At 41.3% G+C, this 110,591-nt stretch overlaps 4 protein-coding genes across 11 annotated transcripts; 2 read left to right on the forward strand and 2 right to left on the reverse strand.

The window, feature by feature from the left end:
• Positions 1–1,053: 1,053 nt before the first annotated feature.
• Positions 1,054–12,083, reverse strand: AAMDC (adipogenesis associated Mth938 domain containing). 7 transcript variants are annotated; one of them, XM_083855862.1, is made up of 5 exons: positions 12,031–12,083; positions 10,052–10,154; positions 7,878–8,028; positions 3,518–3,685; positions 1,054–2,776 (listed from the first exon to the last, which is right to left on the reverse strand). In XM_083855862.1, exons 3-5 carry the CDS (start codon positions 8,007–8,009, stop codon positions 2,636–2,638), a joined length of 441 nt encoding a protein of 146 aa, XP_083711988.1. In that variant the 5' UTR covers positions 8,010–8,028; positions 10,052–10,154; positions 12,031–12,083; the 3' UTR covers positions 1,054–2,635. The 7 variants fall into 7 exon arrangements, with proteins under 7 accessions (XP_083711988.1, XP_083711992.1, XP_083711993.1 ...); XM_083855866.1 differs by lacking the exons at positions 10,052–10,154; positions 12,031–12,083 and adding an exon at positions 11,496–11,585 and having other exon boundaries at positions 1,054–1,210; positions 3,518–3,613; XM_083855867.1 differs by lacking the exons at positions 10,052–10,154; positions 12,031–12,083 and adding an exon at positions 11,496–11,585 and having other exon boundaries at positions 1,054–2,769; positions 3,518–3,613.
• On the forward strand, positions 11,714–71,669 carry RSF1 (remodeling and spacing factor 1). The gene is made up of 16 exons (XM_083855860.1): positions 11,714–12,060; positions 36,134–36,225; positions 40,535–40,627; positions 41,268–41,473; positions 43,364–43,521; positions 47,286–49,018; positions 51,372–51,569; positions 52,765–52,869; positions 54,176–54,255; positions 58,926–58,980; positions 60,252–60,358; positions 63,277–63,344; positions 64,442–64,649; positions 66,352–66,575; positions 68,490–68,681; positions 70,377–71,669. Exons 1-16 carry the CDS (start codon positions 11,856–11,858, stop codon positions 70,949–70,951), a joined length of 4,299 nt encoding a protein of 1,432 aa, XP_083711986.1. The 5' UTR covers positions 11,714–11,855; the 3' UTR covers positions 70,952–71,669.
• A 9,381-nt stretch (positions 71,670–81,050) lies between these two features.
• On the forward strand, positions 81,051–93,089 carry CLNS1A (chloride nucleotide-sensitive channel 1A). The gene is made up of 7 exons (XM_083854878.1): positions 81,051–81,206; positions 83,802–83,938; positions 86,155–86,262; positions 86,966–87,076; positions 87,517–87,690; positions 89,665–89,749; positions 92,291–93,089. Exons 1-6 carry the CDS (start codon positions 81,058–81,060, stop codon positions 89,730–89,732), a joined length of 747 nt encoding a protein of 248 aa, XP_083711004.1. The 5' UTR covers positions 81,051–81,057; the 3' UTR covers positions 89,733–89,749; positions 92,291–93,089.
• A 2,181-nt stretch (positions 93,090–95,270) lies between these two features.
• AQP11 (aquaporin 11) lies at positions 95,271–108,209 on the reverse strand. 2 transcript variants are annotated; one of them, XM_083854876.1, is made up of 4 exons: positions 108,071–108,209; positions 106,445–107,076; positions 102,265–102,381; positions 95,271–96,632 (listed from the first exon to the last, which is right to left on the reverse strand). In XM_083854876.1, exons 2-4 carry the CDS (start codon positions 107,037–107,039, stop codon positions 96,580–96,582), a joined length of 765 nt encoding a protein of 254 aa, XP_083711002.1. In that variant the 5' UTR covers positions 107,040–107,076; positions 108,071–108,209; the 3' UTR covers positions 95,271–96,579. The 2 variants fall into 2 exon arrangements, with proteins under 2 accessions (XP_083711002.1, XP_083711003.1); XM_083854877.1 differs by lacking the exon at positions 108,071–108,209 and adding an exon at positions 107,173–107,443.
• Positions 108,210–110,591: the final 2,382 nt, after the last annotated feature.

Consider the following 110,591-nt stretch of genomic DNA (forward strand, 5'->3'; position numbering starts at 1 on the left):
CAGAGCAGCTGGGCTGGAATCTTCCTGGCTCCCAGCCCAGCCACAGCTCGGCTTTAATTTCAGCGTCGGGGTGGGAGTTCACTGCCTACTGGGAGATCGTTTTCCTGGTGGGAGGCAGAGCAGTGGTGTATGTGAGAAATCCTGCCCTATAAAAGTGCATTCCCATGATTTGGGCTATGAGCCCGTAATTTTAACAAATTATTTATGGCTCTAGCTGAAAGCAGCAATTTAACAAAGATACCAGTTTGAGCTCTGCTGGAATTTTTGGATGAATCAATCCCAGCTGCTTCCACCATCTAGCAAAGCAATTTCAGGCACCAAGAAGGAAATCGGGCTTTCAGTGACTGGAGCAGCCCAAGTGAAACAGATGCTGTTGTGGGAACTGACAGTGCTGACTCAGGAAGCTGTGACAAGAGCAGCAAGAGAAGACGTGGATGGGAAAGACTTGCAGCAGATAATCTCCTTGTTGACACCAAAATTTTGTACTGGTGGTGGTGAAACTTAGCAGTTTACCTTTAAAAAAAGAAATCCATTTCTTTGCACACTGCAGCTCCCTGCTTTGGAAGTGGAATCTTCTGCATCCTACTAGTTGCCAAACGAAGGGAAGAATTAAGAGGCTGCAGCACAAAGCTGGGTAGGGTACACCTCACTCACCTGGCAATGCAAAACGGACTCTATTCTCCACCATGCCTTTTGGGAGGACAGATCAAGTGGCAGCAGCAGTGTGAGGAGCCCACAGCATTTGTCTCAAATGCAGGACCTGAGCTAGGCAGTTTTGGTGAATGTGGCATCACCATTAATGTGCCCTATTAACATGAAAATGTGTTATTAAAAAAAAAAAAAAAAAAAAAAAAAAAAAAAAAAAAAAAAAAAACGGACCTGGAGGAGAAAGATAAGGTGTTTGCTCAACTTCTCCGAACAGTGTATTGTGCGTGGTTCTATTTTTTTAAATACTGCAGTGTCCTCTCAGCCAAAGCATTACAAAGCCCTTTCCCATTTGAGGCTGCCCTAAGGCCCAGAAACTCCTAAAATAACACAAATACATGACCACAATTAAGAGAGTCAAAGGACCTTAATTATCAGATAACATTTAGTGCAAAAATTCTCCACACTCTGCGGGCTGGTAGGAACTCGTTCTGCTGGCATTCCCTTGGGATGACCACAGTCTTCTGGGTCAGTAGTTCACCTTCTCCTTCTCACCAGGCAAGTTCTGCAGAAAAATGTCACAGCAGCTATAATGAGCATTATACCAGCTTCTGTGTCAGACAACACAGATGCAGCTGGGAAGGCGGTTCCTGCTGGGTTATGTAAGATTCTGCCTCAAATGTAGCTACACTAACAGAAAACATTGCTGTAATTAGGAGACTGCAAGATAAAAGTTTCAAGTACTCACTTTCCCTTTGCTTTTACACCACTTTGTATTTTATCTGATAAAAAGTTCTAAATGATTACTAGAGCAAATAGCAGAAAAAGAACATAGTATTTTGTGCGTCTTGGGAAAGTTATTGTGCTCTCCTACCAACCTAAGCCTCTCTACTACTGCTTGGATAGCTCCAAGTGCCTCAGGGCTTTTACAGCTTCATCTTGATACTTTCATTAATACCCATAGAATTAATACGCGCAGAACAAGAAATGGTGAGCCTGGTGGGAAAAAATCTACAGCAGGTAACGTGTAACTGGCAATATTGATTGGAAGCCCACCAAGAACAGCAACCAAGAGAACTGTTTAAATCTTCAGTGTAATAATGTTTGTTGGCACACCATTTAAGTCATTAGATAATGATGACCACTAACAATTCTCACATGCACCCCCAGCTTGCCAGCAGTGCCTTGATAGCAACAATTCAGACTGACTACCTAAAGATCAATGTTTTATGCTGCAAACTATAGTTTTGTAACACACCTTTCTGATGATTATAAGCATGTAGGAACTTCTGAATAGATATGTATTAGACAACTCAATCCTCACAACTGGCAATTAATAAGAAAGTTTCTTAAGGCCCAAGTTTTATACTTATACCCTGTTGACATTTTTTCCCCCTTCTTCAGGCCCAATGGAAAATTTAAATGTTCCATTATGTGATGTTCATAAATTGGCAAATACCCTGACTGAGGTCACCTGCAGGAGGTAAAGTCGTATGTTCTGGGTTTTCTTTTTAATTTATTTTATTTTTAACTTATTTATCCAATGGTGGTAAAGTGCTTCTTTACCACCACTTCGTATTTACCATTTGATTGTGCTCATCAGCTATTTTATGGCTGCAGTCCAGTAGCCAGTAATGTAATTGTGGGCCATTTTCTAATAAAAGTATTTAAAACATAATCTCCTGATTTAGTCAACAGGTGAAAAGTTAAGTAACAAGACTATGGACAGCATTCAGAGGAAAATTAGGTCAATCTCAACAATACATGGAAACGATTCTGTAATTGAACAATTTAATTACATTAACAGCCCTGCCTTTCGTGAGCCCTCGATTTTGTTTAAATCCTGAACTAATAAACTGTCTTTGCGTTTTCGATTATCGGAGCACAAATGCCTTGGCACGTAAGTTCACTCTCTGCTGAGGGCGATCTGACTCAGCAGAGGTGTGTCGGTGATTTGGCCGCGGGCCGGGAAGGCGGAATGAGCCGCCCCTCAGCAGGTGGAATGGAAGACACCGCCCACTTTGACACCCCGGGCAGCCAGGGCGTTGTACTCCGCCACAGCCTTCTCCGTCTGCAGCACCAGCACCTCAATCCCGTTACTCTTCAGATACTCCACGGTGGATGCTGGAACCTCGGAAGAGAAAAGGGAATCACAAAAGCGAGTATCAGATTCTTTTCACCTTAAACTGTAAGACTTACACAAAACCAAGTACTGATGCCATTTGTTAAACATGACTTAAGTAGCTGCCAGTAGCCAAAATGATAATGCTCAGATAGTTCTAAGATTGATTTTCTTTTCTCTTCAATAAAGGTACTTTTATACACACACTTCCCCTATCTCCTTTAAAATGCAGTCATCTCTTACAAATACAAATAGAATTGGAACTAAAATAATTAAATCTAAATAAGGTGTTCACCCCACCAGAAAGCAACTAAAGAATTGCTTCTCTCCAAGTAAAGCTCAGCACTTCTGATCTGAGCTTTCTGTAGCTAGTTTATCTGCTGAAATGACACCCTGGCAACACTTGTGACAAGAATGCCTAATTACCAAAGTATTTACAGCAGGCTAGAGAGCCAGTTATAACCTATTGCAAGAGGAGGGGCCTAATGATATTCTGAAAAATTCTCCTTCTTTCAGTTGCTCCTGTAGCAGAACATAAACCTGTTTACTGCTTGACATTGACACTAATACAGGGGAGCTCAAATGACGTTTCTTTCAGTACCTGAGGGACCCCTGACAGGAGTCATTCACACTCATCCTCAATTTTTTCCCTCTCAGTGAAGCATCATCGATTTAATTTTTTTCCTCCTAATCAGAGGGAGAGGGAAAACAAACAGTTCTCTTCATGCTTGTCACAGAACAAAAACCTACCTGCAAAGCCTCGCTCATGCCACGACCAATCACCATAGTTTTAACACCCTTCTTGACAACTTCTTCAAGGTCAGCTGGCTGCACTCCTGGAGAATGCTGAGTGTCAGGGAAGGAAAATAATAGTCTGTGTACTGACAGCATCAGCCAGGAAAGCTGTGTCTGTGTGTCCTGCTGTTACAGAGCAGCAGGGTAAATTAGCAGAACCAAAATGTAACACAACCCTCTTCTGTACATATACACAGTAGATAACATTAGAAATTGAAAAAGGTATTTAATATGCAGATGAAGGGTGATAATTAATTGATTGATGGCAGGATTATAATTCCTTATTAAACAGTCAAAACCAAAAAGATGCATTACACATTTCTAAAACATTTATGTCTAGCTTTTGGCATTTTATAAAGATTAACAGTTAAAGTGAAACCAATAAATTGCAACAATACTGCTGTTTGATTTCAAAATAATAAAATCTACTTGTAAGAAAGATCATTGCAAGCCAAAGTTTACTCACTTTAAATACAAAGAGCTCCTCAGATAATTAAAACTATTAAATAATTTTCTTGTTTACTTTGCAAATCTCACCAAAGAGGACTGAAACGTATTGGGTAGCTTCACTTCAGTTAACAGCTTCCATTTCTGCACTATTCTTTCTTTCAAGAAAAGAATATTTGAAACCAAACTCCTCAAAGGAATAAGGAACGTTCACAGCACATTAACAGAGGTTTTAAAAAGTATACTCATTTACTGCTATTATGCTTTAAACATATCACACCTATAATGTTAATATAAAACATTATTACGTTACACTAATTCTCATCCTGGATTAATTTTTCTGTGTATCTCCATATGGTCAAGAATAAGATACTGGACATCCTGTGGCTATAATTTGGCCCCTCTTTGGTGAGCATTTTTATTTTTAAAACATAAATATTATTTGGTGTCCCCCCCCCCTTTTTTTTTTTAATTTTAAATAGAATTCTGAAGTTTTCTAGGGGTCTGAGTTTCTCACTTGAAGTAGGTCATGGAGAATGGAGCAAGTAAGACTTTTCAAGCTGAAACAAACACGTGAGCTGCTTTAAAGTTGCAGGTGAAAAAAAGCCTTCCATGGTAGAGTGCCACTTCCAATGAATGAGATAAGCTTATTCCACAAGAAAGTCTGTAGCATGGCTGATGTCTGAAATTTCAGTGACAGAGATGATTCACCTTTATGGTTCTCCAGGTTCATGGAATCATAGAACACCTCAAGCTGGAAGGGATCCATGAGAATCATTCATAGGACTATCTTAAGCTAAACCATGACTTAAGAGCATTGTCCAGATGCTCCTGGAACTCTGACAAGCTTGCTCTGTGACACCCTGGAGAGCTTGTTGCAGAGCCCAAGCACCCTCTGGGTGAAAAACCTTTTCCCAACACCCCATGTGGATGTCCCCCTTGCAGCTTGATTGCATTTCCATGGGTCCTACTGCGGGTCACCAGAGAGGAGCTCAGTGCCTGGCACTGCCCAGCCTCTGGAAAGTGTAGATGGTGATGAGGTCACCCCTCAGCCTCCTCTTCTCCAAGGTGAACAAGCCAAACGACCTCAGCTGCTCCTCAAGCCTTGCCCTCAAGGCTTTTCAGCACCTTCATCACCCTCCTTGGAACAGTCTAACAGCCTGATGTCTCATTATTCTGAGGTGCCCAAAACTGCACCCAGAGCTTGAGGTGGGGCTGCTCCAGTGCAGAGCAGAGTGGGACAAGCACCTCCCTCACCTGTGCTGTGCTTGACACACTCCAGGACATGTCTGGCCCTTTGGGCTCCCCTTAGTCCATTTACATTCCATATCCACACCTGGAATGCAAAAGTCACTTGAATAGGCAGAGCTTTCTCAGGCCAAATCACTCCTAGTACTTGTTTATGACAGAATAGGCAATGCTTTTCCTTTGGGGTTTTTTTTAAGTAGGATCAAAACTTAGACAACAAGAGTTGGTATGTTTTACTGCAATTACAATGATTAGAATTCTGGGGAAGGTTTGCTGTCACGTGAGAAGCACTCCTGAGACATTAAAGCCATGGAACAAAAGGATTTTCTTTGGTTACACAAGACACTCTGATGCTAGTAAGAAACTAGTGTTACTAAAGGAAACATGTAACATGATGAAATTAACTGTATCTTTGTTGATTTGACAGCAGATTTTTTGGCCTGTTCTGTTCTCTGGCCTTCATTTCAGAAATATCTACTTCTTTTCTTCTGCCATTAGCAGATGGCACTGAAATGCAGCCAGCCAGGGAGAGAGGGTGCCATTCATCCCCAAGGGTTAAGGCCACAATAACTGTTAGTGCTCAGTTACAGAACCTTGCAGGGCCAGTTATACAATTTTCCTGAAAGAATGAAAGAATGCTCCATTAGACAGCAGTGTGACAGCAGAGGAGGAAAGGAAGCAATTTATTTCCAACTAGAGTGTAGGACATGACCAGCACTGCTTGTTTTCCACACTTCAGTTCCAGCTACCTCCAGGAAAAACATGCTCAAGGAAAGGAGGCAAACTGCAGTCCATAATTTAAAAAATGGGCAGAAAATGCAGCTGTTGAATCCTACTGTTTCCAGTGTGGACAACATTAAATTTTTGACAGTTCTTCTCAACATTAGAGATGCAGTCTAGAAAAAGCTTAGTTCTATTCTTAATATTTGTTGTTTGCTATTTATTTTAAAAGAAAATCACCTCACTCCTCAGCTGCAAGGATAGAACTGACCTAAAGCAGGAGGTTTACAAGTGACTTACATAAGGCCTTACTTGAGATACGTATTTTTTACTTCCTGATTAAATAAAAAAGAATGCCAGAAAATCTACCTCTCTAAAGAACCCAACTATTCTTTTTCTCCAATTTTAATTTAACATTGAATTGTTTTTCAAACCCTCTAAAGACTTATGAATTTAAATGTTTTACTTGTGACAAGAAGATATTCTTTTTTAGGAGCTTTTGAAAAAAAGCACAGCCTCCTAAATGTTAGTAAGTGCCTATAATTTGAAACCAAATTTTTCCAGTGGTTGGAATAAATATAAAAAATGTGATTGAACTGGGAACTAGTTGAGAACTTTTCAACTATCTAATGATAGTTCTGCTTCTCCAGCCACATGCATATAAAGCACAAAACCAATATTATCAAAGAAGCAGACAGCAACTCTCACCACTAAACCCAGCCCTTTGAACAGCCAGGGAAAACTTATTTTTTTATAACCAGGCCATAAATGAAATACATTTTAAAAGGTTTTGTACACAGCTACCTTTTTCTCTGCAAGGTGCAGATATCTTTGTATCACCTTTCTCTTGGTGTTATATATTCTGCATAAACGGAACTCTGACAGGTTAAAAACGTTCTGCTCTCCCAAAGATTACAGATGAAGTGGCAACCCAAATGCTCTGCATTTCAGTTGTGTCAAAATGAATCCAAGAGAGCTGCATCCTCTGTGTGTATACAGCTGCAGGTGCTGGGCCTGGTCAGTACATTGTTATTTTGTGCTTTTACTTTTGCTTTGAAAGTGAAACTTTCTTTTTTTTCCCTAGCCAATTATCTATGCCAGTGCAAGTCCTAATATGGGGAGAATTATCAACATCAAATTCCTAACGCAGTATATACTGCATATATAGTATATATACATATAGTATATAGTATAGTATATACTATACTGCTTCTAAATCTGAAAAATCAGTACTGCTCCATGTACTTTCATCCAATTCTGATTGCATTTACAGATAAACTTTTTAAATTTACAGGGGCAAGCACTTAGTATATGGCTACCAAGAGAAGTCACTGTGTGATTAGCCAGACAGTAAGCTTTTTACTGAGACACTGTATCTGCATATTTTTCCTCTGAAATATGTACAAGGGACCCCAAGGAAAAGGATATAAACTAAACCACATGCCATGTTGTCTTCCAAACATACAAGGTCAATTACTGTCTATTTTTTTTTTTTTTTACTTTTCATAATTTCTTTTCCTATGTCACTCAAGATAACTTTTGTTTAGACAGTCTGAAGACAGGTTGTTACTGGCATCTTATGACAATTGCACTCTTAAGGAGAAGAGGAATATTGTTTGAGAGCTCTAAGGTGTGTGAGAGTTGTCTGGTCAGGCTGGCTGTCAGAATTCATGGCAACAGTTGCTATATCCTTTTGCATGTAGGACATTGTGGGACTGCAGCTCTCCGATCCCTCCACAAAGTCACCTTCAAACATATGCTCAGTTCTTCCCAGGAAAATCTAATGGCTAGGTGAAGGAAAAAGGCAGCTCACTGAATTTCTGGCTGGAACTTGAACACTGTTCTCTGGACCATCCTGAGAGCCCTGTTTTAAATGCAGGGTAGTAAACGGCAAACTTACATTAGTCCCAGTTTCTCGCCAATCCCACGTCCGGCTTCCTCCCGGCCATACTTTGCAGTCCTTATATGTTGTAGAGCAGCCTTTCACCTTCATCTGACCCCAAGAAAGGGAAGCAATTTCAGGGGAAGACATCACAAAGTTGAAGGGAAGTCTGGAAAAAGGATATTTAATACTTCACATCAGGCCAACATATGCAGCACGTTAATAAAAATGGAAAACTCTGTCCTCACCCCAAGGAGCTAAGGAAGGAAATGCTATAACAGACTTTATCCACGTGGTTTTGTGACAACAGACTTGAACTGAGGATCAGCAGATTTGTTGAATTACCAGTCCTCTCGGGGATTTTGTGCAGGATTTTGGGCAAATCATTTTACTTGCTAAATCTGTTCAAGTATTGAATGTTCAACTTTTAAAACTATCAACAGGGATCAGGTCCCAGAATATCCTCTCCCATCTGGGTTTTAATCTTCTCCCTAAAATGAACAATGAGGATGATAATAATTTCCTAAAATATCAGAAATATGCACTATTTCTTTGGCCACTTTCTTCTTTTACCGTTAAAGTGGTAAATGAGGTTAAAAGAAAATGCCAAACAAACTCAGCAGTTAAGCCAGGAATCAAACAGTGTCAGAGTCAAATTGCTGTAGAAAACAAGACTTTCAGGGATGTAAAGGGGTTGAGCCTTTCCCCAGGCAATGCTGACAGAGACCAAGTCTCCCAAGATAATTATAGATCCAAATAAGAACTTGTCTAATTGTTTGACCTCCATCTTCATTATTTCAACTTAAATCCATTAGTTCTAATCCTTTCTGTTGGAGACAAGTAGAACAGCTCAATCTTTGTCTTTTTCACCTTTTTTTTTGAGGATTTCACCTTGTTTTCTTGAGGATTTCACTCAGTATTTTTCTTTCATTTCATTCAGATTAAATAAACGTCTCTTCAGTCATGTTTTCTAAGTCTCTGCTTATTTTCTCCCTTTTTTTCCTTTGGCACCCAACCATTGGTACATCTTTCTTTGATGTCTGTTGCCTAGAACTTGACAGAGCCTTATCAGTGCTGCTGTAGCTCAACTGCCTTTTGGTGTCTGCCCCAGTGATGTTGGGTATCTGCTCCCACAGTCACTGCTGGGCACCAGCAGGGCAGGGACTCTGACTCACAAGGCACCGTGTCAGCTCCCAGGGGGAGCTTTCCCCTCCTCACAGTCCCTCGGGTGCTGCAGTGGTTCTGTGAATGGAAAGAGAGGGTGATGCTACCCAGGAAATGCTTTGGACTAGCATGGCAGTCTGGCAGTCCACTGACACGTCTCCAGGGCAGAGTCACCTTTCTGCCCTTCCAATTCACGTGGTCTGAAATCCACATTTTGAAGAAAACTTGATGTTTCTCCTGTAAAAAGAGGTCCACCTCTGCCTAATCCAGAAAATCTCTGTGGCAGATCCTTCCAGATACACAGATTCTCATCCTTTATTTTTTAATGGTTTACAATCACCAAGAATTGAATAGTTTAAATACATTATATGAACCCTGGCAGCACAGATTAAAAGCAGTGCCCTTGCAAAGGATAAATCTTTGGATGACCATGCTTCCAATCCTCCTGGAAGCCTCCCTTCCTGTCTTGCACGTGCTACAAAAGACGCAGCACTGCCAGACAGGATGTGCTCTCCTTGGATTGCCAGAAGCAGATCTCAGTATCCCACCTAAAACACGGCATGAAAGAAAAAAACACATTACTTGGGGTTCAGCACAGCACTGAGTTTGCTAGAGGTGCTTCTCTCACAGGACAGTGGGGCAATTCTTTTCCTTCTCACTCCTGTGTGAAGTTAGTGGCACATGTGTCCTGTCAAACAGGAAGCGAGGCAAGCAGCTAGAGGAGACTAAAACTTGGATTTATATATTCTGGATTCTCTCATCACACATCCATGATGCAATGGATTCAAACAAAGATTTGTAAGATTATTTTTCCAAAGGTCTGCCTGAAGGGAGATTCTAGCTGAAGAAATAACCAGCAGTAGTCCCAAGAGAATGAAATCAAAGAGTAAAGGCTGAATAAAGCACCCGGACCTGGCTCTGAAGAATGAAAATAATTTCTGCCTGTGCTGCTTTTCAGATGAAATGGTAGAACTGGACCTGGAGGTTAGAAAAAGGTGAATGAACAATAAAATGATCAGGAATATCACCTTCCCCAGTCCAAACAGTATCACAAGGCTGGAGTTGTGCAATCAAACAGGCACAAACTGCAAATGTGAGAGCAAGGATTCCATACTATCTTTTCCAAACAGCCTAAAAATAAGTAAATAGCAGAAATGAAGCAACAAAACTTACAAGGCACAAATAAAAAATTTCATCTAAAACTATTTCCCATAATACTGCCAGAGATTATCAGTAAGGTAGGCCACTTGAATAAATATCTTAGGGTAAGAATGAACTCATGGACAGAAACTTTGGGCATCCTTTGATATAGAGCATGGTTCAATCACTGAGGAGCAGGAAAACAGTTGTCAAACAAATTCTTTTTTTAATTATTCACTGTGAGAAATGTAAAGTATCAATATATACAGTAACACTTAAGATCAAAAGAGACCTTGGATTAAATGACTTGCAAGTACAACCTAAAATAGCAATTTCTGCAAACTGCACTAGTCCAAACACAAAGAGATGAGGAGCAGAAATGGCTCAGGACTCTACAAGCAAAGTCATGAGAGTTTAAAAACATCAGAAAAAAAGGAAGCAGAATTTAAAAGGAGGCAAAATGCACGTTTTCGCCAGGAGACTGTACTGAAAGATAAATGAAGCTACGAAATGAAAGAAAAATGAAGATAAGGATGGCAGGAGACAAAGGCAGGTGAGAAGGAAGCGGAAGAAAGCTGAGATTGAATTGCAGTTGGGAAAGCTGGTGGACTTTAAGATTGCCAGCACAACTTTCCTCTGTGGAGGAAACCAGCATCGGATGGAATAAAAGAGGTTAACAAGAGCGGAGCACCACACAGTATTTTATTGAGACGCTGCAGAAATAAAAAACAATCCAAGGGCCACCTGAGACTGCAGAGGATACAAGGGGAAGAGTAGACGGGTGTAGGTGAAGTTTTGGGCAGAGTAGACTCCTGTAAGGTGTCAGAAGACAAGGCGGTTCTCCAGCGCTGCCCGGGAGCGGGTCAGGGGGCGGGTCACTTCCCATTCCAGGGATACAGCAGCCAGAGGAAGGTCAGGATTGAAAACTGACAGCAGCAAGGCAAATAGAAAGGACAAGAGAAGTTTAGTGTAGGGAGGAGGAAGGTGTCAGGGAGGAAAACAGGCTTTGGGAGTTTGTCAATTCCATTTCTCTGAGGAGCCCTGTGACGGCGGGTTTTAGGGGAGGTCACGGGGGCCTGGCAGTAAGAGAGGAGGGGGAACAGCACCTGGTGAACAGAGCGGGGAGAAGCAAGGAGACAAGGACAGAGAACGCAGAGAAGAGCCGCGGGGGGCGGAGGGAGGGAGCTGTGGAGGGAAGGAGCAGTTCAGGACCCCAGGAGCCCGGCGTGGCGGGGCACAGGGGCACAGGACACAGGGACACACAGGGCACAGGGCCGGCACCGCCCCCCGCCCGCTCCCCTCAGCCGGGCTCCGGCACGCGCCCGCACTCACCGCCCCGCGCGCGCGACCCCGCTGCCCCGCCAGGCTCCGCCTCCTCCCGGCCCGGCGGGGAGGGGGCGGGGCCTCCGCCCTGCCACACTCTCATTGGGCGGCTCTCCCTGCCCGCCCCGCCCTCCGCTCTTTTCGATTGGTCGGTCCGCGGGTCTATCCCCGCCCTTGCCCCGCCTTGTTTTCATTCCCCCTCGCCGCGCGCGGCGGAGGGGAGCCGGCTCGAGGCGCTCTGGCCGCCGCCCCCTGCCCTCCCCTGCCTTCATCGTCCCCCCGGTGCATTGTGGGATAGTGGCGGCCCGGCCCGGCAGCGCCCCCTCCTCCCTCCCCCTCCCCAGCTCCTTCTCCATCCCTAGGTCCAAGATGGCGGCGGCGGCGGCGGCGGCTCCTCCGGCCCCATCCCCGCCGCCCCCTGCCCCGGCGGGCCCGCGCTGCCCGGGCTCCTGGCCCAACTTCGCCGTTGTCTGCTCCTTCCTCGAGCGCTACGGGGCCCTGCTGGACCTGCCCGAGCTGCCCTTCCCCGAGCTGGAGCGCGTACTGCAGCCGCCGCAGGAGCCCGGAGACCAGGGTGAGGACTCGGATCCCTCTCTCGCCCGCCCGCTCTGGGCGGCCCGGCCGAGGGGGCCCGGGGGGCGGAGGGGGGACCGGGGCTGTCCCCCCCCCGCCTCCTCCCGGCCCCGGGGGTGGAGCGCGCCGAGGGAGAGGAGGGGCCTGGGATTCCCGGGGGGAGGGGAGCCCTCTCTCCCTGCTTTTTTCGGGGGGGAGCAGCTATTTGTGTGTGTGTGTTGGGGGAGAGCTGCCTGCCCCCGGGCGGGCCCGGGAAGGAGGACTTTCCCCCTCCCCTCTCCTCTCCTCCCTCCCGGTGCCGCCGGTGACCCCCCTCCGTCCCTCCCTCCCCCCCGTTTCCCTGGGCTCGTTCCCGAGCTGTGTGCGGGTGGGACTCCTTGCAGAAAACAGGGATAAGACGAAATAACTATTTTCGTTCAGCTCGGCGCTGGTAGCCGGTGTCTCTTTCACCTCCTCCCTCTCCCACAGCTTGGGGGCCGCTCCACAGCCTCTTCCCCCCCCCGGCCCCCCCATATCTCTGTCCATTTTTACCCCTTCCCCGAAACAAGAAGGGGACACACACGCACACACATAGACAAACGCGAGAATCTCCCGATCCCCAGTGGGATCCCTGCACCCCTTCACCTCCCTGTATCTGGGATGAGGAATGGGGGTCACGGAGAAGCCCCGAGCCCCCCCCAGGGCTGCTGTCGTGGGCCGTCTCCTCCCCACAAACACAGACAGCCATTGTGTGCCACCTCCATCCCTCTTTTCTTCCCCCTCCTCCTCCCCCATCCCCTCTTCCAGTTGCGGGGGGGACAAGCTGTGGCTGCTCGCTGCTGCTCCCCCGCCGCCACCTGAGACGTGCGAGGTGCAGGGATGGGGTTTGCTCCGCTCCTCGCTTTCCAGCCGCTCTCCTCCCCTCTCCTCCCGCTCCGGTACCGGCTTTGGTGCCAGACTCCCTAATCCCACTGCCCGCCATGGATGCGGGAGGGCCCGGGCCAAGAGAGCGGCCTGGGGAAGGAGAGCAGTGTGGAGGCGGCCGCAGGAATACGGAGGGGAGGGAGGGAGCTTGTTGCTCTTGATCTCTTGTCTCTGTTATTCGCTCGGTTGTTGCCTCTGCACTCTTGCCACATAGGGAGCCGTGCGGCTCACGGCGCATGCGCGGCAAGGCCCCTCGGAAACTTCCTGCTGCTGGAGGAGCCCGGCTCGGGCTCCCGCAGCTCCTGCTTTCCCCCTGCTTTTCCCCAAAACGCGCTCGCTCCCGCCTCCTTCCCCACCAAGCCCACCCTGTCTGGGCCGGGGAAGGGGGGTGTGTGTGATTAAATCGGCGTGTAGGTGTTTCCTTATAGAAAGGAAGTTGTGTTTTGCTAAGCGCAGGTGTCCTGTCTGTGGATTCACGACAGCCGCTGCTGAAACAGAATGAAACGTGGTTAATGTGTGTTCTCCTCACATTGTCTGTGAACTTGAAAGAGACAGCTGAAATCCACAAAATTCTTAAAACAGGGTTAGCTTTGTGGAAAACGTATATTTAGATTCAATTCCCCACCATTCCTGTACTTCTTACACTCTATAAAGGACTGTCTTGGTTTTGAGAAACCATTTAGAAAAAATGTTGTTTTGTTAAATTGTTGCAAAACTTATTAATAAAAGCCACCAACACATTTAAAAGTTTGAATTTTTAGTGAAAACAGTAATTTTAAAGTGGTGTCTGCAGAAAAAACCTGATGGTCTTACTGTGTGGCACAGAGTGAGTGGATATGTAAGAGTAATTTAGTTGTGTGAACTGCAGAATAAATTAAACTGAAAGGGTGAGGGCCTGTGTTTTTAAAATACATATTTTATTTAAAAAACCCCAAACACCATAATTTCTGATGATTTTTAATTGCATGAGGGGAGTTGTCAACAAGGCAGTGTTTGCTGCATGACTCTTTTCTAAAAAGATTTCAGATGACTTGTGTTACGGAGTTTGCTTTATGGGTAGATTTGATACTTGTCAGATTTTTAAACTTTTCTTTGTATTGCCCTTCCTGTTTGGCAAGGGACAGGTTATTCTCCCTGCTTTAGAACAGCCCCCCCCCAATGGGAGCAGGTGCAGCCTCTGAAAATGTAATGTTTGGAGTACTGGGGTTCTTTGCTTGTGCCTGGTGTAGCTGATATAACTGTAGAGATAATTCTCATCTCTAAGAAAGAAAGTGTGGAGGTGTGAAAAACAAACTTAGATAATTCTTGATGTTTTGTCTGATAATTGGTGGGTGTCTTGGATATCTTTTCCTTCAATCAAACCGACTTGTTGGGCTTGGTCTGTGGTACACACTATTACCTGGTGTGTTTTACATTTTTGGGAAAATGGCTGCAGTGTCTACATTTCTCTATATTATTTTCACTTCAAGTAACCCTCCAGGTGGTGTTTTTAAGGGTACATGTCGTTAAATTGATAAACACTGATGGAAAATGGAAGGGCTTCTTTTATTTCTGAACATCTGCTATTTACAACTGTATGTAGTTTTCCTTGAAATGCAAAAGGATTTTTGCATTGTTTCAGTTTGTAATGTACAGTTAGTTTCACTTTTGACAGTGTATTTGCAGTGACATATTAAAATCTAAGGAAACAGCTACAGAACCTCAAAGTGCTGAAACACTCAAAGGTTTTTCTCCCGAAATTTTAGAAACTGGAGCAAGTTTTAAATCTCAAGTGTGACATAGCACCTATTTGTAACTCTTCTTCATATTAATCGAGGAAAGGAATCAGTAGTTTGAGGGTTTCCTTAATTATCTTTAAAACTGTTTTGATGCTCAGCAGTTTAAAAATGTAGGATTTTTTGTGGGTTTTTTAAAGCATGGCCTCTATTGTCTTGTCTGAAGAGTTACTCTTGGGAGATGCCAGCAGAAGTTACTCCCTTTATATTGGGAGCCCAAGGAGAACAAGGAGCTTACGTTTGGATGTTGTTCAGTAGTTGTATAAGAGTCATATTTTGTTTCCTGTGAACAATTAGAACAAAGTAGGTGCTCATTATTAAGGAAGCAAGGTATAACATTTCCGTACAGGAAGGGATGCTGAGGAGATGCTGACAGCTAGGAAGTGATCAGTTATTTCTCAGAGGGTTTTTAGATTTTTGTTATCACATAGACAGCACTTGAACTTCACTGTACTACCTCTCCTTAACTGGGAATTTCAAGACAAATAGGGACAGCAGTGCTCAGGTATGAATAGTGTTCAATAGTAGTCTGACTAATTGAGATATCAAATTAACCTGTATTAGAAGAACGTTAGAAGCTTTAACCAGCTGTACACAGGTTGGGATTTAGTGAGTAATATAAAACATACTTGATTGGGAAAATAAGAATGTGTGGTGTTGATTTCACCCATCGCTACTGAATAGTGGGATAAACTGATAGATCTGGAAATAGCCTGCTACTTACAAAAGCTCCGTGATAAAATAGCTTAATTTTTCTGGCTGGTGGCTCATTTAAAAGTTGCAGCCATTCAAAAAAAGTAATATGACCTTTAGTTATCTGGTGAAGATTTTATTTAATGAAGAATAATTATCTTCTTGCTTTTATGGGTGCTTATTCTTGCTCTAAGTACAATGTTGTAACTTGGGTTGCAGTTTTGACAATCTTGAATGTCTTAGCAAGGAGTAAAGTTGAGTGTCTGTCAAGATGGTGACAGTGTTAACTCACAGAATTTGCTAGTTGATCTGCCTCTGAAAGTGAACTGTTCCTTATAGGGTTTATTTTAAAGCAGCTGCTGTGGTTTAACCCCAGTTGGCAGCTCAGCCCCACTCACTGACTGTCCCCTGGTGGGATGGGGGAGAGCATCGGAAGGGGAAAAGTGAACAACCCAGGGGGCTGGGACAGGCAGTTTATCAGGGAAAGCAAAATGAGGGATTTGTTCACCACTTGTCATGGGCAGGTGTTGAGCCATCTCCAGGACAGCAGGGCTCCATCCCATGTGAGGGTGGCTTGGGAAGACAAACACCATGGTTACCAGTGTTCTGGTCTTCTTGCCTCTTGCCCCAGCTTTACGTGCTGATCTCGACACCATGTGGTCTGGACATCCCTTGGGTCATTTGGGGTCAGCTGTCCTGCCTGTGTCCCCTCCCAACTCCTTCTACACCTCCAGTCCCAGCGCTGGTGGGGTCAGTGAGGGAGCAGCAAAGGCCTTGGCTTTTTGTGAGCGCTGCTCAGCAATAACAAAAGCAACAGGTATTCACAGGAAGAGGTTGCCTAGAGAAACTGTGGCTGCTCCATTCCCTGGAAGTGTTCAAGGCCAGGTTGGATGGAGCTCTGAGCAGGCTGGTCTGGTGGGAAGTGTCCCTGCTGATGACAGCAGGTTGAAATTACATGATCCTTGAGGTCCTTTCCAACCCAAATCATTCTAGGGTTTTGAGTACAAATCCAAAACAAAGCCCAATACCAGTTACCTATGAAGAATATTAACTCTAAGCCCACCACAGGAACCCAATATATGGTTTTAGCTGAAACTTCTGGTGGCTGAGAGCTGTCATTACCACCATAGTGCTGTACTTTTAGATGCAAAACTAAGGTAATGATACGGATCATCCTGCATTATGCTGTGGTACTGCTTCTCCTTTGCCTCTGCTTGCTTCCAAAGGCAAAACTGCAAACTGGAACAAATTATCACAGGAAAGCAATGCTTGTTCTCCTTGTTCTTAAAATTATATGTAATGGCCTTTTTGTTTGCTTGGGATTTTTTTTTTTTTTTAGAGAGATTTATTATTTTCAGTAGTAGAGAAGTTGCAAATTTAAATAGTAAAAAATGTGGTAGAGGGGGGCAAAACCTGTATTTGTATTTAGTGCTGTGTTTAGGGAGCCATGCTCTCAAGTCACTACCTCCTTTGTGTCGGTAAATAGCTTGAGAATCGGTATAAATGTTAATTAAGCACTTGGTCTCTTGTGAATGAAAATATTAGTAGAATGTTAGCTTGCACAACAGAAATCTAATTTTACACATGATTACGCAAAACACTCCCTGGCCTGCCAGGTTCCCTGGTGTGTGAATGGGAGAAGCTCTCCCGGAGGTGAACAGCATCTCCCAAAGTGTGCTCAGCTGCGTTGGCTCATCGATTCCTGCAGCCTTTCCTTAGCACTATGGCCTTTGATTCGTTCGGCATTGAAATGGTCACAGGTACACACGCTTTGTGGGCTCTTTCTGTAAAATTGCATCAAAATATTGTTAGTGAAGATCATGCTAAAGGTGGTCTTGAAAATAGCAAGTGAGTTTTGTGTGGATTTCCAATCTGAAGCACTCTTCCATACTCTCACTGCAGCTCAGACTTCTTTATCACCTTTGACTCTTGACAGTCGCCCTGACAGACTGACCTAGCCTGGAAGATTGTTGCTTAATTTCAGCATGAATGTGTTATGTTTGTTTGGAGTGTTGTAATAAAACCACTCTGCACGCGTTAGTCAGGGTTAAAATAATTTAAAGAAAGATGTGGTGAGGTGCAAATGCCTTGTAGAAGGTTCATTTTTCTGGACATTTTCTCCCCTTTTCTGTCTTTCTAACAAGTGCTTAGGTTAATGGCAGGCAGCTTATGGAAAATCTGTGCAAACCATTTGTAGAGAATACCTGTTACTACACTGTAGACCTGAAAAAAAGTCTTGGGGCCTACCATGTTTCAAGGCAGTAAGTTATATTTTATAAGATACTATATTTCCCCCGAATCTTCTAGACACCTAGAACATTTTTTCAAATTAATTTGGATCTTGAAATAATTTGTTTTCAGTAGGTTATGTTTGGGTGGGGTTTTTTATTTTTTTTTCTTTGGTTTTATATTTTTTTTTTTGGTCATTCCAATACCTCTGGAAAGGAATAAAGCAATACAGTGATAACCTCAAGGGTTCTCATTCTCAGAAGAAGTTAACAATTGAGGTTGACTTAAACTGTTGTTGAATATACACACACACACACACACATATATATATATATGGGAGAAACTTTGTAGCTGTTTAGTATAACGAGCAAAGCCAACTCTATCTAATGACATGGGGCTTGACAGACATTCAAGGTCAGGATCAGCTGTGTTCCCAATGAAAAGGGTAGTAAAATGGTGTTCTGTTAGTGTGATTGATTGTTCTTGTATTTAATGTTTGATATCAAAGATGTTTGTTGATTGATCAGAAGTTTGATGTGACTCTTAGGTAAAGTTGAGATACATTGCATTAACTCATAATATCCCCAGTAGATTGGTTAGTATTAAAAGTAGATGATAAATTTGATATGGAAGTACTGTCAAACATTGCTTCACTTTAATAATTGATATTGTATGTAAGATTTATTACCTGGTTTCAATGAAGAAGGGTTAATTCATGTGGTGTCCTTTTGCAAAAATGCCCAAGTTCTGACTTGGAATGTTGGAAGTGTCTGTAATGCTGAGTGGGTGGAGTTTATTCTCACATTATTTATTGCTGCACCTTCATTAACATATTGTGTGGCTGTATCGATATTAGAAGCTTTCTTCTGCCCTAAAGTTGTTTCAGGAGGTGATACAGGAGGTTTCATCTGCTCTGCAGGCCTGAGTGTTTGTGTCTTTTTGCACCCTTTCCTTTGTGAATCAGAAATTTTAACTGCTCTTCTGAATCAGTCAAGTAGTTATCACCTTAATGCAGGCTGACCTGACTGTATTTGTGGAATGTAAATATATAATAGTGCCTTCCTTCTGCATCTAGGGACTGAACCAAAACATTTGTGTCAACGCCATTAATCCACTGCCTGTTAGTAAAATGCTGCATTTTTAGCTTAATAACTAACTACTGGAGAATAAATATGTAGTTAGTGAACTTTAGAACTTGGTGTATTTCATCTGTGCTTGTTTCAATTTTTTTTTTCTATGATGGAGGCTCTACTCATGTTTCTAAACACCAAATTAAATCATTTGTTGAAGGTAGACTCCAGTGGATTGGAGCTGATATCCTCAATCAGCATAACAGGGTTAAATGTGGAGAAAGTAAATAGCAGGGGATCATTCCTGTGCTGACTTCATGGCAATAAGTCTCTAATGCAGAATAAAGTTGTCTGGTCTACGCTTCAGTCAGTGTAGATCAATCTGATGTTAAGGTCAATGTGCCACATCTACACATGCTTTTCAGGTGTTCGTTTAAGAAGTGACGCTTAGCTTGGAAATAATTATCTCATAACTATTCCTATTTTGTTCATTTTTCCATGGGGAGACTTCACACCTTTGTGTGTTGAGCTGGCTTTATGTGTGCTTTCATATTTCTGCTGTTAATGCAGTTTTAGGTAGAGTCCCTATCTCATGATCCAGTGCAGAAGCCAGGAAAGCAGTGTACTTCTAGTGAGAGAAGCAGTTCAGTCTCTTTCCAGTAACACTGCCTATCTGAAAGAGATGGCAGAATGCCATGTGGAATGGAAAAAAGGGACTTGGGACACTGCTCTCCAGGCACAGTTGAGCTACTGAGCATCTGAGGCCCCCTTGCAAAGCTCAGCCTTCCTAGGGATTGTGCAGATTCTGTTGGAGCTTGTGTCTCCATCAAGGAAGAGCTGTATGCCTTCAGTAGGTGACTTTATTGAATTCCAGCGCAGTTTGGATGGTACAGAATTGGAAGAAAAGCTTTTGATGCTACTTCCAAGTCAGATTCTTAAGGCATATTTCAGGACAAGTGTATAAGAACCAGGAATGTAGGTGGAAATTCTTGTGGCCTGTGGGAGATGGTGTTCAGTGAAAGAAGCTCCATGGCAGTGCTGTACCGTGGTACATTTGTGTTGGAGAACTTTATAAACATCAAAGTGAGTTGTGTGTGACCCCATTATCATGTGTAAGGTGGAAGTTACGTTTTATCCAGCAATCCGTCAGTACTTTGCCTTGGCCAACTTCAGAGGTCTGCAGAAGCTCTGAGAGTTTCTCTGAATATTCTCCCTGCACCCATCTTTGTAGTTAAGGGTCTTCCTGAGTTTTCAACACTTACCATGAATTTCTTTTCTCTTGTTTGGGATTACCTCAAGCTATAATAGTTCTTACACTGTCTAGTGTAAGAACAGTTAGCTGATAGACATGTGCAATTATTAGTGCCCACTGCTTGATAGATACACTTCCGAGCTCATCCCAAAGCTGGCATTTAGATTATAGATTCACAGAACAGGTCAGATTGGAAGGGAAGACAGTGGGTCATCTGGTCCAACTTCTGTGCTCAGTCAGGGTCGTCCCAGAGCACCTTGCACAGGATTGCATCCAGACAGTTCTTGAATATCTCCAGTGGGAGAATCCACAACCTCTCTGGGCAGCCTGTTCTAGTGCTTGGTCATCCATACAGTAAAGAATTTCTTTCTCATAATGAGGTGGAACTTTTTGTGCCTCAGTTTCTGCCCATTGCCTTGTGTCCTAGTGCTTGGCAGCACTGAGGAGAACCTGAATCCATCTTCTTGGCACTGTCCCTTTAGGTACTTACAGGCATGGATTAGATCCCCTCTCAGCCCTCCTTTCTTGAGGCTGAACAGGCCTCAGCCTTTCCTTCTAAGAGATGTTCCAGTCTCTTAATCATCTTCATAACCCTCACTGGACCTGCTCCAGGAGCTCCATGTCTCTTGTGCCGAGGAGCCCAGAACTGCAGACAGCACTCCACATGTGGCCTTACCGGGGCTGAGGGAGGGGCAGGATCACCTCCCTTGACCTGCTGGCAATGCTTTCCCTAAGCCATCCCAGGACACCACTGGCCCTTTTAGCAGCAGGGGCACTGCTGGACAGCTCATGGACTCATGGACAGCTTGTTGTCCACCAGGTTCTTCTCTGGAAGGAGCAGAGCTGCTTTCCAGCAGATCAGCCCCCAGCCTGTGCTGCTCTGTGAGTTGGTTCTTTCCCAGGTGCAGCACCCTGGATTTGCCCTTGGAACTTCAGAAGTTCCTCTCTGCCCATCTCTCCAATGTGTCAAGGCCCTTCTGAAGGGCTGGACAGCACTCTGGGGTGTTGGCCGCTGCTCCCAGCTTTGTGTCATCACTGAACTTGCTGCAGGGGCATCTGCCCCTTCATCCAGGTCACTGATGGATAAGTTATACAATACTGGGCTCAGTACAGAACCTTGGGGGGGCTCTGGTAGTGACAGGCCTCCAACAAGACCCTGTGCTGCCGATTATGGTCCTTTGGGATCTGCTGTTCCAGCTCGCTGTCTGCTCATCCAGTCCACACTTCCTGAGTTTGTCTATGGGAATGTTGTGAGAGACAGTGGCAAAATCCTTGCTAAAGGATTCACAATATCCACTGTTCTTCCCTCATCCAGGTAGTTGTTTCATTGTAGAAGCCAATTGGGTTGGTCAGGCATGATTTAAAGAATCTATGCTGACTACTCCTGATCACAGTGACAGAAATAATTCCTTTTTGTGGGGTGAAGCAGAGGACAGGAACTACTGAACTGTCAAGAAGGGGCAGGGAATGGGAAGGTGACAGATAATGCTGATGAAGAATTCTGTGGCTGTGTGCTCACTGCTGCCTCAAAGCCTTGCAGTAAGAGCACAGTGTTCCACTTGTGGTATAGCAAGGTCTGTGGCTGTTCCTAACACTAAGCTGATCTTTCCACCCTCTTTCAATACTCTTTCTCCTCTTCCATTTTTTCTCCAAATCAATGAACTTTGCTTCAACTCATCTATAAATCTCGACAAACATTTTAGCATTAACAGGTATTAGTAGCCTCTAGCATTTGTCAGTCTCTCATATGTTCCCCAAGAGCTAAACAAAGCTCTTGAAGCTCAAGCAGCAGAGAATTTCTCAGAACTACTGTAGAAATTTTGACCATGTTGATGTCTAGTGGTCTGGGGAAGACAATTTCTCTAAGTGAGAGAAGGCCTATTTTTCGAGATTCCTGTGTTTCAGCAGCTCTGTTTTAGTATTCAGTTTCTTTCAATTATGGTCATTTAGGTCTTTTAGTACTTTGGAGAAAAATGCTGCTTATACCCTTGAACTCACAGGCTTGGTTGATATTTGAAGAATGGGTAGGAAGCAAATTGTACCTTACCTAACCTAATCTTGAAAATCCTCTTTTCCAGGAAAATGGTGCTTATCAGCACGAAACTCTGCCTGTTTTTTTAGTTGTCTAGTGCTATACCACTTTTCTATCCTAACAGTTGTTCTAAGCCAGTAGTGTGCTGGATAAAGCTGGTCGTTTAGGTTTGTGTGTAAGTAAACACTTTATTTCCTACTGTCCTCAGTGTCCCTCTGGTACTGCCCTGGCTATTTTCCAACTCATCTACAGCTATCTAGGAGCACCAGTGCCAGGGCACATTTATTGCCTTTTAGTATTAATGACTACCAGGATTATAAAGGTTTCCTCCTGAGAACAAACTGAGATGTTTCACAAAAGCTGTATTAATTAATGAATGATAAACTGTGGAAATTTTAGTTTGATCCCAGGGCCTGCAGTGTGGTGTTCTTGTACTTATCAACAATATATTGCAATAAAGCACCCAAGGTGGAGAGGTGTGTGATGGGATGCAACGACAACAGAAAGGATCACTTAATCCTCCCTCCCAGTATTGCCTGGAGGTGATAGTTGGGAGGGAACCAGTTTAAGGTGGCATAAAGGGGCCATGTGAATGCCCTGCTCTGCAAAAGACACTTCCATTGAGTGGAAAAATCATCCCTTGAAATGTATATTTAATCTTAGACAAAATCTGTAGCAGACAGCATTAGCTGACCTCCTAAATAACATGTTAGCACTTTGTATGAAGGTTAAGAAAGTTTAGTATCAGGTAAGAGAAACTGATACAGCAACAAGGGAGCTTTTGCAGGACCTAACCATAATAAAGGGAGACCAGAAGGAGTAGTCATAAGTCCAGGAATAAAAGCACTGTGTCCTGGATGATGGAGCATGTTCACAAAGCTAGTAGATGTCTCTGAATGCAGGTTGGATAAATGGGATTAGGATGGTGAGGATACGCCTTAAGGGCTAAGCGTTGGTTTATATGCTGAGTAGAAATTGATTGAAAGGTGGAAATCTAACCCTGCTGAAGTCCAGGAGGAGAATGCATTCATAGCTAGCAGTAGAAAGAAGGAAGCTAAAAAGTCCGAGGGGAATTTGCAGAACATGTGGACAGAAAAGTGTCTTATGTGAAAAAAATAGAAAAATCTAGGAGACATGGATGGCTAAAATTATCAGCCACAATACAATGATTAAAATAAGTGTGTTAATGAGAACTTAAATAACCTCTTTGCATAAGGTGCCATTATTAGGCTAATTTGTGATATCTTGATTCTATTGCCTTTTTGGCAGTTATGATAAAATATGGTAAAACTGACATATTAGGAAATGATGTGGAACGTGGTTAATAATGTGGGAAGCACACTGAGCTGCCTGGATTAGGTATTAGCTCGGCTTTCTGAAAAAGTGTAGAAGTACAGCTGGTAAAAAAAAATACAGGTGTGTATTTGAGTAAAGAAATAGAAACCAGAGTGACTAGAATGTTTTAAACACTTTAGCATAGGAAATCAAAAGCAATGGGCTTTTACATCTAGTTTTGATAAATCTTATGAAATTGTAATTTCATTGTTCTAATAGTTGTAGTAGTTATTCTCCAGAGAGGAATATTCTGCTGCTCTCTTTTGAAAGCATGGATAGTTCTTCTGAAGCAAAGATAGATGGCTCATGTTTGACATATGTTTACATATAGATGCCATCTTTTTAAGGAGGTCACTGATTAAGGTGGTTGTCTTGGCCCCAGAGCAACCTTTCATGGCATAACCCAGATGGTAACTCTCATGCCCAGCCCTTTCTTTGACATTATTCTTTGTGGCAGGAGGAATCAGGTGAGGCACGGAGAAAGTTTTTAGCCTTTGCAGCCTACAGCCCAGCATGTTCATGCAAACTCATGTTACCAGGTCTGTGTTCTGGCTGTTGATTTTAAGTTAGGGCTTGTTGAGGAGGGGCTTTGCTTTCTGTCCAGCCATGGCACCCCTGCCTGGCAGAACGTGAGGGGGTGCATCACTCGGGGTGAGTCAACCACTGAATGTGAGCCAGTGTCCAGAGTGCTCATCAGTTCAGACGGAAAGCACCATCATAAACCTTAAACTGATTAAATAACAGAAAGCTGGTTAGAAAAATAGATTATTTTTTATTGGTCACTGTAGTATAAATAAAGTAGAATTCCTAATTTCTTTAATTAATTTTTTTTTATAGCATGGGCCATTGATCTAATTTGCCTAGAAACCAGGACAGGAGTTGTTTTTAAAAAGCTCAAGGTGTAAGATGGCTTATTCAGCCTAAGGGGAAACACTGCTGTCGATAAAATATTGTCAATGGGCAAGCAAACTGCAAATGAAGGAGAGTTGTAAGTATGCATTATAAAGGAAAATGTTTATAACAGATACATCCCAGAATATTTTAAATTAGCTGTTAGCTCAAAAAATACTCTAGTTAGTATTGTGATAAGTCAGGAAAGCACGCCTACTAACACAGGTATGGAGTTTTAAAATTAACAAAATGACAGCATGAGGAGTGGGCTGAGAATCACACTAAAACTTGAGGGATGTATTATTTTGAGTATGTGTATCTACCTCTTGTTTTGTTGTTTGCTTGTTTGCCTCTATCTTGATTTTAGTGCTCAGTGGTGGCAGCTCCACCTTGAAAGATAATGGGGAATAGAGGAAGGAGCACTGAGTGTCAGCTTACACTGTTCACTTCAGAGGACATTTAAAAAAATGTATTCAAAGCAAGGCTCCTGGATTTTTGCATTCCTTTTATATTGTAAAACCAGAAAAATGTTGCATTGAATGAAACTCAAAAGTAACTGAGATTTAGATGCCTTTCACATGTTTTGTAATTGCAGCTGGTTACTGCAAATTATTGTTGAGGCCAGGGCCCAAAAATATTTAGAAACTGATGAACGTTGAGTTGTAGTGAAAATATTTTAAAATAAAACTAAGAAGACAAAGTTCCTTGCTTTTATGTTAAGCCAGGCTCTATGAAAAGGTGATTTAAAGCTCACCTGGGGGCAGGTCATTTTGTTACATGTGCTGTGGGTTTTCTTTGTGCACCTTCTGAAACAGCAGCTGGTGGTCACTGTCACATCGAGTGATGTGCACCATGGCTCATCGTTTTCTTTCCAGAGTGCCAGGCACTCTCAGCCATTTCTTCTACTCAGTGTGTTCACCCTCCTTTCTGTCTGTTTTGTCTTATATGGGAAGGGAAGGATTTGATGGCAGAAGTTTTTTGCTTTCAGACACTGTTGTGTGTTTGGGTTATTTTGTGACTCTTTCCATCTGTCTCAGCCCAAGTCACCAGGTTCTTCCCAGATCCTGATAGTGTCAACCTGTGGTTGTGTAGGTTGGAGGGTTTATATCTCAGACATGAGGACTGAGTGATGGCAGGCATTATGGAAATGGTAGCTACAAATTCACTGTCCCTTCAGGCTGTTACCCTTGTCTTACTTTCTAGCTCAGATTAAATGTTGTGTAAGAGGTGGCCAACAGCAGCTGAGCCCAAGTTACAGAGAGGCAACAGGAGAGGCAACAGTGCTGCCAGTCTGGAAAAGGGTCTGAGGCTTTGAGGCTGCCTGGACAGACAGGAGATGATGTCAGCCCCAAAGGTAACAGTCTTGGCTCCCCTGGGAAGCTGCAACAGCCCCACAGTTACAACCGTTTCTTCAATTAAAAGAATTATGTTAACAGGGGCAGATATTTTAATCGTGTTGACAGGTCAAAACATGAGTTTGCTCATAGAAATTCATACCTAAGAGTTGGGCGTTTCAAGGAACGAAACTTCTGTGAATCTTCACTTCGTGCATGATTCGGTTACCAGCTCTCAAGAGGACATAAGTGGTTTTCTTTAAGTCTAAAGCAGTCTTCATTTTAGATCTAGACTTAAGGAAGTTGGTGAAAACCCACATTGTTTTTATGTACTACTAGCACTTCGTCAGACAACTGTCTTGGACAGTTCTGCTTCTAAATTTCTATTCTCACGTGTTTCCTGCGTTTCTTAAGACATAATGGACAAAAAGTTGCTACTAGCTCTGAATCAATTTAAAAGAACCCTCAAGTTCTTTGCTAATTGGGTTAAAGTTGTAGAATTCTTTGTTTGGGATCATGAATTCATCTGTAAAATGACTTTCATCCAGCCTTGACCAATACCTTTGACAGAAGTCTTTGTCAGCTGCTGGAAATGTTGCTCTGTTATGATTGTTTTGCCTGAGTCTCTGAGATATAATGCACCTCATTCTGGATATCTGATATTTTTATAAAATATTTTAAAATTTCACTTGCATTGCTGGTAGATTAATGAACTGATATTACCTTAGAGCAGAGCAAGCACACAGTTACTTATTTCCAGCTGACAGGGAAGCGTGTTCTGCATTGCAGAATGACTTGCGTTGGCTTCACCTTCAAAGTTTGCTTATCCTGAGCCTTAAAAAAACCTCCTGCTCACATAATGCTGCTGCTTGTCAAATACCAAATGCTCACTGAGTAGTACTCAAATGTTTCTGCACCAGCTCGTCACTGCCGGATGTTTTGAAAAGCATCAAATGTGTGTCTTTGCACTGTAGTTTTATACTTGTACTTCTTTAGGGTCCAGCAAATAAAAAATATTATGCAAAAGATTATGGTTTGCAAGATTAGGTTTTCGAAACAAACGTGTCTGCAATATTTGACAGCTACAGAGAAACTGCAAAGAAATATTTACCTGTTGCAATGGTTTGGTAAAATCATTGGTAAATGAAAGATGAACTGGTGAATCCCAGAGTATAAGTGAGTTTTATTTGAAATGCAAGTTGGATCACCAGTGACTAGAGAAAAAACTTACTGGTTTTAAAATTAAATCTGATAAAGGACAGAAATATAGAAATGTCTTTATAGAAGATTTCATGTGATGCATGGAAGACGGTAAATACTTGGAGTTCTTTGGTGTTCTGGGATTTGGGGGTGGATTTTTTTGTTGTTGTTTTGGTTTTTTTGGTTGGTTGTTTTTTTTTTTTCCATCTGAAGAGGAGGTTGAGGAATTATAACCTTAGGAATAAAATTTGCTTTAGATAAATGGCTTTTATTCAACCTGGGTTTTTTAATACTGCCTTTTTATTCAAGTGAGAGATGTGGGAGAAAGTGATTTTGTAGTACAATCAACATCTTCCATCTGTTAATGCTGTTAATATTCACACTTGGACAGTACCTGAGAAATGTGGCAAAAATTGACAGCAGAGGGCTGTTTCTAGTAGCAAAACAAAGTGAGGGGTTAAAATGCATTTTCTTCTTTTCATACAACGGAGTGAAAAAGGACTTTCATTCACCTTATCCTCTAACAGAAAGTGTTAAAAGCAGCTTGTTATGTTCATTAAGTGAATAAAGCTACAATAAAGCTGACAGCTTCTTAACTGATGAGTTGTGGTGTATACAACTCTATGCTCATGTGTACTAAACACTTTTTTTACTGAGGATGCTTTAGTTTAACACAGCAGGATATACTTTCATCTGAAGTTAAATGCTGCCATGCTTAGGCATTTGGTTGTGTCTCCTGGAAATGTTTGTGCACAGATAAATTGTAGGAGCTAAAGTCAGATCTGCAATGGTAATTCTGTGTCAGATGGAGAGTGTAAGAGCTTAGAGGAGGGATTAAGAATGGGATGTACCCACTCCCAGTAACTGATAATACTTCTGTATCTTTAAGACTTTCCCCAGCTGAAAGAGGTGGTTTTCACTGGAAAAAGTTGCCAGACACTCTATAACAGAATTAATCTTTCCAAATGTATTAGCAGAGCTCGGATGTTTTACTTCAGGATGAGCTGACTCTCTCTGAAAGTGTTTCTCTATGTGGGTTGTAAATGGATTATATGGAATTAACTCAGGTGTCGATATCTACGTTTGCTTAGGTGAATCCTACTGCTGTGCTGCTGCCCTTTCCTATTTTTTAGTGGCAAAATATCTAAAAAATTCCAGGAGTTTGGTGTAGGAATGAAAGCTCAAGCTTCTTTTCACAGGAATTATATTCAGGTTTTTTTCTTCTTTGGTGTCTTGAATTTTGCATTTCTTTTCTCATTGCTTGTCTTCTGTCTGGGCCACCCTTGTAGAAGAAGGAGCTGTGATTTTGATCCAAGAGTGAACAAAGACACTGAGTTAAATTTTACCACTCAAATGGCTCTGCAACTTGCTAGTGTTAGATCAAAAGGTGAGCATGGTGAACATTGCCATCTCAGCCTCTTTTGCTCACATCCTTTCTGCAGATGTGAGCCTCCATGATTGTAGTGGCCAGCAAGTGCCTCAGTCCAGACTGACATCGGGATGTAAATCTTCCTTTTTGCTACCGACATTTCTGGAGGGGGCTTGTGCTTCTGCATCATATGGGCCTTATTACCTTCCTGCAGAGGTGGGTCACCCCCTCTGATCAACCTGCTTGCTCTTTTTGGTACAGCTCTGAACTCCACTTGCTGTTTCTGTAGGACACCTTTGTGCCTGACACAAGCAGAATAGGCAAGGGTGTTCTACAGCAAAGGCTGGCTCCCAGTGCACCTCATTCTCCTGCAGCTCATCTCTGCCTGCTTCTTCCAGTGGGGAAAAAACTAACTACTGAAATTTCTCTGAAGTGAACTCACCCCAGGGTATCCAGAAGCCATGGAGATGCACACTTGCACTGAGGAGCTGTGTAGCACTCCAGAATCCATGCCTAATGTGTAATCTTTACGATTACTTTTTCACCTTTGTCATACCTACACTTTATTTGAGAACTGTAATTACATAATTCAGGGCTAAAGAAAGAAAATGAGGAGGATTTTCTGTTCAGGGTTTAAAAATCTTGGTTGTGTTGGAGACAGAGATGCAACAGCAAGGAGAAGCATCCTGGGAGTAATTTTAGTGTCCTGTTTCTACCAGTGAGAATGGAAGATACCTGTGGTGCCATGGCTTTGCTCTCATGGGGCGTGGTCCCAGCACTTCCAGCCAGGGTTTGCATATGCCCAAATGAAGGATCAGCAAGTGAAGTGCACTTGATTTTAGGCAGTGGGAATGTATGGTGTTGTCACTGCATGTGAGTTATCTGCCAACAATGGCAATCAGTGACAGTTTCAAATGTTTTCAGTACCTGTTTTTAAGGGCAATCTGCTTTTTGCGTATTGCTGCCACAGCTTGATTTGTCTTATTTGCTCTTCACGTGTCCTAAGTTTGTGGACTGGAGCTCACTTTTTATTCAATACATTTTTTGAGTCAGTAAACTGGGATTTCATGTGCTGTCTTTCCTGGACTATTTTCAGTTTCTAAAATAGATTCTGTGCTATTTTTTCCTACACTGTTTTCAAAGTAATTTTATTTTTTCTTCTACCTCCTATTCTTTTTCATTGCACAGGATAGCATGCTTTTCTTGCTAAATTTTATGCTTTATTCTAACATCAGTGCTGCTTTTGTTAACCTTTCTTCTGTTCCTGATAATATATTGGCTTAAAAAGTCCCCAACATTCCTAGGCACTTAATAGCCAGAGAATGAAATTGGAGAGATTGTGAAAGATTAGGCCACCTTCTATCTGCTAAAGGGCTGCTGAAGAACAGCTCTCCAGGGATTTTGTTTACTTTGGTATGGCCTTTAACTCCAGCTTCAAGAGTTATGCTGATGGCAATGAAAGTGATTTTTTTTTTAATCTCATTTCCGTATTCAGTGGGAAAGTGACTGATGGTAGTGTGAGCATTAGGAAGCAAAGCATAATCAGATTGAGTTCTAGACAAGGGAAGATTGTAGAATAAAAGATATGGGAGGAAAGAGTGTTCAAGGTGGTGCTATGGGTTTAGGAAAGAGTGTTTGGGAATCTCCTTCTAAGAAAGGACCTGGGAGTGTTGGTTGACAGGCAGCATGAGCCAGCTCTGTGTGCCTAGGAAGGCCAGTGGCACCTGGGCAATGACTGTCCCCCTCTGCAGGGCTCTGATGAGGCCATACCTCAAATCCTGTGTTCAGTTTTGGGCCCCTCAGTACAAAGAAGACATTGAGGTGCTGGAGTGTGTCCAGAGAAGGGCTCTGAAGGGTCTGGAGAACAAGTCTGGTGAGGAGCAGCTGAGGGAGCTGGGATTTTTTATTCTGGAGAAAAAGAGAGTTGGGAGCCCTTATCACTCTACAACCACCTAGAAGGAGGTGGTAGCCAGGTGGAGGTTGGTCTCTTCTCCCAAGTGATAAACAACAGGACAAGAATAAATGGCCTCAAGTTGTGCTGAGGAGGTTCAGTTTGGATATTAGGAAAACTTCTTCATGGAAAGGGTGGTTAAGCCCTGGAACAGGCTGCCCTGGGAAGTGGTGGAGTTACCATTTGTGGATGTATTTAAAAGACACGTAGATGTGGCACTTGGGGACATGGTTTACTGCTGGGACCTGGCAGTGCTGGGTTGGACTGATTCAGTGGGGTCAGGATGCAGCTCTGCTAGTAAGGTCTGTTATGCTGGTGATGCAACTCACTAAAAGAACTGGGGGTAGAAAAGGCATTTTGGTCCCAATTCAGAACATTTTTCATGTTGGTCACGATTCATTTGCAAGTGGTAGTGAAAGAGGTGGAGTGCTGGGTCCCTAGCATGGGAATGTGTAGGAGGGGGTTTACCAGCAGGATACAAATCTTACCTTTGCTGGCTAATGTAAGAGTGACCTGTGCTCTGAATAGTCCAGGTAAGAGGAGAGTCTTCTAATATGTATTTGTACAGATAAGAGAGAGAAATGTACTGGGATATTTGTGTGAAAAGGATCTAGCTGGTGAGCATCCAGATTTCAAAGTGCTTTCCTAGGATAACAATGTCATTTAAATGTGAGCGTGGTTTGTTTGTTTGCAATGCCTGCCAACAGTCTTTCTAGGAACAGGATATAAAACTGCTACTTGGTGACTTGTTCGTTCTGTTTTGATCTGTGGTTTAATTACAGCATGTTTAATTGCTCTTTTCATTCACTCAGGAGGCAGAGCAGTTTCTTTTTTTTTTTCCCTTTCCTGCGTGTCTTTTGTTTTTGTAGGCACGCAGTTTGGTAGGATAAGACTCATCAGGTGACTCAGAAAATAAGATATTTAGATTGTCCTTTCAAACAGGAACAACTGCTCTTTTTCTCATAAGGTCACACGATTCCAATTTATTATTTTTATGCCAAGCTTACTGCGTGAAGATGGGGCTCCTTATTGCCACAATTTTTTATCAGAGGTTTACTGAAATTTCTTGCCTGGTTTCAAACTAGGGGGTTTTGTTTTTCCATTTATTTATCATGCCAAGTTCATACCAAGGCTGCCATTTTTCTCTGTGGTCTATAACCTTCTATGAATAACTAAAAGGATCTCACATTTTCCTTATACTGAGTTGAGATAAGAAACAAATTCGATAGTTCTTCAAGGAGAATATTTATGTTATCATAAACTATTGCTGGTGCCAAAGGGGAGATACTATTCCTTTTCTTTTATTCAGTGTTTGTTAGTTGTCCCAGATGAGGGACTTCTCTTTGGTTGAAACTAATGCAGAAGGCAAGATGTTTGCTGCCTCTCACTGCTAGTGGGACTTCAGACTTGACACAGAAATAAAGGAGAATATTAAAGATGCTGGACCTATGGTCACATGTCTACTGGGGACTCTTGTGCCTTTTGTAAGGCAGCAGCTTACTGGTTTTAAGCAAGTTTATGCCTAAGGACCTGTCTGTAAAGGGAATTAACTGCATGGTTAGTGTGTGATGAGCTAAGTGGTAAATTGTCATAGAATGGTTTGGGTTGGAAGCGACCCTAAAGATCATTCCAGGCACTCTGCTGTGGGCCACAACACCTTCCACTAGACCACACTCCTCCCAGCCCCATCCAGCCTGGCCTTGAACATTGCAGGGGTGGGGCATCCACAGCTTTGCTGTGCAGCCTGTTCCTCAGAGGCCACGTGCTGACTCTTCACTGATGTCTGAGGAGATGCTCTTGCCTTTGCCTCCAGGACAGCTCCCTCGGGCACTCACAGCAGAGTGATTTGAGCAGGGTGGAAACCATCTCCTATTTGCCATTAAACTTTGCCATGCAGGGTGCCAGTAGCTAATCCACATGAGCTGTGTGCAGGTTGCTGAGCTGCCTTCCCTTAGCAGAAAGGAGGTGGGAGGTCATTAATGATCCCATCAATCTCAGCTGTCCTTTTGCTCAGTGTGGTGTTATTTGACAGTGCAGAGGTAATTTTGGTCAAGGCAGAAGGATGAAAAAGAATATAGGGTTAATGGAAATATTTGCCATGTATGTCTTATGAGTCATTTTATTTCCTCCACTTGCCAAAACAAGTTAGCATGGAAAATGGTTTACTAGTGTAACTGGGAAGACCTGTTTGTGTTTGTGAAGCATGAAAACCGCCAGCAGCCTTTACATCCCAGAGATTTATTTTTTGTTCCCTTCACGCCAGGTCCCCCTGGCACTAAGAGTTCAGTGTTCTCTTACTCTGTCCCCAAAGGAGAGCAGTAGGCACAGGCTTTGCAATCTGCATCAGTACCAGGTGCTCTGTGTGCATCACGGTTCTGATCCTGCTCTCTGTGTCCAGCACTCCCAGATCTGCCCCCATACCAAGGTGGTTTTGTTTATAATAGTTTTCAAAATAACAGATTCCCCTGTCCTCCTTCTGAACTCAGGACTTCGTCATGTTTTCTGTTTTCATCTGCTGTTTCAGGTTTTTTTTAGGTGAGTTGTAAGCCTTTTCATTTTGGCAGGGAAAATACATAGTGCTGAAATGGGGTTATGGTTTTATGAGAAATTGTCTTTAATGTGTGGCTGTGTAGGTGTTTGAAAGTTACAGCTTTTCTAGCCAGATGATGGGGTTTTCACATGTTTGTATGTTTTCTCTTCCATTTCAATTATTCTGATGTTCCCGAATTGATTAGCCATGTGAGCGATGTATAGGATGCTCCCTGAAATGCTGGAGTAGACAGGATAATGTTCAAAGGATACTGTGTCAGCCCCACATGACAGCCTGCCCTCCAGGGAAGTATAGGGCTTAACAAATGGGCTCAACTCCACCAGAGTTACACCTTATAATTGTATATACACCTTATAATTGCATATAGTGACTCATTCTTCCTGGCTTATGACTTCTCCCTATGAAAAGTATGTATTTTTGAATATCTAGCAGAATGCACCATGATTTAATCATAGCCAATTCTTTGGAATAGCACAAAAGTGCTGTACAAATGCCATTAGCCCTGTGCACAGCCCCAGTGTTTTCTCCACTGCTTAAGCATATTCTGAGAAGGTTTTTTAGAGAACTCCTGTATTGCTTTCCAGAGCGATCAAAGTTTCATAGAAGTTTGAGAATATAACTCAGATTTAGAGGGCTTTTTATATATATATATTCCATCATGCTTTTTTGACCAGAACCTCACACAATGGCAGTTAGACAAGAAGGATGCTGTGTATTGTTCCTTCCCTCATGTGAAATTTTTACAAATGCAGAACATTCTTCTACAAGTTCCTGAAATGAGGGATGCATGTCCCACGTGAATGGGGATGAAATTTTGCAAAGGAGATGATAATCTACTGTTGTTATTTGCTGAAACCAGCCAGCAACACAACCCAAAATAATTATGTTCATTCTCTTTGGTGTAATGTTCTTTCTCTTACATGTAGGATAGAACAGTGTTGTAAAAATGATCCTTATTGATGTCTCAATTCAATGAACTCTTGTCAGGAATTCTCTCTATAGTCTGAACAAAAGTAAATTAATTTATAGTTATGCAGGTTCAATGCATTTCTGAGAGGACTGAAGTATTAGTTGTGTTTATTAGTGCGATTTTACTCCCTGCCAGCCAAGTGTTCTGGGAGAGATTTGCCACTACTCTTTAGCCTGGCTGGGCCATCTCCCTTAGCTGGTGTTTTTGGACAAGTCAGGTGTACATCCTGTATTATTTACAGTTACTTTGGATTTAATACAGAGTTTGTTGCTCAGTCCTGTAGGCTTCTGCTCCTGTGGTTGTTGGGGCGTGTGGCTGGTCAGACTGCATTTCACACACTCCCTAGAGAGCAAACTAGACATCAGTTTTCTTCTCCAAACCTCCTGCCTCCTTCATTACACCAGGAGAGTACTGTGGGACTCCTCTCAGTGAAGGGAAGAGGCAAAAAGCCAGCCTAGAAATCCAGGCATTAATATTGCATCTCGAAAGGGTAGTAAACAGAGAATGGATATGAAGTGTTTTGTGAAGCTTGTAGAAGTAATCACATCAATGCATCATGTAGACCCTAGAAATACAAGAGCTGAAATCCTGAAACTGAGAAAAGTGAGGTTTCTGTAGGTATTGACACAACTCACAGGAACTGCTGACCCAAGAGTATGCATATAACTCCAATTTTGAAATTTTTTCGTGTTCTCCATTTTTTTCTAACACTAAATCTCTAACAGAGATTTTTGTGGTGACTGGGGATTTGGTTATTTGAAACACATCACCTGTGCTTCTTTCAACTAGGATTCCTATCAGTATATACCCATAAAAAGAGGTCTAATTAAAAACAACAAACAAAAAAGGATGCTGAGCAGAAGCTTTGATTCAGCAAGGTTTTGAATACCCTGGCTCAGTTCCATGTCACACAAACACAAGCAGAGGTTTAATTGTATGACTTAACACCGATAGAATTGCTCATGTGTATAAAGTGCTTTGCACTTGGTTTTGTTAGTGCCAGCTGCTCGGCACTTACTGGGGTTAAGACCTTTGATCATGTTCCTTTTGTAATCAGTGTTTGTTCAAAATCATGAAAAGCAGCAGTTTTCAGGAAAAGCAAGGAGAGGTATTAGGTGTATTCAGCATGTAATGGAAATATTATATGCAAATGGAATGAAAGAGAACAAGTCAGCACTTGTTGCTTATGAATTATTTACACTGAAAAGAGGTCTCTTTGAGGGTACCAGGCTGGTCTTTTTTGTATTTATTTATTGAATGAGTTTGTGTATGAAATGTTTTTATTTCTGAAACAACACAAGCATTTTCATCAAACTGATTTTTTTTAGCAACTCAGTATGTTCATTTGAAAATTGAGGCATTTGATTGAAAGACAGAGGTTGGGTAAAGTCAAGTTAGATATGGAAGAGATTCACACAAGTAATATATAAATGAGTAAAAGAATGAACATCTCACTGGTATCTAGTTTAGAACAAACACATTTGATATCCCAGGTGCTTATCCTGTGTCAAATAATGCTGTAGACCAGCAGAAAAATCATAATCATAAGTTATGAGAATAAAAATTTTGCATTTAGAGCTTTCAACGTGTGTGTGCGTGGAGTGCTGAAAATGCTTTTAGAACATAAAACCGTATGCATAGAGAAATAAAAATACTTGAAAAGTTTTTCTCAACAAATTACAGATGAGAAAGCTGATGTCACTGGGCATGTAGAATCACATTAATAATTATCAATTATGTATTTTGTAGAAGTTATGCTACTCATTAGCTTATAAAATCAGTGTTCTGCAAATTTGCCACTTGGTGGTGCCAAATTGATTTATAAATCACAGATATGAGCTGAGGCAAGCTGGTTGAAGTTGCTTCTGAGGAGTGTACACTAAGAGAGACAAATTTCGTTGGAAAAATCTTGATTTTGTGGCAGCACTGGTGCAGCTGTTCTCTGCAGCACTTGTGGCAACCATTCCTCAAGCCTCGTATCTTGAGTACCTCTCTTATTGCCCCAGTACAAGAGAGAGTAAGTGTAGAGCAAAGCTACATCTGTGAGAACAGAGTTTCAGGAACATTTCTTCCATACCATGCACCTGGAAAAAAGTAGTTTGGATCCAGTGATATTCCAAGCATGGGGCAGAATATGGCTTTGGGGTTTCTGGAGGCAGCTGCAGGTGTGCTGCTTGCAGTATTATTTTTGTAGGTGTTTGACTGGAGTAGTTCTGGTACAGTTGTGGTTTTAACACTGCCAGAATTTCCACAGGTTTATCACTGAGCTCTATATCCTTGAATTGAAGGGTGATGATTATCCTAAATGTAAATCTATACAGAAAGACTCATGATTAAATTATCCTTCCTTCATCTCTCAGTTGCAAGGCGGCTCTTCAGCAGGCTTGAAGTTTCTGTTTTATTAAAATGTCTTAATTTGTCACAGTGTTTCAGTGTTACCAGTGTTTAGCATTGAAGAATATTTGCACGAGACTTAACTTCTTTTTGTATTTTTCTTTTTCTCTCTCTCAATACTGCAGTCCCAAAAGAATTGGTGGAGCTTCACTTGAAACTGATGAGAAAGATTGGGAAGTCTGTCACAGCAGACAGATGGGAAAAATACTTGATCAAGGTACAATATGCTTGTTGTGTTATTCTCCCGTGCTGGAATATGATTGTGCTGAGCAGTTGTGTGAGCAAGCCTGGTGTGAGCTCCAGGAGCCTTGGGCTGTGCCAGCATCGACACGTGGGCATCAGATCCCGGCTGAACTTCAGTCTGCCTCGGCTGGTGGGAAAAGTCTCTGAAAACAGGCACCATCTTCTGCATGTTGAAAGTGTCCACCCTCATAATTGGCAGGAAAATGCTTTCTTGAGTATTAAGACCCTAAATAAAGAAGATTTAGTAGCCTGAAAATGGGATAAATTGAGCAGAGATCTATACAGTAGAAGTTCATTTGTGTATCACTTGTCCGGATATGGTTTAATTACTGTGATTTGGCTGATATTCATACAGGAACCATACAGGGGTCTTGTAGCATGTATTAATAATAAAAGAAAGTATTGCAGTGATTTATATCTGCATGCTCAGAATGGCACAGCTAAGATGAGAATGTAATTATGCATCAGTAAAAATAGAGAATCCCATTGTTTTACGTAATTCTGTCTTGGTATTTTAATTGCAGCAGTGTCTTTGATGACACTTTACATACAAATAGTTTCCAGTTGAAATAATTTTCACTGCTTCAAAAAATGAAAATATATGGAAAGTCAGAATTAGTAGGTTACCATTTCCCCTCTGGATGTGTTTCCATGTGTCTTTTAATCCACAGAACTGTAATCTTGTTATTGTCTGTACAGCCGTGATCACATCTTGCTTAGACATACTGCATCATGGTAATAGCAACTGTACAAATAATGGCACTTGGCAAATCCAGCTAGAGGTCTCTCCCTTAAATGCTGTCTATAAACTCTACAGAGGTATGAATTTGTCTTGAGGTTTTTGTAGCCTTTAAGATGGTGATGTTTTTAGGGCTGGGAGTGTGTTAAGGAATAACCTGCTGAAAAGGCCTTTGTTAATTCTGACCTGTTAACCAGTTCTAAAGCATTGATAATAATTTTTTAAAATAATAATGTAATAATTCGTGTGATTTTGTGTACTTTGTGTATTGCCAAGTACTGTGGTTACTGAATTGTATTAAATTCCTTAATAAACCCAAAAACCATTGCAGAAAACTGAGAAAATCCAACTCTGACTTGTGAACTTATGTACCCCACTGGAGCCACTTACCGGTTGTGTGGTAAAGCAGAAAGCAGGGACATTAAACAAGTTTGAGGGAGTAGTTTGGAAAATTTTCTTCAAAGCAGTTTGGAAATTCTTCTTCAGGGAAGAAGTAAGGGAACCCTCCCTCACACCCCTGTTAAGACCAAGTAAGTGTTAATAAATTCTACTTCATTTAACAGTCTCCAGAGCTAACTCGAAGCTTATTCTGGCCACTGGTTCAAAGGAACCTTGAAGAACAAAGGAATTTGAATATAACTAATTAGAAAGGTATGCTAATATTGTCCCCATTTCAAAGGAGTATGATTAATTTAGAAAAGCAAGGAAGAGTACTGGGAAATGCCACAAAAGCCAGGAAAAACTGAAAAGGTGTGGAACCACTGAGAGCATTTTTCCTTGATGCCTGCAGTATTGTTCCACATATTATTAATGACACTCTAAGAGGCAAAGTTGACCTGTTTTTCCTTTGTTAGAAACTACTGATGTTGTTACTTTGATAAAACAAGGCTTGATATATTCTAGATGTTCTATTTAAGCAGAAACTTTAGTGGAAGATATTCAGACTTATATGCTCTTAATATTTATGCATGTATGTATTCTTATATTTTGTTTATATACCAACTAATGATAAAATGTGCTTCAGTTGACTGTTGTGCATATAAAGAGTATCATAAAAATTATCTCTAAGCTGTGGCTGATATTTTGATAGATGGATGTATTTTGGATAGGAAGCGAACATGGTAGTTAAGAGTTCTTTCCCTTCCCTATTCTGGTGTTGAACCACCCAGGTTGGATCCACCAGCATGTGCACTAGTCTTTCATGGAAGAAAATGGCTGTAGGTCTCTGTGAGTCTGACTTTCCTCCTCTGCACAAGGGATGTCTTGTGGTCGTGTGTTGCTGAGGTAGAGAAATGTCTGGTCCCAAGTATTCCAACAACTAAGAGGAAGTGTCCAGCTTAGCTGATTTTGAGACACATGTAGCGAGGTCACGTTGCAGTGTCTCCTGACAAAGTGTTTTACTTAACTATTGTCAAACATAACTTACATTTTTATACAGAGAAGATTTCTCTGCACTGGTCCATCTGAAACCTTCAACCCAAAATCAGCACGTTCTAAACACATTTCTGATGGTTAGAATTCAGGTGTCTGTAGTCCCACCCAAGGAGATTCCACTGTCAAGGAGACTCTTCTTTCATGTTCCTGTTTTCCTTGCTTAAAGTGAACATTTGGAACTCTGGAAATAGTGTTGGATGCCATCATAGCTGCTTTGGAATTCTTTGAGAGAGATGTTTCAGCATTTCTTGCAGGGTGGGAAGGTGCTGACCACACTTAGTATGCAGAAGTCAGCAGTTCCTGCAAGCAGCAGCTTTGTGATCAGTGTGAAGCATCCTCTCTGGGAAGTCAGAGACTACGATTTCAGCAGAGCCTGGATCAATGAGATCTGTAGTTCAGGGTTGTGACAGTACTTGTCAGGAGAAAGCACAATTATCTGGTTGTTAATTGTCAAAATGTAGTCATTTCAGTTTGAACAGATGCTTCAGCAGCTCTGATGTCTCAAAGCTTTTGCTCTGACAGTGACACACTTCTTAGCACATGAAGCTTCTCATTATTGCTCCCATACTTAATGGGTAAGTAATGAATAGCAACTGGCATATGCCATGAGCAAGGGTTTTAATATAGAGTTTCCCAGTGTTCTTCATATTACATGGTTAAAAAGGAGAGAGGAAGTGTAGTAGCCTCATTTTGTGAGTGAGCAGCGATTGTCTCCTGCTGTGAGCTTTGGCTTGGCATCAGAGAAGTCCCTATGTAATATTCCTTAACCTTAGAGCAGGAAAAACTGCTCTTCAGCAGGATCCCTTGTGACCAGAGTGCTCTTCACTGTTCTCTGTAGGTCACAGCTTAAACGTCAAGGTTTGATTTATGGTGTGGCTGAGCTGACCTCACTGCAGGCTTACCCTTGTGCCACCTGAGAAACAGTGTCAGTAGTAGGGTAGTGGAGGGTTGGTAGTGTGGCTGTGGGGACAGGGGGAGGGGGTAGCAGCCCCTTTGCTTAGTTGGAGCCCAGGTGGAGTGTTACATTATGAGTCAGTTGATCTGTACTTTTGGTGGGTGAATTTTAGGATTATTTTTGCTGCTGTTTCTAGAGAAAGCCGCATTCAGATGCGATTGGCAGGTTTCTAAGTAGCTTGGTAACTGTATCTTATGTTTAATAATAATTTGTTAATTGAGAGACTGCAATCTTCTGATTGAGTCCAGCCTTGCAGACTGAAGGGCAGCAGCACCTCATGCACTCATTTGACAGTTGTGATTCAGCAGTGGCACTTCAAAATAATTCCAACTGGAGGTGTAGTTGTGATCAGCTTTTGCCTCCTCATGGATATTTCCATTGGAATAGCCTCACTGACTGGAGATCCCACTATGTGTCCTCAGTTGATGAGCAGCTTGTCTATTCATGAGAGTTGTCTTAAGGACATCTGAGTTGTTTACAAGGAGAGGGAATTTCTTCTTCACCTTTATTATTGGAGCTCATGCTGTTTCAATCTATTTCTCCTCTGCTGCTGCTTTTTCTGGTGATAGGGTTTTTCCCCCCATATTGATGTGGTTGAATTTACTTGCTTTAAATAAATTGAATTTGCCTATACTTACAATATTTTAAAATATTTGTCAAGCAGCTTGAAGCTCAAGATATTTTGTAAGGAATAATAAATAATTCCATAGTGTGGAGTGAGTAACAGTTGTGTTTATCTGCTGTACAGTTGAAGGACTTAAAGGGCCCCAAGAGACTTGTCTGCTAAGTGCTGCAAGGAGATATAATAGGAAGTTGTGTCTGCTTGAGAGAATTTTGTTCTAAATAGACAGAAATAGAAAAATGTGAGATTTGTGTGCAGCAAAGACAATAATGCCTTCCCATTCCAGAGTCAAGCTCCCTAATTCAGGATGTTTAGAGAATGTGGTGGTGATCAGGATCTTCTCTTCCATGAAAATTCAACAGTGGTTGCTAATGTGCCTCAGTTTTACTTTTTGCTTTTCTGTAGGACTTTCTGACTGCAATCCCAAAGAGATCATGTGTAATTAATTACAGTAGTAAGGTACTACAAATAAAAAAGTTTAAAGTTGCTTTTTTCTCCTAACCTTAGAAATCTGCTTATTTTGTTTGCAACAGATATGTCAAGAATTCAACAGCACTTGGGCTTGGGAGATGGAAAAAAAAGGATACCTAGAAATGAGTGTTGAATGCAAACTGGGGATTCTGAAGGTACACATTCATCAACTAAGGTTCTAAATTACTACTTCCTCACTCACTTTAAGGTCTTGCAAATTTAGCTTGACTGAACCGTAAGAGCGTATATTAAATACAGAGCTGATCTTGGAACAGACATAATATTATTCATTGTAGTGGGATAGACCCAAACTGCATGTAACACTTTGTTTGCATGTTTTTCACACTTTGTATGAAAATAGTCTTGTGCTTACTGGTTTGTCAAGAACTCTTTGCCTGTGCAATACACACTTTAAAATCCATTTGTGACCTTGCTGAATTCCAAAGGCAAAATGGGACTTCATCTTTTATGGTCTTGACAAAATTGTCAGGGTTGTTTCCAAGTTATGTATGGGTTGTATTGTAGAATGAGATAATTTGTACTATGTAATAAAAATTAAGAATGAGCTTTCTAAGCTGACCAGTTAAAAAAAAAAAAAAAAACCAAACAAAACCAACCCAAACACTTGTATCTCATTTCAAAACAACATGGCCTGGAAAAAACTGGTAGCTACAGCTGAGACACAGATCCAATAGGGAGAGGCCTAAAAACAAGTTACAGATCACAATGAAATGAGCTGATTTTCTTCTTTCTGTTTATATTTTTGATATCTTACCAGTCTTTCTACTTTTTCAGTATCTCTGTGAGTGTCAGTTTGATGACAATCTGAAGTTTAAGAATATCATTAACGAGGAGGATGCTGATGCCATGCGCCTGCAGCCCATTGGTCGGGACAAAGACGGCCTCATGTACTGGTATCAGCTGGATCAGGAGCATAATGTCAGGATGTACATAGAAGAGCAGGATGACCAGGATGGATCTACATGGAAGTGCATTGTTAGGTATTCTGTGGGTTTTTTTGTGGGGTTTTTAGCTATTTGTGACTCGGGCTCAGAAATGTATTACAATAAATCTTCTTCTCACACAGTAGGATTCATGACAGTGGGATTTTCTGCATTGACATCTATGTTTTAGTGAAAATAACTCAGAGATTTGTTGGTAGCAGCCATCACATAATTTGTTTCCTGTTAGTTCAAGCTACAATGAATATATAGAAAGGATAGCAAGAGAAGCCTGTCTTGAGGATGATGGCTCCATATTGCTTACTGGCCAGCTAAATGCCTTAGAAAATAGAACACTCTTGCTTCTTTAACTTCAGCTTTGTTAGGAAAGCTACAAGTGGACAGATTTGTTCTTGAGGAAATTCCTTCCTGTTGGAAGGAATTCAGAGGAGGCCAAGGAGATGCTCAGAGGTCTGGAGCACCTCTCCTATGAAGGCAGACTGAGAGACTTGGGATTGTCCAGCCAGGAGAAGAAAAGAATCTGGGGAGAACTCAGAGCCCTTTCTAGTGCCAAAAGGGGAGAGAGATTTGTTACAGAGGCACGTAGTGGCAGGTCAAGGGAGAATGGCTTCAAACTGACAGAGGGCAGATTTAGATTTGATATGGAGAAATTCTGTGAGAGTGATGAGGCAGCAGCACAGGTTGCTCAGAGAAGCTGTGGCTGCCTCATTCCAGTAAGTGTTCAAGGCCAGATTTGATTGGCTTTTGGGCAACTTGGTGTTGGAGAAGATATCCCTGCCCATAGCAGGGAAGCTGGAACTGGATGGTGTTTAAAGATGCCTTACAACCTTGTCTGCAGGTTTTTTACACTGCCATGACCTCAATAACCGAGGGAGTCATACAGAAGTGTTTAAACCACCATCAACGAGCCATAAAATGATAATCATTACTACGAATTACATGTAGACAGCTGTTGTGGGGAAATAAAGTAAATGTATCCAAACAAACAGATCAAGAGCTGAGCCATGCATCATCCATCTCTTCCATGCATTGTAGACTCCAAAAATTCATTGCCAAAGGAAGAAGAAACTAGGCTTCTGCTAGGAAGGTTCTTACACTCCACACTCACAGCAGAAAACCACAGTAATGCATTAAGAAATCTGAAGTGGTTTTAAAACCTATGAGACTCCACATACTGGGATTGTTGCAGGCTTCCTTTCTTTCCGTAAACCTGGGGAAGACAAATTGCTGAACATTGACTTGGAAAAACAGATGTGAGAGCCTTATTATTATAGTCCATTAAGAAAGCAATGACTGTTCAGTCCTGGCTCAAATCCTTTATAAATTAAGAGGTTTTTTTAATAGTTGGATGTGCAGTTTAAATAAGGAGTTACAGTGCACTGAGATTCACACTCATACAGATATGCACCAATATTTTTTCCTGTCATGAGCTGATGGACAACCTGGTGTTGTTTGTTGCTTGTGCTTAGAATAAGTACTTGCAAAAAGTATCTAACCTAATTTGCTGTTTGCTTTTGCAAATTTCACTCAAATGATATGGTTGCTTTGGTGCGTGAGCAGAGAGCTGTTCTCTGCTGAGAGACAAAAAGAAATAGCAAAGAATAATCAGTGATGGCTAATGAGAGGATAATAAATAACAGAATAATAGTAGCAGCTTGGATCCAGACCCAGCAGGAATTAAGATAAATAAGTAGATAAGGTCCTTCCAAAGGCATAATTTTATTTTGGTATGGATAAATTGAAAGGTTTCTGACAGCAGAGGTGCAGTCACTGGTGGGACAAGCATATATCACTGTGCTTGTGTTTTCACTATATAACTCTATGAGGTTTTCAGGGTAATTAATTTAAGCAGATAATGTTTGTTTATTCTTTTTGAATCCCTTTGGGGTAAGTAAGTGGCTTATCAGACAGTGTGTTTTTCTCTTCTAGAAACCGCAACGAGCTTGCTGAGACCCTTGAGCTCTTGAAAGCACAAATTGATCCTGCTCTGTTGAAAAACAACAATTCTCAGCAGGAGAATTCATCACGTGAAAGTCCCAGCATAGAAGATGAAGACACCAAAAAGGGTGAAGAGGCAGCTACACAAGGTTTTATGCCTTCTTTTCTCAACCTTTAAGTGTTTTGCTGTGGCAATGTTAGAATTTCAGCTTCACAGAAGGTTTCTGTGTTAGATTAGGACTTTTTTAAAGTAAATCAAGTAAATATTAAGTACTTTGAAATTCTGAATATATTTGGAGGTTTTTCAGTACATATTTAATCTCAAACATTTATTTATAGGAAGAGAGCTTTGTAAAAAACGTTCTCAGTAACTTTTTTTTCTGTACATTTTGTATAATATTGTAAATGCTCATTATTGTATGTTTTTGTGGGGCATTGAACCACTGCCAAACTTCTTCTGTTTTAGCAACATTAAAATTTGAAAAAGAAAAAACTCTGCTTGTGCAATGCCATGATTGAAATCAAGACAGTGTTGGGTGTGGTGTTTATTCTTGCTTTTGAGTTAGAATATAGGTTAGAAAAGTATAGATTATTTTCTTAAATGTTTCACAGTTGGCACAATATTTCAAGAAGACATGAGCTTAAGTTAAAACAACTTAAAACGCTAAAGCATTGTAGAAGTGAGGTTGTCCTTATCTGCCTCCACTATATTGTTGTTATTAAAATCACAGAATTATTTAGGTTGGAAAAGATCTCCAAGATCAAAGCCAAGAACCTTTTTCTTTCCTTATTATCATGTCATTGCATGTGTTTAGTAACTTGCCTGACTTGTTGGTTTGTGCACTGTTTTTGCTAAGTATCAGAAGTATTTGACTTTTTAAGCATCTGGTCTTCTTTTAGGTCATGAAAAACTGGAAGCTTGTTTTCACAAGTAATTTTACCCCAGTTTTACTACGTGGTCTTATTATTTTGTTAAAATACAGGAAAATATTTTTACAATCAGAAATAACATTTAGGTATTCCAGTGTGTTAGTAGGTGTTTCTACAAATCTGTTGAAGTTAATAGGATATGTGGAATTAGCCAAGGTTTGTCTTGGTTTTGAGTGTCAGAGAGAAGGAATTACTATTCTATTCTCCTTCTTTGCAACAAGCACCGCAGAACAGAAGAAATAAATAAACATTTAGGTAAAATTGGAGTTGTTGCAGAAGTACTAAGAGATAACTGGAGAAATGGCAGTAAATTGTGACAAAGCCCAGCAGAACTGTCTTTCAGTCTAAGGCATTTCCAGTATCTACCTCTGCATGTAAGTGCCAAGACCTGCCTAGTTACCAACACTGCAGAATTAATTCCATGTACTCATTGTGCTTTTGTCTCAGTCAAGCCAACTTAAATCATTGGATTGAGACCTCTTCTTCAGCTATGATTTTGCTTTACTTTGAATTAAGGAGTGGCCATTTGAAGACATATCTACATCTATACTGTAGATAATTCCCCAAATCCTGTGGCACATTCACCTGGCTCAGTACTTGCGTTAGGTTATGTATTGGTGTAAAATCACCTCTAGGCACTAGTTGCAGAATTATAGAATAGTTTGGGTTGGAAGAGACCTTTAAAGGCCATCTAGTCCAACCTTCCTGCAATGAGCAGAGGCATCTTCTACTGGAACAGTTAGTGCAGAGCCCCATCCAGCCTGACCTTGAACACTTCCAGGGATGGAGCGCCCACAGCTTCGCTGGGCAACCTGTGCCTTACCATCCTCACGGTGAAGAATTTTTTTGTAATGTCTAATCTAAACCTCCCTTCTCTAAGTTTAAAGCCCTTACCCTTTGTCCTGTCACTCCATGCCCTTGTTAAAAGTCTTGTAAGACCTCTTTAAGTGCTGGGAGATGCAATAAGGTTTTTCCAGGTCCTTCTTCAGGCTGAACAATTTGTCTCTTGGCCTGTCTCCATAGCAGAAGTGCTCCAGCCCTCTGAGCATCTTCATGGCCTCACTCCTACAGGTCCATGTCCAGTGTGTGTAACGACGAATGAAATTATTTACATTTGTAGTGATTTGAGTGCTGTCAGTGGGTCACAGAACATTCCTTAGAGCCTTTAGTTGAGAAACTGTACTGTTTCCTCCTTGTAGTCCAGGGATGGCACTGGAAGCTTTGCTAAGATGTAGGGAAAACATGCTGGAAGACCTGACACTTGCTAGCTCTGGCCATTTTCCACATATCATTAAATTAGTACATGGAAATGCATGTAATAATACATGGAAACCTAACCCAGTGCTTACATGCTTACTGGCCTCACTGATTGACTCTAGCAGTGTTAGGAGAGCCTGTACATTGACTGAGTCATTTTGTGTATATGTGAAATGTTTATCAGTAGTTCAGGGAGTAAAATTATAGAACATCTGCTAATTTTTGGTATGGATAGGTTTTGGGATTCTGGTGCTCCTTGATGAAGTTTGGTAAAGCAGTAGGTGATGGGAAGAAATGTCTTAACTAAGATTATACAGACAGAAATAAAGGGAAAGTAGAAGAATATGGACACAGAGAAAATACCTAATTCTCACTGTTACAGTTACTCTCACTTTGCAGAGGCACTTATAGGGGCTCTTGAGTGGGGATCACTTCTGTGAAGGGGAAAAACCAGCCTCGAGCCTTCAAAATGTGCCCCTCCGAAGCACCTTAGCACTTCTGGAGCCTTAAGAGATGCATCTTTACTGTACTGATACTGAGATTTATATGGATACATGCCTTGTATTTGAAAATACAAGATCTGTGAATTCCTCCTCACTGTTCTTTTCTAAAATGCTTGATTTCTTTGATGTAATTATTAGCTGTCATGTCCTTTCCCCTGTATATTTTTAACCACTTTTGGAAACTCTCATCACACAAAAAAAACTACACTAGTTCAGTTGGAGAGACATAAGGTAGAAGTAAAAATAGGGGCTTTTTTCCCCCCCAAAACATCTTTTTGTTTGTAGTTGTGCCACACTTGCAAAAGCATCATCCAGGTGGCAGGAGCTGCTGTTCTGGTATATACAGTGCTATTGTATTTGCTTTTTCTAATTAGTTCTATTTCTGGCTGACACAAAATGGTTGGTAAAATAAGCAAACTTGAAGTATCAAGAGGCTGTGGTAAAAATAAATAAGAAACTGAAGTGCATAGAGACAAAGTCGCTGTATGGTTTATTCTAAATGCTGGAAATGTACTTCAAGCCCTAATGATCTGAGTTAGCAAAGTGGAATAAGCTCATTCTTAAAGCTCTGCAGGTTTGCTGGGATATGCTACTATTCATTGCTTGCTTTAAAAACAGCAGATGAAGTGAACGTACAATATTGTCTGCGTGTAGGAGATGTAGTCTTTGCCTGGAGAACCTGGATGAATTTCTCTGTAAGCCGTAATGCTGAATGTCTTTTCTCTGAACTGTTGAAATACAATAGTTAAGTATATATTGAAATAAAAACGTGTACAAACAGGGGACTCATTTCTCTGAGGAATTTCTCTTGAAGGCCATGGAATCTTACACCATGTTCTGTTTTCTGAAATAGTCCAGAAACTCAAGTGAGATTTCATGCCTCTGCCTAGATTTTATGTATTCTCTGGATGTATTGTGGTAATACTGAAGAAGGGACTGAGATGTGTGTTGAAAGAAGCATAAATCTAGAGTTCTGCTGCTGGCTTCTGAAATTTAGGTTTATCTTTGTATATAACTAGACTGAGCAGTGGTTCTATAGCTAAAAATTGTCAGCCCACTTAATGACAGTGTTATACAAGCCAGATTTCTACTAATTCAGTGAGAGAAGAGCCCTTTGTGTGTGGCTTGGGCTGTTGGGTTTTTCAGGTATGCCTTTGTTCTGATGAAGTTCTTTGTAATCCTGTAGATCCCTTGGTTTCATAACTGTTTTTCTCTGTCAACAGAAAATCAATTGAAAATCAAAGAAGAAAAAGAGGAGTTAGAGGAACAGTCAGTGGAATCAGAAAGCCTTCCTCCTCCTGTGGTCAAAGAAGACGAAAATGCACCTAAAATTGAGAAAGTGGAAGAAAAAGAAATTATAAAATTGCCAGTAATAGTGAAATTAGAGAAACCTTCAGAACACAATGAAGAAAAGCAAACTGTCAAGGAAGAAAGTGACTCCTTTAAGGAAAACGTCAAGCCTGTTAAAGTAGAAGTGAAGGAAAATAAAACAGAACCCAAAGACCTAAAAGAAGTAAAAAGCTGTATGGACAAAATAGCAGCTCATGAGCCAGAGAGGTTAGAATTTTGTGTTAATGTCAAAACTCCACAAGAAATTGTGGAGAAATCTGTGGAAGAAAGTGAAAAACTTAAAAATGACCAACAGGCAAAAATACCACTTAAAAAGCGAGAGATCAAACTGACAGATGACTATGACAGTCCAATAAAAGGGCCCTTGTGTAAATGTGTTACTCCAACAAAGGATGTCTTGAAGGAAGAAGGGAAACCAGAAGAAGAAGCTTTTAAGAGAGTCCCTACCATTACTGCTCTGTGTCCTGATGGGAAAGTGCTAGTAAATGGAGAGGTTAGCTGTGAAAAAATAACCCCGAGCGTCATACAAAATAATAAGTCAGAACACTCTGCTATTACTGTGGAAGACAGCACCTCGTTAAAAGAGAAGAATGGAAAAAGTGGGGAAAAAGTATCAGACTCCCTAAATTCTGTTAGTACAATTATGAAAACATGTGAGATTGAGAAAAATGCAGTAACAGTGCTAAAAGAGATCGGGGATGTGGTCTCTGAGGTTTCTAATCAGAAAGTGCCTTCAAAGGAGGAATCTAGTCCTGTGGAAAAAGAGTCCCTTGACAGCACAACTACTGAGACGATAGCAGAAGAGTCTTCAAACTCTGAAGACTGTGCCAAAACAGCTGAAGAGAAACAAGCCACTGATCTCAAAAACGACAGCCTGCCACCACCCAAAGAATGTTCAGAGAAGCTGGAGATGTCTCCAAATGCATCTGCTCCTGCAGAACTGCCTGCACTTGCACTGGCTGATGAAGAGACTTTGAAAAGTAAAGATGAGCCTGAGGACAAAAACGACTCTCCAAAAGTTGCTGACATACCTCCTGCATCCACTTCACCTGTTACAGTAGAGAAACCTGTTTCAGAAAAGGAGGACTCTGACAGTAAAGAAGTGGCTCTGCCTGAGGAGAGCAAACCAGAAGAAAAATCCAGCCCTGAAAAACAAGAGGAAGGGCCAGAAGCTGCCAAAACAGAGCCAGATAGATTAGATGATGCTCATGCATCTAATCCAGAGGATTCCTCAGAGACTAAAAAGGAAACTCCAGTACCTAAAAGCAAATTTAAGTATAAGCTAGTTTCTGAAGAAGAAACCTGTTCAACAGAGAATAAAGAAATAACTTCTGAAAGACAAAAAGAAGGAATTAAATTAACAATCAGGATCTCTAGTCGGAAGAGGAAGACAGAAACACCGCCAGAAGAGGTCAGCACTGGCCGCACGTTGAGGCGGTCACCAAGAATATCCAAGCCCACTCCGAAAGTTGTGGAGACTCGAGATCAGAAGCCTGAGAAGAAGCGACCTGAAGAGGAAGAGGAGAAACCTGCAGCAGCACAAAAACCAGAGCGAAAAGAAGATGCAAAAAAACATGAGAAGGAGACAAATTCTAAAGTTAACAAGGTAAATACAGTTTTATTACTTGGGAGTAAAGAAAACCCCCCATCTTATCTATAAGGAGAATGTACTCTTACGTAGGAATACTGAGAATTATGTTCCTTTGGTCAGCTTTTGCAAGGAACTAGCTTTGCAGTTCAGTTAGTGGACTCAACCAATTTAAAAACACCTCCTAGGAGAGTGATAATATACCTTGACTTTTTATAAGCTTCGACAGTTTATAAAATATGTCACTTAAACCAGCCTAAGTAGACCAAATCAATCTGAGTGGATTCTTCTAAAAATGGCATGATCAAATGTGAGTCTGTCTGGTTGTGTGGCTGAATAGAGACTTGTACCCCCTGTGGTTTTACTAGATGGATACTTGGTGTATGGTTGGTCAGAATGATCATAAGCTAAAAAGGAACCAACAAATGGGGAAGAATAAAAATACTATGACTTCTGTTTCTAAGTGAAGCTAAAGGTATTGTAGTGAATTCACAATATAATTTAGCTTTTCTCACATGTGATATACATTTTAATGTGGGAAGGGGGGGTTCATATTAACTTCTGTTTATGCAAAATAGATCTTTAAAAGTACATGAGGTAAATATATCAAAAAAAGTTAAATATACATTTGTATGTTATAAATAACTCTTTATTAATTTATCTTCTGTTTTTTCTGGATATGCAGCACAAAACAAAAGAGGAGTAATGAGTTTATATCTTTAAGTGCACTTATTTATATCAACTTGTAAAATCCTATTAATTTTCCACTGCAACATATTTTTGACTGATGTAGTTTTCCTGAAGCATTCACTCACTTGCAAGTTCCTTTCACATACTGCTATATTGGATAACCTTAAAATGAACAAACAGTTGATTTTTCAGTGAATGGTAACATCTATAGTGAAAAATTCTGTCACATGCATGGAGAAATGAAAAACAAATTTTTCATTTAAAGATTTTAATTAAAAAAGAAAATGTGTGAAATTAAGAGTTACTGTAAGTCCTAAAAGTTATTAGAATTTTGAAGTACTGTTGCTACCAGTGTTATAACTGTTTTACTTGATCTCTGTTTGTGAAAGATCAAGAGATCTAAAGATATTTACTTTTCCAGAGAGATTTTAAAATAATTATGATAGAGGAAGAAGTTTGAGGCTGTTGAGCTTCTGTCATTTAAACAGGATGAAGAATACTAGTGTCTTTAATAGCTTATTTTATATCTTGAGTTTCCTTTTCTTTTTAAAGATGGGTCTTATGAAAACCTGATTTGAAATTTTGCTGCTGTATGATGAATCCGTAGCTAAACTTAGACTATCATGGATTTGAAGTACCTTTGCTGCTAAAGCTTAGGGAACAGTAAAATCTCTAAACGAGTAGAAACTGATGTTAAGAACCTGAAACAAAATTTTACCAATATGATAAATGCAGCTTTGGTATGAGTCCATCATGCAGGAAAAATAAATTACTTTGTGAATTTTAGTTTATTCAGCTTATTTAGGTCTGTGAATCATTTAGTCAAAATTCAAAAAATGTTTTGAGTTGAAAAAGCTGGAAAAGTTACTTTCCGTTTTCAGTGTCTGTGGGGAGGGAGTAATAAGTTGAGAGAGAATGGCAGGTGTGAGAAACAAGTCAGTCAATGGGAATAAAAGTTTTTTCTTTTTGACATATTGTTTTAAATTGAAAATATCTTAGTTGCAGAAAGTAGTTTAAATAATTCAGAAGTCTTCTGAATTTTAATTGAAATCTGATTTTCATTCAAAATATGGTAATATATTCAAAATATTTTCATTTGTAACATGGTATATGATAGAAAGGGGTAGATGCCCCTTTGATTAGCAAAAAGAAGCACCAACTGAATCATGTTTCACTGAAGAAAAATAATGAAAAGGTATAAAAGAAAGAAAAATATGAAAGAAGACCTGGATAGAAGTTATACACTTGAAAGGTGCAGTGATCTTATTTCAGAAACAAACACATTTCTTAAAATAAAATAATAAAAAAAGGCATGAACTCTTTGGGAGTCAGGTGGGAGAAAAAAAGGTTCTCTTTGGGTTGTGGAATTTGCCATGTTCACTATAAAGTTGGCCTTGTCAAAATAGAAAAAATGGGGCTGAGTGGAAAAATTTGTCTTCCTACTTTTAAATACATTCAAAAATTTCTTTCTGCACGTAGATGCAATTTTTTCCCTTTATATGGTTGCATTTTAAGGATTCTAGAAAGACAATACATTCATTGAAATGCTCTGCTGTAGATTTACTGCAGCTGTTCTGACTGAAATGAATCACTTCATTCTGGAGACAAATAATTTTTAAGATCTGGGAAGAAACTCTATGGGCTTCTTCTGTGTTTTTTTCTTTGAAATGGTGTCTCATAGAGAAGCAAAGTTCGGTGGACGGGTACGCGGACACGTGGCAGGTGGAAATACTCAAGCAATGAAGAGACTGAGGACTCTGAGAGTGAAAAAAACTCTGAGGAGGAGGAAGAAGAGGAGGAAGAGGAGGAGGAAGAAGCTCCACCTGCTGATGATGATGAGCCCTGCAAGAAGTGTGGCCTTCCCAATCATCCTGAGCTGGTAGGTTTTTGGGGAAAGCTTCTGTGGATTGTTGTGTCAGATTTGGTGGATTAGCTTTGATGGTGTCTGAAGGCACATGATCCTTCAGGGTGGCCATATGTAGGAGAGTATCTTGTAGGTTTTAGGTGGTAAACTCAGGAGTAGATGAGTTATCTGTAAAAAGGAGGGAAGGAAGTTATTTTTCCTATTTGCCAAAACAAAAATGCCATCTTCTACAAGGTGTAACGCACCTTAGCCCATTGAGAATTAGTCTGGGTGAGGCTTTGAGGTTGTGCCCACAGTTGCAATGAATACAGAGGAACTAGCAACATTAAAAAGATCTCTAGCAGTGTGATGTCTATTTTCCAAGGCATCAATGACATTGCCACATAGCTGAATAGTCATCTTCATTGGCTGTAGCTGCATCTCACCCTGAGGACTGAGCACAGTGAAATCCCAGACAGCACAAGACTTTGCTATTTCTCGTGGTTCTCATTTATTTGTGGTAGATACCATAATGAATTCTTCTGTTTATCTGGCAAAATGTGCAGTCCTGATATGAATCCAGGAAAAAAGCTCACTCTTGGTGTTTGACAGGTATTCTGGCATAGCTGAGAGAAAGTTTGACCTTTAAGATGTAAGAGATAAATATTCCAGTAGATATACACACAGCTTATGCCAGTTTTGTTCTCAAGTTTTATGGAAAGGGATATCTCAGGTTTTACCCAACTAAGTATGAACTTTTAGTAGTTGCTAGTTGTGGATGTCCTACAAGCACGCAAGACTTTGTTCCTGCTACACGGGCAATAAAATTATCCTGACTGAGGAAAAAGGCCAGGTTTCCTGCATAAGAGACCACAGAGAAAACAGGTAATACCACATCTTGTTCAGATGGAGTTTTCTACTTAGTCTAGGATCTGGAAAGCATTACCAGATTCTACACTAAGGGCATATAGTCTACATAGTCCAGTAGCACTAAGTAGTGAGAAGATACAGTAAGAGAAAATGTGGTGTTAGCATGGAAAACTGTGATGAATAAACTTTTCCATAAAAACCTACCTTGGCCCTGGAAATGTGGTACAGAGTAAGTGGTACAGGGCTTTTTTGTTGTTATTTTGGCACAGTCCAAACACTTCTATGTTGGCTGGGGAAATAGTTCTGGAGTTTGTTACATGAGAATGCCAAAAGATACTGATGACATGTTTTGTTTGCACAGATTTTGCTGTGTGACTCTTGCGACAGCGGCTACCACACAGCCTGCCTTCGCCCTCCGCTGATGATCATCCCTGATGGAGAGTGGTTCTGCCCTCCTTGCCAGCACGTATGCTTCCTTTGTGACCTCACTCTTCTTCACAGCTTTCCTTGTGGTTGTGGAGATTGGCTGGGACTTTAACAAGTCCTTTCTATAATCTTTTTTGTCTGTTAGCAAGTAGACTGGGATGAATGGTAGGACTGCTGATCTTCCCTCCTCTCCATTAGTAAAACTGAGTTTGTGATGTGGCTTTCCCTCTCTTTGTTCTGCTAGTGATGAGTGACTGTGTGTTGCTGATTTTTAGATGAGAATCTCCAGTCACACTGATTATATCCCATCTCTGATTAAATCACAAGACTAGTATAGTATTAAAGATATTGTGTATTAATTTTTCCCAAAAGAAACATTTAAATTGTCATGAAGGAGGCAGAACAGGAGGGAACAAGAGATGGATCAATGGCCAGAGCAAGCAGCTGTTTCTGAAGTGCTATTCCCTCTTCAGAGACATTTGCTCAGAATCTGGTTACTGATGCTGTTACTGCTGTTACTGATGAATCTCAGGGTATAATTTGCTGGGAAAGCCAGGGTTGTTCTAGCCAAGTAATAGACAAGTATGAACCCTTACTCCAAGGTTAAAAGCGGGGTTGGTACTTGGGAGGATAAGCAGAAAGTGTGTGAGACTGCTCTTGTTAAATTAACGGGAAACCATTTGTACAGATTTTCAGAATAATCTTCCTGATCCCAACCCCCTTCCTTGGTTTTAGAGAAATTCTGTACCAAAAGGGCTGTTGCCTGTCAGTAAGCTAAGTGACACTGGACACAATGTAAAATGACTCTATTTGGTGTTGATTTTTAGTTGTCTTCTCAGAAGCGTTTTTAAGTAGTGATGATTTTGAATATGTAAGAATGTTTTTTTTACACCTGTAGTTATGGCATATCCTTGTTCTGTTGCTGTTAAAGTACTCTTTAGTATGAAAAATGACACGTGTAAAAGGGTGAAGAGCATCCTTGGAAATAGTATAATGAGGGCATTAACAAGGACTAAGGCACAATTTGTCCATTAAAAGTAATTTTTGCACACAGCTCCTTGAGTATTTGCTAAGAAAATCTATCTCTGCTTTTTGCTGCAGTGTCCACTTAACTCATCTAGTTCCAACCTCCTTTGCCATGGGTAGGGACACCTTCCACTAGACCAGATTGTTCGAAGTCTCATCCAGCAAAGACAGGCTTTATTAGCCTTGTTCATTGAAGAGGAGCCTCCAGTGTAGCAAGGCTTCTTCCAGATACAGACTGAGTGAATGAAGAGTCTGAATGTTAGTTCAATGTGAAAATAGCTGGTTATGAAATAAAATAATATTGTGTTTCCTTCCTTTAGAAATTACTCTGTGAGAAATTAGAGGAACAATTACAAGATCTGGATGTTGTCTTGAAAAAGAAGGAGCGTGCAGAACGCAGGTACTGTTGTTTTGATGCTTTCACAGCAGTACTGTGCAGGGGTGGTAATAATTGAACAAACATTAAAATAACTGGGGACTGGGGAGAAAAGCAGTGAAGAGACTGGGAATTGGTAAAACAAATTTTGACTTCCCACCAATTGCTACTGGCTCAGTACTGAGGCAGCTTGCAGGAAGGGAGGAAAAGTATAATAAGAGGCAAAGATAAACAAATGCATTCATCCTAAACTTTGCTTAAAGTGCCTGAACACAAGTTTGCCTTTCTTACACCAATAGTTAAAGGGTTTCCAGCACTGGTTCAGCTGACCGTCAGTCATGTGTAGAGTTCTGCTGTAAGCAATTTTAAGTCTTGATTTTGCTCCAAAAGTCATCCAGATTATTGTGAGATTTGAGAGTTGTTGCTTTTGATTCTATTAAACTCTGCCTAATGTACAAGAATATGCGGCAACTGCTGTAGGGCAGTGGGTCAGTGAGCACAGAATCACAAAATATTCTGAGTTGGAAGGGACCCACAAGGATCATCGAGTCCAACTCTTCAGTGAATGGCCCATGCAGGGATTGAACCAACAACCTTGGAATTATCATCACCCTGCTCTGACCAACTGTCCACCCCTGCCATCACCGAATGCTAAATGCAGACATATTTACTGCATTTAGGAACAGCACCCATAACAGTTGGAACATTCTGTTGGCAGTTTTCAGACCTGGAAATGAGGGACATGAAACAAAGTCTGCATAATTTATACCATTTAGGACATATATTGAGTACTTTGCAGAATTTAATAACATCTGTATGCATAATTAAACAAAACTTTGCATTAATTTTATCTTAAAAGGCAAATGTCACTAGGAGGTGAGGCCCTTTTAAAGGAAGTAATTCTGCAGGCTTATATGTGTGGAAGGGACTGTAATATTACATGAGATGTAGTGAGTCAGTCCTGGGAAGATGGGAGCACAATCTGTGTCTGCTTTCAGCTTTCTTCAAATCTGTTTGTTATTGCTGTTGCAGCAGCAACAATGATAGTGACAGATCAAGTACCAACTGTTCCTGATGTCACTACTTCTGCTCAGAGTGTATTTAGATCATACTGTGGTGAAATTATCCATTGCCAATTCTGCTGAATTTGTAGCTGTGAGAATGAAACTAACAGCTATTTTTATGAGTGAACTCAGCATATACACAGCCTCCATCTGTGCAGGAGTATGGGACACACAGGACCTCTGCTGTTTTGCTTTATGGTGGGAGTGCTCATTACTAGTGAACAGTATTTTTGGACCTACTTTGGTAAATATTCTGCGGGCAAACATTACATGGAATGCAAGCTTTTGCCAGTCTGCCTTGCTTTTTTGAAATCACCAGTGTTTCATAAAAACACACAATCTTCTGAGAGCAACAGGAGAGAATAGGGTAGATATCATAGCAGTTTTCAGTGTCTGAAACAGATGTTTAATAACTGTTTTGCAATTTGATCCTCATACCAAATGAACCTAACGCTTTATATTGTGTGTCATAAAATTGATGTTTTATTTAGTTAGTTTCCAATGTTTTTTTCTTAGAAATAAGCTTGAGTTATAATAGACTTCACAATGCAGTAGTTGAATATGGAAGTCTTCAAACTTAATGCTGTATTGTAGCAAATAATAAGGTAAAAAGGGTGAAGAATCACAATGCCAGAGGAAATGATAGTCATTGTTACAGCTCAGTGTATATGTTAAAGCAGGTTGGTTGCTTGGGGCACACATGTACTTGAATGCAGTGTTTCTGAAAATTCAGTATGTGGTTGGTGTCTGTCTTTTTGGCCAAGAGAAGAAATCCAACCCTGTCATTATGGATCTGTATACCTAATAGGTTCTTCAAACCAGTGTTGCTATCATGCTTTTTGAAGTTGTGACATTGTTGTGCTCCTTCCAGCTCTCAGGAATCTGACTGAGGCTGATTCAGCTGCTCAGCTGTGTGTTTGCACATCCCCAAACTGTTATGTCACTGATTTTTTTTAATGAATCCTTCAGGTTTCCCGTTGACTTACAAATGGATGAAATAATATCTTTTTTTCCCCCCTTTCTCTGTTCATGAGTTGAAAGTACTACCACAGCAACCTGGATGAATTTCAGGTTTCTCATGCACAGGCTACCTTCTGTAATCACATCCTACCACCAGCTGGAGGGAGTGGACATTAAAGCCTTGTAAGATCTCCCTTTTAATCCATGTTAGATACTCTGAGACTTCCTGATGGGAAATCCCTCTAGGAACTACTTGTCTAATTCTCCCAGGCCAAACCATGTGGAGCTTCCATACACAGTTTCATGAGTTCCCTTTCATGACTGTAGCAGCTTTTGCAGCTGCATAATTGGGATAAAATGTTTTCTTTAATTTGCCTAGGAAAGAACCAGACAATGCTTATCTGCTCCTGCCCTTGGAGATGTCTGATTCAAATATTTAACTCTTGGCTGAAGTCTTGAGTTCCTGTCTGCCACAAAAGGAATAGGGAATTCATTCAATATCATTTTGTATTTAATTTCAAAAACTTGACCTCAGCAAGATTGTCTTGTTCCATTTGCTGATTTGTTAAGCAGTGTTTACTCAAGCCAGGGAGAAGAATAGCAAAACTGGAAAACCTTGCTGATCATGTTTAAAAACAGATGATTTTTTTTAATCTCCTGTCTCTTGATGTTTTGCATTACACAAAATGAGAAGTTGAGCAAACTATCAAAGACACTTGTTGAATACTAAAATGTTTGCACTTCTAGTTCCTTTCTCATTTCAATAATTGTATTCCTTGCCTTAAAATTTTATTTTAATTAATTTTCAAGAGCATAGTGATTTTGCACAGCATCCTTCCTCCTATCCAACCAATCTAATGATGCCCACTTGGACTAGCATTTCTTTTCATCTGTCACTTAGGAATATTTACATTAGAGTACAAAGACCATTCCTTATATAGACAGCCAGTCATTTCATTAGGCATAATGATACCAAGTTGTCAAAGTCCGTTGTCTTTTTAGCTGTAAAACAACCTTTTACTCTTTGTAAGTATGACTTTAGGAACTGTGTTTGTTGATTTTATTTAAGAATATTATGCTAAAAAATGCAGAATGCTACTCAGAAGACTTCCAAAATTTACTTAGATTCTTCAGAACTTAATGAATTGGGAACAAAATTTTTACATGTCAATGTTTCTATTTGCAAAACATAACACAATGAAGTAAACGTATCTAAAATTAATATATGTCATGGATATTTTTGCAGTTATGTGCATGATGTGTCCTGTTGCAAGTCAGGTGTAGTGTGACAGGCTCATACAAGCACTCCCTGTAACTTCAATAGTCTGATTCTGGTTGATTGAGACACTTCAGTTCAAAAATCCATAGTCCTTCCAGACACCTGTAAATGCCACCAACTTTCATTGTGCTCTTAGTTTCTTTAAATTATCCCTTGTTTTCCTGAAAAAGACAAGTAGAGACCTATGGTGATGGGAGTTTGGTTACCCACCCCAGTCTGCATTAGTACCTGGCTATTCTTCCTCAGAGACTGCTTTTTTGAAAGCTCAGTTCAGCACCATGAAGATCAACATGCAGTGCTGTTGATGATTTGTTAGGAAGTCCATCTCCAGTCGAGAGTGAGAGATACAACAGGACTTGGAGAAGACTTGTGTGCTTCAGGAGCCAGAGTTGTCCCCCAGGCAATTCATATGATGCAGAATGTCTGTGATGAGGAAAGCTAAGTCTAAACTGAATTTTGCTTCTGTAGATTTAATCCTGTAACACACTGTGGACAAGGAGGACAGTCTCCTTCTCCTTACAAGAGTCTGTCCTGTATTTGAATACTTCTCTCTCTCTCCCATATTCAGTCAAGTGTTCTCTATACTGATCCATGCTGTTTTTTCAGCCCTTCTCTACAGGGCATGGCTGCTGCCCTCCAGTAACTCCTACTGGCTAGCCCTGAACTATTCAGCTGGATCACATCTTTCTTGGAGAATGTGTGGTGCCCAGATGGCTCTAAGTGCTCCAGCCAGGTGTGAACAGGACTGACTGCAGTGGCAGGTGTCCTTCAGGTGTCCTGTCAGCTGTTGTCCTATTTGCACATCCATCTGTCTTCATAGTTCTTTGTGCAGCAGTTTGACTCTGCTGATCTTTGCTCAGGCTGTTCTTCTTTGGCAAAGAATTGCTCTGTAGGCAGTTATTGTCCCCTGGTGTTTGTAGACTTGGTTCTTTCTGCTTGGGTCTAATATCTGGCATTTATCCATTTTGAATTGCATCCTATCTTTGCATATTTTTTCCAGTTCAGTGTGATTCTATTCCCATTTTATCTTTCATCACCTTCATGATTGGTGGTAGTTATGGATCTGACAACATAATCTTCATCACAGCATTAATATTTTTCAGTTGGATTTAACTTGCTTTTTATACCCGAAATTTCAATAATTTCAATCTTCAAATACTGTTGATTGTCAGAACTCTTTGGAAATCTCTTACATTATACATGCAGGAAAATATAATCACATGAGAATTAGCACATAATCCCAATTTCAGTAACTTTTCACTTGGAACATTCTCTTGGGATGTTTATGGCTAGTGATACAGTAAGAGCTTCAAATGGTGATAATTACAGCTTTATTTTAGATATCTGCAGACTTTCTGTAAGCTTATTTTCATTTTCTTTCTCTCCTCAAGAAAAGAGCGACTTGTGTACGTGGGTATCAGTATTGAGAACATCATTCCACCTCAGGTAAGCTAGTGTGTTTATGTGGTATTATTGCTTTATTTCCTAAACTTCTCAGGGGAGAAGTCTCTTGGTGCTGTGTCAGAGGTGCTACTAGCATCTTGGAGAGAAAAATCAATCTATATGCAGATTAGAAATAATTCTAGACCCTTCATGTTAGATTGAATGTAGCAGAGAAACCAAGGGTGCTTTATGGTGTTTATTAGAGCCACCTGATGCCACACAGAGTCCTCTCCCAGTGAGGGGTTGCAGCACTACCTCCCTGCCCATTACAGTTGGATTTTGAGTAGAGTGCTCAATATTCAGTAGGTTATAAAGTTGGGAATCAGTTATTTAACTCTGGTGTTTGCTGTGCAGTTATCTAGGTCTGATCTAATTGTCTTGGCTTTCCTTTGGAGCTGATGGAAACAAATGTTTCTGGCTAATGATTCAGAGGGAATATGTAGTATCTCTAGGCAGCATAGCATTTGTCTTCAACGAGTGGATGTTAAGGTCACTTGATTAAAAACTGTAAACATTTAGTGTTTCATTAACAGATGCTTTTGTATGGTTTCCCTTGAGAAAAGAGGAAATATGCTTTGATTCATATGAAGGACAGCCTCTTCTCACTTAAATACACTTTAAAGCAAGTCTCTTGAAGTCTTAGCCAATGCTTTCATCTGGAATATATAGTCTCTCTTTGCAGTTTAAAATGGAACTTTGGTTCATTTTAAACATAGTCTTTCCACTCTGCCTGGCTGTAACAAGGCTAGCTTTTTCTCCCTGTCTCTGAATAACAGAAAAACTATAGCAGATTTTACAAACTTGCAGAAGAATCTATGGCTGAGAGCAAATACTTGAAAAATGCAGCCCGGGGGCAGATTATTTTGCTTTTAAATTAATAACGTGCAAACAATATAGTAAAACTAACCTCCATGAAGCTTTATTGAAACTGCAGTGTGTAAAGGTATCCCTGTGCTCAGTATGTAGAGGTGGTGGCTACAGTTTGTTCAGCTGCCATATTTACTAGTCCTGGGAGTATCACTTGAGGCATGATCTCGGCATCAGAGCATAAACACAATGATCCTGAGCCTCAGCCCTTAAACTCTGTGTTTGGAAATGATGTAGCCTGTAAGGGCAAAATTTGCAAATTCACCTAAACTTCTGTAATAGGTCACTATATTACAAGTTAAAATTTGCTATGTTGGGCAGATAATCTGTATGATGAGTTCAGTCACAATGAGTGTGAAGGGAGAGAGGAGATAAAGCTTTTTGCCACTTCTGTCTTATCTGAACAGGAGCCGGAAATACCTGAAGGTCAGGAAGAAAAGAAGAAAGATTCCAAAAAGCCCAAATCGAAACTTGAAAGAAGATCTACCAGAACCCGAAAGTGCATAAGCTACAGGTCAGCAGCTTGTTAAAATAGCTTGTACAGCAAAAGTCATACTGTTGTTTCCTTTCTGAATCATCCCACCTCTTCTCACGTATACCTTTACATTTAACAGAAAAGCCTGACTAAAGTGTCTGTGATCTTTTTTCTGAACACTGGTGATGCTTGGTGGTGGTGAGAGCATGAGGTGGTATAGTGAAAGAGTGATGCATTAAAGAAATGAAAACGTATATGGTGTTTAATTCAGGAATACTGGAGAAGTATTGTACTGTTTGGTACTGCTGCAGTTTCTAGAGTGAGTTAAAGCAGGTGAATTAAAACTGTCCTTGCTCTTGCAAGGGAGGCTTCTGCTTGTGTCTAAAGGCCTTCAATTCCTTGCTCTCATCCCTCTCCCCACCTTAGACCTTCCTTACATGTAAGGGGCATGAAACTTAAAATGTAATTATCACACAGTGCATCTAAAAATTCAATTGTTTGGAGAAATCTTTAACTTTTCAGAGAAATCGTGACAAAAATGCAATTAGTAAACAGAAGTGCCAAGATATTTAGACTCTGCATTCTGAAAGAAGAATCGTCACTAAGGTTTTCAAAATTCAGCATGATTTTAATAACAACTTTTGTTCTCAGTGTATTACCAAGTTGTTTTTATAAACTGCTTTCTAAATAACACCTTGTGACACTCTGTATTGTCTTCAGTCCACCAGGCAAGTAGAATGCCCTTGGGATTAGAAAAGAATTTGGTTGCCTGAGATTGTGGGAGTTTGTCCTGGATGCATTAGGAATGTTAAAAAACCCCTCTATCTTTCTAGTTGTTCCTCTATGTAGACCTTTATAATCAAAACCTATAACTTGCCAACAATAACCATAATTGAATTTATAGTCAACCTGGTTTTGCTGCTGAGGAGGGGCATGGAGTTTGTATAGGCTGAGTTTCTCAGCCTGGTCAGAACACTCAGTCTGACTTTTGCTTAGCTGTTGGATTTTGGTAACCTTTTGAATGAACAGCAGAAGTCACACTATGGAAAATGCCTTTGCTGCTTTGGGAAACTAAGGTTTCCTGTAAGGAATGTTATGCTATGGGTAAGACTACATAGATCTGCTATTTATATTAATGACAGGTCAGGCAGCATCTGACTAGGAGAAAAAAAAACCCCTTGCCTGTAGGGTGTGTGTGGCACGACTTTAGCAGGACCCATGTTGTGCAATGACAGTAAATTTGTACTGAATGTAATATTTCAGAAAAATAAGCCTTCTGATAAAAAGTGATAATCTTTCTCACAGGCTACATCATACACATAAGTTTGAGCTGGTGAAAATATTACACATATCAGTGTGTCAGATTTATGTCTGTAGTGAAGTTCCACTGGTGGCATGGAGAATTGTGGACAACAGGGGAAAATAAATGCTAAGAGCCTTATTCCACTAGGAAACAGATCTGAATTGTGGAGCAGCTTGGTTCTCCAAAGGATCTGTAATCCCTTTGTATCACCCCTCTGTTGAGTCCTCTCATGAGCAAGTTAGCAAAAACCTGCATCATGAATAAAGCAGCAGCAGCAGAAATTATGTTCCATTACACTTAATGGACAAGCAGCTGTCAGCTCGTGGCTGAACTCAGGTTATTTGTTAGCAGTGGTTTGAAAGCATTAAAGCGATTTCTCGCATTTTAAGGAGGGGTTTTTTTTAGCTGTGTGGAGGAGAAACAGTTTTTGAGTAATGTGGAACTAATCTTACTTGATGGAATAATTTCAGAGTTATTTCCTTGCTAGGTAAAGCTGCCTTGAGAGTGGCATGCAGTTGCTCCTAAGCAATATAAAGATATCAGAAGTCCATCACCTTATTTTTAAAGGAAAAAGTAATTCATGCTTACTATTGGAATACAGAGTAAAGTAGTAGATTTTTTTTTTTTCTAGTACTGCTGTAGGTTTCTATGGAGGACCAAGGTAAATATAACTGTAATCTTTCTTTCATGACTGAGAAGTGGAATCTTTAATGAATGTATTGTCCAGTGTTAGTTGTCTGTTTCTAAAAATACCAAAAATTAACTTTTTAAAAAATTATAAGAAAAATTTGCATCTAGATAAAGTCTTTTCTATATAGTTAATAAAATTTGTACTTTTGCATGTTGGAGCTCAAGGCATCTATTTTTTCAAACAGGTGACAATCCTTTTTTATGGAATTTAAATTCATAACTGAGGAAACAAACTGAGGTCATCTGTGTTGAAAGGACTGGACCTTTTTTCTTCAGTTTATTTTCTTTAAATGAGTTGCTCAGGGTGCAGAGATTTATGCAATTTTATAAAAGCTGTTGCAGGACAAGCATACTCAAAGACTTTGCTTTCGGTTATGTAACATTGCATTACAACTTACTTATGTAGATTTACAAGGAACTTTGTACTTTGTGTTTTATTTTATCTGTTCAGCGTAGACTGTTGCAGATCTATAAAGTATCATGAGCTTTAAGAGTAGAAAGCAGCCATGTGAAATCAGTTCTGAAGGAAAAGTGGACAGAATAATGAATTTTACACTGAGTTTAATAGATGATTCTAAGGCTGTTTTGAAGGTTGGTAGAGCTAATGTCATCTAATAAAAGTTGTGGAAAAAATGAAGACTACTTTGTGTGAAAATGCTATTGAAACAATTTTAAAGAACTTTCAGATTATATATTAAATTCAGAGGCCTGTTGTGTAAAGTGGAAGGGGATTTCTGTTCATGTAACTCAATAGTAAGACAAGCAATGGTAAATAATCTGCAAGCAAATAGAAGTAAGAAACATGACTTTGATAATAAAATAGCCATTTTTTAAAATTCTGGTCCATTGATTATGTATTCAGCCCTCTGTCTGTGCAGTGTAATCTTCAGATTTTGAGGTATGTTTTTGTAACGACTTAATTAAGGTTCACTTCAAAGTGGTAAATGGAAGCTGTTATTTTTAGGTTTGATGAATTTGATGAGGCAATTGATGAGGCAATTGAAGATGATATCAAGGAGGCTGATGGAGGAGGTATGTTTCTGATGTTACTTGTTTTGCATTGCAATGGTGATAAGAAGATGGAGACCAAATTTGTTTTGATATGAGAAACAACAAATATAATCCTCTCTTTAAACTCTGTAGTTTGCCAGGGATTTTTTTACTGCTGCATTTTTGGATGTGAACTAAATAATTTCCCTTAGAAGTGGCCATCCCATGCTGCCAAAAGATGTCACAAAATTAGTAAAAGTTGATAGTTAAATCTAGCCCATACAGGTTTTTATATATGTGTAATGGGTAAGTTTTGGATTTGAGATTGGAATGGCAGCAGTGCTATTGACATTTGTCCCCTGTAAAAAGAGAGCTTGCAAATTGGTCTGCAGTTGGACCCCCTAAAGACTGGATGTACCAAATTGTCTTAATATTCATCTACATCTATTAGCACTTCTCAGTTGAATACCAATAAAGTGAAATTCTGTTCTTTGTTGCCTCTTAAGGCAACATGGGATCAAAACACGGATCTTCAGCACTATGTGAGGGATGAAGGTGGATTTGTGCTTCTGCATCACCTTAACCTGCCTGAACAAAAGAGCCATGAAACATTTTCCCTCAGTTGTTTGGCCTGTGCCATCTCCAGACACTCACCAGTTTCAGACCTTGTAGATGTACGTAGACAATCTGAAAATGGTGTGTCTGTGGGTGTGTAACACAGGGTCCATTACAGTAAACATAATCAAGTCTCAACACTAAGGCACCTTTTCAAAAACTCCACTTCTTGGCCAAACCACAACTCAAACCCTTCATCTCCCAAGAAGGATATTCAGCATTATGAAAAAAGTTTATTTTCTGGTAATTGCCCTCTTAAAAGGCACAGGCATGGTAATAATGTGGGTTGGGGTTGAGCATCATAATGCAGACACTTAACCATGACCTTCTGCTTGGACTTCAGTATTTCTAAGTGACGACAGCTGGGCTGTGTGTGTCAGAATATTTCAGAATATTTTCTTCACAAGAAAATATTCTGCTTTACAGAAAATAAACTGAAGTTAGGCACATGCAAGAAAGACCTGTAGAAAGTTAAACAAGAAAATAAACTTGCTATTGTTTCCCCTTTCTGTCATTGAATTCAGGCATTGGCAGAGGCAAAGACATGTCAAATATCACAGGTCACCGTGGCAAAGACATTTCCACAATCCTAGAGGAAGAAAGGAAGGAAAACAAGCGACCACAAAGGGCTGCTGCAGCACGACGCAAGAAACGACGGCGACTAAATGACTTGGATAGTGACAGTAACATGGATGAAGAGGAGAGTGAGGATGAATTCAAGATCAGTGATGGGTAGGTCTGCAATTTAACTTCCGCAAGTCACTGACCTCTACAGGTTTCGGTGACTCTGCAGTGCCCCTGAAAAAATCATCCAGGAGCATGTTCCCAGTGCTGTAATGGCTCTGCACAGTACCAGTAAAAATCAAAGAATGACAGAATGGTTTGGGTTGAAAGGGACCTTAAAAATCACCGAGTTCCAAACCCACTACCGTGGAGTCCTCCTGGCCTAGGGGAATGTGATTTTACTGGAGAAACTGCACTCTGGATCCATGTGCTGACGTCATCCAGTCTGTATTTTAAGCATAACATGTTCTGGAAATGTTACTGGGATGTTTGAGGCCTCACCACAGGCTTCTGTTAGTGAAGGAGCCAAGTGGGCTCAGTTCCCTGGTTGATGTGACTGTCGAGAATAAATGAGGCTGGTTGTTTCCTTTTTAAAAAATGAATTGAAAATTTGTATTTTATTGGATTTTTTTTTTGGCCTGATTGTCATTTAGAAATTGGAAGAGGAAAATTTTCATTATTTAGAGCATCCAGAACTTGACAGCCAGATTCTGAAATTAATTCTTGATTGTTGCTCTGTAGGAGGTAGAGCTTGAAAACAAAGAGGTGGCTTATACTGTAGAAAACAAATACTTGTCATGTGAAGCTTTAAACTCTAAATGAATATTGCTTTGGCTAACTGAAACTCACTTTCTACAGAATTTTTCATCATTCAATCTGGGCAATTACTAATGTTAAAAAAGTTGATAATTTTAGATTAACTTTAGGCTTCAATGAAGCAACATAGTAAAGGAAGCATGAGGCTGTAGGCTCTTTACCACCAACATTTAAAGCTTTACACCAATCATTGAGTCAATTTACTAAGTGTATGGAAAATCTGTATAAGACAAATGCAAACTTTGAGCTTTGTCCTCAGCTGTGACCATGCTGAGGACATTTCAGTGGCACCCTGAATAATTGAGCTACATGTGTTGGAAATTTCCAATCAATGAGTGTAGCTTGTGGAAATGTTACAGAATTAATAGTGCATTGATCTTTTGAAGTGTGCTCGTGCATTCTCAGCTCCATCCTCTGCTTAGGGCCTTCTGGATCTTACACTGGAATTTAGATTTGGCTGGCAGGCAAATGCAGGTGACTGTGTACCTTCAGTGCTCAATGGATTTTAGAAGAGCCTTGGCTCACTTGAAATTATGGGAATGTTACAAGTTTATAAGGTTGTGAGGTGCATGTTTGCATTAGAGCCACAGTTTTGTGTTAAGACACGATATTCTAATTCTCAGAAATTGTGTGAGACAGTGGTGGGTTTGTGAAGGAAAGGTCACCTTTGCTAGTACATGGTTTGTGTTCTTTTCCCTACACAGTTACTGCTATGCAGACATTGCATTGCAATGAACCATATGAACACTCTAGGATCTGTCCTATGTTAATGTCACCTGCAGTGTTGGTTTGACAGAGTGTTTATATCCATCTGCTGTTGTAGTCTGCTGTGTAATGTCATGCACTGTTGAGCCGTATCCCAAATACACAGCTGAACCCTCAAGTCAGTGATGGCAGCTTGCTCTCTCTGGGTCTTTGCTCCTCATTATAAGATTTGTGCTTTTATTTGTTTTGTGTAAAATTATACTTACCACTTGCTCGCAAAGTACAAGTACTAGTTCAATCTTTTGGTTGTAATACCTCTTTCTGTTGTCTGGGGTTTTCCTTTGAACAGATCTCAGGATGAGTTTGTAATATCAGAGGAAAACCTGGATGAAAGTGAAGATGACCCACCATCAAATGAGGACAGTGACTCCGAGTTCTGTGCCCGCATATCCAGGCGACATCTCTCCAGGCCCATGAGGCAAAGCAGGAGATTACGAAGGAAAACAGTCAAGAAAAAATACTCTGAAGATGATGAAGATGAAGAGTCTGAGGAAAATTCAAGCAGAGAGTCTGGTGAGCATAAGCAATCTTGGATATTTTAAACATTCTGTTCTGGAGAGAGGGAGAATGGCAGTCTGAGTTTCTGTCATGACTGACACTAGCTTGTTTGCTTGCTTCGGTCAAGTCAGATGGCATCTTTGCTGTAAAGCAGTTTGCTATTTGTTCTGCTGTCAGTATTTTTTAGGAAACTGATATTGAGCATTAGGTTCTTGGCATTTCTATGTAATTGTGTATTTAAATAAATGCTTGTTCTATGATTCTGGAAGCCGCAGTTTAGCTACCTCTGTACCTCTCCTGTTTGGCACATGATTATTGGAAAGAGGATGGAGACAAAAGTGTGCTTCTTCATAGCTAGTGGAAGACCTTCTGAACACACCTATGAAAAAGATTCTGAAAGAAACGTTTTCTGTCACTTTTATGGAAGAAAACTTCAGTTGTATGGCATTCCGTGTTTCTGGGAGGCTTGAAAGCAAAGAAAAACACCTTGAATCTCTTTCTCCTAAAATTATCCTTAAAATCTGTAGTAATGGAAGACTCTTGCATTACAGAGGATAATAATCACTTTATTCTACTTGTCCTTCAGCTACGTCATTTTCTGTTGGTTTGAAGTGTGAGAATAGTACCTGTGCACTACATAAACCTTTTCAGGAAAGATGATCAGCATCTTTCTCTGAAGACTGTCCTCCTTGTTTCTGCTTCATTTGAGACACAGACTAGCAAGTGTCATATATATAAGCACTCATTTTTTTCTCACTCTTACTGTGAATTTAAGGTTCTAACTATACTGGAGTGTTAACTTACTGCAGTGTGTGTTATCTTTCCAGTGTTTTATCAGTCTGTCTAGAATATAGATGATGAACATGTTGGAGTAAGTTGCTTTGGAGTACTGATTTCCAAAAGTAAGGTTCATGCATGGACAGATGAAGACAACTATATGAGTGATTAATGTGATTGTTGTGTCCCTGTCTTTAATGCATCATTGCACTGATCATAAGCTCTTATCAATGAAGGTACTGGCAGAAGTCTAAAGAGATGGCTTATCTCCTCTGTAATGCACAAGAGCAACTGTTTGTTTCCTGTGATAAAATCAAGTGTTTCCAGTATCATTCCATATATATCTAAAAGCTTAATCTTAAGTGTGTGTTTCTGTTTCTCTCTTACCCTCAATATTGTCCATCAGGATCCTGCTTTAAGCCTGTTTTGAGCTTAGGAAATCAAGTGCCCTGCAAGAGGCTTTATTTTCAGTCTCCAGAGACGGACTTTCTTTTTGAAGCTGATTGCTCTTGCTGACTTGCTCTGTTCCTTTGTCTAATGTTTTAGGAAGTAAAGAGGATGCCACTTTGATCTGTGACTCATGTCAATCACTAACTTAGGAACAGTGTGTGACTTTTATAGAAATGTATCTTGGGATAATTGTTCTGGCATAGCTCAGTGAAAAGCAGCTGAAGTTGATTTGAGGCTATTTTCAACTGGTGTAAATAAATTTAATTTTTGAAGATACTAGCTGCAGTAGACTGGTGCAGGAAGAACTGTGATTGATGGTAAGTTTCTTCTGTCTGGTTTCTGTTTTAAGCAAACCCACAATTGAGTGAAACTGATTTTTGCTCTTATGTAACTCGGGTCTTGGAGTTTCATCTTGTCAGTCATTTTTCATCTACCTGTTCTTAAAAGTCTTTTAGTAGAGTACAATTTATTTAAATTTTAAAAGCAGAACAGACTCTCCTGAGGCACAGGTAACGTATGCCATCAATTTAGTAAGGTTGTTTCCACTGTCAGGAATTGTAGAGACATCTTTGACACCAGTAAAGATAAGGCAACAAAAGCACTATAAGGAAACTCTCTGAATGAGGAAACTTACCTAAATTTTTTATATGAGGCAGTTTTGCATTGATGGAATAATGCACATCACTCTTTTGTTCCGTACAGAGAGTGGTGATTACACAGATTACAGTGATGATGATTACCTGGAAACTAGGAGGAGAAGATCAAGACGGAATCAGAAGAGACAAGTTAATTATAAGGAAGATTCAGAAAGTGATGGCTCACAGAAAAGTGTCCGATATGGGAAGGAGTTAAGAAGAGTTCATAAACGCAGGCTCTCCACTTCAGATAGTGAAGGTAAAATAACCAGTCCAGCATTTCCAGGAGCAGGTGCATGTCAACATCAGCATGAAGGGAAAGTTATATAATTCCAAGATTTCAGAGGATTGTTTTTCTAGCTTTCCTTGATGTTTCTCAGAAACTCTTTCCTTCTGAAAAAGCCCACTAGTACTTTATGATGCACTGAGTCACTTCTCAAATTTATCATTGCCCCTAATGCTGACTTCCAGTTCTGAATTTACTGTGCCTGACACAGAGTGTTTGGATTTCAAAATTGGCACTAATGCAACTATTTCCCCACTTTTCTGTTAAGAGGTCACAAAACTGCATCCCACGAGCCTCCAAAGATTCTCTTATGTAAGAGGAAGGGCATTGCCTCTGGTGCCCTGACTGTGTTTGTGCTGCTGGTTCAGACTAATTCCACCTCCTGTTTAAGGAGCTGTGCCAAATGCAGAGGAAGCCTCTCTCAGTAAATGTCAGGCACACCATGAGTGATTGGATGCCTTGTGATTTATAATTAATTAGGTTTTACAAAACTAGCCACTGACTTTGGCTGTTTTGGATTGTGGGTGACTGGCTTAACCAGACCTTAGGTCTGGCTTTCCGAATGCTGAGCAGTGCAGGTTGCAGTGGATACCAGGCTTCCTCAGAAAATGAGCTGTCCTTGACAGCCTGAGTGCCTCAGTTTTGGAAGGGCTGTGCTGAGATTACAGAGTGGTGGAGTATCCTCTAGGTGAAGGGAAACAAGTGATGCAAGTCTGTAGTATCTCAAAAACATGGTCTTCAATACAGCCTGGTCACAGGCTCTGTGGTGGCTTTAAACGTTCCCTGATTGACGTTGTCTTTTCTTCATGAAATCCCATTTCCTTGGGTATCTTTAGTATTGGCTTTCCATGTGTTAAAATCAGCACCATTTAGCACCTTTCCAGCACTGTCCTGCAGTTTCCATAGTATATCATAAAACATGTAACAGTGTTACTGGAATTGTAATTACTTTAAAAAGAGAGGAACACTGTCAGTCTCTATCAACTTGAATCTACATTAAATAATACCCTTTAAAATGAAAATTCCCATGATTTCTAATTGGAATCACAAAGAGACAACAAATTATGTTTGCCATTTGATTTTTCAATTTCCATCTTTTCTCACCACAACCATTGAAGATCAGTGTAAAGGCTGTCAGTGTGTAGGCAATATTCCAGTTTGCCAAAACACCAAGCCTTCCATTAAAGAGCAGCAAACTTCAGGTGACAGGCAACATTCCTTTATTTTGAAGAAGTCGTATATAATTTGGGGGTGGCAGTGGTATAGTACAGCTTTGTGTGTGTGTGAATTTTCTGAGAGAGCAGCCATTATTTGGCTTCTGAGTTTCTGTCAGGGTGTAAATAAAGCACATACTATGAGATGAGGAATGCAGTTCTGTGTTATTCCCAGCATGGAGTTACCAGTTTTAGGGGAGAGCACACCTACTTCCAAAGCCTCTGGTGCTCCTCAGACTGGAAACAGAATATCCGTAAGTCGTTGACGCTTGCTGCATTAGAAGTTTATTTAAAAAGTAAAAAGAATGCAAGCCTTTGGGCTTGGTTGGGGAACCTGGGGAATGAGGCAGAAATGCGTGTGCTCAGACAGCTGTCTTGTTAACGAGCGTAAAAGATGAAAGATAAATGTCATACTGAGACTTGCTAATGGCACTAAGTCTGCTGCTTCTTCCAGAGAGCTACACATCTAAGAACTCTGAAGATGACGAATCCACAAAGGAGTCAAAGCGATTGATTAGAAAACGTCGGCGAAGTACAGACGACTATTCTGAGGAAGAAGGAGAGGATGAGGAGGAGGAAGGGAAGCCTGTCCGCAAACGCCTGAACCGAATCGAGACAGACGAGGAAGACGCGTGCGAGAACGCGAACGCCAACGTGGAAACCCCCGCTCCTGCGGATAAGCTGCCAGCAGCACAAGCCCCCCAAGACAACCCCAAGAAGCACTGCTACCGGATAGAGAGCGATGACGAAGATGACTTTGATAACGTAGGGAAAGTAGAGAGCCCTTTGGACTACAGCCTGGTGGACTTGCCTTCCACCAATGGACAGAGCCCAGGGAAAACCATTGAGAACTTGATTGGCAAGCCAGGCGAGAAGCCCCAGGCTCCCAAGGACAGCACAGCCAGCGCCAGCCTGGCGCCCAACGGGACAGGGAGCGGGCAGGAAGCGGTAGGGCCGGAGGAAGATGAAGATGAACTTTTGAGAGTGACTGACCTTGTTGATTACGTCTGTAACAGTGAACAGTTATAAGACTTCCATTTTTGTGCTAATTTATTCCACGGTAGCTCATACCAGCGGGCCAGTTATTAAAAGCTGTTTTATTTTTCCTAGAAAATTCTCCACTACAGTATCACTTTCTAGAAGCAAGAATTTCACCAGTCCTGCAGTCTTTCTGTGAAGTGACCAGTTTTGAACTTTGAAGATGAATTGCTGTAAATTCCCTCTCTTACCCCCCCTTCTCCTTCCAAGTCCATGGTCCTGGGTAATTTCACTCACAAAAACCTTATAACAACAAGAGATTTGTATATTTTTGACTTTATATTTCCTGAGTGCATACAAATTTGTGGAAATGGGTGGCCTAAGAAAGCATTCCAAATCAGTCAGGGCCCAAACCGGAACTGGGGTGGGTTTGGCTCAAGGGGTGGGGGGACGGGAGGGGGGTGGTGCAGAAGCACTTGTGCTTTAGCTTTTTCATATGAGATATATATTATATTTAAATGTTCACAACTTAGATTACAACTTAACAGACAGTTAAAAGCAAAATTAATGTCTGTACTGTCGCATTTTGTGAGTTGTAGGTTAACATACCATAGCTCATTTTAGTAATCACCTTCATGGAAGCAGTTTGATTTCAGTACTGGAGGCAAACAGAATTATTAGAGGCCAAGAAGGTACCATAAACAAGAACTCTGCTATTCATTATGACTTGCAGACTTTCCTAATAAACATCCTTTAAAGTGTTTGTACAGTGAAGTGTACTGTAATGAAGTTTTTGACAGTCAAAACATTCTAGCCATGAATTTCTGTGATCTCATGCACAGTTCATCAGATGGCCTTCAATGCACAGTGTCTAGTGGGAGGACGTATTGATGTCACATTAGTCTGTAAGCTGGATGTCAAGTAAGTCTGTAAGCACTGCAAACTTTTACAGACAAAAGAACCCTGCGGTCGCTGCCTGGCCACGTGAGTTTCATCACCAGTTGGAGTACTCTGAACAAAATGTGTTTGTACAAAGGCATTGACCACAGAACGACAGTGCATAAGAGGATGGAGGGATTTTCAAATAAACCATGACTGGTCCATTCATGCCCTTAATATCTACTTCAAATTGAAGTAAACAAATGGAACAGTTTTCCTTTTGGAGGTTTCCTGTTTGGGGTTTGTGTGTGTTTTTGTTTTGGTTTTACTTATCTGCCTGGATGTATTAGCAGGTTTTGAATGTAGTTGTTGGCCTTTGGCCATTAGAATTTTCTTAAAATACATTTTAATAACTGTCATGTGACCAACAGATTTCAAGAAGGCAGAGTTTCTGAGAGAAAACGCTTGACTCCAAGACACCTCATCAACTTTTGAGCAGGCATGAAGTGATATGTGCTTTTATTCAAGGGGGGAAAAAATACAATGGAAAAATAAAAATCCCACCAAATCAACATGGGGCACATCAAGAGCATTGTTTTCTCTTTACTCTGATTGTTGCAGGCTGTAGCGTTTGTACATGTTGTAGAACACAAGACAGTTCAAACAGATCTGCCAAACTTCGAAATCCAAAAAGGTCACATCTATTAATCCTTTTGCTCTGAGATTTGGATTTTTGACTGGTGTTTATGTCCATTGCCGGCAATGGATGCACCAAAAGTGCTGCTGCCATTGAGGAGTGAGTTCTCCTTTCCTGCCCCACCTGATTCCCTTCCATTATCTTGTATTTACTAGTCAGTCATTAAGCACTTCAGTTTTCTTGTAATAAAACCAGCATTAGGCCTTTACTAAATACCTCTCTAGAAAACCTAGATCCAAAATTTACCTACCTTCTGGCCTTTAAAGTCTTGGTTTTGTTTCCCCATCTCTTTATCCACAAGGTCTGTCAGAACCACTCTGTGACTCTGACTTGTTTGGGTTCTAGCAGTGCACTTATCATGGTATAAAACTAGGATAAGAAAGATGCAAAAAGATGGAACTTGCTCATTATCTGCTGTGCTAAGCAACCTTGTGATTAGAAACAAAGGGAAATCACTCTCTACATGACAATTTAAATTAATCAAAGATTAAATGTTTTCCTACCATACTGATGTCAACAATTAACAGTTAAATGATTAAAATGGGGTAGTGAAGAGCCACAGAAGCTTAGAATGAGTTCTTAAAAGCATATGTAGCGTTTTAAGCTGCTCTAGTGCTTTTCTTTGCCTAGGTGATGTGTAAATGTAGCGGTTCTAAATTCTAAAATACTTACATGTTAGAACAAGTAAGAACATAAGGCTTCCACTTGTCCATGATAGTAGCTGCTGAGCATTTTTAGTACTTGCAGTGAAAACTGATTCACATCCATCAACTCCGTGGAATTGATAGTTCCTCATTTGTTTTGGGAGTGCCATATTTTCCTTTGCTGCCTGATGGAGCCATGTATTATCTGATCAAACATTCTTGCTTGTAGAGTCAACTCCAAATGTTAAATACTTAGTGGGGAGGTACTTGTGTATGTAAGAAAATACAATAAAGTTACAGTTCTGGATTTACCAATCATGAATAAAATTGAGTACTGAGTTAGAGCAATGTAAAAGCAGGAAAGACCAGGAAGTAAAATAGGAGCATTGAAGCTTGCATCAGAATTGTCTTGTTTTTAAAACAGCCAGTTGTTACCAAATTGTACTTTCCATAGGTCTCTTCTTAAAAGCAACTTTTCTGTCTTCTGAGAAGTCACCCTTGGTACCCGAGATGGCTTCATCCCACAGGATCTAGGGTTCCTCCTTAGTTCAATGGGAACGGTGTGCAAGGAGAAACTGCAAAAAATGCTGTGGAAAGTATTGCAATTTTAAAACTTGATATTTTTGTCATTTTTAAAGCATCCTGCTTACTAGAAAATGTATCATCTCCTATTTGGGAAGATTACATTTTCTGACAAGAGGCCAGCTATCGCACCGGGTTCATGCTGTTACAGTACATATATGATTCCAGAATGAAAATGTCTTCCTGGTGTCCTTACAGTCTTGTGCCCTTTTGTGTGCTCAGTGTGAGATCAGAAGTCGGTTGCCTTTGAATAGGCATCTTCAGTGTAGCTTTGGGCTTAAAGCTCAAACCATATGGGAAATGGGAAACAGGCCAGGGATTGTTTTTAACTAGAACAAGCAGCTACTGGCCAAACATGCAGAGCATTTATTCAGCAAACTCTTGGTTATTCCACACACATTGTCACTAAAAGCTTTGTCTTTTTTTACCTGCAAGCTCTTCTATATATAACTGATTGGGAGGAAAGCTGATTTCTATGTGTAGTCTAAGCAGCACTGCTGGGAAGAAGAACATGTAAACCAAGTGGAGGAGTGAATATTTTTTTGTGCCACCAAGATAAATGCTGGCTGTTTGCTTCCCTGTGTGGGGCTTCTGTGACCCAGTGACAAAAATCACACAAGCAGGGCCACTCTGCACTAATGAATGGGGTGTGTTAATCTAAGCAGAATTAACAACTAGGTTGATTTCACCCCTGTTGCTGTCCTCTGGTTGTTGAGTCTGATAAACCTGAGTGTATTCTTGATATAAGATGGAAAATGCCATCACATTTAACAACCCTTGGTTAGCAAGGTCAGTGCTGAACAATCAACTTTTTGATACTTTCATTTTGTACATGGTGAATTATATTATAAAGTCACTACATCTTCCTGATTTTTTTTTTAATGAAAAGATTGTTCTGGTCTAGCAGCACTTAAGAGGAACAAGAGACACTTTTTTTCTAAAAAGCTCATTTTTGAAGTGTCACCTTCAAGATTTTCTTGTATTAAGGTGTCTCGGTTACTCTCCATATTATGGGAGCTAATGACTTAGACTTGTTTTCTGTTCACTTCTGTTTTCTGATTGCTGTGTCTGAACTCCTGGTGAGAGTCCTTACATTGGGAAGCTCAAGGGGCAAAAGATGTATGTTCACAAAAGAAAAATTGTATGGTAGGAGTGCACTTGTTCTGATTTCTCTTCACATCTATTATTTGAACTACACTGGTATCCAGATGCTGCAACTGTTTGATAATTTTAATCCTTCATTGTCAGGGGCTCTGTTTTATGCCTCTGTTTTCAGGTCCTTTTAACATGGTTTTCAGTTTTCTTCAGTAGGATGCTCTAGTCTAAACCTTCAAATAATGATTTCAAATCACATATTTTTACAAACTTCTTTTATGAAAAGTAAACAAGGAACTTTTACAGCATCTGGTTTTTTTTTAAATTCACTTTGATTTATACACAGTGATTTAAATAAATCATGGCAGTAATGCTCACCCCCAGAACTGGTCTGACACAGAGATTTGTATCACCTAATTCAAAAAAGCTTTATATAGGCCTTGAAAGTTGGGTTTGATACATGTGCAGTGACTACTATTCACAGACTTGTAATGTGGTTCTGATGTGCTGTGTGTACCCTAGGTATGTATTTGCATTGGATGTGTGCTTCTGATTTGGTGGATAGATAAAATCCTTTTAATATATACAAATATATGTAGAAGATGAAGTATCTTCAAGCAAAACAGTAACTTTGGGGGAAAAAATGCATTGAATGTGGTATGGGAATCTCTAGAAATAAGGCAGCAGAATTTTGCAAGTCCTTAAGTGTTTAAAACTTCCACAGAAGCAATTAGGATATTGTCTGAAGTAAGTACTTACAGGATCAAAATCAATTTGCTGGTAGCCTCTTCTGCCTCCCCTTCCCTAACAGTTAACATAGGGACTGTATCTCACTTAAAATGTTGGAAGGCAGAAAGTAAAAAAATCCAGCAGAAATTATCCAGTTGGGTTTTTCTTTGCAAAGAGCTTCTAGGGAAAAGAATAAAACACTCTAAAGTAGGTAAGTTTTTATAGTTGAATCTGGTGTAAAGCATTCTGATTCAACTTTGCAATTGAAAGCAAGTCTTACAACTTGGGTTTTGGACTATCATCTTGTAAATGCTGGTGCCCCACACCTGAGCTGAGGAGCAGGAGAGGGGACAGCATTGCATTTGGAGGGGCACATGTGCCTGCCAGCAGATCTGCTGTTGCTCCGTGCAGCCCCAGAGGTTGCTGAGGAGAGCCGAGCGACGGCGCAGCTCCGTTTGCTCAGCTGGTTTACTTTGTGCACTTTGCAGCACTTTGTGTATAGTCAGTCTCACTGGTTCCCCAGGTGCAGACAGAGTCACTCACTCCTGCTGTTTGGATGCATGTTCCAATAATGGGGAAATGGGGAGGGGATGGAGGGAAGTGGAATGGAATAGTGTGTATGCAAACTCATGCCATTTGCAGGACTGGTTTTGGACAGGCCTAGAAAGTACTTGTGACTTGCTCTTTAAAAGCTGGATTTCCAAAGGAAGGAGAATCATCACAATACCCTCCTTTTCTCATCCTGATTTTCAAAGTAACTGGAAAATGTACTTGATGTCTCCTTCCTTGAGGGAATAAGTAATGTTCCTCCATCAGTGCAATGTGGATGTAGAAAAAATTAGGAGCAGTCCACAGAATATTATGACAGTGTTTTTCTCCAGGGATGACAGTCAGAGTCCACACAATTTGCTTTCTTGTTTGTTCCTCTTACTGTGTCCCACACAACTGAACTTGGATCAGTCAGAATATAAGTGATTCTACAGGGATAAAGTCCTGCAAAAACATATGATAGACCTCGTAACCAGTGCACTGTTTGTTAGTTAGAACAGATAAAAGTCCTTAATAGATATTAATCTGCCACTCAAGGTAGTGGTAGAAAAGGAAGTCAGATCTTAAAGCTCTAAGCCTTGTTTAGTTTTCCGTTTTGTACTCATTATATGGACTCTAAAACCTTGTACAGTACCTTATTCCTATCCTGTATTCACTCAAAGGATGCTCCTCCTCCTAACTGGCACTAAACTGCTGTGTTGCCAATGCAGTTCCTGCCCGTGTTTCACAGCTCTCCTGCTGCAGCCAGGGGACGGATGGGACTGACCCAAACACATAACGTTACCATGCCTGGGTGCAGGGCGGTTCTCAAACAGGCACAGATCCTGTCCATGAGACAAACATCGGGGATTCTCAGTGTCCCACGTGGATGCTTGCCCTCCAGTATTCTTTTGAGAACTGGATCAAACCTGCCAGATAGGTCTCTTAAAATTTAAGATATACTTACATGAAATACAGTTTTGTCTCGCTTCTGTGTGCTGTTTGTATGTTTGCAAAGACACCCTGAGTTCCTTAAAAATGGTCTGCAGAGCTGGTGTCATCTTTTGTTTTCTTTCTCTAAAGAATTAACATGGTAAAGTTCTACAAGCTGAGCTCTTTATGTAGAGTTTAATCCTTGCATTTTTTGAGTCCTGAACCTTGTTTTTCTCAGTCTCTCTTCAAACCTGACTTGCTACAATATCAAAGGGAAAGGACCCAAGGGACACACACTGTGTGTGTGGAAGGGGGGGGAGATACCTTGAAAAAACTGGAAGTGTTATTCTTGTTGCACATAAATTGGGTGGTGCTTTCACTGTCTTTTCCCTCCCACTGGTAATATCACGTGCATGTAAAACATGCTGCGTTAAAACTTTTTTAAATGGAAATCATGGTGGCATAGTGCTCAAAGGGTTAACTGCAGTTTATTAACAGCTAATGTTTTTAGATTTGCAGTACACAACTGTTTAAATACTGTATTCCTTGTAAATGAAGTAAGAAAAAATGTTAAGGCTGGTGCCAATATTTTTGTTAATGAATTGTTCAGCGTTGTCTCTCACTACAGTCTGGTCAGAACTCTTTGTGTATAAGCTGGGCCTGAAGCCATTTTATAGCTTGTAGGCCTAATTGTGTAACTTTTCTTTCATAATGGTTTTGTTATAATATCTACTGTCATTTCTTTCATATAAATATGACATGTAAATTGTCATAATAAAAAAATTGAAATAACTTGATGTACAAAGTATAATGTGTATTGCAGATACAAGTGCTTTTTAATGGGCATTACACGTGCACATGCCTTTTTTAATTTTAGAACAAGCACTGAGTAATGGCTGCTGTGTATTGTTCCAGCCCCTGATGGTGCCACTGCCTGCTATGGGAATGGGCAACTCCTGGTTTGTGTTGGTTTTGTTATGGCAGCTCAACTGACAGAACCTTCCTTTCTTTGAGCAGCTCTGGCTGATGGTGGGGAAGGCCTGATGGATTTGTTTTTGCAGCCACGATGGTTTTGTGTGTGTTCCATCTTTTATATCTCATCTCGTAGTGATGTTGCAGTCACTTGACAAAAACCAGTGTGCCTGCAGCCAGCACTGTACCCAGGAAGGCTGTGCCAGCAGACAGCCACGAGGTGTCCACGTGGTGTTCCTGACACAGGAGCCAGGTTCATTTATTTAGGCTGAGATGTGTAAAACCTGGAAAAATGGGGGAAAAAATGGAAGTCTGCAGAGACACACTGAAGAAGCAGATGTTCTGACACGTGGCAAAGACAGTGGACATGGATGATATTTCAGGACTTTAACAGGAGAAAGTCAGGGAGAAAGAAACAAATCGAAGAAGAGAAGTAGCTTCTCTGTGTGAATTGCTGAAACCTGACTATCTTTATTTTGAATGAGTCTGTGGCTGCAGTCAAGCTGCTGCATGTTTCTGTAGTGATGAGAAATTGCTGTGAAATCCATTCTCTTGCTCCAAATCCACTGCCAAAACCTCACATTTCCATTTTTAACAGATAATGGGTATCTAAGTCTGAACTGGCCACCTTACGGCAGGCAGTGCTGTGGAGAGAAACAAGCTCCCCTGTATGGTGACTCCTGTGCTAAGATGACAACCCTGTGAAGGTACCTACTGCTCTTCATTGCCTCTGTACACAGCCCTGGTTGACTAAATCACTGTTGGACATCCAGTGTTCAGATATCAGTGTGGGGCTGGATCCTAACTCACTTCTTAAAGCTCTTACAGCTGAAGAAAAGTTTTCAGGTAATGCCATTCTGTTCCATTCAAACTTAGAGGAAACATCTGCCTTCCCCCTCTAAGCTTCTCTTAGGTGCAGCTCTCAGTACTCTTGAAGTGCCTAGATTGTGTAAATAAGGAAGATGTGGATTTCTTCTCCTTTAGTGCCTCATTCTCAAAACCAACTTCCTGCCTTTTTTCCCATTTTCTTTTGGAAGAGTGGTATACCAACAGAAGAAAGACTAAGATTTGCATGCAGGAAGAGAAATAAACTCTGTACTATTCCAGAGTTTCTGCAGCAGCTTCAACCAACAGTAATTCAACCCAAACCACCCAGAAATCTTAATTTATAATGATCTAAAGTAGTTGTGTGATTTGGAGTTAAGTACAAAGGTGGTGAGAACTCTCTGTGGCTGATATGACAGCCACAGTAGGTAAGAGGGGATGGACATGAACAGGAACATTGTTTTATAACCAGTAAGTGTAGTGAATAATATTTCTATGTATTTGGATCTCTTCCCACCAGCTGCCATAGTTTGATCTGTGTTCTTGGATGAACTACAAATTTTTGTTTCCAGTTGACCACTTGTGTCTTGGTGTGGCAAACTTGAAAATCTCCCCTTTCCTCATCTCCTGTTCCCTCTGTTGCTTTTTCAAGCTATTCCAGCAGTGTTTAAATACCACTTCCTTGTGGAATTTGCTTTCATTTCAGTCTAGGTGAGTATTTGTATGAGTAACGATTATTTGCGTTCTTATTTGTGTAGTTAAAATTCAAAATGGGTAGGCACAGTTGAGCAGTTTTCCAAAGCCTTGTGAATAGCTCTAAGAGAATCATGTTATGTCCTGCTCTTTCCTATCCAAGACTGTAGCCAGGAAAGTCCAGAGAAAGGAAAGATGGAGACCCAATCTTGTTAATAATTGGTTCTTGTTTGTGAAAACTTGCATTTGCACACAGGTAGGTAAATGACTCCTAAAAAGTAAATTTAAACTGATAAAAGGGAAGGTTAACACACATGACAAGCCAACAGCTTGCATGGGCTTTTGGTATGTTGCTATGGCAGGAGCATTTGCCATCCAGACAAGTCAGGGAAAAGGTGTTTGCAGTGATGCTGTCTCACTGATGGTGTTAACAGAAGCATCCCCTGACAGAGATGTACTTCACAGACACATCAGTAATCCCTGTTTCTCACTGCAGTAGCAAGAGAAAGTGTAAATCCAGGGCAAGAAGCAAGGCCAGTGCTCGTGAGAGGTGGCAGCCTTCCCATCCCTGCAATGAGCTCTCCTGAGACACCCCTGCTCGCCAGGCACTGCAATACCTTCATCACTGCTGGGGGAAAGCAACTGGACACCCTTCAGGCAATTCAGGTACTTGTGATTTTCTTTTTCTTCTCTGTGTGTATTTATGAGACATTGGGTGTTGGTCACCCACCAGAAACTCCCCTTCCAGCATACATCCAGTAATGGTAATTGAGAAGCCACTGTATTTGTCCTTCCCTCTTGTCACCTGTCCATTGAGGCTTAGAGCTAAAATAGATATGGCAGAGATCAAGAAGCATTTGGACAACGCTCTCAAGCACAAGGTGTGGTTCTTGTGGTGTCCTGTGCAGGGCTGGGAGATGGACTTGATGATCATTGTGGGTCACTTCCAATTCAGAATGTTCAATGGTTCTCTGACTGCTCTTGGTACTTTCAGTTATAGAATCTGAATGTTTTCAGTGGGAAGGAACATTAAAGAGATGTCCCAAACATCTTGTTCCGAAGCCCTGCCGTGGACAGGGACACCTTCCACTAGACGAGATTGCTCAGAGCCACGTCAGGCCTGGCCTTGGACACTGCCAGGGATGGGGCAGCCACAAATCCCCTGGGCAACCCGTGCCAGGGCCTCACCACCCTCACAGGGAAGAATTTCTTCCCAGTATCCAGTCTCACTCCGCCCTCTGTCAACTTGAAGCCTTTTCTCCTTGTCCTATCCCTTCATGTCCTTGTCCGAAGTCCCTCTCCAGCTCTCTCGTATCCCCCTTTAGGCACTGGAAGGGGCTGCAAGGTCTCCCTGGAGCCTCCTCTTCGTTCTGAGAAGAGCTCCCGGCCTGTCCCCTCAGCAGAGGCGCTCCAGCCCTCGGCCACCCCCTCAGCGCTCCCCTTGGCTCCTCTTTTCCGGACAAAGACCACTTAGCTCGGGCCCAGGCCGCAGCCCCGCGGAACACGGGGCGGTGACATCCCATCCCGGGCGGAATCACGTCACAGAGCGGCGCGTTCCGCTTCCGGCGGCGGCGGCGGCGATGGTGGAGCAGGGGGAGGGCGGCGGCGCCATGAGCTTCCTGAAGCGCTTCCCGCCGCCCGCCGACGGCGTCCGCCACCAGCAGCCGGACACGGAGGCGCTGCTGGCGGGGCGCAGCCTGGGCGCCGGCACCCTCTACATCGCCGAGAGGTGCGGGGGACACGGGGCTGGGAGCCCTCGGAGGCTGCCCGGGACGGCCCTGAGGGGCCGGGATGGGGGTTGGGGTGAAGGGCCGCGGTGTGGGGGAGCCCTCAGGGCTCTGCGGGGCCTCCCACTGCTCCTGCTCGTTTTAAAGCGGGCAGGGCCAGGGACCCGGCTGGCATTCGGGACATTCGGGGCATTCGGGGCTGGATGGGACTTGGAGCGGTCTGGTCTAGTGGGTCTAGGTGTCCCTACCCACGGCAGGGCCTTGGAACCAGAAAGCTGTACGGTTCCTTTCCACCCAAGCCATCCTGTAAAACTCAGCGTGATGAAGAAATGTGCGCTTGCAGCCCAGAAAGCAGCTGTATCCTGGCGCCAGCTGGGCAAGAGAGGAAGTTCTGCCCCTCTGCTTTTATGAGAGCCCACCTGGAGTGCTGTATCCAGGTCTGGAATCCCCAACAGAAGAAGCATCTGGAAATCTTGGAGCAAGTCCAGCAGACAGCCCAAAGTTAATAAGGGGACTGGAACCCCTCTGCTGCAAAGACAGGCTGAGAAGGTTGGGGTTGTTCAGCCTCTTGTTCAGTTTCTCAGAAGAGAAAGTTGTGTGGAGACCTCACAGCAACTCCCAGTATCAGAAGGGGCAGGAAAACCAAAGTTCCTCTTTGACAAGAACTGTAGTGGTAGGACGAGGAATGGCTTCAAACTGAAAAAGAGCACTAGATTGGTTATTAGGAGAAAATTCTGTATTGTGAGCAGGGCGAGACTCTGGCACAGGCTGCCCAGAGAAGCTGTGGATGGATGTCCCATCCCTGGCAGTCCTGGCTGCCCCATCCCTGGCAGTGCTCAAGGCCAGGCTGGATGGGGCTCTGAGCATCCTGGTGTAGTGCAAGGTGTCCCTGCCCAAGATAGTGGCTTGGAGCTAGATGATATTTCAGGTCTCTTCCAACCCAAACCATTCTATAATTAAAACCATGGCAGCTCTCCTCTTTTGACAGAGGAGTAGACAGGACTGTTGGGTTTCTGTTGTTAATAACTACTCTGGTTCTGTCAAGTCTTTCATGTTGCATTAATCATGTGGAGACTGTTCTTACTAGGCAGAAATCAGTCTGGTTATTCTGGAAGATGTTATCTGAGCTCTTTATGGTCTCCTTTCAATTGTGCCTGCATTGTATAGCTCAAGGAGACAGGTTGATGATTAAAACAACAAAATTTTCTTTAGCCATGGAAAAGTACTCATAATATATTCTGCAGCTGCAGAGCATTGTTGGAACAAAAACATAATTTAAAAGTGCACTGAGGAGTGAATTGTCTTTTAAACACCTCAGACTAGGAGGCTTCTATGAAATGGACAATATTGTTGGAGGAGCTTTTGCCCCACCTGAGCTTGTTGTTGGTGTGTTGGAGAGGAATTCTCTGGAATTTTGATCACTGTTTTATTTAGTTTGGTTACAACTACCAGGACTTCTGTTTGTGAGGTATCTGCTCTGAGGACATGTAATGTTGAGTTTCCTTATAAGTTGCTTTCAGTAGAGTTCTGTGTGAGGCACCTACAGGCCTGCCAGCTTCCTCTCCACGAGTTTCAGGTGCATCACAGAGCTTTCACCAGAGTCACTTGTTGGGATGAACAGAAAACACCAGTGTTGGCAGGAGTGCTGTGGGAGAATGGGGCACCCAGGAGCACAGTGTGGCTCTTGATCCATGTACTGACTCTCCACCAGCAGCTGTAAACGTTGAGGACGGGACAGTTCAGGCTAGGAAATAAATTTCTTGGTCCCACTGCACTATCTCTTGCTCTCAGCCAGATTTTCCAAGGCAAGGAGTCTTCTGTGACCTTTCCATTGGTTTCATCCCACCACAAAAGCTTGTGAGTGCTGAGTTTTGCACGTGATGGAGGTCTTGCTTTCTGGCCCTGAGTATTTCTGTTCACTGTGTGACATTATTGATTACAGGCACCCAAATCTGGTTTGAGTTTGATTTCTCAGTGTCTAGAAAGATGCTGATTGATGAAGGAGGCAGCATCCTGGTGGTGACAACCTGTGCTGCCTCTTGCTGTGGTTAGGGATGGCACTGAAAGTGTGGAAAGCAGAGTCTATGGCGTGTAAGTTGTGCGTGGAGATCACAGAACTGGCTGTTTTATGACATATAGGCTATACCCACATCAGATCTAGAATCCTCTAGGAATTGTGACACTGACTTGCCTTTCAGAGTCCTCTTTGTCTTGGAAAACCACCGTTAATAGCTTGAGTTACAAATCACACTCTGGAACTTCTGGAATGATAGATATCTGCAGGGAGGAGAAAATGGGGAAGCAGGGAGGGAAATTCAGCATTTAGTGTGAATGTGATAAAGTTGTGGTGTGTGTAAGGTTCTTAACTTCACATTCTTTAGGCAAAGGTGTCTTTTACCTCAGCCATCAGTTAATGCTGTTGTAAAGTCCTGTTCAGGCAGGTCCAGGACCGTGTATGCCCACAGAATGGGCTAAGTGCCTTGTCCATAATTACTCACTTTTTGGGGTTGGTTTGCTTTTCTGCAGGCTTGAATCAGGTACTGTGGATTACTCTGGTAGTTTCTAACTTGTCTCTTCTTTTTTTCCTCCCTTGTCAGTCGCCTGTCTTGGCTGGAAAACTCTGGAGTTGGCTTCTCCTTGGATTACCCCACCATAAGTTTACATGCGGTCTCCAGGGACCTGAGCGCCTTCCCAAGGGATCACTTGTACGTCATGGTGAACGCCAAGTTCGAAGGTAAGGAGTGTTGCTTGCTGCTCCCACACAGTCCTGAGAGACAGGATTTCCTCCTCAGAAGGGAGAAATGTTGATTTTAAGTAATTGCTTTTATTTTCATTTTCCTAAGCAGAGCTTAGCATTTATTTAGAATCACTTCTTTACAGTTTTCCTCTCAGCTTGTGACTGTGTACACTGAAACTGCTGAGAATCAGTTCTCTGCCCTCCTCTTACACTGTTTTAAACAATTTAGTTCTCTGCCAGTCTCCCTGTGATTCCATCTTGAGTACACTTTTTTCTTTATTGAATTTATGTTAATGTTGCTGCCCTCTCCAGGCTCGATGAATTCCTGCTGTTTCACAGCCAGGGAACTTTTCATTCATTTTCTCCCACAGCTTGGTTAAATACAAACAAGAAAAGGCAATAGGTCATGTTACTAGGCTTTAATGAATCTTTGTAGATGGCCCACAAAGCCCATCTTTATGACCATTCTTGCTTTGATGTAGAGAAAGCAAGCTTTCTGTTTCATTGTTTGTTTGAAGATTGTATTTTTATATATATATATATATATAAATATTTTTCTTCTGGCAGACCTGTTAATATTTTAAGTGTGTCAAAAACTGCCATTGCAATTGAAGATGAAATTAGTGTTAGGTCTTGAGCAGGTCTCCTTATCCCCTTCATGCCTACTGATCATCACAGCTAAAGGTTAAAATCTGGCATTTAATTTTATTTTTTTTAATGTATCCAGAAAGTAATGACAAGACTCTGAGGGGGTGGAGATGCTTTTAAGCTATTAGTGTTCTTCATTATTTCCTTCTGTTATGTTTCTAATGTTCTCTGACAGTCTATCACTACAAATAGTAAGAGGACATTTACATACGCCTCTAGATTCTTCTTCCTCATTTTCCTTTAACTGTGCTTATTTTGACGTAAAAAGAGCCTCATCTGAAGAAAGATACTGTTTGTAGCTTTTAATTCATTCCGATTATGGCATTTGAAAATATGGATATCCTGTGAAAGCCTTTATCTAGAAATCCTTAATAGGCTGATTTTTAATGGGTATTTTTTGTGGGTATATTTTTTAGTCTATTAACTCTGCCTACAGTAACTCTTCCACAGCAGGTAGGTTTTACTTTTTAAAGTCTAGCCCTGGCCTGGAATTTTAACTGCTGAATAATGTTAAACCTTTCCACTTAGTTGGCTTCAGGAGTCTTCACTCTCAGTTTTGCAGGGTACATTGTGTTCTTCCTCTGAAAGTTTTGCATGTGCTCTCTGTGTGTTTGTGCCTTGTCCTCACCCCTTTTTTAGCAAAAGGCACTCAGAGGTTGGCTGCACTGAAAACAAAGAGCTGGACTCAGCAGTAACAAGCTGTGCCTGCGGGTGTCAGTTGGAAAAGAGCTGGGTAGCTTCCTTTTACACTTCACTTTTGGGGCAGCTGGCTGGCAGCTTCTTGGCATCTTTGTATTCTTGGTGGTGCCAGTTTGGTGTGTGATAAAAACCACTCTCTGAGGGACAGCCTCTTCTCCTGTAGAAAATAATTGTGCACTTTTGAGGCTGTCAGTGCAGTGTCCCCAGCCTGAAAGTGTGGAACTGCTGCTGTTTTTGTGGAGTTTCTATTGACAGAAAATGAAGCACCACACTGATGCTTATTTATTCATGTCCATGGTGTACTGAAGTCAGGAAGCACCGCCGTTGTCGCTGGTTCTGGGTGCACTTTTTGCTTCTGACATCTTGCTGGCTGACTGGGAATGTTGGAAATGGAGCAGAGATCCCTCTGCACATGTCAGAGTCCCCTGTGAGGGGCCACACTGGAAGCCAGCTGATTTCGTGACAGTAATGTTAAGGATCCATAAAAAAAATCCATGTGATTTAAAAAATGATAACAATTGTGAATTAGGGGGTTTTGAGCATTGTCGTTTTTAATAGGAATCAGGCAGTTTTCCTGAAATACTTGAATACATTGCGTGACGAGTATAGAAGCCTTTATTCCTTAAGTTATAAACAGAAAAGTTTTCACGTGTGTTGAAAGTGTGTTGTTGAGGCCCTCATGCATCTATGTGGGTCTTGGAGTCTCATGGGCTTTTTTGGGAGAACAGAGTGGAGGTTTTGTGCCTCTCTTCAGTTGTTTCTGATATGATTATGTGTGTGCTCCTGAAGGAATAAAGAAATGTGACCTTTTTTTTTTTTTTTCCCACAATAAACATGTTTCTTCTAAATCTTTCAATTTCTTAAAGAGGAGACAAAAGAGGCTCCCGTGACTGAAGGGGGAGAGGAGGACGACAGCGATGACGACATTGAACCGATTGCGGAATTCAGATTCGTGCCTGGCGACAAATCAGCCTGTAAGTGCAAGTGGGAATTGTGTTTTACTTTGAAGTCCTGGTTATATGTGGAGGACACTTGGGTGTAGAGTTGTAAATACCATCTGAAGGATCCTTCAGTGTCCTTCTCTAGTGACTTGATTCCCGTGCGCTGGAAAGAACAAATGAAATTGTTTTATCTGGCTTGAAAATGGACTCTTTCAAGCAGCTGCTCCTCAAGGAAAATTCCAATGCTTTAAAATAGAAACTGTTGAGTTTAAATATAGAACGTGGATAATCTCTCTTATATACATTTGCAGAGCATATATATGGGAAATGTCTTTAATTACAAATTCAATGACATTTGAGTCAGTGACAATTTCATTAGAAACATGCTAATGCCCTTACCACTGGAAAGCTGTCATATCGTGTCTGGTGTGGAACTTAGAGAGTTGGATTCCTCTCTTAGGAATCTGATGGATGAGATGCTGCAAGGATTTCTGCAGTAGGTAACCACAGACAGAATTGTCCAGAGATAAACCTTTATCATCCATGAAATAAAGCACCAGGCTGGATCTCTGAAACCTGATTTGCTTCTTACACAGCTTCTGGCTTGTTGGATGATGTTTTCAGTTGTGGTTCTGCTGAAGGGATATTCTGACTCCCTGTGATCACTCGGGGCAGGGTTTCTTGCCTGTTGCTTTGGGATGTTGCTGGAGGTTTGTGTTCCCTTGTGTTCCTGCAGTGGAAGCCATGTTCTCAGCCATGTGTGAGTGCCAGGCCCTGCACCCAGACCCGGATGACGAGGACTCGGACAACGATTACGAAGGGGACGAGTACGACGTTGAGGCCCGCGGTTGGTAACAGCTGCTTCTTTTGAAATACCTGCCAGCACTTGGATACCTGGTGTCTGTCATAACTGTTTGTTACTCATCTTGCCTAAACATCCCTTTTGTCAAGGGCACAGTACAGAAATTCATACATCTACAGAAAACTCGTAGTTTGGCTGTCACAGATGACAGGAATTCAGCAAAAGCATTGTTCTGGCTCTCCAAAGCCAGGGGCACAAAGAGCAGCCTTTGCTGTTCCCAGTGGCTGTGCTAGCCCAGGGTCAGTGCTGTGCTGCTGTGTGGTCAGTTCACATTGTTGTGTGTATTCTGTACCTGATGTAAGCAGCTTTTTAATCTCAGTCAGTTAATCTGAGCATAATTTGCCCAGCTGCTCCCCTGTTCCTCCACCTCTGTGTGTTTCTGGCTCCTATACTTAGGTCTGCTAAACATAAACTTGTTTTTGCAGAGCTAGAACAAGGTGACATCCCAAGCTTTTACACATACGAAGAGGGATTGTCACATTTAACTGCAGAGGGCCAGGCCACGCTGGAGAGGTTAGAAGGCATGTTAGCCCAGTCTGTCAGCACCCAGTACAACATGGCTGGAGTGAGAACAGAGGACTCCATAAGGGAGTTTGAAGGTAAGACATGCTTTTGTTTTACTAAGTTATACCTACTGGAGTGGGTCCAGAGGAGGTCATGAAGATGATCAGGAGTTTGGAGCACCTCTGCTATGGAAACAGGCTGAGAGAGTTTGGGTTGTTCAGCCTCTGGAGAGACCTTACTGAGGCCTTTTAGTACTTAAAGATGGGGACAGATGGGACATTTTGTAAGGCCAGTTGCTGTAGGACAAGGGGGAATGGCTTCAAACCAAAGGAGGTGAGATTCACATGATAAAAGGAGAGATTTTTTTACCATGAGGATGGTAAACCACTTGCCCGAAGAAGCTGTGGATGCCCATCCCTGGAAGTGTTCAAGACCAGGCTGGATGTGGCTTTGAGCAACCTGCTCTAGTGGGAGAAGTCCCTGCCTGTGGCTGTAAGGTCCCTTCCAATCCAAACCATTCTGTGGTTCTATGGTATGGAAGTGGTGGTTCTCCAGTTTGGAGTTCCATAAAGCAGGACATGGCAGGTGTGATGCCATGAGGGATCACCCATGTGCCTGTGGCCCTGTGGGCACCCTGTTGCCTGCTCTGGCTTGAGAGCTGCTCAGTTGAAGAGTGAGCCCTTCAGTGGTAAGAACACTTGATTCTTCCTGATATGATTTCCTGGAACAGTGGTAAAGTGGAGTTCATTTAGGATTAAAAAAGCCCTAAACTTACCAGTCTACACCAAGGTTAGGAAGCAGTTTCTACTCTAAATGAGTTGTAGTTTTTATTTGGGTTTTGATTTTGTGTGTGTGGGTGTTTTTTGTGTTTTTTTTTTTTTTTTTTTTTTTTTTTTGTTTTGTTTTGTTTTGTGTTTTTGTTTTTGTTTTTGTTTTGTTTCTGATACCCTAAATTATAACAGTTATCTTAACAGAGTTCAGGGTGAATTCTGAATCATTCAAACACACTGAAACAGATTTAGTAAAAAAAAGATTATTTTTCTGTAGGATGTTGTCTCTTAATTCTGTTGATCATTTAAGTGTGTATTTAAGGAGTAAAATATCTTTTTTGTTGGGGAAAAAACACCTGATTTCTCAGACTGTCTTTTCTGTGTGCTGTTTTCACTAGAGCAATGTATTATCAGGGGGAAGAACAGGGAAGTAGTTTGGTAGCACTGCTTCTTTTTTTTATATTTAAATTGCAGTGCTTTTTGTATGCCCTCATGTTTTTGAAAGATGTAAAATGATGCAGGAGTTGTGGATTTCTAGAAAATAATAACTAATTTGTTCTCATCTGCAGGGAGAGGTTTTAAATCTTATTTCTTTTGTCAGTTGTTTTCAGGCTTTCTTTGTTCTGCAATTCTGAATAAATTTATGTAAAGACAACCATAGGGGTGATAGACTCCTGTTTCAACAATGCCCTTTGTTTGAAAATTTAATCAGATTTCTGAATCCCAAAATTTCAGAAATGAATATAAATTGAGCAGCAAGTATGTCACATGTCTCAGAGTCATCATCATCAGTTTTGTTTACTTTCCTAATCTTATTTGCCACAGTACTGCTTCTTGGTTTGCTGCAATTATAAATATCCCCAGGGCTGCTCAGTTTCAGAGTTACTTTATTTTTTGACATTGTAGTATAGGACAAATTTTCTTTTCAATTATTGTTTCAGAACAGGATACAGCCTCTTTCTGCTATAATGAAATTATTCAAAGGAATCATGACATTTGTTACTCTTAAACTTCATTTAAAACATGAAATAGTTAAAATCTAGTGTTTAAGTCCTTTAATAAGACAGGGTGAGATGAGGTTGTAGGAAGCAGTGACATCTTTAAATGACTGACCAGCAGTGCTGGAGCAAACCCAGAAACTTGTGAGCCTCCATCAGTGTTTCTTTAGGCTGCTTTCAGAATTCCAGTGAAGGTGTTTTCTGTCCTGGCCACCTCTTGTCAGCAGAGGGCATCCTCTCTCTTTCCCGTGAAAATGTCACCCTCATCCCTTGTTGACGGAGCACGCGCTGTTTTTTCCAGATGGGATGGAGATGGACATTGCACCAGTAGTTGCCGGGCAGTTTGAAGATGCCGAAGTTGATCACTGAGGAGGACAGGTGCTGCTGTAAGTTCTGAATCCTCACATCAATGTTTGTCCGTCCTGCAAGAGCCTTCCCTCTCTGTAATTTGTGTAATGTATGTGATGCTACGGGAAGTGTTTCATGATGTCAGGATGATGATGGTGATATAGAAGAAGGAAAAGGGAGCTGTAGTTACCACAAATACAGAAAGATATTTAATGATCTGTGCCAAAATGCTATTGGCATAAACCATTACCCTGCAGAGGCAACCTGCATGGATGTGCCTGTCTGGAAGACAGGTCAGCCTTTGATTTAAGAATTGTGTGATGTCAAAGGTTCTTAGATGCTGATATATGAATGCTGGAGGCATCCCTGGAAGTTACTGTCTTTAGTATCTGTTGTTTGCCCTTAGTGTGTAGGATTTCCCATGCTGTTGCAGGGGGCAAGCCTCTTCACAGCACTGCAAGTCCAGCTCTTCCTCCATTATAAGCAGAGCAGGAACAGTTCCTGGTAAAGTTACTGAGCTGTCTGGAGGATGGGATTGCTCTCAGGAGTGAACAGCTTAGAGACAACACCCTGCTCAGGTGGATGTGGCAGTGTGATCCCTTGTCTTCCATCACCTGTGTTGCTTTTCTCCTCTTAGTAGCATTACAAGATGTGCCAGTGGCTCCCTGCTGGTGCTGAGAGGGAGAAGAAGAGCAGCTTTTTCTGGGACTGTCTGTAGAGATGCACAGGCACAGCGGGGTTGTGATGTCACCCTTGCTTCAGCAGTGCCAAGTCTGTATGTGCTGCTCAAGTGGTGCTGTGTTGTCCCAGCTCTTCTGCCCATCTCAGAAGGGAGACTGACAGCCCTTACCTTAAAGGGAGTGTCCATCTATCCCACTTGAAATGCCAGAGAGAGCAGCTGTGGAGCAGACAGCCAAAAGCTCAGGGGAGGAAGGAGGAAAGGGACACAGAAAGGAGTGTGACACACTGAAAGGAAAGGGGGGAAAAAGTTGATTAGGGATTACAATTTCACAAAGAAAGAGGCTGCAGTCCCTGAGGAGGGCTGTTGTGGAGGGGTGCTGCATACCTGCATTCCTCCTCTCTTGCTTATTTTTTTTTGCTGCTGCAATTCTGAAAGTCTCAGAGTAGCCTCGTGTTCTCTTACTGACATCCACCACTGCCACTGCTCCTAAATTGGATTTATCGTCTGGTGTAAGAGCTCAAACTTCTGTAGTTGCATTTCTACCCTGTGAAAGACTTTGCAGAACAGAGAGGAGTTCTTAAAAAAAAATCTGGATACTGGTTTTCCTGCCACTGGAAGGTCCTCCAGTTTGGTAAAGGACACACTTAAAAATCAGAGAAAAGCCTTTAGCTATAGATCAGGTTTATCTTAGTAAGTGAATGGAAATTTAGGCTCTGATGACTCCATCTCCAAGATTACTTTGGTCAATGGCTTATAAAAAAAAATCATGCTATTGAAAACTTCAAATTTGACTGCTTTATCTATTATCCTGGTTAAAATTTAACTGGATTAAGGAGACTTAGTAGCTGATAGCAGATCTCTAAGAAGCCTGAAAGTGCTGGTGGAAGTGTTGTAGACCTTCCTTCTAGAAAAGGACAAAGTAAGTACCCGGTAAGAAGTAGCGTTGGTTAGTGGAATTACTACTGTGCCTTCCGTGGTACAGTATGTGCCTGTGGGCGATGAATGCTGTGAGAGGGCACTGGAGGGGATTTCCTCCTGTGCCTCTGCTTGTGCTGATCACAGCTGAGGGGCTGATCCCTATTGGAGCTGATCAGGTGACGAGTGCAGTGTCAGGTGCTGCAGTGACATCGCTCCAGTAGCAGTTTGGGATGGCCCTTTTTAGAGTAACTACCAGCCTGAGTGTGTGAATGTAATTTAAGGAGGTTTAGGAATCTAGGATCTAAGGCAGCAATAAAGAACTGAAGGTAGAAAGTGACAAGGACAGTTTTTGGAGGTCTGTGCCAATAGCCCTGCTCAGAGGGTGGCTTGGCTCTACACTCTGTATGTAGGGGTGGAGAGGGAACGTGCTGTGATCTTGTGAGTACTCCATGGAGCAGCCTGGCCTTTTATCTCCTGAACTGCAAAATGACCTACAGGAACATCTTGTTGGTGATCCCTTCGAGAGCAATGTGCTGCCCTGCCTCCCAAACAATGCCCTTGTGTGATGCTCATGTTGCATTGCCACCCAAATGAGATGTGACAGTTTCCTGCTGAAGCTCCTGGAAGGACTTGCTGGCACTTGGTGTAGGACATTTCCAGTGTTCCTGCAATAAGTGTTGTTTTGTCTGTGGCATCACGAGGCTGCAGCAATTGTTCTGAAGCAACTGGTGTGTCTGTGTGCGGGTGCAGCAGGGTCTGCCAGGGCAGCCTGGTGTCTGCTGTGAGCACATGCTGTCCTTAGCTGACCTGAGTTAGAGCTGCTGCCAAAGGCAAAGGTGTTCAGCCCTTCTGAGAATTCATGGGCCTGTAGTCAAGTGCTGTCCTCTGACTGCAACCAGCAGATAGCTACTGCTCTGTGATGCTTAATTACCTTTTGTTTTAATGCCAGTGCTGTAAACTTGTGTGTCTTGTCTTTCAGATTCTTCTTGTGGCACTTCCAGAATAAGCTGTAAAACCGAAGGCATTGCAGTGACTATCGGGAGTTAACCTTTCTTTTAATGACCTGAGTTTAGACAGCTAGGTCTATAAATGCTTGTAGAGATGTTTAAAACAGGGCTTGACATTTGTGACCACTATTGGGGTTATTTAAAAAAAAAATAAAATAAACAAAAACAGTAAAACCTCTTGCATCTAACACTTGAATGGGGCTAATCAGGGGTCATTTCACAGAATCAAGAATGATTTGGGTTGGAACAGACCATAAAGATCATCTGGTTCCAACCCCACCTGCCATGGGCATCGATGCCATTGAGTAGATCAGGTTGCTCAGGACCTCATCCTAACCTGGATGTGAACACTTCCAGGGATGGGGCAGCCACAGTCACTCTGACCAAACTCTCTGGCCTTTTAAAGAAGCCTTTGTAGGAATTCTAGGACTTGAGAAATAAAACTGTAAGTAGAACAGAAATTTAGATTGTCCTAGAATTTTTCATATTTTTTTACTTGTCATTGACTCTGTGGCGTAGAAATGGGAACAGAAATGTTACGACTAAAAGGAAATAGGGTTGGCCAAGGATTGAAAGAAAAGCTAAATTAAAACCCCCTCAAGTGACTGGCTTTATCATTTCAGTGCTATTCCTTTCATTTCTCTGAAAGCTGAGTTTGGGTGGTAGAGGAGATGGAATAAAGTTTGTAAGGTCCGGACAAAGAGAACTGTTTTGTGTCTTTGTATTAAATGTTAACATTGTTAAATAAACTAAGATTTTTGTATCTCACAACCAGCTCACTGTTGCAATTCTCTCTCCTTTACTTCAACAAGCAGTTTGAGCCCTTGAATTTCAGAATTCTCTTCTGCAATACTCTTCAGTGAAGCCAAAGCCATTTTCATCATTTATCTGGATGTGAGGATTAAAGGGCAGAGCATTTGCAGAGTGTGCCTGTGACAGAGTTAATGAGACACATCCCAGACTTAGGAACCCAGCTTTAGATTGCCAAGATGTTGGTCCTACTGGAGCTTTTCCTGTTTCGTCTCTGTGGGGTGGTGATTTTGCCATTGGGAAATATCAGCAAATTGAGGTTGTTCCTCTCTTCCCCCAATATTGAAATGGAAGTCTGAACCAATCTTCCTCCATTTTCTTTCCCTTTGAAGTTGACCTGTGATTTTTTTGGTGGGGGAGGTGGGGGTGAGGCATTGCTGTGTTGGCATATGAACAGTTTACTTGGCCCTACACTCTGCTTACACTTTAGGATGTGATTTGGTTCCAAGGTACATGATAATTATAGCCACTCTTTGTTGAATATTCGTTAGGAATGCCAGTCAAATTAGGGATGTCTTAATAGTGCTGTGAACCACTGACAGAGCTGAATAAATGAGGTATTCAGTGTGTTATGCAACAAGACATTCTACAGGAATGTCTTTACCAGCCCCTTTGTATACATACAGACCGTATTCATGTGAGTGTGTGCATCTTTTTGTTAGGGATTCAGAGTCATAAAGGAAGATACAGAGATGATTTTTTTTGTTTGGAGAATCTTGGCATGGTGAGATTTTGTGACACTCTTACTGGCAATAATAATTGAGGCCAAAGGCTCATTGAATTCTGTGTCACCATTCACCGTTGAAGCAGACTGGTGGGGTTTTCTTGGCGTGTGTAAAATTGAGTTGGAATGTGGTGTTGTTTTCCTTTAAACATTAAACTGCAGACCTGGCATGCCCTGGCAGATGGGCAAAGTTAACTCCAGGGCAGCTGGACTGTTCACAGCTCCTCTCAGCACTCTCATTACATCCAGAAGGAAAATCTGTGTTGTACTAATGTGGAGCTCCAAGAGCAGACATCTTGTAATGCTTCCAGTCAAATCAATGGAGCAAGATTAATTGAGGTGAGGTGGAAACAAGCCTGGATGAACGCTGAAGTGTCTTGTGTGGATTGACAAGTTTTATTTTCAATAAAACTTTGTTTTTAGGCTGTCTGTAAGTGTTCTGGACTTCATAAGCATTTGTTACCTCAAATGTAAAATACTCCTTTTTGCCTGCAGTACCAAAACCAGTTAAATTCTTCAGTTCCTAGCTTAGGTTTATTTTCCATTATTTCTGCTGCTTTTGTTGTTTTTCTTTTGTTTTGTATTAATTTAGTCAATTTGAGGGTTGTCTAATTCCTAGTGATTTTTTAAGAAAAATTATATTCTAGTGCCTATAAATACAGCAACTTTTTGTTAATCACCCAGATTTTTACCAATTTCATTTAAACTATATGTTGTGCCAAGAATAAACAAGGCAGACAGGGAGAAGTCAGATCTGATCTTACCTCTTCTCTTTATGGACTTTGCTTTTACAGGCCATCAAAAATGATGTGGAAGTAGAGCCTCTAATCTAATCTAACAAATCTTGGCTGCCTACAGGTTAGTATATCTGCTTTCTCTTTTCTTTGTCTATTTTTATGCTCTTCAATGTTTATTTTTGAGACCTTTATCCTGTGGCCTCCATGGGCTCAGAGGAGACATCAAATCATGTAGATTTTGTAAGACTTGGCTTCCATAAGAAATAAGGTGAAAAAGTGGGGAAAAAACAATGAGGTATGGATCACTTTAAAAATAGGTAAATGAGATAAAAAGCAGTAAAGCAAGAAAGGGGAGTTATAAACCCCAAAAGGATCTGTTTTAGAAGCAGAACAAGATATAAAAATATGTCTTTTTTTCAGAGGATCACATCTCAGGCTCAGTGTGCTGGTGTGTGGTCCTTGCCATGGAGAGTTTTAACAGGGACAAGTTTCCTTTGGTAGATCTACTCACTGCAGCTGAAGAGCAGCTGAATGATAACCCAGCAGTTCTGGTTCTCTTCAGCACATCAGCAGGCTAATTTTTTTTTATTATTAATAACTGAATACAGGGTCATGGATAGGACTCTTGTATGTAAAGCACATTCATACAGTTGATTTAATTTTGCAATATAATCTTACAGGTACCTTGGAAAAATAAAACAAGATTTTATTGCAACAAGGAAGAAATTACATGGAAATATTTATTTCCCAAACTCTGGCAAAAAAGATAGCTGACAATAGTAGCTGTTAAAGACTTCATCAGTTTACTGTGAAAAAAACCCCATCTGATTGCCCTTCTCTTAAAATATGGTTTGTTAAGGTGACTTGGATGATGAGGTGAGGGACGTGATACTGAGATCTTTGTAGCATTTGTTAACCATCTCTACTTTCAAACCAAGAACCCATAAAAAGAAAAACTGAATTTAGTCTTATATTTGAGAAATATATTTTGGTGTGTTTAAAATTAAGCTGCAGCCAGAAGAAGAAACCTCATGCTAGAAACAGCTTCAGATGGTAGTACCCATCAGGTGTTTTCCTCAGCTGAGGCTATAAAGGACATGCTTGTGTATGTAGCTTTCCTGTAGTTTTTATCTCTGTTATTCTCCTGCATTGCAGATTCATTTGTTTTTTAAAGAAGTTGTTAAGAGCTACATAAAATCAAGGACAAATTGAGTACTGCATGATTCATCCCTATATATACTGTGTCTATGTGAAGAGGCAGCAGTAACTGCTGATAAAAAATAGAGGGTTTTGCCTGAAATGCCATTTGATGTGTGTGTCTACAGAATTCTATGGTATTTTATTACAGCTTTTTCCAACCAAGGTAAACATTCAACAATCTCAATGGGACAGAGCCTTCCTGGAAGGAAGCAAGGTGTTACTTACCTGCACTCAGGTATTATTAAAACAATGTTGGTCATACAGAGTTTTAATTTTGGTGTAGGGTGCCTCTAGAACAGAGCTGTGGAGGCTCTTCTAGGGACTAGTGTAGCCTTTCTTTCTCTCAGAGGTAGGTATATGGCAAGTAGGAATATGACAATGTCAGTATGAGAAATCTTCAGCTGCCTTTTTGCAGTTGCCTCCAATGGGAAGAAATCCAATAAAATCAAACCTTGAAAGGACAGGGTATTTCTCTAAAATTAGTTTTGCATGCTAATAAAGGTCAGCAAATGGCACTTATGGCTAAAGTGACAAAGTTTGTGTTTTAACAGTCTTTCACATTCATATGGCTTAACTGAAAATGGTGGCAGATTTTCCCAAAATCCCAATATGCATTTACAAAATTATTATTTGAATACAAAGTGGTAAGTCAAATATTTCAAACATGAAATCTGAAAATACAGCATAAAGATGGCACGGAGGTCTGTCAACAGTTCTCTGAAAGCTTTATGTCTGCAGATGTTGAAAATATTTTTTAATGTAGTGCTCCCAAATTTCAGGATTTGATGTCTCAAGATATCCGAGGAAAGATTTCATCCCATATAAAAGCCACTAGTATTGTACCTGAAATGAGAAGTTACAGAAAGGACCTTTATTTAAATGCATTTGAGAAGGCCACAGTGCTGGTATGAAAAATAAACATGTTGAAGTATTTGAGTGTCTAACACAATACAGCAGGGAGTGCATTTTGCAAAGGAAGCTTCAATGGGCCATGCAAGTGCTCCGTGTGAGTTAATAATCTTGTTTTCCTAGTATGGTTAATGCTTTGATCTGTGTAAGCCAAGACAAAGGCAGAGAATTTGGCTGGATGAATCCAACATGGGCACCTTCCTGCTGCTGATCAGGGCTTCTTTCTTTGTAGCTGGATGCATAAATGACTGAACCAGCAACTTAACCTCCATCCCTCACCTGAGTTTGTTAGCTGTGTCTGTTTTGATAACATCATTTTTAGGTGCTGCCAAGTGAGTATAGGATAGTGGGTGTTGTTTTGAAGATTATTCTCATTTAGGGTTTATTTAGGGTAATGTCCTTCCTGAACTGGGGGGCCCAGAACTGGACAAAGGATTCATGGTGTGGCCTCACCAGTGCAGAGTACGGGGGGACAGTCACTTCCCTGGTCCTGCTGGACACACTACTGTTGATACAGGGCAGGTGCCTTGGCCACCTGGGCACACACTGGCTCATGTTCAGCTGCTGTCAACCAGCACCACCAGGTCCCTTTCTGCTGGGTCACATTCCACCCACTCTGTCGCCCTGCTTGGGGTTGTTGTGGCCAAGCACTTGGTCTTGTTGAATCTCATGTTGTTAGTCTCAGCCCACCTCTGCAGCCTGTGGAGATCCCTCTGCAGCTGATGCCAAACTGCTGACTCGTGTGCTTTGTCTTGCAGAGAGACCAAACTGTTTTGAACAAACTTCAATTCAGGTCACTGTTAAACATACTGCGGAGTGTGAACTCCCAGTACTGAGACCAGCATACTCTGCATGGTATTGGCCACCAGCCAGGTGTCAACCCATTGATCGTGACAGTTTGAGGTCAGTGGTTTAGCCAATCTTTATTCCATCTAACAATCTTTTTGTGTGACCCCACTTTGAACCAAGAACACTGTGGGATGTGGTAGTTAAAGCCTTACTGAACTGAAGGTGGACTTCATCCCTGCTCTTTCCTCATTCCCACATGCATTCATCACAGAAGGCAACCAAGCTGGTCAAACATCGATTACCCTCACTAAGTCTGTGCTGACTGTTCCTGTATTTATCTTTGTGTTGTTTACATGGTTGGAAATGTATTCCAAGATTCCACCATGTTCCCACTGACTGAAGTGAGACCAACTAGCTTATAAGTTGCTTGGCTTCTCTCTCCTCCTTCTTAAAAGCAGGGATAGTATTAGCACATTTCCCATTGGCAGGAACCTCCTCCAAACGCTGTAACTTGTCATAAATGAAGGACAATTCCAACACTGGCCAACTCTGTCTTCATTTCTAGGTGAATCCCACTATAGTAAATGGATTCACAATCACATATGTTGTTCTGATTTATTGTTCCTTATTTATTGCTTCCTTTTCAAAACCTTACATTTTAACACAGAGGCTTGGGAGCAAATTTTGCTTGGGAAGACTGAGTGGTACCTCAGCCTTTTCCATGCCATCCATCACTAGGTTGTCTCCCCCATCCACCGATGGATCTGCATTTTCTCTGGATGTTTTTTGTGATTAGTATATTTGTAACTCTGCATGCCCCTGCTCTTAGTTCCAGCTGAGCTCTAACCTTCCTGACTTTGTTTCCAAGCACCTGTGCAAAGCTTTTAAACTCCTCCTTTGCTGCCTGTCCCAGTTTCAACTTCTTACATGTTCTCCTTTGTTGTAGGGAAGCTCTCTGTCTAGCCAGGAGGGCTTTTTGTCCGAATTCCCAATCTAACAGTATGTGACAGATTCCTTCTGCACATCTAAATCTATTACTAACCTCTCATGAGCTTTTTCTAAAAATTACCTTTTCCCATTTATAGCAGCTTCCAAGGGAATTACTACTGATTTAGCAATTCCCTAAATAAGCAGAATCTTGTTTTGAAGTCCAAAGTCTGGACAGCTCTGCTATTTATAGTTCTGCCATATATCTACCTAACCAGTCTTCCTCTGCACCCTGAACTCTTGTGAGGACTATAACCCAAGTGGCCACATTCAGGACCCATTTTTCTCTGTAGGCAGGTCAAGTTCAGCATTACCACTCACTGGCACTTTAGTATTTGAATTAGACATAATTACTGACAGTTTATAGGGACTTCATTGGTTGTATCCACTCACTGCGTAAGAAATTTTTGCTCTGTCAGAGGATGTCTGTGGAACTGAAAACCCCTATGAGGACCAGGGTCTGGGAATTGGAGTAGTTTGTCTTCCAGTTGTTTGTTGAAAACCTCCTTTGCTGCCAAGTCCCTGAGATACTTACTGCACATGGACTTGGAATTCTTGTTTCTTTGCTTAAGTGTTCTGAACTTGCTGGCAGCCTCAGAATAGCCTCTCCTCTGAGCAGAAAGGTCAAAGTCTCACCTGTTGCCTTCTCCCTTGCTTACCTCCTGCATTTATATCTATTGCTAAATGACTATTGTGGCACTTATTTTCTAAGGAATAGTAGTAGTTTTTATAGCAAAACTAATCTAAAGAAAGGGGTCTTGATTCTGGTTTTATAGAGTTATAAATGAAGCAGGAGGCTGGGCCAGGCTGGATGGCTTTGAGCATCTTGGCCTAGTGGAAGGTGTCTCTGCCCCTATAGCAAGGGGGGTGGAACTGGATGGTCTCTAATGTCCCTCACTCTACAATACAATTCTATGATATGCTAAGTTGGCACCTGTCCAGGAAAGAGCATTTCATTTCATTGACCTCATGACTATCTTGTCACCGACTCTTCCACTTGTAGCTGCCATCTCCCTGGTACTGAAAGAGCAGCCTTAGCTCTGTCCCCATCATTACTGATGGTACAATCATGCCTGGACAACTAGCATGAATTCCTTTGGCAGTAAAACAGAAACCATCTTTGTTCCACTGGTACTTACTGAGTCTGTGTTAACAGTGCAGAACTTTGGCCTGCCTGTGCTAAGTTACAAACACTTGCAGGCATCTATGTTTCTTGCAGGAATCCAGAGTTCAAGGCTGCTGGAGAATGAGCTTCACCAGAACATTGGTGAAGCCATTTTGAAAAATGAGTAATTAACTACTGCATCAAGATTAAATTCCTGAAAGACCATAAACCACCAGTAGATTTGTTTATCCTAAAACTTCCATTTCAATCCTTGTCTTCTGAAAGTGATAATGAATCTTCCTCTTCTTCCAATGTCCTTTCTAAGAACATTCACAACATGCTTACAGGCAGATCAGGATTCAGTTATATAAGGAATGCTCTCCATATTGTTGCCCTCATGGATTTTTGCTACAGCCATAAATGAGAATACATTGCACTTTGCACTGGCAATTTAAAGCTTCATGACATGTTAGTCCATGGTTCTACTGTGAGGTAGTTCTTAGAGCAAAACACAGAAACTCTTCTGAAAGAATTTCCCAGAGTAAGAACAACGTAATTTAACCATCTAAGAGGCTGATTCTGGAAGAAGGAAGACATCAGATTAGTGTATCATTGTGACTCTGCCAGTTTCTAGGAAGTCTGAAACATCATTTCTGCTGCCACATGGATTCTGAAAGTAGTTTTTACAATTGAATTTAAAATATCCCTTCCCTCATCATCTACTTTCATGATTCTGCTTGCAGGGTCTTTCCACAAGAATTTATCATTGTAACAGGTCATTTTCTTAGATGCCTCATCATTTTGTCCAATCGTGAAAGAAAAAATTCTATTCCTATTATTTTCTTATTTTCAAAAAGTGTCAGAAAAAAATTCACTTCATGTTAAAGTTTGTAGATCTGCACTCCTGTAGTCATGAATTCAGTTTTCAAATACAGCAATCTCCTCTATACTTCTACCTCAGACACTCTATTTGTTTAGAACTCTTGATTTATAAGGTCTCTTAAATGTATCCATGAAACATCCTTGTTCTGTAGGGAGATGTTTTTATCACCAATAGATTACTCAGTCCTTCAGGTGATCCACAGACCTGAGATCTGTCACTACATATTGGCTACAGTAGTGACATTGTGCAAGAAGTGATGTGTCCTGAGTATTCACATCTTTACAACTGCTCAGTCTGGAGGAGTTCCTTTCCCTCACAGATCAAGAGACAGCATTCGATGTATTCTGTATGTATATTCCAGGTGTTAACTAATGACAAACCACTGTTTATGAATTTTCATAGAAATGTGACATTGCTTCCTCATCATATTCTAAGTTCCTCAAGTCATGGGTGCATTTCAGTTAATGGTTGTTTATTTTCTCACATCAAAAATCACCTGGAGGTTTTCTGCAAAGCTGTTCTGCAGGACACATCTTGGCATGTAAGTAGAACGCGGGCTTTCAGAATGCCTCCTGTTTCTTTAAATAATTTGCCAAAAGATTAAATCCCACATACAACCTGGAAAATCTTTAGATGGTTATGAGGTTGAAATCAGTTAATGAAAGCTAAAGCTGAATTGTGAGAAATGTTACGTGGTCTGTCAGGACCCGAGCAATGCTGATCAGCTTTGCCTATGACATTTCATTAATTACTCACTGAACAGTTATCTACCTTACTCTATTGTTCAGTCATCCTGTTTAGAGATCTAATTCAGCTAGATTATATTGAAGTGAATTTTAGTTAGGTTTAAACTTCCATCTTTGTTTTTGGCTGACTGAGAGTCAAGGCAAGTAGAACATGCTCATATGTGAACCAAGAAAAGGAAGATTTTGGTCATAACAGGAGTCCTTTCCAGTGTTTCCTGTGTATATTTTACATCCTGTTGTGCCTTCATCACTGTTGTACCTTCTGATAGGATTAACAGTCATGAAAGAACCTGGGATTAGCAGACTGTTTCTTTATATACCCTAAGCAGAAAGCTCGAGATTTGTAGGGACCAACTGTAAACAAACAACAGCATGAAGTATCACATGGAGCATTTTCTTCTACACACAGCCAGAAGTCACATCAATAGCTTCCAAATAAAAACCGTAATTTAAGTTAAAAAACCCCCTAGTTACTAACACTTTTTTATTCTTAAACTAAAAGCAGACTGTGTCCAATAGTGACGAGGGGAAAAAACACAGAATAGGAACTGCAAAGTTTAGATCCTATGTGGAAGAAAATCATAGAAGTGGTAATTGAGAAAACATATTTAAGGCACTTGTCCCAAAACCTGTGGGTAGGGTTGTTTTTTAAATTTATAATCCTCATGGTTTTGTAAACTGTCACAAAATAAGACAGACACTGTGTGGTAACCAGTATGTTTCTCTTTTTGAAGTTAATCAGACTAATATTTACTTTCAGGTAAGGACCACATGATCTCTTTAAAGGTCCTTCCCAATCCAAATAATTCTATAGTTCACAAAACAGTGCTGCAGGCACTCTACATAGAGCATAAAAAAGTTGAAAATACACAGCCTGCATTTGCAAAACGAAACCATGATTCTGAATGACTTCAACACATACATTATAATTTACTATTTTCTGGATTTATATAATGCAAAAATCAAGCACTCTCAAATAAAGAACATTTATTACTTGATTTATGAACCATGTACTAAATAACACCTTCTCAAACACATAAAGTATTAAGAACTTACCTAAGCATGGTGCTATCCAATATACTAGTGTGTAACTCAAAAATTTGTCATAGAAACAATCTGCATGTAATGAAAAAGCCAGTGCTGGGTTAAATATTGCTCCCGTGAGATTTCCACCTGCAATAAGATGTAAACAGCATGAAATCAAACCATCTTTTTTAATATTTACTTTAAATTCAAATGCACATAGACCATACTACAAGAAATCTACAGCCTGCAATAAAATAAATTACCAGAAACAGTTTGAACAGGTAAAACTCTTCTGAAGTTATTCACCTGATGACATAGTAAACAGTTTAACTGTTTTCTCAAAGGCTTTAAAATATGTGAAGGGTAAGCTATAACTTCCTTTATCTCTTTCTAGCAAATACTCTTTAAAGAGATAGGTCTGGCTAATGCTGAATGTTTCTACTGATAAAGCCAGAAGCTATTCCCATATCATGATTTTAGAGGAGACAGAAATTACTTAAGCCATTACATTTCAGCCTTGTGCCACGTGAAACACATATGCAAGATAAAAGAAAAAACTGTCAAGTAGTGTTCTTGCTAAGCTGACCTCTATACTTTCTTATAAGAACACTAATATTATTATATCAATGTACAGAATGTTAAGATTTTCAGACAGTATAACAACTGTGGGAAAACTCTGTATGTTGTTCAAAGAAAATAAAAGCAAGTGCCACTCCACTGTCTTGTAGAAGGAAGCCAAGCATCTTCCCTTGCCTCTGACTTCAGATGTAAATGAAGTTGCCTAAACATTTTCTAAATAACAAGATCCAAACACGTTACACTGGGGAGCAAACTGTAATTACACTGCAGATGAACCTGGAGTTAAGTGTATTTAATTCTGACATATGTTGTTTCTCTTATTGCAATTCTGCAGAAAAAGCATTACTCATAGCTAATTACCCATATTCCTGTACTGTTAGTTACTTACCACCCCATACCTATTTTATCTATTAACCTATTCCATAAAATATTCTATAATTGCATCTGTATAATTCCTTACAGCTTATTCTTGACTTCTCCTCAAATAAGCTTGTATGAGCTTTGAACTTGCCCTTTGTACCAATACTCTGCTACTGTAACCCTCATTTGCTATGACTGTGCAATCGTTTATCCAAAGTTTTAGTAAGGTCTTTGTCATTCTCCTCTTTTCTATTTCTCTTTCTATATTCTTCTTATTATTTCTTTTACTATTATTACAGTCAGGAAAATTTTAATCTTTGTTCCCCTACTCAGTTTACTGTGGTTTTACACTTGTTCTCAAGAGCAGGTCAGATTTACTGTGCAGTCTGTTTTTCTGCACACTGACATATTAGCAATGTCCATGGTTGCCAGGAAGCCCAGCTACAATAATTTACTTTGCTTTAATCTATTTATGACTCCACTGCTTCTGCTTTTATATCCACAAACATACAGCTGAAAGCAGAATTTCACTCTCAGGATGCAGTTGATGAACACTGGGCATTAGACAGAGTTTAAACTGCTGTATTTCTTCAATATTCATTACTAATAACTACTGGAATATCAACCATAGGCCGGGGCACCACTATAATCTTACTTAAAATTATTTATTTAACACCTCAGTCTGGGTACCAGAAAAGACAAATTATTTTATGGCAGAAGAAGTGTAATCTCTTTGATGGGGTATGCATAAAACTTTAGAAGGGGAAATAATGCCACACAGTGCATAAGAAAATAACTTTACCTTTTTGCCTTTATTAAAGGCCAAAATTAGAAAGAAACTCAGAATTAAAAATATGTGATTTGTACCTTGATATGTTGGGCTCAGAAAAATCTAATCAATTTCATATGATTCTGACTTAACTGTAATGCTGCCAGTAAACTAAAAAACCCTCAAAAGGTGTATTATTAACCCCTAAATAATTACTCTCCCAAAAGAATTACACAAAAAATATTCTTCACCATCTTGTGTATGGTATGCATCCTTAGATAATGAGTCATTCCTTTAATACATAAAGACATAATGTTCTTTTTTTTCCCCCCTTTATTTAGGAGAAAAAAGAAAGTGAAATATTGGACCTTTTGTGTATAGTATGGACTACTAGAAAAATTTGGATTGTGTAGGACTAAATGTAAAAAAAAAAAAATACCTGTGAAAAGGTATAAGAAAAAACTAAAGAAACAGCTTGTAATTTTGATAATGCTGTATAACTTGATGTTATTTGTTGGAGTAAGGTGCATGGCAGACCTATAAACAGTAAACAAAGAGGTGCAGGAGATTTCCTGAGAATGATCCAGCCCAGCTAAATTATCCATCTGTCTGTCTTCACAGCCTGCAGATGAGAACTCACCCTGCTGGAAGCCACTGTTTGTGACACCTGATTTGTCAGTGACTCTCCTTACTGTGTGCAAGAAGCAGAGGTGGGACAGACATGGTTAGGGCTATGCCATGAGATCCACAGGATCTATGGGATATGTGCAGCAGACATTGTCCATGGTCTCTTCCCAGGCTCCTCATTACTGCCTCAGCTATGACAGGATCTCAATGCCTCTGTTTTTTGTAGTAGACAGGTAGATTGCAGTTTAAAAGAAATGCAAAGGAAAATGCCCAGGTAGCACAGGGTGTTGTGCACACGATGCAAAAGAGGCCTGAGGTTTCCTAGAAAAATGTGCAGATCGATTGCACCAGAGTCCCAACAAGCCCAAGTTTATGGCACAGAAGGGCACTTTCAGCACTCAGCCCTCACGTGGCACACTTAAGCCTTCTCTTGCTAGAAAAGGACAGGAACCTGGCCAATGACACTGGGAGTGAATTCTTTGTATGAATGAGCTAAAAGGAAGGCAACGTGACACGTATTATTTTATATGACTTTGCTAAGCAGGAGAAGAATGTTAGGAATCAGGAATGCAGATTTCTATACTTGTAGAAGAAGGAGGAGGATATTTGGCTACACTTCCACCAAGCAACTCAGAAATATATTTAATGTCCTCAAATGCACTGACACCTTGCTTCTGCTTTTAGAAAGCAATTCAAATTGCTAAGTTAATTCTCAAAATTCCCTGTCGACTTTCGGGTATTAGCTAATTTCAGCTAAAGATAATGAGTAAAGATTTTTACATTACTACATCTGAAAATATGACTGTACACTGTTCTAGATGCTATCATGTTAAATAGCATTAATACAGCTAAACCTTTAGGAGAAGACATCAGTGACATCTTGGATGTTTGCAGGTAAGAGAAGCGATCTCCCTCTATCAAAGGAATTTGGTAATTCCCTAGATGACTTCTTCTGTGGTGGGGGCAGTAACAACAATAGTTTTGTAGTCATCTCTTTCACCTCTCCAAGGTACACAATCTCCTTGCCAGTAGGAGAACTCCCTGAAGGGCAGTCCTCAAGTGACCCAACAACTGTTGTCACTTCGGTGGGGACAAGAGGGAACATCAACAGTCAGAGGAAAGACCTTCAGACTGACTCCCCCCCTCACCTCTCCCTTCCCTCAGGGAGGATGCACAGGTGACAGGTCTCAGCTCTGGGAAGCACCAGGTGACAGTCAGGTAGCAAAAGGCAGGGATATGGACACACATGGCATTACAGACAAGAGAGGCTCTAATACAACACACACCTATTTTTCCCCTTTTTTTAAATTTGTTCTCATGAGATATTATTTCTGTACGCATTCCACAAATAATCATTCCCGCTTCTGATTTAAGGAAGTAGTTAAATGAACTGCACTGATATGAATTATGCATTATTTCAATGCAGAGCTTCCCTATAACCAGTTTGTACCCTGCTGTTGCACAATCAGCACTTTCTCCTGATGCAGCCAGCGGTGCTCTCCCAATGTCACTGAGTAATCAGAGCACATAGTACGAAATCTCTCACGCTGTATAAATAGTTGGATTATGAAACAATCCTTCACGGAGATATTTTAACACTTAACCATATGTACTTGCAGACCTGACATCACTTTTAACTGCATAACCCATTTCATTCTTAACCCCACACCTGCCTGGAATGCAACCGGGCAAACTTTATATAAACGCCAAATGAAGTTTGCACACGTCGGACGATACAAAAAGAAATCATCAAGGAAAGTGTAATTTAAGAAAAAACACTGTGTGCATCTTAACACTTTAAGAAAATAGTAAGAACCCCTTCCATTACAACTTTATTGCAGGAACGGAAGGAAAAAAAAAAGTAAAAAGACTAACCTGCATACACGAGCATGGTGATGAGAAGAGCAATCAAGTGGACCCTGTATTTGGGATTAACACTTTCGGCCCGCAGGACGGCCAGCTGGAAAACGACAGAGAAGAGCAGTTCTATGCAGAACGCCTGCGTCTCCGAGGTCTGCATGGGGCTGCCGCAGCCCTGCGAGAGCGCTCCGAGATGCGGCTCTGTCATCTCCAGACTCCACACAAAGTGCATGAACGCCCTGGCCAGCGCGGCGGCCACGAACTGAGCGGCGATCTTGAGTCCCCCGAGGCCGAGCGAGGTCCCGCCGGCCCAGAGGGGCTGCAGGGTCCCGCAGGGATTGCAGGCGCTGCCGGCCAGGCTCAGGCCGTGCAGGACGGTGAAGCCGTAGGTGAGGGTCAGCGCCGTGTGCGGCTTCGGCTCCACGTCGCCGAGCAGGCTGAGCTCGTTGGTGCAGGCGCAGACCTGGAAGGTGCTGAACATCTCCAGGAGGAAGGCGAGGAGCAGCGGGCGGGAGCGCAGGCGGCGGCGGGCCAGCCTCCGGCACAGCCCCACGGCCAGCACCACGGCGGCCAGGAGCAGCAGCGAGCCCCCGAGCGCTCCCGCGGCCATGCCCGAGCTCCGGGCCCGACGGCAGGGCCGGCCGCACCTGCGGGGAGAGAGAGCAGGAGAGGGAGGGAAATGCCCCCGCTCTGCCCTGGAGGAGGAACCGGCGCCTGTCCCACCTGCGGCGAGCCTGACTCACCCTCCGCCCGGCGGAGCAAAGGGCAGGGCTGGGAGCGGGGGGATCCCGCTTCCTGCCGGGCACGGCTCAGGACACTGAGCGCTCCCTGAGGTGAAGAGCGCGGGAGGGCAGCGAGGACAGGGGGCTCTGCTCTCCCCTCAGCCCCTCAGCCCCGGGACGGACCGGGCTGCCCGTCCCCTCAGCCCGCCGGAGGACAGGGCGGGCCTGGGCGCCGGGCCGCGGGGGCACGGGAGGGGAGCCGACTTTCCCGGCGGGATCGGCGTGCCCGGGGGAGCGGCTCCAGCCCCGGAGCGGAGCCGGGCTCGGGCTCGGGCACGGCCGCGCCGCCCCCTCCGGCGGGCGCTGCGGCACCACCGCGCATGCGGGCGGGCGCGCGGGGAGCGGCGGGGGCGCGCCCAGGCCGGCACGGGCACCAGCGGCAGGCGCGCCCCCGCGCGGGGCAGGCTCCTCGCCCCGGAGAGTGCACCGTGCAACGTGAGAGAGGGAGACACAGGGGCACAGGGGTTGTTTATTTAGAGTTGCGCCAGCCGTGTTCAGCAAAAAGAGCACGCCAACTATCAGAACTTTTTTTTTTTTTTTTTTTTTTTTTTTTTTTTTAAACTATTTATACATTATAGCACACACAGGCATCAAAGGATCACAGGAAGAATTAGGTTAGGAAAGACCTCTACCGTGAGGTGGAGTCCAGGCTATGACCAAGCACCACCATGGCCATAGATCATGGCACTGAGTCCCACATCCAGCCTTTCCTTAAACACCTGCAGGAACAGTGACCCCACCACCTCCCTGGGCAGGTATTTCCAATATCTAACCACCCCTTCTGTGAAGAAATTCTTCCTCATGTCCAGCCTACACCTCCCCTGACACAGCTAAAGCTTATGGCTTCTCATCCTCTCACCTGTTTCCTGAAGAAGAGACCGACTCCCAGCTGGCTACAGTCTTCCCTCAGGGAATTGTAGAGACAGGAATTCCCATCTGAGCCTCTTCTGCACTTCAGCCCTTCCTCATAAGGCCTGTTCACCGACTACAAGTTACATAGTTTTCTCATTAATCAGTACTCTGTCTTCTGTTGGTTAATGATTCTCTCACTTCTCATGCTAATTATTCTGCAGGGTCAGTGTTTATCATTTGTGAGTCAGTGGGTTTCTTGGGCCAGGGGTGTGTGAGCTGTGGTCAGGATCTCACACTGCCAGTACTGCCTTTTACCCACTTGGAGCCCATTCAGCACAGTTGCTGAGTTGTCTTTATTAGTTTCTTCCTTATCTTGTGAGTTCTGCCCAATGTCCTTGTGGCCCGTGAATTCTGTGTTGTGTCCACTCTCAGCATTACATCCTTCCTTCTTCCCAAGCTCCCCCTAGGCCTGAGGTCGTGGAAACATGTTGAGCTCTAAATCTTTACAAGGCAATTCTACTGACAAGTAATTTGTGCTTCTAACACCCAGACATCACTCAGAGCTGGTTGGCTGCTCTGTTTCCTGGATGAAACCTCCTTTCTTGTCCATCAGGCTTGAAATATACAAAAATCTAACATTAGGGAACATCCTTTCTTAAGAAAATTTTTACATTTACCACATTTTGTAACAAGAGGGGGCTCTTTCCTGTGTTTTTGGCAACCTGGTGGTGCAGAAGGCAGGTGTGCAGATTGATCCAGCCTCTTCCTCCCACTCTCTTGCCGGGGAGGGTGTTTGACAGAGCGCCCGGAGGAGGCAGGTGGTGAGTCTTGGGCTTCTCCAGTGGAGGCAACGCTAAAAATAGGCACCAGCCTCATTCTGCTGAACGTGCTAACGCTGGCATTCATAGCAGAGTCCAAATGGCATCAGGACTGTCCTGGAAAAATAGGCATGGGCCCCTTTAGGATAATTCTTAGGGCCCCATAACTGAGAAGGGTGAGCCCAGCATGAGGCAATTGGGAAATTGGGAAATGTGTATGTGTCCTGTCCTGTTAGGCTGGGGCTGAGGTGTTTTTTTTTTTTTTTTTTTTTTTTTTTTTTTTTTTTTTTTTTTTCAGTATTTGGAATGGGTTGGGCCTCTTCCCAGAGTGTTTTTCTGGTGGGAAAAGAGAAAAAATGCCTAAGCTCTGAGCACATGAATGATTGTGCCATGTGTCATTTGGGTATACTGATTTAGTTTACCCCCTAATAAAACAAAAATAAATGTGTTTTGTGGTGCTTCTTCCTACTTTTCCTCCTCTCTGTCACTGACTGGCGATGTGTTTTTAGGAGTGTCCAAATACTGACTTTATAAACTCTAAAGTGCTGCAAGTGCTGCAAGCAGCAGTAACCACAATGCTGCACCTGCAACGAGGGGCAAATGCTGAATGTTTTTTCCAGGATTCCAATATGCAGAGTTTTGCCACGAGGTGGCATCAATGAGAGTTTATCAGACCTCGCAGGAATGACTTCTGCCCCACCAAAGTCTGCACAGAGTGCTTCTTGCAAGGAGGCAATGCACAGATCTTTTACTTCCAAGCAACAACAGCAAGCTCTTAGTTGAAGGTCAATCTACCGTAAAGATCAAAATTGAAACATAAAAACTTGTTTCTCTAGAAGGGAGTGACATGACAAGCTCTTTCTCATTTCCAGAATGTAGGACTTTTTGGACATCTGGGCTTGAGAAGTCTGGGGATAAAAGAGTGTTTGGCAGGTGCATTTGGCTTTGAGAAATAGGGTCTTTTTTAACAGGAGAGGGGGAAAACAACAGTTGAACAGTGATGATATAAAGAGAGGAAAGGAGAAAGTGACAGAGCAGTTAATATCAGGCTTTTGCTGTTTGTACAAGATTAGATGTCAAAAAACCTGAGTGAGGCAAGTCTGTGTTAAGTCATTACATAAGTCTCAAAACACTTTCATGAAAACTATGTATTGAAACAACTGCTTTTCCCAGGAATGATGTTCTGTAGATGTAATGTGGAAGGAAAAAACCCTGGACTCTTTCAGAGCCTTGTTATTTGTGCATATGACCAGTCATGAATTTGTCATTTCAAAACAGACGAATAAGGTAGATATTTGATTTAACAGCACGGTGTCGAGGTGGATACTGGATGTGGACTGGAATTGATTGCATCTTTTAGTTATCTGTACGACCAGCTGAGAATATTTTACTTCCTGGTGGACATATAATTGTATTTTTTGACCACCAGAGGGTAGTGCCATTCCAAACAACTGCTTTTGGTGTGCTCCTATAGGAGTTTTATTTTGTGTTTTGCCACAAGGAGGTGAGAATAGTAGATCTCCTAGGTTCAAGTTCAAGCCCTTAATTTTGTAATTTGTAAAAACGAGTGTTCAACCCTGAAATGTCTCTTATAATTCACTTTACAACATACAGGTTTTTTTGTACTGAATTAGTTAGGCTCATCAGTTTCTTATTGGTGGCATTGGTGGCTCTGTCTCATTCCAGGTTGTCCTTGTGTATTGTCTCTCC

Source organism: Zosterops lateralis, assembly GCF_965231275.1.
Source record: "Zosterops lateralis genome assembly, chromosome: 2".
NCBI classification, from domain to species: Eukaryota; Metazoa; Chordata; class Aves; order Passeriformes; family Zosteropidae; genus Zosterops; species Zosterops lateralis.

Bases quoted from the DNA above. Each gene is read 5' to 3' on its own strand.
- AAMDC (XM_083855862.1), bottom strand. From the start codon at position 8,009: ATGTCTTCCCCTGAAATTGCTTCCCTTTCTTGGGGTCAGATGAAGGTG. The intron at 3,686-7,877 runs GTAAGTTTGCCG...CTGTAACAGCAG, and splicing joins GGCGAGAAACTGGGACTAAT to GACACACAGACACAGCTTTC. The intron at 2,777-3,517 runs GTAGGTTTTTGT...TTCTCTTCCGAG, and splicing joins GCATGAGCGAGGCTTTGCAG to GTTCCAGCATCCACCGTGGA.
- CLNS1A (XM_083854878.1), top strand. From the start codon at position 81,058: ATGGTGGAGCAGGGGGAGGGCGGCGGCGCCATGAGCTTCCTGAAGCGC. The intron at 81,207-83,801 runs GTGCGGGGGACA...CTCCCTTGTCAG, and splicing joins ACCCTCTACATCGCCGAGAG to TCGCCTGTCTTGGCTGGAAA. The intron at 87,691-89,664 runs GTAAGACATGCT...TGTTTTTTCCAG, and splicing joins CTCCATAAGGGAGTTTGAAG to ATGGGATGGAGATGGACATT.
- RSF1 (XM_083855860.1), top strand. From the start codon at position 11,856: ATGGCGGCGGCGGCGGCGGCGGCTCCTCCGGCCCCATCCCCGCCGCCC. The intron at 40,628-41,267 runs GTACACATTCAT...CTACTTTTTCAG, and splicing joins GCAAACTGGGGATTCTGAAG to TATCTCTGTGAGTGTCAGTT. The intron at 43,522-47,285 runs GTTTTATGCCTT...CTCTGTCAACAG, and splicing joins TGAAGAGGCAGCTACACAAG to AAAATCAATTGAAAATCAAA.
- AQP11 (XM_083854876.1), bottom strand. From the start codon at position 107,039: ATGGCCGCGGGAGCGCTCGGGGGCTCGCTGCTGCTCCTGGCCGCCGTG. The intron at 102,382-106,444 runs GTTAGTCTTTTT...ATCTTATTGCAG, and splicing joins CACCATGCTCGTGTATGCAG to GTGGAAATCTCACGGGAGCA. The intron at 96,633-102,264 runs GTAAGTTCTTAA...TTCTCATTTCAG, and splicing joins TTGGATAGCACCATGCTTAG to GTACAATACTAGTGGCTTTT.